Genomic DNA, 114,191 nt, shown 5'->3' with positions numbered 1-114,191 from the left:
TTTAAAAAAGTGACAAATAAATATGAGTAACAAAAAAACTAAAATAAATAAATTTTATTCATAATTGTTAACAATTTATGATAAATAATAAATAATGAAATTAACAACAATAAAAAAAATAATAACAAGAGTTATACCGTTAATAAATCAACCTTGAAAAAATTCATGCTTTACTTAGTTATTTATTATCTTTCACATCTATTACAATTTGTCTAATTAATTTTCAATAATACCTTGTAATAAAAGGACAAATTCATTTTTGTTTGATATCTATTCCCATCGAACATAATATTATAAAATTCTCAAATAGAACATATTTCGGAAGTAGGTCAATTTTAATTACCATTAGACCATACTATAATATCAGTGTCTATGCGCACAATGTTATTTTTGTTTTTAAAGGAAAATTCCACAAAGTAACACTATTATGTTTTGGACGAAATTAAATTTTTATAAGAGAGTGATGTATGTATCATTCTATCCCTTTTATAAAACTCTAGCAAAGCATGACTCTCCTTTTAAATCTATTAACCCATATGACCATATTCATACACACAAGTTGTTATATAAAGGCAGTCTTACTGTAACACGCACTCTATACATTGGGTAAATAGCGCAATTAACAATTAATAGAAGTACATAATTATGGATATAATTGACTCATCATTGTTTTGATATCGTTTCACTAAGAGTAACTACATCCATACATGTATGGTATGTATCCATACAATTGAAGGATAATTGACTTGTAAATCAAATATATTATCATTCTTGATGAAAAAATATAATTGAAGTGCAATTAGATTGTATGTCCAGTAAATTACAACTAAATTCAAATTTATAGTTTGAAAAATTAGAATATCAGTCAGATAAAAAAAATACAAGCTTAGAAATAAATGTAAATTTTATTAATGAATACTGATTATAATGATGATATAAAAAGAGAATATTTGAAGGAAAATGCTTATTATATATGTTAAGTTTCTATTTAACTGATTGAAATTTTGAAATATTTTTAAAGAGTTTGAAATCTTTGAAATTCATTGCTTACATTAGTTTTACCAAAAAATGACTATAGGATTTAATAAAATTTACTCATTCATTAATTATGATAGATTGAGACGAAATTAATTAATTATTTTCCCATAAATATCTGATGTTGCTTTAGGTGGGAAAACAACTCTTGTAGTAGAGACACATATCTAGGTTTTTAATGTTTTAGTAGAGATTGGTGTAGAATGAAACAGGTATAACAATAAATTTTAGATGATTCATTCGTAGAAACTTAATTCATTAAAAAAGACACTATATCGATCACGGTCGTCTTAAACATTATGAAGGCCCTAATCTAATCTTAAAATTGGGCCCAAACAAAAAAAATTAAAAACTTTTTTTACAAAAATCCATATTACTTTATTATAGTTTTAAAGTATGCTCTAATACAGTTCGAGTTAATACTAACTTTCCACTTTATAAAACGGATAAATAAATCATATACAATTTTTAATAAACAAAATAAAATGTAAACATTATAGAATCACATAAGAAATAATTGCAAATTCTTATAAAAAGTTATAGACAAAGACAAAATTTGACTTAGGTGAATTAGATTATGGGTACTCAAAGAAAATTGTCAACCAAATAAAGGATTTCTTTTTTTTGTTGAAGAAGATAGGTAGAAATTATAACCCATCTACTCATGTAAATGACCGCCATTTTTTAGGTAATTACAATATTTTTAATAACCTGAATTAGAATAATTAATAGATATTTGGTAATAACAATATTGGTAATAATAATATTTTTCATAATAATAAAATAGGTAATAGAAGATTATTTCCTTATCTGAATTAAAATGATTTGAAAGCATAATTTTTAATAACCTGATATGTATTCTTATTTTAAGATTTGTGCTTTCTCGTATATTATCTCGTATTAATAAATGAGACAATCATATTATCTAGCTGGTTTTTTTCTGGGATTTTACACAATTAATAGCATTAAATAAAGTAAGAGCCAATTGACAAATTAATGAGACAGTCAATTTACATAGATGTAACATAAATTATTAATAATTAGTAATTAGAAATAATTAGTATTTTCTAATTATTACTTACCACAATTAAATCTAAATGATTCAAGACGGAAATTTTTAGACAGAAAATTTGTCCGATTTAGTTTGATATAATTGACAACATTAATTAGTAATATAACCAGGTATTTACCCGTGCACGCATGGAACTATAAATACTTTTTTCATAAAGATATGATTTTGATGCAAAAACTAATTTAATAATTAAAAGGGAACATATGTTATTTTCTAGAAACAACGACAAATAAAAATGAGCAAATACAATTGCAAATAAAAAGTATGTATTAGCTTACCAACAATAAAACAAAAATTAATTGAACCCCTTTGTTAGATATATCACAAACAACAATAACCTACAAAAACAATAAAATTTAAATAAAATAAGATGTTTTAACAATTTAATTACAAAAATAAGCTTCGCGAAAATTTAATTCCCAAAATAAGCGTCCGTACATCCAAACCTAGCCTTGGAGTAAGTCGCTGTTACTAACAACGACTTAATGCGTTTTAAGTTTTCAGTTCTCAGTTACTTCCTCATTTCAACCTACGAGATTAAGGAGTTGAACAGTTAACCTTAAAGTCGCTGTTACTAACAGCGACTTAAGTCAACTCCCTAAGTCGCTGTTAGTAACAGCGACTTATGGCTTTTTTTTTTCTTTTTTTTTTTTTGTCTTTCGCTGTTAGTAACAGCGATTTACTCCAAAGCTAGGTTTGAATGTACGGACGCTTATTTTGGGAATTAAGTTTTCACGAAGCTTATTTTTGAAATTAAGTTGTTAAATAATCTTATTTTATTAAAATTTTCGTAAAGGAAGCAGTTAAAAATATGAGTTTAATAAGAGAATATAATAGAGATACATAACATGATAAGTTACCTTAAATGTAAGAAAAAACTTGCTTGAATACAATATTTTTTATGGAATTACTACAGTGTTCATGTTGTGGTCACATATTATTAGCTTTAATCCTCTTCTACTAGTCACACGTGACAAAATAATATATAAATCGTGGTTGAAAACAGTTTTTGACAAAAAATTCCTATATTTTTCTGCGAAATTTCAAAATACCATTATTCTCTCTAAATATATGTGGTATAGTCAGCTAATTGAGAACCCTTTTCATCGAAAAAGCCATTCACAATCCTTTTTTTTCTATATATTTTTCATAAAATTCAAAATACCATTCTCCCCTCTCTGGGCATTGCCATGAACATTGAGCGATCAACATACAGGCTTATTGTCCTACTCTCTAAATTTGCAAAAGTTTTCTTAATTAAGTGGTTGTCTAATATCTAAACTAAACCAAAAAATAATCAAACATGGAGAAATTAAATTAATTGTGTTAAATATTACAATAATTTTGGTATGAAGAGATTATAATATATTTCTAAACCATATCTTATCGAATAGAAATAATTATTATACAATAAGCATTTGTTTGTTAGTATTTGTTTTCCTCTTTTCTTTCAAATATAGAATTTGGACTGTAATTAAAAATTAGTTGATAATAAATCCATTTATTATCATAATTTTCTACGGGTGGAATATACTAAATATAATGATAATGATGCGTGAAACTCATTTATAATAACACTTTTGGCTCTAATAGTGAGATTATCATTCTACTTATTAAGGGTATTTAGTCTTATTTACTACTTGTTTAATTTTCACTTTCAAAATAAAAATTATACAAAATAAAATCAAGAATCGATATGGAATGTTAATACATGCACAAAATATTATTAGGTCAATACAATTATAATACAAACCTTTGTTTTTAGATGTTGACGGAAAAAATGCAATGGTGGCTCATTATTTTAATGTTTTACTATAATATATGATGATTTGATAGTAATAATAATAATAATAATAATAATAATAATAATAATAATAATAATAATAATAATAATAATGAAATTTTATCAAAAATAAATCTTAATACATTTGATTATATGAATTATAGGTGAAATTGTTCTTTGTTTTTAGAAATAATATGAAAAGATAAATAAATATAATATCATAAATATTTAAAGTTTGGGTCATATTACCAATAAACTTTTGTACAATCTATTACTGGGTTATAGATCACTCAGGTATTGCTACCATAACAAATTATTCTATTTACCCATAATTAGCAAAAATTGAACAATTTAAGTTTTAAACTCTAATAAAATTTAAATTGAAAGTAGAATGATTTGCCTATAGAGCAGCCTCATGACATCCATCCTTTTTATCTCCTTTTGAGATTAAAGACATAAAGTGGTGATTGAGTGGATTACTACATACTATAAATAAAATAAAATACAAATATAATACCATGAACACAAATTTCAAACTCAACTAAACTAAAATAAAATAAAACAAATAAAACCCCAATTTTTAATCATATAAAAGTCACCTAAAATCTTGTGTAAAAATAAAAATATCACAATTAATAAATTTTCCAAAACCTTATTAAACAATGAAATTAAGAAACAGCAGGATGGAAATATCAAGAGTAAAATGAACACACAAAAATCCTATTTTTGAAATCCTCATAAATTCATAAAATTAAAAGCTTGAAATTCAAAATTAATAACAAAAGCCTAATTTTTTTTCGGAAAAAAAAATCAAAGCAAAAAAAATCACAAACCTTTCAAAGAAAGATTATCGATTGCCTCGGTCGGTTTAGAATTAGATTTTAAGTCCACATTGGTTATCACATAATTGTATATCCATTTTGATATCATGTCAAAGTTGAATTCGGCTACAATGTCATGTAATTGTCGAATTACAAAATGTTCAAATGGGACGGTTTAACGGTAAGACCATTTATATTGGCCTAATATACACTTACCCGTAAAGTGATTACTTATAGTTCTAAAGTGGGATAATTTTTTGGGAAACTCCACGTGGCAACCCTGAAGTATTGGGTTTTCCACGTGTTAACCAAAACCTTTTAAAAATCTATGCGGTAACCCTGAGGTTTATCAAATTTTTTTCTCCGTGACCTTTTAACACATAAAATGTTTGAAAACGTTAATTACAAAGCTTAAAACTTGTTGTACGCCTATTATTTGTTTCACTAGATCAAATTGCATCAGCTTCATAATTTGATAGTAGAATAGAATAGAAAAAAATTAGGTTTGACTTGGGGGAAAAAATGTGATTTGAAAGAAAAATGGTAGAGTTAGGGTTTGTGTTGTGGGGGAAATTTATGAAACTGATGCAATTTGATCTGGTGAAACGAATAAATAGGCGTACAACAAAGTTTAAGCTTTGTAATTAACGTTTTCAAACGTAATTTGTCTAAAAAGGTCACGGAAAAAAATTTGTTAAATCTTAGGGTTACCGCGTGGATTTTTAAAAAGCTAAGTTAACCACGTGGAAAACCCAATACCTCAGGGTTACTACGTGGAATTTTCCTAATTTTTTATAGCCTTAGAGTGATTTTTTATAATATGATCACTTACAGTCTTAAAGGTAATCAATTAGAGAGATAAACTAATTATATGAACTTGTCGAAACCATGTCATACAAGTTTCCTTGTTGTGAAAAATTGAATAAAATAAACTTTAAAAAATTCAAAAAATAATTTCAGAATTTTTAATTCGCAATATAAGCGTCTTTGTATTTAAGTTTAAGGTCCGAGTCTGAGTTTGTTCGTTGTTACAAACAACGAACAAGGAAAAAACATTACTTAAAAACGAACTAACATTATTTGATTTTTTTCGTTCTTTCAAATATTATAACATTGTCTTCTTTTATTTGTCGTTGATAACAACAAACAAATCCTTACTTTAAGCTCGGATACAAAAATGATAATTTAGGAAATTAAAATTTTCGAAGCTTATTTTGAGATTTTTTTTAAAAAAATATTTTTTTTGATGGGTTAAAAAATATTTATTTTATTCAATTTAACTCTAAATTATCGGATTATTTTGAACCCCACTGAAAACGGCCCGAGCAACTTGGATCGCTGAACCCGAAATCAGCTACTATCAAATTACCAACTCCATGATACCGATAAATAATTGTTCATTCATCATTTCACGAACTGCAGTCCTCGTTGTAGCATTAGCAACTCGCCATTAGCAAGGTCATCTTCTTCATCTCGAGAAAAAATGGGAGGAGGCATGGAAGCATCCAAGAACAAATTCATTGAAGATTGGGGAACTGCTAGAGAAAATCTAGAGCACAATTTTCGTTGGACTCGCCGTAATTTTGCCCTTATTGGCCTCTTCGGTATTGCTATTCCCATCTTTATCTACAAAGGCATCGTCAAGGAATTTGTTAGTATCTTTCCTTTCCCTCTTTTAATTATCTGTTGTTGATTTGTATTTTTGATTTGAATTTGATGACATTGCTAGATTAGGGATTTGAAATCTAATGAAGGATGGATCGCTATGCAGAATCTAGGGTTTGATTAGGTTTTTTAAAAAGTTTGAAAATTTTGGATTTTATAGCTGATTTTAGTGTTTCTTGTTTGCGGAGTAAATGTTGATGGTGTTATTCCTGCTTTTACTGTAAGTTAATGCAGGTATTGACTTTTGATAATGTTGGATTTAGTTTGGACATTAAGCCTTTTTCCTTATGAGAGTGGTGGTTGATTGTAGATAATGACCTTGGAATTGTTTGTAGAGATTGTATATTAGTGATGTTTGATTACTTTGGAGATTGGATATGAGGGATTTGTGTGATCTTTGTGGGTTGCACTTCGGGTTGTGAATTGAGGGTTCTTCTTTTGACTTACAATACTGGACAATTTATGAAATCAATATGTTTTTTTTGGTGATTTAGAAAATAGGGTTAGTGCTTTTATCCAAGTCCATGTTTACTTGAAGGATTATGTCTAAGCCTTTGATTTGTTGTTGATTATTTCTAATATGGTTGTCCTTTGCTCTTGGTTTTGTATGTATATAGTTATAGCTTGGTGTAAAAGGTATTTTTCCTACTTTAACAAAGGACACCATTTTTTGGTTTCACATCTTGATCCAGATCTTAGCTCCTTGACAATCAACATTGCCCAATCCATTGATTTTGGTCCATACTTTACTTACACTCTCTCCCCTTTGTTTCCTCACTCATTGTCTACTCAACCATTATTCTTAATTAATTTTCTTTGCTTTTCAATGCCCGGAGGCTCTCTTTTGTATCCTTGAGCAATCATGACAACAATGCCAAGACTTAATCCCAAAAGATTGGGGTCGAATGCAAAACCAGTACAAGTTCAAGTAGCAGTCTGGATGAATTCTCTTTCTTTACTCATTTCGATTTTTGAACATCTCAACTTGAAAGTTCAAATCCTCTATAGGAGTATCGTTTTTTAGTCTTGCCATCTCTTTTAAGTCTTCCTTGCCAAATTCTCTTTTCAAGTTATTTTCAGTCTTCCTTGCCCTCTTTTTAGTCCCTTTGAGTACCAACTTTATATTTTTTAGTGGTTTGCTAATATCTCAACTTTGCACATACACAAACCAACTTAAACGATTCTCCTTCATGTTCTTCTTAATATTTGCAACTCCTAGACCTTTTGATATGTCTTCATTTTGAATTCAAGGTACGCCCCTTCATCCGTCGAAACATTTACATATTTGCTATTCCTACTATCATCCTTTCTAAAACCTCAATGTTATGATCCATATGGTACATATAGTAGTGGTACATATAGTAACACTCTTGCTCTTTAGCTTTAGGGGCACATATCGGCCACATATCTAGTACATGGTCTCCATTTTTGCCAACTTCTTTGGGTCATAACAAGAACAAAAGCTATCAATTTTTTTATCATAAGCTTCACTTTCTTTTACTCATATGAATTGAATATTTATAGTACCAACTACCAAGTCTCGACTTGCTTTTCTAAATAAAAGAAAATGCTAAAATAAATAATTGGGTTCAAAAATTAAAATAGACTAAGTGTAGTAGGATACTCTAGCTACGTTCTTCATGATGGCTAAATATTTAAATGCTAGTTAGGGTTTGCTTCCTCGCCTCTTCATTCATGCATCCAACTTGAGCTTTTAAGATAAGGTTAAACTTGTTCAATATCTTTTGTTGATCATGCTTATCCATAAGTCAATTCAAAAGGCATATTTTTTCTTAATCCTAATTTCACACGCCCAAGGTAGGTCCTCTCCATGTTTTTTCTCATCCTCTTAACTTATGCAACAACTTGTAATTATCTTTTTACAACTTGAAATCAGAAATTTTTGCTGTCTTGTTTAGGCTCCTCTTGCTCATCAATACATGATTTGACCATTTGACTTGAAGTGGTATCCATCTTAATTTTGTACTGTTTGAACTGTCTTGAGATTGCTGAACTGAAAAAATATCATGGGCTAGAATAAAGAATATTCAAATATTACCAAGCCATTTTTAAATCATCTGGCCCCCTTGTACTCGTCTTTGAATATGGACTTTTGGCCTTCGATCTTGATGACAATATTCTTCTAATCTTGGCATCATTTTTCACACCTCATTCTTTTCCAATCTTTAAAGCATTTTACTAAACCCCTTAGATAAAAAATTACACTCAATGCAACTAGACTAACATTAAAACTAGATTTGGAATATGTGCTTATTGAAATTAAAATGACTCAATCTAAGATTAAAGACTTTTAACTCCGAGGGACTTTGACGCATACCTTTATTCTTCAAATAAGATTTTTTTTCATGACTCATTTTAAAGAAAAGAAAACATAAGAATTGATTTAAAAGGAATAAATGACTTGATCTCCAAAAGAAAAAAAAAGACTCAATCTATATGGAAAATAAAAGACTCGATCTAGACTCTAAAGGACTTATTAATCAAGACTCTATTAACATCTAAAACATAATTTCTTATAATGGTGATGAGCTCATAGGATGGAAACATAGTTTAGTACAATTTCAATTTTTGCTTTGCTACCTGGATCTCCATCAAGTGCCGTCATCAAAGGCACATATAATTACACTCACATTCTTTTCTTTTCTTTTTTTTTTTTCTGGAATCTTTCCTTGTGAGGCTTTCTTTTTTAATCTTATTGAATTTCAAATGGTGAACTAGAAACATGTTTATATGAGGTCTTGCATTAATTAGCATGGGTGCATCGAAAAAGGGTGAAGACGAATTATTTGGTAATTGTTTAGTCTATACAATTTGTGGGTGTGGCTAAAATTGCACTTAAAATGAACTGGAAAGGCTTGCTTTCTGGCAAGAATTTGCAACAAAGATGATGGCTAGAATATGTGGGGAAGGTACAAGTTTGCTTTAAGCAGGTGAAGTTGAGTGTGCTAGTGAACATGCAGATGAAGGCATGCGCCATGCTTGCAAAGAGGATGTTGAAGCTGTCGTGCTTCTTATTTGACAGAGTCATCAACGCATTAGACCCAGGCACACCTGCTTTTGTCTTTTGATAATCAATCTTTGACAAGGGTGGCAAGTAGGGGTGTCAATGGGCCGGGGTCTATCGGAGGCCCTTATCCAACCCTTTATTTTAAGGGTTTTTAAAGGGGCAGGCTGGAAAAGGCTGCACTGAAAACAGGCCTTTTAAAAAGTTTAAAAACGGATTGGATAGAGGTTTTTGTAAGGGTTGAACACGGGTCTTTTAAAATTAAAAGAAATGGGCTACCCTTGCATGAATAAGGGCCTTCTAGTTATTCTCACTTTTTCTCATCATTTTCTCTCTCCTCCCTGTTCTTGTCATTTCCTATCTTCTCAAAAATTTGAGAAAGTCCTTCCATTTCTCCCTCATTTATTCTCTGATAAACCCAAGGATTTGAGAAATTCATAACATTTCTGCCTCATTCTTCTATGATAAACTTGATTTCATTGATTATTTGAGTTTGGGCAGTGGTATTTGCTAATTGAGGAAGGTTATAATGCTTATCTGCTGCCATATCTTTCTCTCTGTAGCCGAATATTCTGCTTGCTTTTCTTCTGCTCTAATTTCCTTTCTATTAATTAATTTTCAATTTCCTTTTTATTTTTTGTTGGTGAAATATGATTAAGAGATTTATGTCTGTTTAATTTTTCATTTTTCGACAAACAAAGTACTACTTCCTTACCGTGTCGGTAATAGCCTAGTAGCTGCCAAATTCGTTGGCCTTGTCATTTTGCTAGTGAGTATCAAATGTGGATGTTTGTTTATACTTTTGATAGCAACTGCCAGTGAAAATGTAAGGTTCCCATTTGTTTATTGGAAATCTTTAATTATTTGAAGTTGAACTTTTCTTAATTACATTAAATTTATGATTAAAGCTTATATGTTGATAATGAAGTTTATGTTGTTAAAATGTGTTTTATAAAAGATCAATCTTCATAAAATGGGCCGGGTTGCCCATTAAAGCCCTTTTTTTTTACAAGATTCAGTCTAGTTTTTATTTGAGCCAGGCCCAATACTTATCCAACCCATTGCTCAAGTTTAATGGCTAGTTAGATATTGACAACTTGATAACATTACATGATCTCTTAAGTACATCTCCTTCACTGTAGCATCAAATAAGTCTTCAGTCAACTGCTAACTTGCCACCGTCTTTGACTTTGAGCTGGGTATTGATGTTTGATTATCAGGTCGTTATACCTTTTAACTATTTAATAATTTGCTTGTGAATTTTTGTTTCTTTTTTGATCCTTAGAGTTCTTGTGCTTTATTTTCTGACTATATGTGAATAAACTACTGTGCAGCATATGCAAGATGAGGATGCTGGGAGACCATACAGGAAATTCATTTGAGTTTTGCTGGTGCATCTTGTAATAATGGTGGTTGAATCATAACCGTTGTTTGTTGGACACCAGGATGATTGCCCTTTTACATTGAACGTATGGTTCTTGTTTTGCTCTGTAGATTTCGTTTGTATCTGCTTTTAAACTGATTTCACACCCTCCCCTTCTGAATATTCAGTTATAATTATTGCTGTACTGGTAGAACTGTTCAATTCACTGATGCCTATTTTAATAACTCGAATTGTGCGAGATGCTTCGAGTTTGGGTTACAATTCAGTACTAACGCTGGCTTGGATATTTCTGGCTTCACGCTAGGATGGATTTGCATAGCTCTTAGCACTACTGCTGTCTTACTGACCTCTAGTGTAGTTGGCCTCATTCTAACTGTTATTATATCTTTGTTCCGAGGGGACAATTTTGGTTTTGAATGCTTTCTGAATATCATGAGCATTAGCATCTGTCATTGGTGTATCTTGGTATCTATAAGGATGCTACTTCTATATTTTTCGGGATGGGATTTCAACGTTATTTTTTGGGTGTTCGTTTGGAGGTAATTGGAATAAGATAGGACTTGCAGGAGAGAACGTTTTTTATTGCTAAGTTGAGGGAGAGAATGTGATGGTCTATGTTTGATGATGGGGATTGGGGAATAGCAATCGGATGTTAGTCTCATTTTACTTGAGTTCCATCAATCCCTTTGCACAGTGGAGAGGAGAGGAGCATGAACCCAATTGACTTATTATAGCATGCTCTTGTCCTAATATTTGTTTTTCTTACTACAAGATAATTGGGTATGAACCTATAGAAAAATTTATAATTGATTTTAATGCTTAATTTAATCAATCAATTGTTAATTTGAGGTTAAATAACTCTTTTACTGGCTTATGGAGATGCATATTGACTAGGGGACATATCTAACAATTCTGCGGCAGAAGGGGAGCGATAAAATTTCTGGTGGATAGGGAAGATGGTTGGTTATTGGGAGGACGGTTGAGCTAGGGGCGTGTGGTGTTAGGAAGAGGTTTTTTATTATTTTTTGTTTTAAAAAAAATAAAAATTGGTGCTATATGAGAATAGATAATCCGATAATTCTAAGGAGACGTTTCTTGGTGCATGTTGTTTGTTGATATTGAATTTTATTTTAATTGAAACACACGGTAACGGGTCGATCACATGACAACTAGTTTAATTAATATACTTATTTTAATCATCACACAATAAAGAACAAAATGTATGAAGAATTTTATGTCTAACACTGGGTATTAGAAAATTAACTTAATAGAAATGCTATTTAAAATGAACTAATGCAGAAATTGTGGTTCTAAACAATAATGTAAATAGACCAGGGCATTAGAAATCACATTATTTGCATACAAATACAACTGTTTCAGTTCTTATAGACTACGAATCCTTAGGTTGATTAAATGTCATGTTTATTAAACTCAAACTTCGATTATATTGATTAATTATCTTTTTAGGATCTTATTAATTCAATCTTTAAACTTTCGTTCTATGGGTTAAATTAATAGAAATTTAACCTAAATGTATTTCAATTCTAAATTATTGATAATTTCAAACTTCGTTTAATTGAAAAGGTTAATAAAACTGTTTAATTTGAGATTCATTATGCAAAGATTTCATCATAGATTTCTAAACATTAAACAATTTCATATCAGCTGCAATTTGTACTTAAATTGGGATTATATTTCTACCTTAGATAGTACATCTACTCACTAAATGTCATAACGGCCTGTTTGATTAGTAGTATTAAATGGTGGTATTGAGAATGATTTATAGTGTAAAATTTCATTAAAAGTTTCATATCATTCCCATGTTAATGGAACTTTGATCACAAAAAAGTTTCTTTATAAATTTTCACTTCCACCCAATACCACCTCTCTCAATGGTAATGCATTAGAATAAATTTTATGAAGAAAATAAGATGATTGACGTTGGACAAGTATAGCCATCAAGGTAGCCAAAAGATTTTTCAACCAAAATTACACTAATTTTTCATTCACATTGCCACCTACTAAACGGGCCATAAAAGATATAAAATTAACTATTGAAATCTAAACATGTTTCTAGACATGAATTAAAATAAAAAGAATAAATAATATAAACTATAGGAATGGAAAGTCAATTACAAATATTCTAAGAACATGAAACTCTAGATACATTGATAAGCATAAATATTGTAATAAAAAACTACTAAACAATCAGACTAAGGATAACAATAAAAAATTTATTTGAATTATGGCAAAATAATTTTACTAAGCTGAAAAAAGTAATCCTCTACAAACAATGTTGAAGTAAAGATAAAAGAGAGACGTTGAAGATAGTTTAAGCATGTGCAATAACATGATATTGATGAACCACTACGGAAGATGCAAAGTTGAAACATCGGGTTTTAAATAGAGTGCAAAGAAGACTAAAGATGACCTAGAAGTAGAACAAGATATGAAGATTTTAAATTTAAAATCAAATAAAAGAAAAAAAGGAAATTCATGAGAACGATCACTTAAACATGTCAATTTATTTATGTAGCCAACACCACTCTTGCGATTAAGGCAAAGGTGGAATTTTTGTTATTCAATTAAGATTTTTGATTTTATTTTTTAAATGTTTTGATTAGTAAATCAATTCAAAAAGAAAAAGTCATATAAACAATCAAATAAGTCAAACACTTATTCATAGATGACTTGTTGACTAAGTTGAAGGTCACAATGTCCTTTAAAATCAAACATATACTCCCTCCTATTCAGCTGAACTGTCCCATTTGACTTTTCACACTTGCCGAGGCAACATTTTAACTCTTAATATCTCAAATTATGCTTAATTAAAAATTATAAAAAGTTGATATTAATAATCCTTGTATTGAGACAAATCAAACAAGATCCCATATGACTATGTTTTAACTTATAGATTAAGAGTAAAATTCAAATTAAGAATGATAAGTGAATAGTGCCAAAAAAAAAATGGGACAATTCAGCTGAATAGGAGGTAGTACTTCATAAAAGATAAAGAGTTTTAAAAAATAACACAAAGGTGGGAGTATACCGCTGAAAGGTGGTAGTTTTCTTTTCAATATTTCCAATAATAATACACTAAAATATTTTTTAAAAAAAGGCAAGCACACACAAATTACTTTTTTTTTTTTTTTTTTTTAATTTTTTTGTAATAACACAAGTTCTTGCCGGCTTCTTACTGAGCCTGCCCAATGCCCATGATCATTCATAATTTTGAATTAGATGGTATCACATCACAATTGGTCATATGAAAATTATGTTACTTGTGGCTTAAATACCAATATATATCAACCCTCAATTTATTTGATACAAATCTCAAACCCAGCTTAGTCTGCTTTTCTGTTCTTTGGAGCTTTCTTCTGCTTTTTAGGCTGTGGGTAGACGATGCGGAACACCCAGGCAGCCGAAATTGCACCAATGAAAGGACATATCCAATAAACATATAACTGATCCCATGTGTTGTGCTGTTTTCTCATATATGCCCATCCAAAGGCCTGCAAAAAAGACATTCAACAAATTATTAGCTCATACAAAATGATCCATTGTAAAATTTCTTTCAATTAAGGTTTGAACAATGTAGCACGAGCGAACCAACATATTCTTCGAGATTCTACCGTACTGCATTGTTTGGAGGTGTACATCATCATCAATCCAATATTCCGCTCGAAAAACAGGATCTGGGTAATGGAAGGTGACGGACAATTCATACCCGTACTCCCTTGATAGGGAGTGTTTGGAGGCGTAGGTCACAATAATCAGTTTCTCTCAATAGCTTGCACATCAAATATTCGGTCGGATTTTACCCAAATACACAGCCAGTCAGAATCCGACTACAGAAACTTCAAAGTGGAAGAAATTTTGCCGAAACATATCCATCAATCATCAATGCCTTAATGAGTCAGTGGGTAGACAGGTGAATAAGGACATCAAAACAGTGCACAATGTGATTTACTTATTAGCAGCATGAAACACATGTAGATACTATGTATAGATTGATGGCCAACAGCATATAGTGGAATCACAAGAAATCAGTAGTGCTATTTACTGTACTTAGAGCCAAATCAGATATCATCCTTTTTAGGAAGGGTCATATGCCCTTTAGGCCTTTACTTTAAAGCTGAACCAAATTAGGTATTGCTCCTTTATTCCATATGGGCCCATAGGTTCAACATGAATTATAGCCTCAGAGATCTATTTTCTGCTCTTTGTTCACTTTCATTTGCTCTCTTTTAGATGGGTTTTACTTTCTAATCATCAAAATATATGCATATCTCCACTTTTAGAAAAAGGTATCTCGATTCTATGAATGAAAAGGAGAAATGAAGCTTGTTTTGCTGAAAAATTGTAAGGCATAATTTTCAGTTTATCAAGCAATTCAAATGGTTCTGCAAGAGGGCATATACATATGACCTATGCTATTTTCCTCTTAGCACAACTAGAATATAGCTTCATAGGAAACATAATTATAGAATATCCCTTGAGGATTAAGCAATATGACTAGTCTCCCATGGCAAATTGGCAATAAGCATAAGGAAGAATGGACATGCAGCAGGAAACTAACAAAGAAGCTGCATACGGATGGACAGGTCACTTTTGCGGTAAATTTGGATGGTTTGGCGGTTATCCCAGCCTATATCGCGGTTGCAGCTACCTCAAAAACCTTGACCATGCAGTCATAATTTATTGATTCAACCAATATTTTGCACTGTGCAAGAGAACAATAACAAAAACATTTTATTATTCTAACGCCATTAAGTGGTTCCCACCTAGGGTGCGGTTTGAGAGGGTTGGATGTACACAATCTTATCCTTGTTAATGATAAAACTAACACTATGCAAGAGAAAATTCAAAAATTGGAATTTAAAAAGATTAGTTACAATTTCAGCAAAAGTATACTCACATTGGCAGGATTCATTGCCGGTCCAGTGTAACTGGATCCAGCAACAACCAAAGTTACAGTAGCAATAGAAAGCAGCCATGTCTTGACCAACATACCGCCTGGAATTTTCAGGATAATGATCAGGACAGCAAAGGTTATAAGAAAAGTCAACACCCCTTCTGCCATGGCTGCTGTATGCAAGTCAACCTTAATTGAAGGGCCTCCCAACATGTGTTTGTATTGACTTGGCATTACTTCTGAAATCGCTATTGCACCTGCTACCGCACCAGCAGCCTACAAAAACACAAATTTAATCCTTTACATACCAGTTATGAGAATATGATGGATCGTGGCTATATCTACAACTTCGGTCTTGTTTTAACTTTGAAATCGCCAAAATCATGAAGTGTAACATAATTCTCCATTCCACGAGGAGACTAGCGAATCATTGACACTGTGACAGAACTTGCAAAGCAAAGTCAACCGCATTTCCTGAAATGTTTCATAATATTGCAAATGTTGCCACATTTTGGTAATGTGTGTAAACCTTTCAACTAACTTTCTACTGATCAACTTTTTTCATCAATCCAACGACTAAGAAAAAGCCAAAACTTGCTGATTGTAACTACACTTATAATAATGTCAAAGCATTATTCTTAACTATATAGAGTCGGCTAACACTAATTGTAAATATAGAGCACAAAAGCAAGACAAACCAAAAACAGAAATTTAGTCACTTACTTTACATTGAAGAAATATGACTCATCTCTCTTACTAAAAAATCACCAGAAAGCTTGTTATTTTTAGCATGGTTGAAAAAGCATGTGCTTCAATGAAGTGAAGAACAAGGTATGAACTATAGAGATAACTATGGTAAGCACTAACAAACCAAAATATATAGCAAGTAGAGAGGATATGTTACTGCTCCATTACAAAGAGTTTGCCCCAATTAACCCATTAATACTCATAAAAATGAAGGGGCATTAAACTTCTCTACAAAAGAAATTCAATTGCTACCCCCTTACATTGGTCTAAATCTCAGCTCCTTGAGGATTGAATCGAATCCCTAGCACTTCACCGAATTGATATGAAAACATCTCGACACACCATCAAAACTGGTTAGAAGTTTTCCAATCCCATGCTACTCTGACTCAAACGCACATGTCCGACCAGGGGTGAATACAAGATACTAGTACAATGTGGGTTGACAGAATCAACTCTCCTTATAAGTTTTCCAATCTAGTTTCTCTCCGTTCCAACACAGATACATGTCTAAGTGACCGATTCGACAAGTGCTTACTTGGCTAATTATGAAATAACCTCAAGATTTTGAACTAAATTGAGTTGTTCAAGTGTCCTAACCATGCCCACGAGTCTAATTATGTCCAAGTGTCAAGGTTCCAACACAGATATTTGAGCCAAAGTGAAGATCTCCAGTAACAGCTCCAATCTAAAAACCTCTTACCCTGTTAAACATGATAGCCTAATTATAAATTGTCTGTCAATAAGTCAATTGATCATTATCCAACCTACGATGGAAATCAGCCAGAAATATAATTTCCATCACATCTAAAAATGAAAAAGTTCATTTAATACCAGTATCAATTTCTGCCTAAAACTCAATTTAATGCCGTAATTGGATATTAAAGTCTCCGAAAGAAATAAATTACCACAATCCAATATGATAATAATACTCCAGATTTCTTAATTTAATCAAAACATAATAATACAATGCAATCTCAAAACAAATAGAAAAGAATCGAATAAAACCTGAGCAGGAAATCGAAGGGCCAATGAGAGGAGAGAATCATTGCCAAGCCCAACAGCATAAAAGGCAGCAGTACCCGTAGGATTAAAGCTAGCACCCCCAAGAAGTTGGCCAACGAGAGTGTAGAAGAAGACGAGAAAAGCGACAATTGAAGTGGTAACAATTAGGGTTAGAGGACCTTGAATTCCAAGAGTAGTAGAGATAAGGTAGGTGAAAAGGCCGATAGTTGAAGCAGAGAATACCCATAATGAAGTTAATATAGCGTCTCCAATTGCTGCTTTAATCGCTGCCATTGTTGACGCCATTGATGCAAGCTTTACAAATTCTTCCCCTCAAATGAATTTATTTGATTTTAGGCTAATTTGTAAGTGTCCACGGAAAGTGTGATATATGTGAGTCACCTAACGCAGCATTGTTAAGTTCATACGGAATAATTTTTGTAAATAACAACTTTAACTAAATATAATTTATAATTAATAAAATTACGATTATCGACAATTCTAAATATTCTCTTTCACTTTATTATTTGATTCAGCCTTTAATAAGGAGTCTTTCGATCTGTTGTAATCTTGAAATAAAATTGAATTTGATATAGTTAATGGTAATTACAATTTTAGTGTCTGTTGCATTATTGCATTAAATTCTACAAACAAATCAATTCATTACACTTAATTTGACTTATTTTCTATTTTGTATTGTTTCTATCATTTTACATTATTTCATTACTACATCTAACAATAAGATAAATGGAGTAATATTTTTGATAATTACTCCCTAAGTCCCATTCAATTTGACATTTTAGTTCGTCCCACTTAATTTGCTATTTTTATTGTTGAACAATGGTTTGCCCATTTCTTTTAGTTTCATCCTTACATTTTAATTTGATTTCATCCATACAATTTATTATATCTCTTCATTTATTATCATTATCAATTTTTTTCTTAAAAAACTCCAACATTCTCTTTTATTCAATTCTAATGAGACAAGGAGAGTTATCGTCCCATTTATATTTTGTTCAATTTGCCTCGTTTTCTACTTTAAGTTGTCCCATCTGTTTTGTTAAATTTATTCTTCTCCAAGGAATTGTAACTATTGTATACAACACAAAGATTAACAAAATGTTGTGACCATTTAAATTGAATTGAATGTATGATATTAAAGAATTTATAAAAGGTTAAAAATTGATTGAATGAGTGATCTCAAAATTTGATAAGTCTACTATTAAGCAAAAGGTGTTTATAATAGACCTGATGACCACTTTATCAATCCAACTTTAAAATGAATTTAAAATAATGTTAAAATAATATGAGCATAAGACTTAATTTTAAACCGATTTAAAATCGACTTGATAAGTTGAATGAACACCTATATGAGCATATGGTGTAGTAATTTTATTTAAATATTCAATTTATTATGAGGGAAAAAGCACGTGCCTATTTTTCTTTGATTAGATAAAAAAAAATAAACAGCTCGTCTTGTATGAAAATGTCTCACCATGAGATGGGCCCATATAATTAGTCTATTTTCTTAATTGATTACTTTAAGATCGTAACTGATCGTTTAAAGGTTATAAGTAATCACTCTAAGACTATAAAAAAATATTATTTTATAATTATAAGTGATCACTTTAACGTTATAAGTAATCACTTTAAGACATATATATTGGGTAAGTCTAATAAAAACGATCTGATCGTGAAACCATCTCATTTAAGAATTTGTGAAAAATAAAATGATAATGATGCTCTCCAATAAGAAAAGCGAATAAAGTATGTTAGATGACTCACACTTATATCACTCCAAGTACATAGAGTAAAGGGTTGTGAAGGTCATGGATTCTTAATAATGAATCCAATAAAGGGCGATTCGTAATTATTTTTTTTATTTTTTTGATGATTAGATATTATATTAACAGCCAGCAGTACGTAAGCTAATTTTTAGTGGTTTATTGTTAGTAAGAGTGAGCGATTCTTTACCATATATTCAAATGCGAAAATATTTAATTTGAGAAATAAAATTTATCCAAGTTTATTTTGAGAATTTTTTTAGAAAAAAACTTATCTTATTCAAATTTTCAATAAAATCAACCATTTAAGAGTCCAAGGCCAAACCATTTTCTGAAAAACTCTTCTCAGCCCAATAGACATTTAAGTGAAAATTCAAAACAAGTAAGCAAAAAAATATAAAAAATTCATACAATAGCAAACTTTGCAAAATAATTCTCAAGATAAGCAATTTTTTCCCAAAGCTATGGTTTGGGATTGTTCGTTGTTAGTAACAGCGAACAAAGATCAGAGGTCAAAAAAAGTTAAATAGTTTGTTCGCTGTTAGCCTGTTACTAATAGAGAACAAAGACTTTGACTATTTTTAACCTCAAGTTTTTGTTCGATGTTAGTAACAGAGAATAGATGTGAGCTAAAAATAGCAGATTCCCCTGTTTGACCAGGTTTTAGCTTTGTTCACTGTTAGTAACAGCGAACACACCCTTTGTTTTTTTTAACCCTCTGTCTTTGTTCGTTGTTACTAAGTGCGAACAGCCCCAAACTTCAGATCTGGAAAAAAGTTAATTATCTTGGAAAATAGTTTCAAAAGTTGGATATAATGGAATTTTTTTTATATATATTTGCTTATTTGTTTTAATTTTTCCATTTAAGTGACCTAATTAGCCTCTTGGCTAAAGAATCACCACTTTGTTACGAATTTGAACAATAATTAAAATAACTCTTGTATGAAATTGTCTTACAGTTAGAGAATTTCATATACATAATACAAATAAAAAAAGTGTTTTAATATTTAGTGTATCAAATTATATTATTCCAAAGGACGTGTTAAAAATCAAAAAATTAAAAAAATTAGTATTTTAAATACAAAAATAGATGTTGTCGTTGTTATTATTATTTTAATTACGTATTTATATGGTTGCTCGAAGGAAGGAGTTGACTAGATAAAAGTTGAACCCTCAACCTTATCCAGAAAAAAAAAGTTACTTGCTCCAACCGAGACAAGACCCAAATTTCAATATTTTGATTAATTTAATTGGTCTATTTAGTCCAATTTTAAATTGTATGAGCTCGTCTTTAATTGAGGATTTGTGCAATTATTTTGGCTCTTAGATTATAATAGAGGTTTCACAAATTCTCACTCAATCCGATCTTACTATGAATTTTTTTAAGTAAACTAAATAATTTAATTAAATTAATAAAAATATAGAAAAATTTATATTAATAAACCAACTACATAGTCGTTAACTGTGAATAATCCAACATTTCAATTATTTTCTAATAATTTAATATACTCTTATGTCTTTAGTTTGCCGTGAATAATCCAATCATTGTATTTGTTTGCTGGTTACATATCCTATTATTACCTATTAGTAGTAATACGATATGTTGAGGACAAACGTACAACAAATAAATAAATGTTCAAATATTAGAAAATAATCCAAATAAGCTAAAATAATTCATAGCTGTTGAATGAAATGTTGGACTATTATTTATAAACGTTAATTTTTTTCTAAAATCATCCATTTTAGTACAAAAACATTATTTTTTTAAAAATTTGACATTCATATACTAATGGAAAAATTGTCCAGAATAATTCCATCTATTGTTCATCTGCTGTGAATGATCTCTACTATTAATTATTTCTAAATAAACAAACCTTTGTATATTATTTGTTGACACCCCTTTCACATTTTAACCGGCTATTATAAGTATATACTAGCTGTTATATTCACTTCTTTTTCCCTTGTACTTTTTCGTTGGTCTTAGCTTACTCCTTTTTGGTGGTATAGACTTATATTAATCGATTAAAATATAAAAAGGGTGTTGATAACAAATAATATATAAAAGTTGAATTATTTATAAATAATGGATAGTAGTTTAAGTTGTGCACTTGCTAATCCCATCATCTTATCAACTCTGGTGGTTGTTTATGAAATTACTTCGCGTTTTTGAAGGATTTAATCAGTTGGAATATAGTTAAGCTGTTTATATTGCGGTGGTCATCCATTTCCTTTTCTTTTCTTCTGATTTTAGTAGTGTGAATGATTTGGATTTGTGATCAGTGGTGGATAGGGATGGTCATGGGTCCAGGACTCTGTTGGATCCGCTTCGGATCCGTCTCTTTTTTAAGGGTTTGGGTCTTAATTTTTGAGACCCATCGGATGCGGGTCGGATCTAAATCCAAAAAAATTTGACGGGTTTGAGTCCGGGTCCTAAAGTGAAGACCTGGACCCGAACCCTAAACTTTTAAATTTTATATTATGAATTTCTGATTTCTAAATTCTAATATTAATTTTTTTATTATTAATATATAATGCCTTGAATGTTGATTGCCTAATTTGCCTTTTCATTAATCTCAATCCAGTAACTAGTAAGACACTACCGCAGTACCACTGTCCAGTAACCCTAACTTTTTCTTTCTCCTCTAATATAAACTATGTATCTCATTTAGTCTTTTATATTTGATTTTTAATTATGTATTTAGACAAGTGTTTTTACGTTTTAGTAATTATTTTGTATTTGAATTTTATGGACTCGAACAAGTGTTTGTAATACGATAATAAGTTGCTTATAAAAATACAAAAATACTCGCAAAAGGTTCAATTTTGACAAATCAAAGAGACTTTGTATAATACCCATTAAGAACCCTAGACCCGTCAGATCCGTAGGATCTGAGTCTAAAAATTTTGAATTCTTAGGGTCCAGATCCAGATCTGGATCCTAAAAAATAAAAGGGTCCGGGTCCGGGTCTGGCCAGACTCGCTCCAGACCACCCCATGACCTAGTGGTGGAAACTTGAGTTTTTGATGGTGGGTTATTGCGGAAAATTATGGTTTTCAAGGGGACTGAGTTGCTGTTAGCCTGTAATAGTGGTACTATTACAATTTTGATATTATAATTCACAAACCCTACAATTTTAAAATTTTATAGGGTTTTGATATGATGAAGGGTTTTGATATAATTTAGGGTTTTAATATGATTGAGGGTTTTAATCTGAATTAGGGTTTATGAGGATAGAAGATGCAATTTCAAGATATGATCGATAATGTTGTTTTTTCAATTTTTTAAGCGAAGAAGGGCTTTATATGCTCAATTCTCTTCGCTTACAAATTCATTTGCAATCCCAATTAAATCTCCATCCACCCACAATTCCTCTTTACAACCATCTCTTAAAAATTCAGTGCCGCATTCCAAGATTAATTTATATGCCTCCCTTTTCTGCTCCCTCATTCAATTATATCTATCATGTGGACATCCTTCTCGAGCTTCACAAGCATTTACCATCATGCGATCAACTGGCATTGCTCCGCCCGACTTGCCGGCATGGAACCACCTTCTACTCAGCTTTTATAAGTCTGGTATGGTGTATCAGGTATTGGTTGTCCACTTATATTTATAAAATGGTTGCTTTCTTCTTATATTTTGTTGGGTTGTTAGTGCTTCTTAGTGTTGGGTATGTGATAATATGGAGTGTTTGATTTGGCGGAAAAGTATTTTCGATGTAAATTACTTTTCAATGGAAGACTCAATTGATAATTAACTTTGTTTGCTTTGATGGAAAACTCTTAAGGGAAGTGAAGGTGTTGGGGATGAAAAGAGTGGAGGAAAATGTTTGTAAAGTTATAATTAAAGGAAATCTGTCTTTCAACAAGTTTTCCATTTTAATTTGATTGTCAAACCAGACAATGGAAAATGAGGAAAATAGTTTTCCAGGAAAAAATTCCCCCCCAACCGAACACCCTCCTAATGAATTTATTGACGGATCTCAGATTGGTTGCTCTATCTGACTGTATGCATTGTTTGTGACTTTGTATATGTAAGTTGTGATATTTGTATGTAGGGTATTTTACTAGTGGGAGGGGGACAAAGAGTCCTGGGTTAGCGAGGGCTTTCCCTTTTACATGGATCTCACCTGGTTGTATCAATTTCCGCTCTCCCTTGCCCGGATTCTCTAGCCTACCCACGAATCAAAAAAGAGGGTGGGGGACGGAGACTATGCAAAAACTATACTAGTATTTGATTATTAATTTGTGATAGCAGTTTGCTTTGGGCATAGTTTTTCTGCCTTTCACCACGGGTAAACTTAACTTGTTCATCAAGTGCTTTCATTCATTTTCTAATGAGAAAGAAGTGATCACATTATTGTTTTTTTAGTTATTTTTATCCAATTTTTGTGTATGGGGAAGTAAGATTAGAAAGAACTAAAGCAAACTAGATCAGGCTTTTATTTTTAGGTATAGATTGTGTGTTCGGAGTCAACTTAGGAGATGCTAACTTATGGATTTTACCTTCCCTATCAACAGATACTGAGATACATTTTAGTCAAGCTTTGTGATAGTTTCTTACACTGAATTATTCGTAACACTTGGCTATGATTTGGATCATCAGGTTTGGCTTGTTTATTCGGAGATGCTGGCTTGTGGAGTTGTGCCTAATATCTCCACTTCTAACATATTAATCCGCTCTTTATGTAATTTGGGCATGCTGGATTCTGCTCTTCGGTTTTTTAGTGCTCTTGATGAAGTTAACACAATCACCTATAGCACTCTCATCTGGGGCTTCTGTCAGCAAAAATTGCCAAAACATGCTTTGGGATGCTTATCTCTGATGATTAAGAAAGGAATTTTTGTTGATTGTTGTACTGGTAATATTTTGATCAAGGGTTTTTGTGATGTTGGATTGCTGGGGTATGCAGAACATGTACTAAATACTTTGATCTATTTCAACAGCGGTGGTGTTGATTCTTATCCTGATCTTATTAGCTTTAATACCTTGATTCATGGCTATTGCAAGGCTGGTATGATGGCTAATGCTATTCAAGTAATGGAGAATATGAAGAAGACTGAATTACAGCCTGACGTAATTACTTATAACATTCTAGTTGATGGGTATTGCAAGATTGGGGATTTTTCTGAGGCCAAGAATTTATTGAATACGATGTGGGATACACAGTTTGGTAAACGGTTTCTGTCAGACGTGGAAAATATCAAGGATGATGCCAAGAATGTAAGTGTGGGTGCAGTGCAACCCAATGTTGTTACGTACACATCATTGATCACTGCATACTGCAAGCAAGGAGCTATGCAAGAAGCACTTGATTTATACCAGGACATGGTTAATGGTGGAATCTTTCCAGATGTCGTCACATACACTTCCATTATAAGTGGCCTTTGTAAAACTGGAAGGTTAGTGGAGGCACAGACTCTTTTCAATGAGATGAAGCAAATGGGAATTGAACCTAATTACCTGTCATCATCAACTATAATTGATTCATTTTTCAAAGATGGTAATGCGTTTGGCGCATTTGCCTACCTAAGTCAGATGGTGGTACGTGGATTTTGTCTTGATCTTGTCTTATATACAAGTATGATGGATGGGCTTTTTAAGGTTGGTCAGCCAAAAGAGGCTAAAGACATGTTCAAGATGCTTAGAATGTGTAATATGCAACCCAATCAGATTACCTTTACCGCACTAATTGATGGTCTTTGCAAGTTAGGAGACTTGAAGAATGCTGAATCAGTGCTTCAAGAGATGGAGGTTGCAAGTGTTCTTCCAAATGTCGTTACTTACTCATCTCTGATTAATGGTTATGTTAAAGGAAAAAAGCTTCAGAAAGCTTTTGGACTATTAAGGAAGATGGTCCAGCAAAATGTGCTCCCTAATTCGATAACATATGGTACTTTAATTCATGGTTATGTTGCAGCAGGAAAGAAAGAACTTGGCTTGGAGCTGTATAAGGAAATGAAATTGCAAGGTTTGGAAGAAAACAATTTTATAGTTGATACATTTGTGAATATTTATAAAAGAAGCCAGAAGATGGATGACGCAATGGAAATGATTAAGGATGTCATGTCTAGAGGCATATTGCTTGACCGTATTAACTATACAAGTTTAATGGATGGCTATTTTAAGCTGGGAAATGTGTCTGTGGCTCTTAAACTGGCCCAAGAATTTATTGAAAAAGGTTTAGGATTTGACATTGTTGCATTTAATGTTTTGTTGAGTGGGCTTTTGAAGCACGGAAAGTATGAACCAGAATCAGTTTATGGTGGATTGAAACAATTCAATTTAGTTGCTGATTCAGCTACATACAACACAATGATCCATGCTTATTGCAACGATGGTAAAGTAGCACAGGCATTTAAGTTGTGGTCTGAAATGAAGGAGCATGGGCTTGTTCCCAATCAAATTACCTGTAATATTCTTGTTAAGGGGTTGTGTAAACTTGATAGGTTGGATGAAGCTATGGACTTGCTCAATCAAATGTCAGCCATTGGTTTCCGCCCAATGGCCAGCGTGCACCGACTTATTCTTGGTGCTGCTTCAAATATGAGAAGGGCAGGTGTGATTATGGAGATTCATGAGCAACTCTTAGCCATGGGCCTTGAAGAAAATTGTGTAAGCTGTAACACTCTCATCGATGCCTTATGCAGGCTGGGGATGACAAGGAAAGCTTCCATCATGTTGAGCAAGATGAAGAATAGAGGTATACCAGCTGATATTGTCACTTATAACAGCCTCATACTTGGATATTGCAAAAGTAGCCATATTAAAAAGGCCTTTTCAACATATTCCCATATGCTAAATGAGGGAGTGTCCCCAAATATAGTCACTTACAACACTCTTCTTGATGGTGTTTTTTCAATGGGATTATTGAAGGAGGCTGCAAGATTAATTGATGAAATGAAAGATAGACGGTTTATGCCTGATGCTGTGACTTACAATATTTTGGTTTCTGGTTATGCAAAGATGAAGAATATCAGGGAGTCTATCAGACTTTATTGTGAAATGGTGTGCAAAGGCTTTATACCCACAACGGGTACCTACAATACACTTATACACCAATTTTCCCTTTTGGGAAGGATGAGCCAGGGTAAAGAACTTATGAATGAGATGAAAGTTAGAGGCGTTGCACCTAATGCATCTACATATGACATAGTCATTAATGGCTGGTGCAATTTGTCCAATCGGGCAGAGCTTGAAAAAACTTTAAAGGGCTCATATCGTACTGAGGCCATGAAACTGTTCAAAGAAATGACTGATAAAGGGTTTGTTCCAGATAAAAGTACCATCTTTTCTATCTGTTCCACTTTAGCAAGATCAGGAAAGAAAGTTACAGCTCTGAGATTGAAGGAATATTATGACCGAAGTAGCCAAGGCCAAGTGATCACTGATGAGGATTAGGAGAAATTTACTATTTTTTTGGATCCATATTGATATTGAGACCTTTATCTGGCCATTTTGAGGATAAAATAGCAGCAACTTTATTCTAATACTCCATTTAGCTGGTCTAGAAATTTTCTTGTAGGCCCCACCCTATACATGTTGGTTTAAACATCTTGATTAAATGCTGATTCGGTTCCCTTTTCTCATGACATCCAAGTCTTCCAGCCTAGTGTAGTGTTGACTTCAACGGGCTGCATTTTGAAATGCAAGCAATTACATGTCTGTCCGTCCCTGTAAGTTCATCTTTTACGATTTATTTTGTTTTCTGCAAGTTGTTTTTCATTTTGCAGTAGCGTGTCGTAGTACTTTTATGTACTCAGTAACGAAAAGAAAATTTACAAATTTGAAAACATCAAAGCTTACTCCTATATAATACAGGTTTTAAAATTTCGAGGTTCTCTCCAATTGCAATTACATCTGCATATCATAAATGATAATAATTTTGAGACTGATAGGGTTTAGTTAGTTTCTTTTTTAAGGCTTTGTAATCCATAACAGTATATACAGGTGGACATATATATGCGAGTTGAGCAGCTGAGGCTATCGCTGGAGGAAATTCTATTTGGATGCGTTACGCATAACTGAAAGATGCTACTATTCTGTCATTACTCATTTCTGGTTTGGTTTTGTGAAGTGCCCAAGTGCATATATCTCAAATCTCAGTGGTAAGCATGTTATATGTGTTACACAGGTTGAATAAAAAGTGGGGAGTTGAAAAAAATACAAACATGAAATTCGTAGGGATTTTTACCTAACATGAAAAAGATGCTGCTAACATTTTATGTCCCAAAGAACTAAATAAATCCACTGAATTTATTCAACCTTAGACCACATGACAATTCGTTCGTTAAACTACAATCCAATGTTTCATGTTATTGTTTTTTATGTGAATGTTCGACTTGATCATTTGCTTTTCTTCAACTTGTCGTCCTTGTGATTCTTCATCTTATGTGAATATTTGATTATTGTTTTTTATCTGAATTTATTCAACCTTTTGTGGTTCTTCATCATTGGCGAGGTAAAAATGCACAATATTTTTTGGCCCTTTATTCTAAATCTTGTAAAAATTTTGGGGACTACAAAATAAGTAATTGAACTAAAGTAAAATTAAAGTAAACTAATGTAAAGTAATATTTGAGACCACTTATTTTTTTGGCTCCCTTTGTGGTAGCTAGTAGGCATCTTGCACATGCCCAAACACACCTCTCCTCTATTCTTCATTTTCATGACAAAATTTCCGAAACAACTTTGAAAATGTCTAGATTGATAAGATTTTTTATGAAATGGATTTAATATTTCAATTGCTCTGTTATCCTATGCGAATAAGCTGCAGCTATCATCTAAACAACTTTGCCATCCTAAGCATCCAATGATCTATTCATCCTTAAAACCTTGTAACTTCCTCAGAAAACCAGAAGATTTTTTTTCTGTCACATTTTAATATGTTCCATAACTAGTCTAAACATTTTCAACATGATGGAGAAATGTGCTATTGATAAAACTACAACTTGTACTTTTGACTTGTTTTCAATTCATAATGTGTTGGTAGGAGATATTGTTTGATTTTTAACCCATCCTTCCTCATATCTACCACCTACCCACCCCTGGTGGGTAAAATTTTCATATCCACGTCTTCCTGCCATTCCAACCCACTATGGCCAACTAGGTATACTCATCATGGGTATACCCACTTTTTACCTGCCTCTCATTCACTTCATGTCCGTGTTATATGCACTCCATACAATTACAATTTATTACAAATTCAATTGCATATCTAATTTTCTTTAAACTATACTATGTAATAAAATAAAACTAATATCCTTCATTTTTTGTCAACAGTTTTGAATAAAAATATACAAAATTGATATAAAGTAATGTGAGTGGAGCGGGTAAGACTTTCCATACCCATATCCACTTAATACCCACCTAATTTATACCTATACCCGCTCTAGTTGGGACGGATGTAGTGTGAAATCCATATAATTTTACCCAACTTGCCATCCATGGGCCTTGCCTAGAGTTCTCTTCACTCGTAATATTGTACCTTTTTCATTAACTTTCAGAACTTTGGATTTACCTAGAATACCTCACTATCTTCTACTCACATTCGTTCTTCCCATGAAAAATAATGCAACAATTCCTTGAAAGATAATCACACTCAAAAACAAAGAACATAACACTTAAAAAAGTATATCAAACATGAGGACGTAGAAAGACTCACAAAAACTAAAAATAGCAACACCAAGTGTATGAGAGACTATAGAAGAGCTTGAGAATGCTTTTTAATCTTTACGTATGACAATTGTTGTACTCTTCTTTTTGTTGTTGAAAACTATATAGTGCAGAAAGCCCCTAAACATCTGTTGAAATGCATAGGATTTTCAACAAAAACCCGAGCAGAAATTGAGTATTGAAGTCTCAGTCACCACATCTTTAGCAAAAGGTAGTTGTTTGTCTTATTTGTAAACAACAAGCAGCCTTGTAGGAAATTCGGTTGCATAGAATACATGAAGTTTTGACTTTGGAGGAAATTCATGTTTCCACTTTTTGCTAATTTTTTCCCAGTTAGAACTTAGTATCAACATGCATTCATTCTTGAGGTTTTACTGTTCTGTTGTAAATTTTCTCTTTGTTTATTCTTGCAAGTTGTGATTAATTGACCTCTTCCGTTGAGCTGTATTTTACATTTCATTTTTTTACTTTTATTTTTTAATCATTATGTAAGCATATTGTCAGGACCTAGGCACATCATTTAGCCCTATCCTTCAATCTAATCCCCTTTTACCAAAAACTGTCGTTACTTAGTGGGTTTGACATGTAAAACCTCTGAAGTGCCTCTTGTTAACAAACAGGGTCTACATGATGTATTGAATCCATTCCTCGTGAAGCCCTATATAGTTGACTAATGCTCGGTTTACTAGTAGAGTAACATGTGAACGCATAAAACATTTGGATGCACACAACAGGTCGTCAGCCACGAGTATCTCAGTGATCTGGTGGTGTATCGGACGGCAGTTGGGGATGGACAGAATACGCTATTTCGCACTTCATCTCCTTTGATACCAATCGAGGTAACACTCAGCTAAAGTTGTTCATGTGAAGACAGTATGGGTTCACTATTTGCTACTAAAAGCCCTGAAGATACCAGGGAGGGTTTTATATACATATGCTTGATTGCAGTATACAGACTGCCTTTAAATTTAGACCTAAAGTGATGCTTCTGCATCTGATAGCCTGGCCTGTAACAGCTATGTTGTTTGGAATTATCAGCAGGGAAATTCGTTAATGTCATCCATCTCAGTTTTTTTATTTTTTATAATTTTATTTTGTTTTTATTTTTAAATCAAATTGATATTGTAACAGGCTAACAGCATGGTATCTTGGACTCAATTTCTTGGAGAATGCCGAGTATGTAACATGATTCACTAGCTAATTCGCTTTTTGAATTCGCGATTCGCTCAAATTTGTCCAAGAATAGCCCAAAAACACACCATAATTCGCTTTTTCCGATTCTTGATTTGCGAGGAGATTAGCAAATCATGTGACACATTGCTGACAATTTAATCCGAGGAGAAAAATGAATTTTTGTGCATCAAAAACTGATCTAATTATTTATATTACAGAGAAATGTAGTAATTACTGCATCACTTCCTTTTCGTTGGTATTTTTCGGGAAATGTTTTGTGATTATTGCATTCGGTTAAAAGGTGAATTACAATCGTAGGAGCATATCAATTTTACAAATGGGTGTTGTAGATCTGTTTTTTACTATCAACAGTTGTGAGTAGTTTGGCTTTGCTGCTCAATTTTCTCTAACCCTCTTTTATCTCAAACGTAGGAAGATTGTGACTGTAGAAGAGGCACAGAAACTTTAAAGCCAGCCAACGTGGGACTGCACGAAGCACAACGACTCTCAAAGAACAGCAATGAGCGGCAAGGTATTAGCCAACTGTTTTTGTTTTCATATCAAGTGAGAAAACATTCCGACTTGAGTTTGCAATCGTTTGACCGAGGAAACATATTGATATCAGAAGCTTGAATAACCTTCTGAGCTTACGATGATGTTGTTTCTTTTCAGAACATGCTGAGCATGAGACTTAACAAGAAGGCAAGGAAAACTGAAGAAGACCTGAAGGGCAGGCGTGAAATAATCTGTACTTATGATTTTTTGTGCGTACACGATAAAATTGATTGTGGCAATCTCCGTGGGATAATTCTGGGTGATTTGGGGTGTGCGGGGGAGTCCAACCGCACAATGCCCGTGAAACTAAAAGGGTTCATATTCGAAAAATTATATAAGAATTACATAGTTATAAGGTAGAGTAGGTGATTGGAGATTTACTTAACAAATCAATGGTCATACGATTAGATGCTGTTGATTTTTTTTGTTCTTTGCGCTATAATTTTGTGTAATATGGAATAATCTACTAAAGGGCTGTTTGGTTGGGTGTAATTATCAAAGGGAAAGGGAATGAACAGACCCAATTCTCTTTGTTGTTGTTTGTTTGCCACTTTTTATCATTCCCTTTCCTTTTTTATTTTTGGGTTTACCTAATTTTGGGCCACACTCATTCCCCACCCTCCCCAAGACTTGAAAATTTGAAATACTTGAGCGAAAAAAAATAATTTAATTAAATAAATCAAGTTTTAAAAAAATCCCAAAAGTAAGCGTGAAAACTCCAAATCTGTGCTTTGGAACTGCGAACAACATATAAGACAAACTAGCTGTTCGCAGTTAGTAACTGCGAACAACTATTTTGTCTTATATGCTGTTCGCAGTTAGTAACTGCGAACAAACTTGTTCTACAAAAACGCAGGTCAATTTCTTTTGTTCGCATTTTACCCATTTCGCAAAAACCCTAACTTCATCTGACATTCTCCCTCTAAAACCATTGATTCATTTCATCAAATCTTGCATTTCTCTTTCAATTTGGCACTTTAAAATTAGTGTGGGATACTTTAGCTTGCTCAAAGGTAAATTTTTTTGTGTTTTTTTGGTGTATATTTTGGTTTTTAGGGTTTTTACCAAATTTGTTTATTTTTTCAAATGTAGGTTTGTAGTTGTTAAATCAAGAGTAATCTTAATCATCCATAAGTATTGAAGGTAATTTTTAATTGTTTTTATAGCTTTATGTTGGATTTTGAAGTAATGTTGTTGTATTAGTTGAATGTTATTAGAAATGTTGATGTTGATGTTGGTTTTAGAAATATTATTTGTGAACTTATGTATTGATTTATTATTTGGATTTTATGTGTATTATATATGTATGAACTTAGCTACGTTATGGATTTGAATAATTTTTAGACCAAAAAAGATTATAATCAAGTGAATATAAAAGATTGTGTATTTTATATTATTACATAATAGTGATATTAATTAAAACAAACACGAACACAGCAGTAGAGGAGATGGATCCAGCAGCTCCAGGACCCCTAGATCCTAGTGTCTTGACCATGCAGCATCAGCATAGGAGTACTCCTCTTTGGGATGCCCAGGTTAAGTGTACGATAGTTATGATTTACATTTTACTAATGCTAACATACAAGTAACTTAATTATATTTCAATATTCATAGGTGTCTGATGCGGAAACGCTGGGCACCAGGCATCCAGATTCCGTTCCATGGGTGATCGATGATAGGATCATCCCATACTTAGAGCTAACGAGTTTATACGACTTTCACCTCGTTGCATACAGCAGAGTTGACTGTGCCATTATCACGGCACTGGTCGAGAGATGGCGCCAGGAGACGCATACATTTCATCTCCCTCTCGGTGAGGCTACCATCACATTGCTTGATGTAGCTTTACTAACGCGGCTTCCCATAGAGGGACGTGCCGTGTGTACAGGCGGACGCCAGCTATCAGGCTGGCATGACATGGTGCATCGCATATTGGGAGAGCGCCCTCCACCGGAAGTGATCAAGGGGAGCGGTTTGCGATGCACTTGGTTGGTTCAAACCTTCTCGCATCTCCCCGGAGATGCTGATGAGGCCACCATTTCAAGGTACGCCAAGGCGTACTTCTTATACTTGATAGGAGCTGTGTTGTTTGCCGATAAAACAAGCAACCAAATACAGCTCCTATACTTAACTTTACTTGACGACCCGTGGGAACGCATCGCCGAGTATAGCTGGGGCTCCGCAGCCCTAGGATACTTGTACAGGAGGCTTTGTGGTGCTGCCCATAAGAACGTCAAAGAGATTGCAGGACCACTAGTCATATTACAGTTAATAACAATAACATTTAATTTTAAGTCACATTTGGTTAGTTACATACTAATTACATTTGCGATCGTTAGCTGTGGGCGTGGGAGCATATTCTTATCGATCAACCTTACAGAACCGTTGGTCGTGGTGATACTGCTCCTCCACCACAACCACCACCAGATGTTGCATACGGTTCGAGGTAGAATTTTGCACGCCGGACGCGCAAGCACACCGGTAGCGGTCTAGGATTCTACCGAGATCAGTTAGACCTGCTACGACCCAACCAGGTAAAAATTTCAGTACTCATTAACATTAGTACAATTTAATCAACATATCACTTACCTTTTCATAACATGTATTTTAGTTTTTGTGGGGCTCATACCCAGCGAAAGCCTACACAGCTGTACCCGAACACTCGGGGATTCATTTAGGGGCGTGGAGGGCTTCTGTGCCACTCATATGCTTCGACATTGTCGAAGTACATCTACCAGAGCGCGTAATGCGCCAATATGGGTTGGTACAGGGCATTCCACCACCTTGTGACACTGAACCCCAACTGCACCTAATTTCGCGCAAAAATCAGGCTGGGGTAAACTGGATGGAGATCAACTGGCATCACATCGCTCGTTGGGATGCTAGACTGGAGCTGCTGGCACAAGGTGCGCCAATCGATGTTCATGGCACACCTACTACACCAGACTACATGCCGTGGTTCCTCTCCATCACGCGCCGATGGATGACACCACGTGCCATCTTCGAAGCATCACATTACGCACCAGCTGCTCCTACGATGACCCAATTTGTAAGTCTTCATTTGCATTTATATGATTAAGTTGCCAATTAAATAATATAATGTTACATTAACTAAATATTAATTGTAGGCACAAGGTTCGGCAGACGTGATGCGGTACAGCCAGGAGGAGCCGGTGAGGGAGATTGCCCATGGCATGCTCGTCGGCTCGCAGTTCCAGCACTTCATACCGGAATTCACTGCAGAATCCTCAACGACTACCGCCCGTACACACGTCTCATCTCCTGCTTATGACTACCATTTGGAGGAGATGGATCATTTATACCCCGTTGACGCTGCGGGGAGCTCGCAGGCTGGGCCATCACAGTACCAATCCCCTCCACTGCCAGAGCGACACCCGAACGCCTCTTACTATCGTAGGAGGTGAAGGAGACCAACTCAGTTGGATAGGGTAGATGAGGGTTCATGAGCGTTAACGTTTAATTTTTGTGCATTTGGATCGACTATGTACATATATATATATTTTAATTGATTTGTATATTTCAAACATTTGTATATATATTTTATTGTATATATATGTTTAATTACTTTATCATAGCCTTCAAGCTTTGACTTATGAATGATCGGAGTTTCGGCGATGAATCATGCTGCCTTAAAGATACATCGACTTGTAATTACTTATTATAATGTCTCTAGTGCAAATACAACAAACAACAACTTAAAAATAAAAGGAAAAAAAAATTAACTATCTGTTCGCAGTTACTAACTGCGAACAACCATAACAGACAAAATAGCTGTTCGCAGTTAGTAACTGCGAACAGCTAGTTTGTCTTTTATGGCTGTTCGCAGTTACTAACTGCGAACAGCTCCAAACCATAGGTTTGGGATTCTCACGTTTACTTTTAGAAATAGTTTGATTCTTAGTTTATTTATTTAATTTTTTTTTTAGCTTACGTTTTTCAAATTTTTCCAAGACTTTTCCATTTCCATTCCCCACTTCATTACCCATCACTTTCTCTCTCTCTCTCCTCTCAAACCCTAAATAATAATAATAATAATAATAATAATAATAAATAATATAGTAATAATAATTCTAAAAAAAAAAATTCAGAAATTTAAAAATAAAAAAAATAAAAATAACTCCTCACTACATTACCCATCACTTTCTTTCTCTCCTCTCAAACCCTAAATAATAATAATAATAATAATAATAATAATAATAATAATAATAATAAATAATATATTAATAATAATTCTATAAAAAAAAATTCAGAAATTTAAAAATAAAAAAAAATAAAAATAACTCCCGATTAACAATTAACTTCCCACTTCTCCCTCTAAATCTTATAACTAACCTCACTTACCTACTATAAATTTAACCAATTACTCTTAATTCATACACATTAGTATTCACACTTTCTTTTTCTCCTACAAATTACTTCATCCATCTTCTAATTGCTTAAAATTTAATCAAGAAAAGACAAGATTTTGATATTAAAGGTATGATTTTGAATTAAGTGTTGTTCATAAATTACTACTTTTGGCATGAACTTTATCTAGAAAGGACTATTGGCAAAGATTTTGGTCTTACTAGAACACTTTTGTTATGAATTTTAATCTAGAAACAAGTGATTATTTGGATTTGTAACCAATGGAGCTAGAAAGATATTATTTAGAGTTATGTTTTTTTTTTCTTCATATTACAGGAAAAGATGATACATGTTAATGATATTTTTTTTTAAAAAATAAGTTTTTCAAGTTTATCATATAATAACTAGTTATTTTTGGAAAAAATATAAAAGAATTTAAAAACTCATAATTTGATTCCTTAACATGAACCAAACAGTCACAAAGGGAATCAATGAGCAGTTCATTCTGTTTCCTGAACACAGCCAAACGACTAGGCTAAATTAGGGGAATCCATTCCTTTCTCCTTCATTCCCTTTCCTTATTCCATTCCGATTCCCTTGTGCGAACCAAATGGCCCCTAAATCCAGTCCCCTTGAATTGTTCTCGGTTAAACAATGCTTCAACTACTTTCTAGAAAAATTTGGGGGTTTTGTTTATTTTGCGCATTATTTGTATATTATTAGTAAACTTAATATATTTTCTTTTTTAATAATTTTTTCATACATAGGAGAAAGAAAGGTCTTATACGATCGATTACCTTGCACGTTTTTAAAGACCCTTCTTATTATTGACACTTTCTAGAAAGTCTCACAACAATATCTCTCTAATAGTCTCCAACTTCTTCAATAGATTGATGAACACATTTGGGGTTTAATTATTCCATTTTTAGTTATCATTCGATTTGGGTACAAATTCAGCTCGGCAAACGTCGAAAAAGGCATATTTTTGGATTCAAGTAACTTTTGTTTGTCATACAAATGTTTGGATCGATTTACTTTTGAATAGCTTTTGAAGGATGTGAAACCATTTCTAAAATAGAAAAATGTCAAATTTTTATAATTTAATACTTAATAGGGTAAGCTAAGGGTTAGGAAATGTGAGAGTTAGAGAAAAATCAAATTTAAAATCTTACCTAAGAAAATAATATTAGCTTTTAAACAGAGATAAATTCAATTATTAATAACTTAATAATCTTTGTCTCTCTAAAATTTATCTTTTTTTTATTTGCATCCAAGTCAAGTTTTGCATTGTTATCATCCTATGATATTTTACATATTGTGGCTATTATACGGAAAAAAGAAGTAACGTAAAAATCTTGTATTATTCGTCTTGTCGCATATTTTCATAATATTAATTTTTATAATTTTAAGTTATATATAACTATAAATATAAACAATGCGACAAATAATTTAAACTACCTAAAAAATGTTTGAGTGAAGTAAAAATAATAAAGGAAGTATACTTCGCTTAAAAATCTTTAATACTATATTTGAATTTGCTATTTGTCGAGACTCGAGACGATTTAAAATTAAGTTGCAATCACCGTGTAGCTGCCGCCGTTCTATACAGTTTTGAGCTTTGACACTCAACAATGGAGTATCTCTCTATACTCCATAGTTTCTTCTTCTGAAGTTCTGATGATTCCAAGTTTCCCATCAAAAGATCATAATGGCTTTGAAAATCTTCAACTATCCCTCTCTATTCAGGTATGTTCCCTACACCTGTCTTACCCTTCACTTTCTACATTCCCAACTCCATTATTCCTCTAAAATTGAACCCTCTTCTTTAAACCAAGATGTAACCAAAGTTTTTCACATAATCATCAATTCATCATCATCATCTCATCACCTAGAAGAATCCCTAAAATCAACTGGGATTTCAATTTCAAACGAACTTGTTGAAAAAGTTCTTAAAAGGATTCGTTTCAGCCATTCAAACCCACTTCAAGCACTTGAATTTTTCAACTTAATTGGAAAAAGAAAAGATTATTATCACTCCCCATTTTCACTTGATACCATGCTTTACATCCTTGGTAGAAATAGAAAATTTGATAAGATTTGGGAGGTTTTAATTGAGATTAAAAGGAAAGATCGTGGGTTAATTACTTACAGAACTTTGCAAGTTGTTTTGGGTAGAATTGCTAAAGTTTGTTCTGTTAGACAAACTGTAGAAGGGTTTAAGAGATTTAAGAGACTTGTATTAGAATTTGATACTGAATGTTATAATGCATTATTAAGAGTTTTGTGTCAAGAGAAAACTATGATTGATGCTAGGAATGTTTATCATAGTTTGAAGAATGAATTTCAACCTAATTTGTATACTTTTAATATTTTGTTATCTGGGTGGAAATCTTCTGAGGAAGCAGAAAGCTTTTTTGAGGAGATGAAGGAGATGGGTGTAAAGCCTGATATTGTTTCTTATAATTGTTTGATTGATGTTTATTGTAAAAGTAGAGAAATCAAGAAGGCATACAAAGTGTTTGATGAAATGCATGAACGAGATATTTCCCCTGATGTGATCAGTTATACTAGTTTGATTGGGGGTTTGGGTTTGATAGGTCAGCCGGATAAAGCGAGGGATGTGTTGATAGAAATGAAGGAGTATGGATGTTACCCAGATGTTCCTGCATATAATGCAGCTATTAGGAACTTTTGTATTGCAAAGAGGCTGGGTAATGCTTATCAGTTGATGGATGAGATGGTAGCTAAAGGGTTGAATCCAAACCCAACTACGTATAACTTGTTTTTAAGGGTATTTTTTTGGTCTAATGACTTGAAAAGTGCTTGGAGTTTGTATCGAAGGATGAAGGTGGCGGGTTGCTTGCCGAATACACAGTCTTGTATGTTTTTAGTTAGGCTGTGTAAGAGGCAAGAAAAGGTGGAGATGGCACTTGAGCTATGGAATGATATGGTGGAGATGGGTTTTGGTTCGTATACTTTGGTGTCGGATGTGTTGTTTGATTTGCTTTGTGACTTGGGAAAGTTGGTTGAGGCTGAGACCTGTTTCGTGCAGATGGTAGAGAAGGGCCAAAAGCCTAGTAATGTTTCATTTAGGCGAATTAAGGTGCTAATGGAATTGGCAAACAAGCATGAAGAGTTGACAAAATTGTCGGAGAAGATGGCTTTATTTGGAACATCACACCACATTCGTAGGCCAAATGAGAACTTTGATGATGCCACATATTTGCGATCAATTGCACGTTGAGTTTGAGGTGTGCCTCAAGATTACCTTGAATGATTCATGCCGTATTGGCTTGTCGTTATGAAGCTTGTGATCCTCATGGCATATAAGTAAATTTGTGACCTTCGATGCTTGGCTGTGTTTGATCATCTTGTCACGCTGGGACGAATGATTTTGCTGGTTCATAGTCAATTGTCAGTATCCCCCAGACTCGAATGTTGACTCTATTGTCAGTTGTCGGTATGATAGTATGAAAGAATGGAGAGATGAAGCAATTCACTACCATCTGCTGGGCTTCTGGCATAACATGCTGAGCAGCCAACTGGCTCACTTGGATAGACGACACTACAGTTGATACATGCAATTCAATATACTATCTGCCGAGCACAAATTAAGAATAAAATACAAATGAAACTGATTCATAACAGTGTCTAAAAAACACCTGTTCTAAAATGTTAGGGATAGACAGTATATCTCTTACTTTTGGAGATGAGTACAATCCGATGTTACCCGACTAGCTGACTCTTCAGTTTACCTCAAATTTTTATTGCCAAGTGATACGTATCCGAGTCGGATGTGAGTATAAGAGTCCAGATAACATAAGAACAATCAAGTTTTTGTATGAATTGGTTGATCTTCCAGAAGCTTTTCTTGTATTTTTGAACTGCTTATTGTTTGGTTGTGACTTGTGAGTGTTGGGATTTAACAATTACATTTATTAATCTACTTGTAACTCGTAATATACTTTTAAAATATACTTTCTCCCGACTTATAGTTATAAAATACAAGGATTTTTCGAGTATTTATCGATTAAATTTGTCTTAAGTTTGTTCGTCAATTTGTAAAAAAATTTATAGTTTAATAAGATCTCATTAAATTCACTTAAAATATAATTTTTAAATATAACTCTTTTAACTTTTACATTGACATTAACATAATAAACGCTATTGATATTTCAAAATTTTATTGGATTGCATGAAAACTTTGATGTTTTATTTAAGTGAGACAAGAAAAAAAAAATACATATTTGCAACTTGGTAAAGATGAAAATTATGTCTCAAAGCATTTATGATCGCTAACAAGGTTAAAACTTAAGAAATGTTTGACAATTGATTGTTGGCTTGTTTAACCAACTAAATATTAGCAGTTTTTGTTGACTTTTAAACTAGCTAAAAATATTAGCTATTTATAAAGATGTTTGGTAAATTTAAGTATTAATTGTTGACTGTTTATTAGAGAAAAGATGGATCAATAAGCCAAAAGACAACCAAAATAATTAACAATGACTTTTATTTTGGCTTAAAAATTAACTTTTCAAATTACTTTAAAGTTATTTATCATACACTTTTTTTAACTGATTGACCAACCAACAAGCCAAAAAGCTAACCAAAAAGCCATAAACCAAACACCCTAAGTCTCTCATCAAAAACTATATTTTTGTTTTAATAGTATATTACCAATTACAAGTTTAGAGCCATTGCAGAACCAATATAATGAAAGAATATTTTATAAACGACTACTTCAGTCGTCATAAGTCTAAGTAATACCTTAAGTGAAAACTCTATTTCTTACAAACATCGAGTGAGATTGAATCTCATGCAATAAACTCTAAATGCAAATTTGTTTCTTAAAAGACCATAATATAAACCCTTATCTCGAGAAACATCCAACCACACGTAGAAGAGTTGTTGTAATTATTGGTGAAAACTAAAATAAGTGGTTAAAACAGAAAAAAACACCAAGAGAAGCAACTAAAACTATAGTCAAAAACATTAGTAGACTACAACTACAAGAATCATGGATTGACATCAAATTTGAAATGGAAGTTACAAGTTACAAACTTACAACAATCAATGTATTATGTTGCCTTAGATTTGGACCTTGTTGCTCTACTAAACATGTCTTTTATGTTATGTGAATCTTTCTCTATCTTCACCTTTTTTGCTTGTCTGGTTGTTTTGGTTGCTTGCTTGTTGGTTGATTCTATTTTACCATTTTCCTGTCAAGACAAACAAACTTGTCTTTGGAGAACAAGCTTTTATGAATGGATAAAGCTCAAAGCATAAATGTACTACTACTTGCATATCGATTCCTAATGCTATGTTTGTATAACATTTTAGAAAGGACGTGTTTTCCTAGCAAATTTTTCCAGTGTTGAAAAGCTTTGTTTTGCATAAGATTTGAAGTTCTACCCTCAAATTCTCTTCCCTACATTTTCGTCCCTTTTGGTATCCAAATACAAAAAACGTCATCTCTATATTTTTCTTCCTTCATTTCCCTCCATTTTCTCCCATCCAAAGATAACATAAGATTGTATTTGGATAAGGAAAGAGAAAGAAAGGAAAGGGAGCATAAAGAAAGAAAGGGAAGGGACGAAACAAAGAGGGAAAGAACAGGGAGGGAAATCAAAGAATTGCATTTCTCTCATCTGGACAAAAATAGGGAAAGTGAGGAAAATGAAGTGAAAGGAATTAGAAAGATGAACTCCTTCACATTTTGAACAAATCAAATTCTTCGAACATAGGAAAAATTCGGAAGAAAAACACTCCAATCTTCACTCCCCTCCCATTCCTTTCTATAATTATTATCCAAACATAGTTTTAATGTCACCATTGTAGAAACATTTGTTTGTCACATTTCTCTCCTCTCCTCATTTGCTACCCAAATGAAGGAAAATTCATCTCTATTACCCTCCCCTTCCATCCTTCAATCCAAACAAAGGAAATTCTGATTAGTTTCACAATGTCATGAGATTAATACCTGAACTGAGGATTGACGCAAATTATCAGGCACCGATGAACAATGATCTACTTTCCTAGTCAAATCTTGTAAATTCAACCTACAGAAAAAACATACAGCTCAAGCATAGAAATAAGACCAGCCAACAGTAAGCATAAAGTCTTACTCTTTCAGATCACACCACTGCTACTAGATTCAATGGGTCAATGACTCAATGCTGTGAAACATATCAGTGTCGTGATGGGCATCATTTCTGATCATTCACAACAGCAACAACGTCAGAGCCTTAACCCCAAAAGATTAGGGTTGGCTACGTGAGCCAATATATCAGTTTTAATGGTCATCCACTTAGTATTTTCTGATCATTTACAGACTCAAAATTACTCAATAGCCTTTTCTCTCTTTAGCTTTCTGTCACTCATTCCCCAAGTGAAGCCCATATTTCTGTAATAATAAGCAACAGGTAAGTACCTTAGATGATTACACAAAAGCTCCATCCATGGCTCATCTTTCAAATACTCTCCCAGTATAGATACCGCTTCAGCCACTGCAAAATAGTTGAAGTATTACCAATAGATTAATACCATTAAAAAATCAGCTAGCAGAACATAGAAAGCAACATTGAACATTGTTATTTTTCCACCAGGCAGCTCAGGACTCAGGGTGAACGGTTAATCAGAACCATATTTCATAGCATGTTATCAATGTACAAAAAGAATGCTATCCAATTTGGAATTGACAATAGACAGCGTTGCAGAAGTTTTTCTTTAAATGACAGAACACATTTAGTGATACACCATAAAGACAAATTGAGAGATTGATACTGCATAAGTTGCGGTCCTATTCTACCATATCACTTATAGGGAAACATAATTGCACGGGGATCATTCTTTAAGCAAGTCGGTAATTGGATGTGTGAAGCTTACGAATCTGACCCTCTTTGGCGCATGGTGATTGCAAATAAGTCAAGTATTTCTGGCTCAGCTAGCTTTAAAAAACCTATCACTGCCTACAAAAGTTTTTCTTCAATGAAAATTCTACGTGCTTTCAACCTTCCCTTCATCAACTTCTAGGAGAATAATAGAGCAAGAGGTGTACATGATGCAAACAGACATTATGGCCTCAATTGCACATGGCCTTGAGCATCCCGTACAAAAGCAGAGAAATATTTTGTTTCTACCCTTTTCCCCCAACTTCAATTTTTTAACAAGAAAATCCTTTAAATCACGCTTTAGAAAGGGTACATGTACTAGGAGGCATAAAATCTCAAACCTCCATTAAGAAGGAATCTTCAGATAAAAAATTAGGTTTAGTGGCTTCTTTGCAGAGATTCCTTTGTTTTTTATAACAGTCCTAATATTAAAGTCTCACTCACCGATTCTTCAGGGATTTTCTTCTTTCGTAAATCCTTCTACACGCTCATACAAGAGACTTCATATCCCACATTTCCTCTGTTTTCGATTTATTTGAAAAGCGAAGGTTCTTCTGAAGATTAAACTTTCGTGTGGCCAGTAACTAGGAAGAGTAAATAGTAGATAATTTGCAAGTTCCACAGCCAAGAATAGTTTACTGTCCCATAATGTTTATGTTATGTGATTATGTCTTACAAAGGAGCAGGTCACGATCATGTGCAAGTTGGTGGGTAGTTTAGCGTAAGCCTTTAAATCTAAAACAAGGAGTTTTATTTTTTTATGTTAATAATCAAGAAGTCAAACTTTTGCGAGTTAGGCGTTAAACAAATTTAACGAAATGGGATTAAGACCTCATCCTCTTAAAAGTTTACTCCATAAGGAGAGCACTTAGCTGTACAATTAATAATTTTTGTACCATAAGTCCTTCCACACCAGATTTCTCAACAGACTTCAGAAGCAATCACCACCTACTTTTTCCTTCCACCAAAAAAAATCCCCCCCCTGAAAAAAAAATTATCCCCACATACAATTGGCTCATTATTTTCAAACCGTTTCTTCACTATGTGAATGACTCAAGAGCCACAGCTGATCAAATTGTTGAGAAAATTAGTGAGCTATTTCCAAAGTGTTTAATATGTTTAGTGGTAAATATGCAGATAGCAACCTTAAGGTCAGTAGATGATTATTGAAAGTACCTTCTAGTTTGCTTATTTAGGAGTATGGATCCATGTTTCTAATATTGCCACTAGTCTGCTCCAGTTACAAATCTATCAACAGATTAAGAAATTAAGCCATCAACCAAGTTTACAGTGAGGTTTGTCATCTTACATGTATGCTTGTCATCCTGAGCAGCATAATTCTTGTCGAGTGCAAGTAAAGTCTTTTTTAGTCTGTCAACCTGCTAAGATAAGATATAACTTAAAATCTTTTGCTAGAGTAAAAGAGTAAGAACTGGATCTGCTAAAAAAACAAGTGCAAGCAAAACCAGGAAGATAATTACATGATAGTGACTGATTGAACATAGCTGGCCCTCAAGTTACCAGAATTAAGGTTTAGAATACCATTAGATTACTTCAATCTTAACTAATGCCACACCAAAACAATGTTATCATTCTGTAAAGATGACAAGGTGAACATACCTTTGCACACAACCAAGCTAAAACCTTAGAATCATTAAGCCTAAAGAATTTAGTTGATCCAATTTCTGTAAAGTGGGAAATTATATCAGTAATAACCGTAAAAGTAAAAGAAGTTGAACTTTGACAATGAAGCAAAAAATTAATGCATGAGAAGGAAAAGGCATGTATTCAAAGCTTCAATTTGGCAAAAATTGACATACAAAAAGTAGTGAAAAACTAGCTCCAACACTCAAAATTAACTGATGAACAGAAGATTATTAATTTTACAAATTTATACTATATCTTTGGCTAGCTGCAGAATTCCACAGCCTAAAAGAGCTACTGTCTCTAATTTAGTAATTTATTTCTACAACCGCCTCGACAAGTTTTTCGAAGGAGCTTAGACAACTTGAGCATCAATATTTGATTCAACAAAGATTTTTCAAAGCATTGTTTCAAATTTTATCAACTCACAGAGGAAGAGAAAATTGAAGCCGCCGTGGTTGAATGGAAGGTGATGCCTTTTTGTGGTATCAATGGGAGAACAAAAGAAGGCCGTTCACTAAAATGAGGCTGACTACATAAAACAATAATCTAAATCTAGTAATCTTGTTAAATAAAGAATGTTGGTGTTTTACAATCTAGATTTTTACTATGCATCAGGAACTTGATCTTCATACAACAATGCCAAAATCATACTCCAATAAAATGAGGTTGACTACATAAACCAATAATCTAAACCTGGTAATCTTCCACGTAAATTACCATTCCTATTTCTTGTCATATTAGCTTGTAGATCTAAATCTATTATAAACTCCTCACTTTTATACATTATTATCTAACATCCAAAAACAACATATTGTGAATATAAATCTATCATTACCAATTTATACATGATTATCTAACACCCCACCACGTAAAGTCATTGCATCCACACAAATGTGACTCATCCACTATCTTTCCTCAAGAAAACTAATGGAATCTTCTCCATACCCTTTTAGTGATCATCTAAAACCCCTAATTTCTAAGCTATTTACATTACTTCTAGAGCCATCACCCAAGCAAATTATCTCCTAAAAGAATTATCTAATAGTCCCTAACAAGAAGAGAAAAAATACACAAGATTTAGGTAGAATGAGGAAAGTGAATTGAAATATGCACTTATCTACTCATACTGTGGTCTGTGAGCAACTGCATTATTTATTACATCTAAAACAAATAATAAGATATCACATGAAGATGAATGAATAGGGTGCGGTAGCTTTAATTTACAACCTTTCACTTCACAAATAATGTTTATTGATTTCTCAAGGACGGGCAACAAATGTTGATATCCAGGATAGCCGTCAATGAATAAGATCTCGTCTAATTGTCTGAATTTCCCTGCATCATCTCCCTTCTGCATCCATTACATTAACGATAATAAGGAAGAGAATGATGATAAAAATCCATATATACATACGCATACACACATACATATATGCAAGACCGTTCCTAATCATAGGCAAGGTATGTATTTGCCTAGGGCCCAGAATTAGCAAGGGCCTTAATATCCGAAAATTTTGGTTAATGAAGTTTGTACTTAAAAATTTCCAATTTATGATTAGTTTTTTTATCAATTAAGAAGTATATGACATGTTACATTTATAATGATTATTATAGTATATATTGTTCGTCTCTATTTATTTTTTCAAACACCCGTTAAAGTTCAAAATCGACCCTTCAGAGGGCCTTTTTTTCAGTTTGCCTAAGGCCCATAAAATGTCAAGAACGACACTGCATATATGAACCGTAAGAACCATAATCTCAACAAATAACACTTATTGTCAAAAGATAACACCTTTTATATAAAAAGCAACACTTTTTTTGTCAATTTGTCATTTTTCTAGTTTTTTTAGAAAAAAAATTGTCTGAAAAGCAACACTTTCTAGCAAAAATGTAACATGTTTTTGCGTAAAAAGTAACGCTTGTGATGTTTTTTTTAGAAATTTTTTTAAATGTAGCAGTTTTTTGTCAAAAAGTAACATATGATGTGTGTGTATTGATTCACAAGCGCTTCCAACAAGAAGCTATATGGAGATATTTGGATATCACATGTTTATCACACAAAATTAAAAGAGATCAAATCATATAAATTGATGCACAAGAAATATACAATGTTTTTGTATCAACTAAAATATACTAAACTAAGATAGTAGACAACATTTCACATAAGGTAATATTTCTTTAGCTACAAACTACAAGACTAAATAGGTGGTTGCAACACAATCATGTTTTTAAACACATTTATTCAAAATTTGATCAAAGCTCTCCATACGCAAATACCCAGATATGATTAAACTACTAGAAAATATTAAATGGAGATGGAGAGAGTTCTACTCATTGTGTTCATGAATAAATCAAACACATATATTAATACTCTTTGGAGAGGGCAATTATAATTAAGCTTATAAATAATAGGAGCAGATAGCACATTGTTGGTCCATACAACAAACTCGATATAATGGGATTAACAAGTTAGCCTTTTATTAACATGATTATTATAATTCTTTAGATTTGATTTTGAAAATGAACTTGGTAGGTAATTTTTCAATTACTCAAAATACCGCAAGAGCCAACAAATCTTGTACAATCATAGGTCGACCCCAAGGAAGCTTAATTAGGTTAACTCAATTTAACTCTATTAATTACGCCAATTTGAAATAATAGATGAGTAGTAACTAAACTGCACTAAAAATCAATAGGAAATCAACGAACATAAGGAATCCCCTTTATTTCACCCGATTTCCATAACAAGCATCGCATTAAAAGAAACAGTCAATTAATTCTTATAACCAAATTAATCCTAGTCTCAATTCTTGCTTCTTGATTAAAGAATAACAAGAATTTAACTACAAAAATTACGGGCTAAGTTAATCTCAATCTCAACTCTCGCTTCTTGATTAAAGATTAACAAAGAATTTAATTAATGGATCGATCAATAAATAATTCAATACATTTCTCAAAATAAAGGCCAATGCTTTGCCCATCAATTCAACATGTATAATAAGGCTCAACCCTTTGCACTAGTATAAAACTACTCACTAGTCCTATAAACAATAACTTAAACACATGATATAACAATCAAGCATAATAATCAACCAAAGTAATACACAATAAATAGAAAAAAAATTTAAAAATTATAGAGAATGCTCACCAAACTAGATTATGATTAACTTTACCGATTCTCACGGCCTCAACCGGTAAAATTGTCAATCTTTTGCCAACACCGCCCTTTTGGGTTTATAAAGTATTCAAGTCACTAGATTATGATTAACTTTACCGATTTCCGTACTTTTGTTTTTTTTATTCGAATAAGTTAAATCAAAAACACTTCAAATGAAATAAACAAATAAACAAAGTATATATGATAGCATTTGTCCTCCCATATGCTTAATCGAATTAATGTCCTCAATGCTTCAAAGTGAAAAGGGACATCTTTTTTGGTAAATGTGGCGCCACTTTCGTACTAGCAACCTAGCAATTTTGGCATTTTTAACATTACACATGGGTTTAAAGATGTTGCAATAAGTTCTTAGTCTTTACTCATTTGACATCACATTAGGCAATTTGGTGCGAAAAACCTAATCCTAGCATATTTATCACTAGACCGGAGTCCAAGAAGTGCACCACATCATTGAATAGAGGATGCTCCAAATCAATTTGATTTTAACTCCTGACATAATATGTGACAATTATACGTTGATTGTCCCTAACCAATCACAACTCCTTACAAATTAACCTAAAATTGTAAAGGAGAACTAATTGTTCACTTGCATAGAAAAAACCTAAGAGTGGAAGTGACATCTCCGCTTGCACTTATGAAAAAAACTATATGTAATCGCATAAGAATGACAACAAAAAAACATTCGTTGATGGAAAGGGACAAGAACAAAACAACAAATTTGGTGATATACTCTTTCCAGCTAAAGTGTTCAACAAGATAGTTTGTAAATGAAATCCTATGGTAACCCTAGGCCCACCTAGTATAGAAGACACGTTTTTAATAATAACTATATAGGAGTAGAGGTTGGGAGTAAAATAAATTTAAAGTTGAGAGGATATAGACTAAGGCATTATCAAATAAGGGCTTCTGAAAAAGTAAAGAGAAAAAATGCAACAAGAACAAACTTCCTAGTCATACAAATATCTTCAGAAAAATAGTCTTGAGGTCAGTACAAAAAAAATCATGGGCCAGAGGAAAACTTTTATGAAAATACTAACAATGTTCAAGTAACAAGCTCGTAATGGGATATACCATACAACATTAAATTGTACCTTCATTCGACCATCCTCAAATATAGGTAGCATGACAAAAACAAGATCGACTGGTGTTGATATATATAAGCTTCCATCTGTATTAATATTGAAAAGGAAAAAATAAGGTTAATTAGTGGAAAAATATTCCATTGTACAAGATGAAGATATTGCATTGACCAAGTGACAGATATGAGGTTAAGAATGTGCAATTTAATATTTGTAACAATATAAAGATCTAGAAGAATTAAAATTTAAAATGGTTGTTTAACTAGCCATTTTTGGTAACTTTTGCTATTCAATACTTTTATCCAAGGAATCGGTATAGAAAGTCCAGGATTAAATAACAAGATCTCAATGTTTTCACTCAAGAATAAGTTGTAACACACAAATGAGATTTATAAAAAGTAAACACATCAATTTCCTAAGTGCTCACCAAAAAAAGCTTAATCAAACGTAACCATAATTTAAAAGCAACCTACACCTTAAACTTCAGTTACCTTAAGACTTCTCATGCAAGACCTAACGACTTAAAAGAGACTTCATCAACAACATACATCACATAAACTGATAGCCTGATACCACTAGGTTCCAACCTATGTAAGAGAAAGGAAGTTGTACACAACCTCAAATTTGTAATAATAAAGAGGTTGTATGAGGTTGATCCTTGATTGCAAAAATCATGTCTTGCTTCATATATTAGCCAAAGTGCACATGTGACAAAGAACACAAAATGTTTTCGGATTTTTGAGAAAGATGTAGGTCATTTTGGTGCTCAATCTGGTTTGTGAAGCCAATGAAAGCAAGACACATAGAAAACCTCGGGATATAACATAACCACCAATTAGGGCTTACTTACAACAAGAAGATAAACAAAATATCACAAAATCTTTTCGGAATTATCTTTCTTTTTTCTTTTCTTTTATTTTTCATTTCTTTTTTCATGTTTTTATAAAAAAATATTATTTTCTTTTTTAAAAACATTTTAGATTTGTCTTTCTTTTTTAATATAATATGTGGCTAATAGATAAAATAAAATAAATGGGAATCACAGATGATGAAAATAAAATGAATTTGCAAAGATGAAAACTAAAATATGTACTAGACTAATGGAAGCCCTTGTCATCAAAAAATGTACAAATGGTGACTTAAAGAAGTAACAAGAAATATGAAAATGAAATAACTTAAAGTTCTAAATAACCCATTTTTTCAATTTTTCCTTTTTGTTATACAAATGAAGAGAGGAAACCACAAACCAAATGAACCAAAGCTAATTAATTGATATAATTCAATCTATACCCTAATCAACCCACAAAATTGACCTCGACACAAGTTTCACTAAACTAGAGGGAAAAAGGTTAGAAGGCTTGTAATGTAGGGTTTAATCAAAAAAAGTGATAATAAGGCTGAAGGGACTAAGAAAAGGAGAAAAGACAATGATACACACAATGGGCCATGAGAAAGAAACCACAACAAAAAAATGCTTCATTGTAGTCTCAACAAGTCCACAATAGAGACATATAAGTGCCAAGTCAAGAGTAAGTAAAGAGAAACCAAAGAGGAGCCTAACACACAAGAAAGAAAATAAAGATTGAAAAGATCTTAACCTCTACAATAAAGGCTCAAGCTCTCACTGATCTTCAATAACGCAACATAAGACCCCAAAAACATTTGATAAAGCTAATCATACATTAAAGCTTGCTATAAAAAGAAAATTCTCGATAAAAAAACTAAATGCTACATTTTTGTTGCTTACCTATGTGCAACAAAAATGCTACCATTTCCCATTGGATTTCATAGAATGTTTTTTACATACACGGAAGTTTTCTAAATACAACAAACAATTGATTTGAAAAACTAGGAGTGGCTAAAGAACAATTCTTAATTCTATGTATTGTAATGATGAAAAAAGCTAAAAGCATTCACAGCTTCACATTCTAGAGTAAATATATAAATGAAACATTAAGTATGGAAGTTCAAGGTAAACTTCTTCATAACCAAAATTTTAGAGATAACAGGCAATAGAAAAGGAAATAAGTAGATTATCCTATCGAGAAAACTAAGCATTAATAAAGCGTAACACTCCCATTAAAGATGAAAATAGCACCAATATTACCCCATAATAAGACATGAAAGGGAATGAAGGAAGATGAATAATGGCTAAAGTTGAGGAAGTATCGGCGCAACTAGATTAACCAATCAATAGCCAAAGGAGTGTTCCTCTACTTAGATCATGACATGTCAACATAATAAAATCATAGCACCATGTGATAACTTTTTAGCATCGGAACAAATTATTATAGTGTTGTCCAAAGAAGCCTTGCCAAAACAATAACCAGATACAATTAATGGCACTAGCATACGCCACACAAATAATATAAGAAAATAAAGCTATTCAGGAAAATCATAGAAAAAATTACCTTCGCATACATATTCCCCTAAAAACCAGGAGCCATGGGATTCCTTAAAGCACTGAAGTTCATGAAGAGCCTCATTCAAAAAGAGATAATTAGTGGCATTTCCTGTAATTCAATGAATAAGTATTACAATTAAAGCTTATTGGAAGTCATAGTTTGAGCCAACCTTATGATGTAGAAACGTGCTAACAATTGAAAAATGGATCTTTTCTTTACTATTTATCTTGTACGTCTGACATGACCCCAATATTTTTGATAAGGTGAAAAAAAACAAATTCAAGAATGGTTGAATGGGAAACAAGTCCTATTAGTCACTAGATGTGACGTAAAAAACATGTGGATTTACCTTCAACTTTCCTCCTCCTTTCTAGTCGTCATCCCAATAGTTAGCAAAATAAAAGCTAATGAAGGGAATTGTGAACAAGAATTATCCAAAAACTAGCTTAAGCAAACATTTTATTTGTGTTGCACCAAGACCACAATTGATTAACCAATAATATTTTATTGTATGTTGCAAGTATTTATCATACATCAAGAGACATAGATGATAAAAGTTCCTCCAAAGATAAAAACAATATGACTAAGATAAGGTTAGTATGAACCAATTAATGATACAAAATAAGTTAACTTACACGTATGCACATAGAGTGCTCTAAAAGAAACAAACATAGAAAAAATGTTGAAGTGTAGAGAAGATTACCAGATTTAGGATGGCGCAGAGAGAGCAATTGTCCTGTGCCAATCTGTGTTGTACCTTTGTCTGTACGTAGATACCAAAAGAGTTAGAACACAAAAGCCCTCAATAACTAGCATTAAGGTAATGACATTTGCTGACATTTAAAAGAAATGTAACATAAAACATCCTTTTAGCATTGAGCACAATCGTGCACTGCGACCATGGTGACTAAAATTGATGAATGGTTAAAATCTTGTCATTTGAGTAGCAATCTTAAGCATGCAGTCACAGAGCAAACCCACAGAGACAAAACCACATATAGAAGGTCTTGTTTCAATCTAAATACCATAACTATTAGTCTATTATAACCAGTGACATGGTGACTAAAACTACCAATTGTAGGCTTTATGATAATGTATTGCTAGCTATAATAGCCAGCGTCATTCTCATCATTCGTAACTCATACGCAAACAAGTAACCATGGAAAAGCATACCAGTGTCAAACCCTTTGCTCATTCAAAAGGAAAGAACTATTTGCCAAAACACTACAAGAGTATCACATATAAAGCCATTACAAGTACATGCAACTCTTAAAACATATTAGGTAAAACATATTATGGCCCCTCTAATTTGTATTCTTTTTGGTCTAATTATTATGATTATGCATCTCCCGCCATTTCTAGCCCCCCAACCCCACCTCCACACTTGCTCAATGGGTTCAGCATTATGGAAGATATGTAGTACGTATTACAAAAGACAACGACATACATTCCAGAATGTAATGCCCTTGAATAATTAAGTATATATGACTCCTATCACATAGAGTACAATTCAATTTTTCTAAATTGAACCTTGTTGTCCTTTTAATAAGTTGCACCTTTTTCATACGACTACCCCATGAAAACGCCAGAAATCTCTTAAAAATTAAAAGAGGGAAGATTCAAGTCAAAACCCTAATTTTTTTCCACTATGTATAAACAACCCAAGTATAAAGCACATACTAACACATTTTAAAAAAAAAAAAGGAAATAGAAAGGAGGATGAATACTAAATAGGGGGTACCTGGGGCGATCAGAACACGAATTTCTCCATCAGCACTTTCCCACCAACTCATTTGCAATTAAATTGGATCCTTTTTAGTTTATATACCAAACAAGGGTTTTGCTTTTACTTGTAGGCAGAAACAGAAGGGGAAGTTTCAAAATCTAAACAATAGAAATGGCGGAATAATAGTAGTAGAAATACCTAAACTAAATCCCCATTAAGAATGGGGAGGAGACTGGTCAAAACTCATACTCTGATACTCAGTACTTGATGTCAAGTTCAGATTGGAGCGCCAATTCATTGCTTCTTTACTTTTTCCCGCTTCTTTTGGAAAATTATTTTTGCCCTAAAAAAAAGATTTAACAGCATTTGTGCCACCGTATTTCTAAAATGATGAGTACTTTTTTTGTTGCGACTCAAATGGAATTTATGAAGTTTAGTGTTAAATTTTTTATGAAAATTTTTATTTATTTGTGTTAAAAAATATATTTATGTGAGATATTTGTTTCAATATATATTTTCTAAATATCAATTTTTGAAAATTCACAATTAAAATTATTTGATTTTTAAGTTAACATTGAGATCTGCACAATAAGCGAATGTGAGGAAGAAATGAAAATAGATAGAGTAAAATTTAGAATAGACTTTTTAGATTTTTAAATATACATTTTAAGTCTTAAAATTAATAATTTTAAATCTTTGGAGTAGATATTTAAGTTATAAAGTAGTCATTTTAGCCTTGGAATTGGAATTTTAAGTCATAGAATAGACATTTTTAACGATTAGACTATTTAGTTACAAAATAAAGTAAAGTAAAGAATGAGACTTGGATCAAGGCTTTTAAGCCTTCAAATTGGCGCTTTAAGTTTTAAAATGATTGTTTTAAGTCTTGAAGTTGGTATGTAAAACAATGATTGGGTCATTCGATCACACACATGCGACGGTCTCATTTGAGAATTTGTATATAGTTAAAAACTTTTCTAAAATTACAAGGTAGACTTAAGAAATGGAAAGCTGTGTGAGAACCGAACCCATAACAAATTGGAGAAGGTAATATGAGAATTAAACTCATAAACTTTAATGAAATTGATACTTTCTCTCCAATTGAAACAAGATCCAAACGCACGATAAAATTAAGACTTAATAGTAGAGTTGTGCATCCTCTTTTTATTTTTTTTGGCTGATTGTAATTCGGTCTGGTTGAGATTCGAGGGTCAATTGAAATTTTAGTTCAAATTGAACGCGAATTGGGTCGAAGTCGATTATAGTTAGAGTTTTATAGGTTATAGTCGATTAACAAATTTGTAGGGTATGATTCATATTTGTCTAGGTTGAAGATTGAGTCAAATAAAATATGATTTTGCGTTTGCGTTTCTTGTTTAAATTGATTTGAATATTGGTTTGAAGCAAGTTATCCTATTATAACTATAATTTTCCAAAATATTTTCCAAAATTGAGGAATAAAAGATGATTTAAATATTGCATTTGGTTAGTTTGAGTAATATAGTAGCCGAAGAAAAGAGGAGTTTATCTTACTCTCTTCGAATTGTCCATCACAACACTCCAAATGATCAAAATATTTTTTTCTCGTTTGCTTATTACCCTTTATTCCCTTACAAAAGATGATGATGAATAAGCATATAATTAAGCACTTCCAACTCTAATTCATCTTTTTAAAATACAATTTTTTATAAATTTAAAACTCCATAGGAATACACAATTACAATTTCTTACAAATTTAATTGTATAATTTTATATACCGTACAATGTAATTAAAAAAAAAATTTAAGTAGATATGAAGCGTGTGAATATAAGAGGGACAAATGGATAAGAGGCAAGTAAGACCTCATACCCAGTACCCATGGCGGGCAAGACTTTTCAAACTTAAATCCATTCATTACTCATCAAATCCATACCTATACGGGTACAGCTAAAAGAAGCAGATACGGTGCACAATCCATATAATTTTATCCGTGCGTCGTCCCTATTAAGATTTTATACTAAAATTTTTTTAAAAATTTAAAAACAAAATAAGAATTGAAAAGAAAACAATAACAAAAAACAATGATAATAATTGTTAGAATTTTTCTTTTTTCAGATAAAATCAAATCCAACGCCTGTTACTTCTTGAACTGCCGCCTCCCCGAAACCACCTTTCCCAGTTTACATCCACTGGGCCTCTTGTCCTGTATCAATCATCCAACACTTTCTATTATTATTCCCATCAAAATTCTAAAAATACAAACAAAAATTTAATTTAACCCTACTCAGCGCACCAAACTCATCAAAAAAAGCATTTTCGTAAATAATAATTTATAATCAATCACCGCCATTTGTAAATAACCACAAAAAAAAAAAAATCATACTAAAATAAACAAAACTAAAAAAGATAAATTAAAATTACAAAACTATCATCCTATCAAATCTTAACACATAAGAGTAACTTGTTAACTTTACAAATCATCGTTATTGATTAAGTCTTCCTTGTTTGGTAAATGGGCTAATTTTATTGTCTATTGATTTTTGACTTTCTGGTTGACCAGGGAGCTAAAAAGTACTTCATTTATTCATCTTAATAGTCTTATTTTGATTTGTCACATTTATCAATGCAATATCTCTATCATTAAGATCTTTAATGGTGCATAATTAAAATTATAAAAAATTGATATAAATAATCTTTACATTACAACGAATCAAACAAGAAAAACGAATCAAACAAAATCTTACTTGATTGTATTATTACTAGTATATATCAAAAATAAAATATAAATTATAAGTAATTAGTCAACATTATAAAACTATAAAAATAAATACAAAAACTAGCTTTTTACCGAAATAAAAAAAAATACATATGAGATTATGAGTCACGGCTTTTTAATAGGTTGCGGCTTACTTATCGATTAATATTTTTACCTGAAGAAACTAACCAATAACTCTAAACAATACACATTTGTCAAACTAAATCTATAAATTAATATTTAACGCCCTCAATTTGTTGGCGCAACAAGCCTATGTTCAAAATCACCTCCAATAATAATAATAATAATAATAATAATAATTGAAAAATAAGATTGAATTGGAATTCTCACATTGGAAGAAGAGGGTCTGCAATAGTTTCAACTCCTGTAATTATCCTGTATTTATTTTATAATTATTGTTTTGATCCTAAAACTTAATACTAATAAAGATACAAAATTAATGATAAGTTACTTACTCATCACAAACAGTAGAAGGTCCACCAATGGATTCAAGTTCATCCAATTCCTTCTAGTAAATCCAACAACAACCATATGAAAACAAGAAATTAAATCAAATAATTACGAAAATTATTAAGAAAAAAACCTCGATGAATTCGATTTGGTGTTGTAGATGAGTGATTTCAGCTTGTAAACGATGTCTACCAATGAAATTAGAGGGGTGTTTGGATCTTCCATTTCCGATTCTAATTGAAGATGAACTTTCACCCGTTGTTATCGCTGTTGATTGTTCTTCCATTTTAGAGAGAGAGAGTGGAAATAAAGAATTATGATGAGAAGTAGTAGTAAGAAACTTTTTTGAAGCATATTAACAAAAAAAGTAAAGATATGGAGTATATAATAAAATTATCATTTGTTTTTAATTTTGAAAGTGATTTTGGAAAATAAGTCACATCTATATCTACATCCAAGAAGTGAGACAATAATTGACAAATTAGTCTATTCACTATTACAAGCGTCAAAAACTTAAAATATACAATTATTTTAGCATCCATATATACTCTTTCTAAATCACTATTAATGTTTTATTTGTTTTATGCACTGAATTTAATATATTTATTTAATTTTTAATATCTCTAAATGTGCAAAATTAAAATTATAAAAATTTAATATAAATAATTCTTGCAATGAGACGAATCAAACAAGATCCCACTTGACTATGTTTTAACTAATAGATTAATAATAAAATATAAATTAAGAGTAAGAGATGAATAGTGTTTAAAAGCAAACGGAACATTACTGGTGAATTGGAGAGAGGATAAACATATGATACTAAAAAAATAAAATTAGAGATATTATGCAGTAAAAATACTCAATTTTAACAATTATATGTATAAATTAACTCTATAATTTTGTAAATTGTTAATAATATTTTATGCAGTATATTTTATTCTCTCTAATTTACTCAATTTAACTATATTAAATGCTAGTTCGTCAAAATCAAATACCATATTATTTTTCTTTAGCTAATAAAGGAGTTTCATTTGACAAACTCTTTTTAGTTGTGACCTTTGGAATTTTTTAAACTTTTTAATATAATGGAGGGATGATTGTCCCATTTGATTTTTTGATACTCTCTCCGTTTCTTAATTAACTTCCTACAATAAATATTCACAGGATTTAAAATAAAAGCATTATTTTATTGAATAATAAATTTAATATAAGAAAAGTGAAGACCATAAACATTAAGAAAAAAAATATATATATGTTGAAAAAATATGGAGACCACAACTCATAAAAAAATATTTTTATAAAGTTAGGGAAAATATATAGTGACCATAAGGAATATATAAATGTTAAAATAAAGTTAGTGGAACATATAAGGGGATTATAAACATTATTAAAATATTGAAATGAGAATGAATAAGGATATTTTTGTCCAAAAGTTATAATATAAATAGAAAGATTCTTTATGAGAACAACAAATAAAACCCCTCAAAATGAAAAATGAGAACTTCTTTCAGGAACATAGTGATTTTTCTTAATTTGTATTTTATTCTTAATCTATAAGTTGAAACATGGTCAAGTTGAATCTTGTTTGATTTGTTTGGATGTAAATTTTATTAAAATCAACATTTTATAATTTTTAATTAAATACACTTTGAGATATTTACGATTAAATATGTGTATTAACAAATGTGTCAAAATCAAATAGGATAATAATAGTAAATATAAGAGAATATTTTTCTTATAAAAAATTTTGAGTTTGATTGCTAAAAGTTTAATAATTTGGAAATCATGCAGAGTGCACGAATAAAAGTAGAGAGACATTATGGGACATCAATGGTGTCGGAAAAGACCTTATTTGCTTTTGCCATTATTCAATTATTAGTATTTGGATCACATTCTTGTGTCTTGAATTTATTTATTTAGTAATAAACTAGTTAAAAACAAAAAGAAATGTGCATATAAAATGAGAAAATAGTGAATTTGTAGACAATAAAAGGAGGAAAATGTAATCCTATAATTAATTTTTAAAAGTATAGCATAATAAATAAATTATTAACATGTAACAAAATAAGTAAAAAAAAATTATACATCATCAATCTTCATCTATGTATCAAAGACAAACAAAATTATATCACGTATCACGATTCAGATTGTTAGTCGATTTTAAAGAATATTAGCATATAATGAATAAAATATAGCATGAAATAAATAAATTGAGTATAAATATAAGATAAAAGTTTTTATTCATCTTAAACCACATTAAAACGATATGCACCTTTTCATTTAAGTTATAAAGAAATGAGTGTTGATTTGAGAGTAGAAAGTGAGGAAATATTAAATTAGTGCACACTATTTTAGCGTAAATTATGTCTATAAAAAGCTATTTTAAGAAATTTATTTTTATTAGCTTTTAATTATTGAATTATTTTTTTTTTTGTCATGTTCCTTATATTATTTTTATATCCACTATTATAATCAATCATCTCATTAAAGACCAAGGATTAGGGACTAGGGAGTTTTTAAAAGTCGATTTTTCCCGCAAGGCATCATCTAAAATTTTCTCTTGGTCAAACAATCACGCCAACTTAAAAACAAAATACCTTTAAAAGCCTACAAAGCATTACATTCGTGATCCATTTATTTATTACAATGAAATAGTGAGAATAATGATTAAAAATTAATGCAATTTTAATTGCAAAATCTATTGACAAGTCTATTTCAATTATCTCAATTTTTTTATATAATTCATTTCAACGCATTAACATTTGGAAATATAGTATTAGACGATAATGATATTATAATAAAAAGCTTTTTAATGATTAAAGTTTCAACAAAAATATGAAAATGACCTGGTGCCTTTTACGAAAATTTACATAATATATAACTCTTAAATCTCATTACCATTATTTAGTATCAATAACAAAGCGAAGCATAACTATCATCTAATGGATTTATCATGTGGATATTAGATATGAGTATATGACCTTTCAATGGTTAAGCAAGACTGTTATGGCTGCTGCCTTCTTGCTGTGTTATTCATTCATTTCTTTTTTATTCTAAGGAGGCCAACCATTTTAGTCATAGTATACTCGGAATTATATGAGTATTACTTTTTTTATCCTTTTGAGTTTATTATTGAAAGGGATATTTTCCTTTAATTGATTCTCTTACTAATAGTAATATTTTCCTTTACAATATGTCACTTTTAATAGCAAATTTTAAGAGATAGAGGAATACAATTCATACAACCGGGCAAATTCAGAATTACAAGGGTCAATCGTCTTTTTATACTCAAAATTGAGAATCATAGGTTGATGTGACTGACGGTTAATAACTTTCTTTATCACCTTTGTGATGGAGGTTTGATTCTCACCACCTAAAAAAAAAATTCCATCCCATCTGCTTGTAGAGGATTCACCAACCTTACCACCGAAAAAAAATAGATTCAGCCACAATACTTAGACCAATATAGCAGTAAAAAAAAACCAGTGACCACAAGAAGTGAATGCTAGTAAAATTCAATTGTCATCAAGAGTAATTCCTTGCATGATACAAAAATAACAACTTTCCCTTACACTTGCAATAATTAATCTCAGAAGCAGATATGGAGTCCTCTAAATAATTGTTGTCTTTGTTTTTGAGACGTCACTGCATAATGGGAAAAAAAAAATATCATCTTACGCAATAAACACCAGTAAAATTTGCAAAAATTGAATATCTATTTATCTTAGTCCAAGATCCTAACGCTTTTGAAGAACTCTGAGCTTAGCACTCCTACATCTCGAGTTTAATTTCTCTTCCTCGGTAGATGCGGTTATAGGTCTCTTAGTGAGGATTATCCCAGCAGGGCCCTGTACTACTTGTTTAATCCAAGTATCGTTTTTAGCAGGGTAGAAGTTAAACTCTTTTGGCTCGGCACCGTTTCCTCCCTCTTTTTCAGCTTTGCCTCCTTTCTTATGAATGTTATTATTATTGATTATGTTGAGGAAGGTTTGTTTTACGATCCTGTCTTCCAAACTATGGAAGGAAATGACTGCGAGCCTGCCACCGGGGCTCAGGCAGTCGAAGCATGAGTAAAGAGACTCCTCCAAGATTTTGAGTTCATCATTAACGGCAATCCTTAGGGCTTGGAAAACTCGTGCAGCAGTCTTAATCCAACCCTGCCTACCTCCTGTTGAAACCACTTCAAAATATCATCTTTACAAGAATAAGTTTCTAATTTCTGGCCACTCTTTCTGTTTGCAAATCAAGCTTTAAACTTATATTAAATAAAGTCAAGAGAAAAATCAAAGTGGTGGCCATGAGGAAGGGAGCAGGCGATGGTCTCGGGCAAGAAGAAAACAATGTCAGTTCCTAAAAAACACCCGTTGATCATGTTGCCAAATAAATTCCCTCGAAGAATATTTTAAAAAATATGCATTCCTTTCTAAATATACAAAATTATGGTTGTGATGGACATTCTGATCTTAGTAGTCATACCTTTTATTCTAGATGTTGTACCGCGAATAAGATCAACCAAATCACCAGTTGAATGCAACCCACCACTTAGACGAGCCTTGACAATTTTGTTCTGGAGTGAATACCAGTTACTTTCTTCTCCATACTCTTGAAGGATTCTCCCAATCTCATTTGGTGGCCAAGAATTGACTATATCCTCTGCTGTTAAACTACCCTGTCAAAGACCTGTTCATTCAGTTAATCACATAATTAATACAAAATCCTTGCAGAAATTAAGGTAAATGAGAGCAATTCAGTCAAGATACCATTGAGATTTTAGATTTGCAACACTCATTCAAAATCAGTTGCTGAATGTTACTGGTGAAGACAATGGCACAGAATGATAGATAAATGGAACATGAGATATCTAGTACCTTTGCTCCCCCCTCTACTAAGAACTAACCAACAAAAAGGAAAAAGAAGAGGAAAACTTGAAAAACATGAAAAAAGGCAAGAAAAAACTGCTGGTTCACTGTCTGAACAAAAGCTCTTCCAGATGCCATTTCAAGGTAATGACAACTGATTACTTTTTTTGCATCACTCAATCACTATCTAAGTGTTTTACATCTTAGTCGAATGTTTAGAGGGTGTGCATGAAGTCTACATTTAATTGTATTAATAAAAATAAAAACAGTATTCATGAGTCTTCAATGTAACCTCACTGCTAGACTTCACTACAAAATGGCAAGCATCTTTTCAACCAACCAGCCATTCCAGATCATGCAGAGTGGTGGGGCTATAATAGATCAGAAACAAGAGAGCTGAAAGTACTACAGTTGTATAAACCTACCAGTCATGGTATATATTAAAACATAGAAATCTTCCAAGTAGTTATTACTGATACCAGCCAAAAGAGTGAAAGAGCTCATGGTCATACCTTAGGATCCATTCGCATATCCAATGGCCCACTGTTAAGCATGCTGAACCCTCTTTCAGCATCATTGACCTACAATTGCAACACAGCCAGTGAGCCACACCTGCTCATGGAAGTTTTCCAAAGGGAATAAAACAAGGACAAACAGTTGTACAAACAAGCATATACAGCACTAAAGAAAACGTTTCTGATGTCTGAGTGGCAATTACACCACATGTCAAATTAAAAAAAAAAGTTATAATTTTATCATTGTGAAGTGTTCAACAATTAACCTGCATTGAAGACATTCCCAAATCCATCAAAATTCCATCAACTCCAGATAACAAAAGCTGCTCCTCAACATGGCCAATTACTTGTTTAGTTTCTCTAAAGTTCCTCAAATGCAAATGAGCTTTCGGATTTATATTTGTATTGGAAGGCATGCTGTTAAGCATATTATTGATTCGATATTGAGCCTTTTCATGGGCTACGGGATCGACATCCAGTCCAATATAAGCTTGCAGTTCTGGATGAGCTTGAATTATCTGTAGGTTGAAGTTTAAAATCAGCAGCAGGAAAGGAATAACAACTGCTAAGTAACTTCAAGCCAGTTGAGCCTAAGATTAAAGAGTAAATCCACAATATGAAGGGAATAAACACTTACTATTTTACAGTTGGATAATTAAGAGCATTAAAAAAATATCTAATGTCCCAAGATATCATAAATATAATGGTAATATGTATGTGCAAGTGCTTGATCAAAACGAGCAAAGGTATCAAAGTTTTGATTTGGAAAACCGGCCTCGCACTCGGTCGAGTTACTTCCAGTGTGCCAGGATTTTGTTAAAGTTTTTGCTACGTGCTAGAGTCGAGTGGGCTTACGAATGCATATTTCCACATCGAAATGCATTTGTTTGATGGAATAATGCGTGGGTTTAGTAAGAAACACTTGACATTAACTATGGAGTAATCTGACCATGTTGGGACATGTTAAGAGGCTTCATAGTGGGTGATGGACACATTTGTGTAAGGAGGAGAAATCAGAATTTTACTCAAACAAAAATCAGAATTTTACTTTTTTTCTTTGTCCTTTCCTTAAGCGAGCATCTAGAACTAGAAGTTTAGTCAGGTGGCTACACACTCTTCTGAAATATCCTTACAGTTTGAGCAACTACCTCTATCAGATCTTCTTGTCAAGAAATAGTCAATTAAAGTTGCAGTTACTCTAGATCCAAAAGTCACCAAATGATTATATGATTTATATCTCTTCTTAAATCACGTGTTAGCCAAAGTTGTTAAAATAGAGATTCTACTTGAAATCGTTCAAACTTATAGAATCGAATCGTAGAATCGTAAGATTCTAAAATAAACTCAAATTTGCTACTTAGTCATGATTATTCACCTCAAAAGTTTAAGTTTATTAATTAAAGTTTCATTCACTTCATTTAAGAATGAAATAGAAAAATAATGTAATAATTAGTTTAAATGTTCATACCGATGAAGAATTTTATTCTATAAAAATTATGATGACGGATCGTTAACTTGTAAGAAAAATTGGTACATAAGAAAAATTTCAAAAAAATTAAGAATAAATTTGTATAATTGAATCGTTAAATCATAGTATCGTAGAATCGTGTTATGATTCTAGCTCTACAAATTTTATTTTAATTAGAATCGTAAGATTCTAACAACTTACGATTCTACCTACGATTCGAATCGCTCGCTTATTTTTGGATCGTAAAATCGTAGAATCGTAAATCAAAATCGTGATTTTAATAACCATCGTGTTAGCAACAAACAAATCGTATGAAAGTGAAAAATCTAAAATAAACTTTCCACATCTCAAGTTCCATAACCAAAACCTCCATGGACGCTTTCGTAGTTGTTTACCCTACGTGCCCACTCAAATCTCCTCCGATATACAACTTCTCGATCATTGGTATGTTTTGCACCATATCACCAGGATCCTCTCAAAATTTCCTTTTAATTGATCCTTGAATCCGAAGCACTTTGCCATGTAAAATCTTTGCTCTTATGATCCTATCCTTTTCATTTGTCCATAATAACCCTAACTCCATTCAAACTTCTAAATTGTCCCTAACACCACAATAATATATTCAACAACCAAACGAGTTGTAAATGTTTTGATCATTGGGAATGAAATGTTGCTCATAATATATTCAGTCATTTGGTTTTGTGATGAGTTACAAGTAGAGATCCTTGGAGAGAATCTTCTTGTAACTTCACATTGAACTTTATGATTTCATCTTCATAATTTATGTTAAAGATCTGTTGGTGAATGCATTTATGATTTATGTTTGTTGATCATCACTAGTTACTACTTTTTTTGACACTCTTTTCATTTCATTTTCTTAAAAAAAAAAAAACCATAATTTAAGTAGGTGTGGTGTTATCTCCACGCCTCTACTAGTGAATGCACGTTATGTTGTAGGAGTGGATGTGTAAACCTTTGGACTTTGGAGCAAAAGTCCGGATACTATTGCAGCATCATTGATACACCAAATATTCTTTAAAGGTCTCCTGGCACACTCTTACATTACTCATCAAAATTTCTTTTCAATATCAATCATCAAAATTTCTTTTCACTATCAATCCTCAGTCATAGAAGTTTTAGATATTCAATTTATATTATCAAATTTTGAACAATAAAAAAAAACAATAATAATACAATTCCACCATTGTAAATCAATAAAATTCCAGAAAGAGAAAGAAAACTAACAGCGCAAGAATGTCCAGCAGCTCCAAGAGTACAATCGACGAAAGAATGAAGGCGAAAGGAAGAAGAAAAAACATCTAACACTTCACCAAGCAAAACAGGAATATGACTTTCTTCATCTCCATAACTTTTAATATAATTAGCATCAAATTCCTTCTCCGACCTAGTTCTCCTCTTCACCATCTCAAAAGATGATTTCAATTTAGATTTCGAAGATGAGGAAGCTGAATTTGATGCCAAAGCAACAGTAGAAGTAGTTATCAATGGTTTCTTCGCTTTCTCCCTCCTCTTTACCGACTGCTTCTTCGTCTTGGAGGTAGGATTATGGAAGGTGCTGAAGGAAACAGTTCGAGAAATGGCGAAGAGAGATTGAGAAGACAATTTGAGGGAGATAAGCTTCAGTGAGGCTGATATTGTTCGTGCCATTTTTTTCCCCTTCACTCTCCTATTTTCTCCAAAGGGTCTTACAAGAAGTCTATCGTTAGTAATAGCAAATCCTCACTCCCGGACAAGTTGATACAAAGGAGTCTACATTAAAAAAAGAAAATTCCACGTAATCTCGAGTTTTCGACTTTTTAATCGTGGTAGAACTTGTTTTTCATATGAAAGGTGATCTCGAACTTTCAACTTTTTCATGTATTAGACCAGTGGTTAAATTTTTTGTTGAATTATGTACTCATTTAGAAAAAAATTTCGAAAAATATGTTCATAAGGATGATTGTGAAGTCCGTTTTTATGAAAAAAGTCATCATGATGGTTACTAATAACGTAAATTTAACAAAAACCTTAACCTTTTTGCCTATCAAATAGAAAAGATAAAAGTTTAAGGTTAACATGTGAATATTTGTCTACTATGTAGAAAAGCCAAAAACTTAAGATCTCCATATGAAGATCCCTGTTAAAAACTGAGTATTTTAGTTTGTACGATGATAAAAGCTAGAGATTTTAGGCCAATTGAGAAGTGTGTGTTATGTTAGTAATAGTGTAATACCATTTTAAATGTGAAATTGTGAACTTATGAAGTATGTTACACAATTTTTTAGTGTAACAATATGTGGTTAACACCTATTAAGTAAATGCCATGTTTTCGTTTGTGTGCAATCAATTCTTTTCATGTATAAATGTAGTTTACAAACCTCGTAACAAATTTATCAATTCACCGATTTCTTTTTGTTTCTGGTTTTGTCCCCGTGACTGTATCTACCTATTCTTTGATGTTGTGTCTTACTAAGTTTTGTTATTCATTAATGGGATGGGAACTTTTAAATTACTTTCACAAGATTACATCACAAATATAATCACAATCCATGATAACCCAGATTGACTTGAACATGGTGAAATTTTAGTGAACAAATTCAGCTTGCAAAACCCCAGTAAAAGAATAAACTTTTTAAGCAACTTCTCAGTGGATATGGTTATATTCTTGCTTCCACTATCACTCAGCTCTTATATGCAGCAAAATTAGATGAATGAATCCTTATACTCGCCCCATGGACGCAAAAACGTACCAACTTCTGTTATTCATAACCCCCAAAATACAACAAATTCAACGAAATCGTAGCTTTCCCTGCAAAACTGCTACATGGTAAATAAAAGTCAAACTGAAAACACTAGTCTAATGAACTTGTTCAAGATGCTTAATAGATCGCTTCATGAAATGTTACAGACGATATAAAATTTCAAGAAATGTGGTTGAGTTGAGTATAACAAAGTACACCCTTATTTGTTGGTGTCCTTTTTTTTAAGGGTACTAGTAAGAGCTTTTTTAGCCGCCTGCCACTCTTTCATAGAATCTGCACTTCTAATGAATGTGGAAGTATCAATAAAACCGGTTTCAGAAAGCGAATTGGATACTTTTTGGTGTGTATCAGACTTCTTAGTGATTGTTGAGTCAACATGATCGTAACCCTTTGGAGCTTTACTCGATTGTATACGTCTAGCGGAACTTGTTTCGGTATCCTGTTTCTTGTCGGTACCAGAAAACCCAAAGCTTGAGCCTTGAGTGCCACCAAAAGACATTTCGCTTTTAACATGCTCGTTTGTCTTGTTTAACTGCTGCTTTTCGACTTGATCTCCAGACAAGATTTGTGAAATGCTGAAGGAACTACTGTTTCCACCACCTACGAGCTGAGTCCACGAGGATTTCTGCAGCCATGAACTACCTCTAGCTGCTATATCTAAACCTGCATCAGATTCAACCAGCTGAGGTACTTCAGGCCCCTCGCTATCCTCGGACTTCAATGATTGGTCATCCAAGTTTTCATGCTCTAAGTTACTGACCCTTTCAAGTTCTTTCCGGTCGGATGATGTTCTATTACTATGTTTATGCTCATCACGCACATCATGATCGACTGTTGCATGATTCTCGTCATCACTTGATGTTTCTCCATCAAACATAGGCCCCTCGTCAGTGTTAGTCTCTCCATGTTTATGCTCAGAATGCACATCATTACTAACCCTTGCACGTTTCTCGTCATCACTTGATGTTTCTTCATCAGATATATGCCCTTCATCACTGTTAGTCTCACCATGTTTATGCTCATCATGCACATCATTACTGACCCTTGCATGTTTCTCGTCATCACTTGATGTTTCTCCATCAAACATAGGCTCCTCGTCAATGTTAGTCTCATCACGAGATATATGCGATAACTGGAATGAACTCGTACCACCTTCATCAATCAGTCGTTTCCATGAAGACTTCTGAGACCACATGCTACTTGTAAAGGGTTTCTTGGTTTCGAGTTCTGCTACCCTATTCAATTCCAAATTCAGCTCAGACTCCTCAGACCGAGTTTTTGAGACAACTTTCTTTCTAAGGATAGGAGAAACTACGTCTTTTTCATTATTTTCACTCGAAAATAATTTTCTTTTCTTACTAGATAGTTTTACCTTTTCATTCTGGGTACCAAGATTGCTTTTGGCAGCAACAGAAGTCAATTGTTTATTTGACCCAGCCATCTGCATTTACAAGTAACGGAAAACTCTGAAGTTAGACCAAGTTAATTTCTAATGTAAAAAGAAATTATCCTAAATTTATAGTATCTTTAACAAATCACACCTCATTAATTAGGCATGTTTGCAGCTCCCAGTTTTCATGCTCAACATTTTGTACCCCAACATTGATTTTGATATCATCATCATCATCCTCGTCGTCTGTTTCTTCATCTATTTCAATTTTGTTCTCTTGAGACTCAAATGTTGGGATATCATCCTTTGGTAAATCATGAACGTCCTTTCGTTCAGGTTTTGCAGTCTTCCTATCCAAAAGCTTTTTCATTACAGAATTCATAATATTTATCTCATCATCGTTCATGCCACCATCTTGTATTTCAGAGTCATGTACTTGAGATTCTCCAGAAGATTGAATCCCCTCAAATTTTGAAGGGAAAAATCTATTCTTCGAGTTAATCCCTTCATTATTGATCTTTTCATGAACTCTTGTTACTTTAAGGGTTTCAGTCGGGTTGTTATGCTCCGGACAGTCACAGAAATGAACTGGAAGAGAAGGCACTTCAACACGCCGGAAGCTGTATTTGTGTTTGCCAGTTCCACGAAAGGGCAACGATTTCACCTGCATCGAGCCAGTTTCAGCAGATATGATGAAGTGTAACGCTAAGTTCCCTACAGACTGATAATTCAGGAGCTCGAAATAAATTTTTTGGTTAAATTTAGTGAGGCAAACTCATAAAACGAATTAGGCAGTGAATTAATGATACTCCAAAAGAAGGAGCTTTGCTACCACCTGCACTAAAAGATGATAATTACTAACACAGTTACACAGGACAACCGACAACCACACCAGCTCTAACATGTCTGATCCTCTAATTTAACTGAGAAAACCCAACATGCATTCACAACTTCTAACTTGAACAACAGGCTGCCAAAAACTGAAATCGTATGAAAAGCCAGTGCTAATAAAATTTCGTCTCTTCCAGCTACACATCATTCTAATCTTGGAAACAGGAGGGCATTTTTTATGGTCGTAAGGGAGACCTATAGTGACTTCGTGATGTAATCTTCTAAGTGGAAGATATCTAAGTCATTTGCAAATGTCAATGTGTTACCTTTCTTAGTTTGGGAAAGAACATCCGAAGCTGCATCTTTTCAAGATCAAGGGTACTCTTGGGCTCTGAAGAAGCAGCCATGTTTTCATCCTTATTGCAAATGGTAGCTTCCATGTTTAAGAGTTCAGCATCTTCTGCCCATTCTTGTTTCAATCGATCAATATAATGTTGTTTTGCTTTTTCTAGCTTTAGCCTCCCTCCTTTCCACATACACCCATTATACTGGTACAAACATAAAACCATACAAGTGACAAAAAAGGCCTTAGAAAGCATCAAATAAAACTCAAAATACTATATGTAAAGGATGTAAAGAATATGGGAATCAAGATATCATCCATAGTGGGAAAGAAAAGAAAGCCATACACAGAATCAAACAATAGAGGAATACTCAAACCAATGTGATTTCTGATAAGGATGCGCAGACAACGTTGCCTTAGTTATTTTATTGTTGATAAAACTAAGATTATTATTTTATTTTCATTGTTTTATTCAAAATTAAGTCTACTTTAAGTTAAGCCCATAGGTTTCTGTCAAAAAAAAAATTAGCCACATAAGTATAAGTTCATATTAGGTGTATGGATTAGTTATTTTAGGATTTTGAGGCTAAGGCCAAGTCCTTTTTGTTTCTTGTGCCCCAAACTTTCTTATTGCCTTCTCTAAGTTTAGTTCTTCTCATCACGCTTTTGCGGTAAAGAGAAAATTTATATTCAGATTTCGTGACTTTTTAGTACGAGTTTTGCTTCTTCACATAGGAGCAATTGAGGATTAAAGTGCGATTTCAACAAGACTAGAAGTGATTAAATTGTTATCGTGAATCAAAGAGTTCAGGAGTGTTCTCTATCTTTGATATATCCCATTATCTTAGTTTCTCTAACCATTAAATATCATCAGAATTCTTCACGCATAATCTAGAGTTGGGTACTATTTTCTCTTCAAAATTGTGATTACAATCGGTGCAAACAGCAGTAACCGAAAATTCCTCATGTACGACAAGATTATTGTTTATTTTATCAAGTGATTGTTGCTGAAAATCTGTTCAGGTAGCAGCATCGATGTAAATTCTCCAAGCATAATCTGAATCTTGGGCATACTTCAATATCAATTTTGATCACTTATACAACAGTATCAAACTATCAACAATGTTTGAGAACACAAAATCCATACCATCCAACATATAACATAGAGAGCAAAAAAATATTTCAACACCCTCCGTTTTAAAAGGCGCGAGGCTCATTGAGGAGCAGAAGGGTCTTGGAGTCGAAGCACAAGTGCACGGTGCTAGCGCGGGCTTTTCATAGAATCATAAATGAGGCACACGTTTTTTGCTCAAAAGCTTATAAAACAATTTCAAAGCACAATTGATACTTAAAACAATAAGATATTCAAATTATTGTTGCATAAAAGATTTACAAGTATACAACGTTTGTTATTATTGCACCTAGCCACTATTATAGTGCAAAATGACACAAGGGGTACCTTAACACACAATTTAAAGCATTATGTCTAGTTGTTATCACATTGTTATTAAAAAAGAAAAGAGAAAAAAGAAAGACATAAGCATTGAAGAAGAGCAAAAATATAAAAAAATAAAGAGAAAATTAAAAGGAAAAACTAGTAGATTGGACTAGAAAGAAGATCAAAGAAAAAGATAAGTTAAATTCGTATAAACGGGCAGAAAGAAGACAAAAAATAGTAAAAGCCAAAGCAAGATGATAAAAAAAGGATTAAGAAAAAAATATCCTCAAGATAGAAGAGAAAAATGGAACCTTTATTAGATGAGTTTTGTGGGTAAAATTCTACATATTCAATCTTTGATGTAAGCCACGTGTGTCTAACCAAGCTAACATTAGTGACTCAGATTCATCTCAACCATCTAAATCGATTTTGGAGAAAAGAAATTTCACATCTTCTCATAACTTAAGTAATGGCTTATAAGAGAATAAAACCTTTCTTCTTGAAGTAAAATTTAGCCTTTCACTTAAAACATAGTGGAATTTGTAACTAGGCGTCTCCAAACATCAAATTTGGAACTGAAAATTGTCATTCAAAGTGACTAAATTCCGTCACTTGAAAATTGAAATGTGATACAAGTTCCAAATGCTACCTTACAGAAGTAATTCATGATTTTATGTCAAGCCATTTATGTTGTATAATCATTGCTCATATTTTGAAGTTCAACCACATAAAATAAATTGGACCTTCTTCAACTGTTCATCAGAATTCCAACAACCATAACAGTTTACCATATATAACTTTATCAGAAATATTCTATTAATCTTTAATGATTTACTAAACCAATGAACTATTTCAACTCTTCATGGGTCCTCTCTACCTTCCCTTATGCAATCTTCAGTCTAAAAAAATCATAAAAAGTCAGAAAAACAACACACCACAGTCCATGTATATCTTGTCCATACCCCCAATATGTCATAGTTTCAGTAAAGGCAAACATCCATACATCAAACAATAAAGCACACCAACATTTTCATTATAAGGTAACCTCAACATAGCCATCAAGTGAACACTTCCAGCATAGAGAAAAACATGGTTTCGATCACGGTTCCAAAATGGATTTCCCGGTCAATGCACGCGATGAATGAACTCAAAAACCTTTTGTAACCAATAAGAACTTCAAGCCAACCTAAAGACATCCCAAGTCTTCATTGTAATGCACTGATATCTCATTCCTATAAGCCCAAACCATCCCACCAAAGTCCAAAACATAACTCGTCAATTCAGTGCAAACAAAACCAGGGAGAGTGAAATTAATGAGCAACTCTACCAAAGCAAAGGGGACTGAAAAAAGGAAGAAAAAAACCCCAAATGCACATTACCAAAAAACATCAACTTGATCAATATGTATTGAATATTACGGTAGGATTTAAAGTTTGTTAGATAGGAGTCCTCTCTCTTGGTAGCTAGAACAAGAGAGGAGGATGTGACAGCTTGGAATGCGTGCTTCTCTGGCTGGAGTGTGCTCCCCCTAGTCATAGGCCTCTTTGGTTTCTAGCCATTTGCTTCTATTGCTTATTTTTATTTTTATTCTTTAACTTTTCTTAATGGCTATATTGTTGGTCTTAATCAGCATTAGATCTTTGTCATTATTCTTGGTGATTAAATGGTTGATCAATTTCATATTCAATCCCCATTATTGAGATGTTCATTTCAGAAATTAATATTCATTATTTTGGTGTTTCAAGAGTTATAACTTTTGATATTCTGGTTATTAGATCTTGTCCATATATTGAGCATATACATTATTCATCAGGCTATGCTTAATCTTCTCATTGTCTTGCTTCCTCGTTCTTTTCCTCTTCTACCCAAATGGGCTAATGTGTTATGACCTTCATCCTCTTTTATGTAAGACATAAGTGCATATATGAGAGGGGATAGCGTGTTCACCATGGGCAGCGGGGTATCGTGTTTTGCACCGAAGACATTCACCAAATATTGTTGTTAAGCTAGAGATCTCATATACCACACACTAACTTCTAAATCATTTTGATAATTCAACATCTTTTTTTATCCCCTCTCATTTTTACTTGTGTTTTTCTCAATTTCATTCAATTGTACAACAATTTCCACAATGAAAAAATTGGTTGAGAATACCATTCTAGCTAAGAAGTAAATCATGATAGAACCAGAGAAGAAAAAACTTGTAAATCAATTAGGAGGCGAGCAACAATACAATGTTTTCTAAGGCCATGTTTATTTTTTATTTTATCGGTACTTTGAGGCCTATAAACAAATAATTACACTAAAACACGTAATATAAACCAATACTATAAACTAATATTTGAAACTCCTTAATTTAGGGTGCAATCGGACACCTTGAACATGACCAGAACCACCCTTGATCAGAAACAAAAAACAAGGAACAGACTATGAAGTAAATGAGCATTAGGGAAAAATACTAACAGCAAGAAGTAAGAAGGGAACTAAGCAAAACTGCAATTCCTTGAAATACCCATTTGACCAAAAGCGTTCAATTTAGATTTCATAGCAAGAGAAAAGCAAATTGTGTTACAATATCAAGGCAATAAATCAAGGCATATCTGTAATCTACCAATTATACACCAAGTTGAGCAGAAATTGAACAAAATTAGAACAGCTTTAAAAAGGAAAGGATTAAAAATTTACCGTGCTAAACAGTTTGGGAAGAGAATTGTCAGAAGAAGGAAGAAAGTTGAGGTAAGCAAAGGTTCGGCCTTTGGTACGAATGATATCAACTGAACGAACAGAACCCAAATGAGAGAATGTCGTACGAAGATCCTCCTCTGTTACTCTTTCTCCTAAACCCCCTACGTATAATCTCGTCTCCATTTTCGCCGATTTAGTGTGAGGCTTTTTTCTGGGTTTTGTTTTGTGGGGTGGGTTTTTGCATAGATTGCACTAGAAATGCTATACAAAGGCACACTCCACCCTAAAGCTAACAGATTTAGGACAATTTAAAGTCGAGTGCCTTGGGTTCATATTACATTTTTATATGATTATAAATTTATTTTTGAAATTGGGTAAAATTGAATTTAGTTATAAGGTCGGGAAAATATTAATTGTTAAGTCTATTTTAAACACCTCTAATTCATCCATGACATCGTTTTAGTTCTAAATTAGACTAAATAGTTTAGCTAAATAATCAAAATATTTACTTTTATACTTAATATATTGATTTTTAGTTATTTTTGAGCAATTAATCAATTAATCTTAAATCCTAAATAAATAAATTTATAATAATTGGAATAAAAATTTAACTTTATGCTCGGGTTAGATAGAAAATGAGAAGATGGTTTGGATCAACTAAGTTAGGTTGAGGGTCAAAGGTAAATTAATTTGGTTAATGGTCATCTTAGAGGTTAGCAGATCATATTATTTTAATAAATCATGATTCAAAGATTAATGGATTTTGCTTCTTGCCATATTGTCTACTAATATACAATGTCTAGTTTTCATGATCAATCATGAGAAGGATTGAATGGGTTAATACACTTAATTTTGAGGTATAACTTAAATCCTTACCATGGACGATCCTTCTTAGCATTAGTTAAAAATAAAGCTGTTAATGGGCGAGCTTGGACGGGTAGCGGAGATTTCTTTGCCGGCATATTTTTTTTGTCGCTATCCGTCCGTTTTTTTGCTGGCCGGACCCATGGGTAAACAAATATTTTTTATGTAAAAACTAAATATACAATACAAATAATAAAGCTAAGTCTTAGTAACAATTAAAATAATATAATACATTTTCCAAAAGTTGTAGGGGACTGGTAATGAGAATTGAAAAATGTAAATTATTGTTCTTGGTTTGTACTCCCTACTTATATTGTTCTTAAGATTTTGCCTAATATAATACATTGTATTTAACATTTTGGTTCCCATAAAATATAACAGTATAAACTCTAAATGTATTTATGTACTTAAGATTTTGGTTTCCATAAAAGTTGTAGACAATATATGAGAATTAGGAAAGAAGAATTATTGGGTAATTGAAATATTAAAGTAAGTTGGGTAATGTAGAACTAACATAAAAATAAAGAATTATTATGTAATAATTAATATATTAAATTAAGTGGGCGGACGGATATACCCGTAGATATCTTTTTGGTGTCGCTACTTGCTCATTTATCTTGGTGGGCGGGTATTACCCGTCCAAATTTTAACTTTTTTCTAAAAACGTTGTCCATATCCGCCCCTTTTTCAAGACGGATGAGTTGAGCCTAGCGGGTAGCCCGCCCATGGACAACACTAGTTAAAAGGAGTCCTAAGACAATGCCCATTAGACTACACTAGCATAGTGACACTAAATCGATACTAACACCACACTAGTCTCTAACCACCTCCATGCGATCGAACAAACATGATTTTATTTTTTTCCAGCCCATTTAAATGTTATGATATTTTTCATTTTTATTCAATTTTATTTTTTTCTGTCCCTTTAAATGTTACTCCCTCCGTTCTTTTTTGTTTTTCCACCTTACTAAAACGAGTAGTTCCATAAGTTTTTCCACTTTAGAATACTTTCCATTTTTGGAAAGTTTTTTTCCCATTTGTACCCCTCAAATACCCTCTTTGACCCTAAATAAATCTGTTTTAACCCTTTGGATTCTTTTACTCCCCTTGGGAGCAGCGTGTGTCATTTAATTTACTGAATATTCTACTTCCTCTCCCAAAAGAAGTCGTTGCTTTCTCTCTCTTCTTTGAGTTTCTTCCATGGCTTTCTTAGCTTTTATCCCCTGTTCATTCCTCATTTTTACTGCATTAAAATGTAGATCGGAATTTGGTCTTCAGTTTGATGTTCGTTTTGTGAATTTTGGTTGAGTTTGATTTTTTCAAGCCCTCTGTTTTGCTTTCTTCTTCGACTTCCATTGTTACTGTTTGAAGCTTTTGTTTGTCCATGAAAACCGTCGAATCTAAGAGTGATTCGACCATACCATCATACTTTTATGACGGTTTGTGTGACCGTGGAGAATTTTGTTCTTGTTCCATTAATGGGAGGTCACACTCTTATTCAAATGAAATTGTTAAATGGATTAAAAAAGATCTTGAGGCATATCAAAAGTCCATGGAGGATGATGCTATATCTAGGTTTCGTGATTCTACCCCTTCTTCTAATGTTGAAGAAGAATTACCACAAAGTGTTCTTGAGTATTATTTGGAGTCTCCATCTCATGTTAATCCTTCAACTCCATCTAAGATTCATGAAGACCAAGTTAATTTGGTTGTCCCTGACACTCCTGAGGAAGTTATTGCTTCAAGGGGTAAAAAAAACCCTAAAAAACGCACGTGAATTATGTAAGGTTTTCTTGAATTTCCTTTTAATTGTACACTCATGATAAGTGCTGGTGATGTTTGCTGTTGGATTTGTTTGATTTTGTGAGGTTTGATGTTGGATTTGTTCTGAACCTTTTTGATTTCGTCTTATTTTTTTTGGAAGTCTGTTCTTGAAATTTTTTTTTAAACCCCTGTGATGTGTTTATGCAATTACTTGACTTAAAATCTGAAAAATTATCTATAATTACTTGGTTGAGTAGCAATTGTGTACAATCGACACATCATATGATATTTTTTTTCATGTACAGTAATTTGCGTCATTTCTTGTTCAAATTTCAAAAAGCTGAGAGGTTCAAAGACCTCAATGATGAATCAGGGGGCAAAAAAACTGAAATGATCATTATATAATGACGTAAATACATATGCATGACCTTAAATTTCCATTTTGATGTTGATTTCATAATTAGTTGCTCCTAAGTTTTATAGAAACACTTTTGATGATGATAAAAAATAAACTGAGGGGCTGTAATTTATAATCATCTTTGAGATTCTTCCACTGCTTCATCATATGCTTCAAGTATTTGTTGATTATGTTGTGCAGCATCTTCATTTTCTGTTTGTGTGCCTTGCTGATTTGTGCTTGGGTTAAAGAAACGTACACATTCCCTAACCAATTGTAATGGTACTCGCACTTGTATTCGTAACCTTCCATTGTCTTCTTGAACTTTCTTCCCTAGGTGTGGCTGAACATAGTCATTAGACCCTTTAACCTTTAGGATTTCATTTAAGTGGTGTTGTAATGAAATCCAAACATTGGTTAAAGTCTTTGGATGTAACTCTTCGAATGCATCTTCCACTGCTTTTATTAACTCATTCATGTTCTTTGGCATTTTCTTATGCATAAGTGATTGTATGCTCCTAAAAAAACCCAAATCTAGAATATTACAATCGGGACTATTTGGTGGTTGTTGAGTTAGAATGAATCTAAAGCCCCCTTGCCTGTTGTTTTGTTGCCAAATTGGATCATCATTTGTTATGCGAACCCTTGAATGATGATGATGAATTGTATCTTCTTGAATGAGACTTAAAATCCACTCAACCCTTCTTGCCTTGTTTGCATCCGTTAAAGAAGGGTGTAATGGATTTGAATGTGCCTTAATCTCCCCCCTTCGTATCAATCGCCAAACCGTTGTTGGTGCCAAGTCTAAACATGTTGCAACATCTCTTATGCATGTACGTTCACCCATTGGTTTTGATTCAAGTACGTTTGGTGGCACTTGAACTCTTTTTCTTCCACAATTCTTGTACTTTGAATCGACAACATAAGGCTTGTTTTCTTCTTTGGTTTCAATTGCACGTTTCCATAAGTTTCGAATTGATCTTGGTGTGTAACCGTATTTGTTTGCTATTCGTACGAATGTACCATGTGGGAGTGAGTCACTTACTTTAAGTGACAACATTTCATGTAAAATGAGATGCCTCAACTCGTTTGTAAGCCTTGGTTTACGTTGATCTTGCTGTTCTATTTGTTGTGCATCAATTTCTTGTGGTTCCTCGTCAGAATTGGAGCTAGACTGTGAATCGTATGCATTTGATCCAAAATACCAAGCCACCTGTAGCTCATCGTCATTATTTGAAGCCATTACAATTTACAAGGCTAATGATGCAAATGAGGTTGCTGGACAGTTGTTTTTGGTACTGTGAGGCTGCTGTTTGGGTTAATATTGTGGCTGGACAGTGTTATTTTGGTTCTTTGAAGCTGCTGTTCTGTTACTGTTTTGATTTTGATGCTTGAAGCCTTAAATCAGCAGCTTAAATAAGATGATTAGGAATTTGTAAGGTCATTTTTTTGGAGATTGTACTTGTAATTATTCATTTTAGTAATCCATGTATTTCTAATTTGGCCAATGCAAGGCCAAATTTTGCTGTTTTGGATGGCTGTTATTATGTACTTGGTCCATGTAATTGTAATTATTCCCTCCTTTTTTTTTAGAACCAAAAATGTAAACTTTCCCAATTTGAAAAGTGGTTACTTTCCCTCCATGTAATTTCTCTCTCTATAATAAAATCAGATTTTTTTTTTGATTATTTAATTATATCTACAATTATTTGCTCTCTCATTATTTCAATACAATCATTACTTCCCACTATTATATAATTAAAATAATACCCACTACCACCAAAGATTCTCTTTTTCTTAATCTTTGTGAAATACCCAAATAGGAAAATCAAATAGGAACGGAGGGAGTATGATATTATCCCTTTTTATTTACTGTTAGTAACAACAAACAAATAATTTTGACTTTTATTTTACTTTAGACTCAGACATAAAAATACTTATTTTTGAAATTAAGTTCCCCTAGCTCATTTATTGATTTTTTTTATTAAAATTGCTTATTTTTTCTAATTTTCCCTAAATCCTAGTATTAAACTACTTACATACAGTTTAAAAAACATGAAAACAAACATTCTAAAACTAAACATGATTAATTTTTTTAGAAAATGAACAGGATTTCTTTTTGGTATCGGTAAAATAGTCTTTGCCCGATCTTCTTGATTGAAGTTTGGATCATCAAACTTATCTGCAATTTCACATACAAGAGAGCAAAGTATATAAAATTAATACTAAATCGCCATGGGAATCTAAATGAGCATCACATATCACAATACATTGGTACATCAAACTTTTGTAGGCTTCATTCATTGTTTATGTTGAGATATTGCCATTTGCACTTGACAAGTGATATTTGCAAAACAGCGGCTACAGAAACACCTTATAACGTTGATTCAGATCAAAGTTTCTGAACAACTCACTCCATAATAAGGAAAGCCAAAATTTTGGTTACACGTAAGTAAATGAACACTAACATTCTAGATAAAATGCATATTTGTAGGAAAAACCGGACCAGTCAATGTCTCAGTACAAACAACCCGAGCTCACAATAAGCATTACAAAAGCACTAAAGCAGGTAACATTTACATATAGCCTGAAAGGCTGGAGTTACAACCACGAAAAGAAGCCAAATTTGTCGGAGAAGAAGTACAATCAGTGTCAAGGCATCAGTTGAACATCGACATTTGACCTACCTAGCTTGTCCAACTGCCCCCTGCAATCACAAGGGCAAAATCAATAAGTGATCCATTTTACACAACACCCTAAACTAATTGAACCTTAAAACAATCTTGGATTCTTAGTAACTTAGATACACAAGAAAGGCACCCTACAATATTCAATCAAATAAACAATACTTCATCAATATTAGCACAAGTGTCCCTTTTACTTTTGCACAAATTTTAAGAACATAAATAGTACTCTATTCCAATGAATTTGCCCATTTACCCCATCTCAATGAATTTGCCCCATTTTTATTTTTGAACATGACTCCACCCTCTTACTCTCTATACCCTCTTATTTCTAAATACTCACCACTTTAACACATATACTAAACTTCCTAATCTCTGTGCCATTTATGATTTAACAATTGGGCAGATTCATTGGGATGGAGGAGTACAAGTTAGTGGATGAAATTAAAGTTAGGGAAATTTGTGAGACTCTAACAATTGTGAATCACTAATAGCTTTCTAAATAGGAAAATGGCAAAACCAACACTATAAAGAAATGGGATACTTGTACTGAGATGGAGGGAGTAACAACTTCACAAGTCATATTCCTCAAATAGGTCCTACCTTACTTTGGCTTGATCAACACACACATTGCTATACCTAAGATCCTGGTCCCGCAAAAACGATACCAAGCAGTAATCAGTAAAGGAATCACGATTCTGATTAACAATCAGATAACGAAATAGCAAACAATCAGAAATGAGCACACTAATAAATTTGCGTAACTTTCACCAGGAAAGTTCTCTCTACATTTCCTTGAAACTTATTTCCTCGTTCCTAAAAACTTCTATATATTAGTTTTAAACAATATATAGCATCACATGATATGCAGAACTACCTCAGCAAAGAAACATACTCCTATTTCACATCCTAGTACAAAAAGACCTTAGAGCAAAAACAATTGTGAAATCCATTCTTTTGCCTGTCAAGTTTCTCTACAACTTGATAGACTCGGGTGACCATATGCTTTTCTGATATGAATTTGCATGAGAAGCTATTAAAAGCGTCTCAACACGATATAAGGGATCATTGAATGATGTGAATTTTTCATTAGTTGCTAAAAGAATAAAAATAATGCTTTGGATATCCAGTGAGAAGCTTGAACAAGCTAAAATTGTGGCCGATAGAATTTTATCTTCAAGGCCTATAAGTTCTCAATGAAAAGCCAATAATGATTTTCCAACTATTTGTTACACACCGGTGTCACACTTCTTTTAGATAATTATAACTTACAAAAAATATAAAATCTGCAAAGTGATTGAAAAAACTTACACGGCCTCACAACTCCCATATCATTAACGTCGCCAACGAACATCATCAGATCGGCTTTTCTCATGCCTCCTGGGTGAATCTTCTTTGTCATGCCTTCTCCTTTTACTATCTTCTTCCTCAAACCTCTCCCTAACTTTACGTTCATGCTTCTCTGGATCCTTTCTGTCAGTTGTACTTTTTCCCTCTCGCTCTGTTCTATCCCTATATTTACCTTCCCTACCCTCTTCTTCCCGCCTTTCCGACTTGCTTACTTCCAGCTCTTCCCCGCCTCTCCCTCGTTTTCGGCTAAAATACTCGTCTTCATCTCTCTTCTCCCAATTCCTTCCTTGCTTCCCATCATCTTCCCTACTTTCTCTCTTTCTTACTCCCTGCTCACTCTCCTCCCTTCTTTCACGCCTTTTACTTCTATAATCCTCCTCCTCCCTATCTTCTAGCCTTTTCCTTTGCTCATCACCATCTGATCTCCTTTCCATCTTTCTCTTTCTTAACTCATCCTCATCCTTTCTTTCCCGTCCTCTTCTTTCATGCATTTCTTTTTCCTTCTTCTCCATCTTTCTCTCATCATAGTCCTCTAGGTCCTTTCCCGCTTTCCTCCTTTCTTGATCAATATTTTCCTTCCTTTCCTGCTTTCTGCTTCCTTGCAAGCTGTCCTCCCTATTTTCATGCCTCCTCACATTTACATCTTCTCTCCTTTCATGTCTCCTAGTTCCATCAACTTCCTCTGGTTTCTCACGCTTTGTATGACTTTGTCCAGCTTCATTCCTAGTATGTATTTTCCAGTCATCACCATATTTGTTATAACTGTCATACTCCTTATCGTTTCCTCTCATATTTAAGTCTGCTTTGCTCTTCAGATACCGCGATTGCTTCTCTCTATCTTTCACAAGTTCATTTTGTTTCGCTTCAACATCAGAATCATCATCACCAGAATCATGCCTAGTCCTTTTACGATTCTTCTCCCTTTTTCTTTCATGATCAGAATCCTCATCCTCATCCTCATCAGTATCATACCTCCTACTTCCTCTCATCCTCACATCTGCTGTGCTCCTAGGATACCTTGATTGCTTTTCTTTTTCTTTCACAAGATCATTTTTTTCCGCCTTAACATCAGAATCATCATCTTCAGACTCATGCCTAGCCCTCCTACGACCTTTCTCTCCTTTTCTTTCATAGTCAGAATCAGCATCTTCATCAGTATCATACCTTCTACGTCTACTCATCTTTAGGTCTGCTTCGCTCCTCAGATACCTTGATTGCTTTTTTTCTTTCACAAGTTTAATTTGTTTTGCTTCAACATCAGAATCATCATCTTCAGAATCATGCCTAGCCCTTTTCTCCCTTTTTCTTTCATGATCAGAATCAGCATCCTCATCAGTATTATACCTCCTACTTCCTCTCGTCTTCACATCTGCTGCACTCTTAGGATACCTTGATTGCTTCTCTTTTTGTTTCACAAGTTCGTTTCGTTTAGCTTCAACATCAGAATTATCATCTTCAGAATCATGCCTAGCCCTTCTACGACTCTTCTCCCTTTTTCCTTCATGATCAGAATCTTCATCCTCAACAGTATCATATCTCCTACGTTCTCTCATCTTCAAGTCTGTTTTGCTCTTCAGATAATTTGATTGTTTCTCTTTATTTTTCACAAGTTCATTTTGTTTCACATCAACATCAGAATCATCATCTTCAGACCCATGCCTAGTTCTTCTACGACTGTTCTCCTTTCTTCCTTCATGGTCAGAATCAGCATCCTCATCAGTATCATACCTCCTACTTCTTTGACTTCTCTCTGGTTCTAACACCACAGACTTTGTACCTCGACCAGACTTATCAGAGCTTTTTCCGTAGGTATCATGCTCACTGTTAAAGCCATGCCTACTTCTAGTAGAAAGCTGCTTTGATTTTATGGTTCTATTTTCAGGTGATCCTTTGCTATGATCACGGCCCGAATCATGCCTTTTCGACACTTTAGAGCGTCTGCCTATATTCTTTTGACCGCTGCTATAAGACTTGCTGCTATCAGTGTCAGATTCGTAATCAGAGACATTTTTCTTCAACAACCTGCTAGTTTTTTGCTCTTTCTTCGTTTCTCGATCAGAATCAGTTCCTGAATCACTCCCATCACTATTCTCCGAAGACTCACTTCCATGTCTTCTTCGTTTCTCTTCCTTTTTTGATTTTACTTCACGACCCTTGGTTCTCTCTTCAACTTGGTACATCTTCTCTGTTTTAACATTCCCATCACCATGCAAAATTTCACCTTCTTCTCTGTCACTGCTGTCATCACCGTTGTCAATATCTAGGTCATTCACTTTGCCCATTGCATCGCCATTGTGTTCAACAATCCCAAGAGCAAGTCTCAATTGCTCCATTTTCTTCTCCTTCCTAGCTGCGATTTGGTGAGTTTCTGTATCTGATGCCCTAGGCAAAGCAATTAAAAAAAAATCAATCATACGTGCAGACATTATCAAGCAAATAAAAAAATGCAGATACTGAGTTTATTTTATTTTCACAATTTTGTTATGATTTCAAATACTTGAAAGTTTTCAAAATGACAACATTCCAACAAAAAAAGAGTCCACTTTCTTCTCAAAATAGATAAGTTATGTTTACACTCAACACATGTCATCAAATAAGTATCGCAACATATTGCTTCCTCAGTTTTAAGACGCACGAGGCATACTGAGGCGCAAAAGGCCTTTTTTCCGAGGCGCAAGGCACAACGCAAAGGCGCGGGCTTTTTGTAAGTGAGGCGTACAATTTTGCTAAAAGGATCCAAAGTCAATTTTAATACATATTTAATATTTAAAACAACATAAAATCCATATTCTTACAACATCAAGTCAGACAAACACTACTTTAGCATATAAAGTCATAAGATAATATAGATTTGAGTTAACCATATTCTCTGGAAGGATCCAAAGGGTATGAAGATACAGTAGGGGTTGATGAAATCATTTTTTCAAATGAAGGGGCTTTTTTCTCTTTTAAGTTCAAATAAATAGCTATTTCTTACAGGGTAACCCATTAAATCAAGCAAAGGTAAGTATATGTAGTTCCTAAAACTATAAAAAAAGAGCAAAAACAAAAGGTAACATACATGCTGTACTGCGCAGGCATTTTTCTGGTTGCCTTAATGCGCTTCACGCCTAGGCGCGCCTCAAGCACACTTTATAAAAACAAGATTGCTGACTGAATGACATTATACTTAATGCCATCAACATCACTATCTCGTCATACACAATATATCATGCTCATTGAAGTCAAAATTATGGTTTAGGGAGGGACGGAAGACAATAGACCTTACCCTCACCAAAGACGATAAAAAGGTTGCAGCTAGAGAGACCATCGGCTCGAAGATACTTCCCACCATAGATACACGATAAATATATACCAAAAGCAAAGTAAAACATTCGTCTGGGAAAGATAGGAAAACTGGCATTAATGCTACTAAGCACGAACCAACTTCTTTTCACTATTTTAATTGCATATGCTCACAGTTTGTGCAACAGGTTGAATGGGAAAGTAGAAACTCTCACAAACTATCCACATTGGTAAGTTTGTTTAATGTATGGTTATGGCTCATAATGTAAGTTCGGATGAGGGCTTCTATGTTTGGTCGGTAAGTCATCAGTTGCAACAAGGTCAGTAGGGTGAGGTGGCTTAACAAGCTAGCAGGTGCGATGGGGGTGAACAGAATGAAGAGTGGGTTGTTTGAAATGATCAGAATGTGCAATCAGTAAAGCAAGGACTGTGTGTAGGTAGGAACTGAGAAGACAAGTTCAACCAGCAGGATCATTGTACACTTGAGGTTTTGACATCCGCATTAGATCATGTGCAGACCTACTGGGGCAGAAGCAAATCTAGTTGAAGCAGGGTAAGAAATAGTCTTGCAACTAAAGAGGATGATCAGTGGTTGAAATCCTCATTTGACAAGCATTAAAAGCAGCTTAATACAAGGGGCGATAGTAGGAGAATAATAACAGATTAAATTAGTTGTACTTTTATTTGTTAAATATACTCCAAAATGTTAGGAGTTAGTTAGGAGGTTAATAAGAGTCACATGGGCTAGTTCTTATTGAAAGTCATGTGCTTAGCTTGTTTTGTTCTCCTATATAAGGAGGCATCTAGGTTCATTTGCAGATAGTTTTCAATGATTAATAAGTCTTCTAAGAGATTAGAATTTTAAAGAGATGTGTTCTCTTTCAAGGGGAATTGCAGCTGCATATTCCTAACATATGATTCTACCTTTGTAAGTGAAGCAATCATAGCAAAATCCCGTGAAGATTAAGTTGAGTGAAGCCTTGATTGAGAGCGTGGGGATAAGGGCTTCATGGTGAGTGAAATCAAGTGAGTTTTTATCCAAGATCAGTATAATCTGATCATAAACATATTTTTTTCATGCATTATTCATTAAGGGTCCACTAAATTATTGTATTCAATCATCATAATTGGATTCTTGAATTCATTGGCCTAATCTCTGGGTCCAACTTGGTGAAGTTTGCGCCATCAATTACCATGGAGCAATGAAATCAAGTATAAAGTATGGTAATTCCCAAAGACCATATGAGGATCACTTGCTCCATTAATTAATTTTAAATTCAAGTCTAGTTTTAGACCATTCTAGCATTTAAAAGATTATCACCATACCAATCTCCGGTTAAAGTTTTCATTTCAAAACCAAAAAACACCAGTCTCAATAAGATCCCTAGACAAGATTAATTCTTCATAGGTACAACACAAAACTGAGTATGAAATAACACTCATACTCGCTTCTACTTAGACCCAGATAATTTGAAAACAAAAACAAAACCTTACTATTAACAAGTAAAAAGTTCACCGCATCAAAAATTGAAACCCTAACTTACCTAAAAAATTCAAAATGGTCTCGAAAAGAGGAAAAAAAAACACCTACTTCGTATTCGTAACAGCACGAACACTATCATGATCCGTAGCAGCAGCCGCCTCGCTCTCAAGTTTTTGCCTCAACTCGTCACACTTTTCAGCAATCTCAGCATCAGTATACCCTTGTTCGCTTAGCTTATCCTCCAAAATCACAAGCTTTAGCTCAATTTGACGCTTGCGATCGTGTTCCAAAATCTCCTTATTGGCCTTTTTGCTGATACCACCCATACCTTGATCAGGCCCATACCCTTTGTTTCCATCAACAGCGACTCTTGATGTTTTCGTTCTAACCAAAAATTTATTGGTTTGAACATATCCATTTGTTCCAGAACCTCTTGCAGTTTGTAACCCTATTCCGTTGTACATCTTGATTCTAGATTCAATTCACCGCTCGGAAAAAAACCTAGATCAGTGAAAAGGGGAACAAAGTATTAAAATCTAAATGGATTAATCAAAAAGGAGAAATACGTTGAATTTGATTGTTTTGGATACAGTCGAACAAGATTCTGGCTGAACGAAGCAATCGATAAGGAAGAAATTGTTTGGAAGTAAAAAGTTTTGAATAGGATTGGAGTCGTCCCATATACGCTCGTATATTTAAGGTGTGGCCGTGTGGGTATAAGTTTTTGAGACGTTGTGGATTCGGGTCTCCGGATCCAAAAATAATTAATTGGTTTGGATCTAGGGTTTTAAGACCCAGACTTAATTCAAACCTTCTCTCTGAACTCTTTTAAGATCCAAATCTATTAGACTCATCTCAGACCCATTGGATTCACACAAATCTGACCTATTATAGAATTCAAATTAATTTTTAATTTTGTTGTAAATATATTTTTTTATTTATTTGGACTCTATTTTAGACTTATATAAAACACATAGACTAATTTTAGTATTAATAAAACCTTTAAAATGTTAAAAAAAATAAGTATGAATAGTTAATTCAAGACTCATGTTAGATTCGTTTAGGAACCTAGACCAGGCAGACGGCAGACCCAACAGGTCTGAGTTTAGATCAAAATTTTTAGACCGGATTTGTGTCCAAATATGGGTCTACCAAAATTAATGGGTTTGGGTTCGAGTCTGATTGGACCTACCCTACGACCATCCCTAGTTTTGAACAGGAAAGAACTAGTATAATAAATTATTTTTTTTATTTTTATATTTTATTATAGGGTAGGTAGAGTTATATGAGAATCGAATCAATAATTTTTCTGGAAAATGACACTTGCTCTTTAATCAAGACAAAATTTGATTCTCTAAATATAATAAATAAACAAGAGTAACTAGATATTTTACAGTAGCAGAAAAATAGGCAAAATTCACTAGCAGACACCAGAGAAGTCACATAAGATCACGTTGAGCTACTTGTAATTAGGGTTGTAATTAGGAGGTAAGACTGCATACGGTCTAGTTTGGTTGACTAGAAATTTTATACTATGACCATATCAAACATTAGACCGGACCAGAATGTCCTAGAGTGATTTGGTCTAATTCGATTTATGATCTTATAATTGTTTGACTAAAATGTATATATTTGTCTATGTATATGTTTCACACATCTTCAATTGAATTTATAAAAGATATTACACAAATTCTTGTATGTGACGGTTTCACTGTAAGATATGTCTCATATTTAGGTTAAATAGCTCAATAATAGAATTTTTAACTCATGGGCTTCTTATTTTGAGATTGTTTCACCGTGAGACTGCATACAAGACGGATTTTATACCATTACATCATAATATCGCATGATTAGTTTATTAAATTAACATAAACGGAGCACATTACCATTGAAAGTTTGAAACAGTACATCACCAAATACATTACTCCTTAGGCAAATAAAACACCAGTACACCACCAAAGACCGATGTCTAAAACACAATAATAAACAAATTATTTTAAAAATATTATATTACTTTATAAAATAAATATAACATCAATCATGAAAAGAAAAAGCACAAATAATTCTCTAGTGTTATATACGAGAGAAAGAGAGGTTCTATGCGCTCGATCACTTCGCACACCCTCAAATGGCTATATATATAGTAGTAGTTAAAACTCGAATGTACCTTCGATGCAACAATAGATCGAAAATGGCTAGCACATTCGAGTTACAAGAGAGAATGAAATCCTTTGAACTAATGTTTTCCACCAAATCAAAATATCAAAGTCATCTCCATCTTATTTGTAAATTCATCTAAATACTATCTATTTTTGTTTCAATCAATTTTTTGTCGTCTCGAGACTATTTTAGTTTTTCAAAACCTGAATTTCCATCTTTCAAAGACTATATTTTACATTTTTACTCGAACTTGAACCACCATCACTTTGTTTCATTGAAGGTGTAGAATGGAAGCTAAGCTTTTAAATTTAACCTATAAATCAAAAATCCTTATTGTTTGTGTACATTTATTCTTATAAACTTAGAGTGGTATTTTCACGGACAATGGAGATGAGAATGTTCTTACAAATTTACACAAGCATTTAATATGTAAAATGGAAAAGAACAAAAAAAAAAAAAAAAAAAAAAAAAGAATAAGCTTCAATAGAAGACTTTGTTTAATATACTTACACTATGGAGAATTATTGTCTTTCCGAAAGGAAGAAATATAAATTTTAAAGAAAAATTGGTGGGAAGTCTGAGACATATTGTTTTTTATAAGTTATAAATAAAAATTCAATGCATATTGCCATATGAAAAATACATTCAATAATCAAATAGAAAATAATGAAATATTAAGAACTCGATTATTAAGTTCTAATTACATGAGCGTGTGTCCATGCACTTTAAAGTGATAAGATTTAATAAAGGATAATTAGTAATTATGTGCTTTGGTCTGAATATTATAGATAAAAATATTTTAGTAGTTAAAATTGTAAAAAAATATTAAGACTGTAATTCGTAAATTGTCTAAACTTTAAGATTGCAAATCGAAAATTATTCATTTATATATATAAATCGACTTATGATTTACAAAATAGAAAATTAAATAAGGGCCAAAGCAAGAAAGAAACATAGATTTAGTATTGAAAGCTTAGAACTAAGAATGCAAGGTATGTACCACCTTGATTTGATAGCAAATATCAATAGTGTAAGTTCACATAGCCCAATTATAAGGGAAGGGAACACGGCCTGCCTCAATATTCTGGACGTCGTGTAGAAGGTCTTGATAACGGTTCTTAACTTCTTCAATAGTTTTTCCACCAACTTCTTTAGCAATATTGTGCCATCGATCAGGTGTATCCTTGTTATATTTGTTAAGAGCACTTTCAAAAGCCTTATCTTGCTTTAGTGTCCAAGACGATGATCTTGTTGAATTGTTTGAACTACGATCCATTGTGTATTCGTGTTCGCCTTAGCTAAGTTGTTTGGCGACTAAAGGAGACTCGAATAGAATAAAAATGCGGATTTTTTTTTTAAATTACAGAGTAAGTTAAGAAAAAAAATAAATTATCAGTTTTGAGGTGTGAGTTGAGAGTCTTAGCAATGCATGCTATTTATAGGATGATGAATTGGTTTGAGTAAGGCCATGTTTTTGCTAAAGACAAATGCTCAAAAGATTGTGGAATTTTTTGAGATCTTTGATTCCTTAGAATAGAACCACAAAATAGATTTCTCTAATTATATATTCATTGTTAATTTTTACTCCTTGAATATGTCACTTGTCACACTCTCAAGTTGGCTTGATAATTCATTGCTAGAATATTCTACTTAAAATAACGGGTGGATGAGATTTTTATGTACAAACTTCAGTTAAGTTGACTTCTCATACCATGTTAAGAAACAAGTTCAATCAAAAGTGAAAAGCTTATTTTTATGCTTGAAGTTATGGGATGTGTTACATACTCTATCATCAAAATTCATTATATGGCAAATTGATTGGGACATAGAGTAGGCGGACTGAAAATCAAATTTAAGATCTTATTCAAAAACAGAGGCGGATCTAGGCCTATTCAAGGTGCTCCCTTCAGAGACTCCATACTACAGACGTCTCATATATTAACAAACTCTTTACAGATCATTAGTCAAGCATAGCTTAGTTGGTAACATATCTTATTGTGATATTGTTGGTTAGGGGTTTAAAACCTACCAAAAAATAAATAGAATCCTTATACTCTTTGCTCCCCTGTTCAAAAAAGTGATATTTACTTCAACTAAAATAAGACTCAATTTCCAACAAAGAACTGTTACATTATATACATTAATTAAACTTTCTAATATGTCAACTAAGGAAGAGCATCTTTTAAAAGAAGTATAACTTGAAGAATGCATGGTTGTGAAATCTGATAAGAGTTCGATTCGTTCTGCAAGTTGCTTAAATGAGCCCCAACCTGGTAGGCTTTAATTTTCTTAAATAATATACAAGTGGACTCTATAACAAATATAGATAATCGGGTTTTATTTCAGTTAACGTAAGTATTGTTTTTCTCATACAAGGTCTTGAGATCAAATCTCATCTAGCCTTACTATTTCCTCGGCCAAAGGTGAATATATAACAAAATCAAATGATGTCGATAATATTTACAAAAATATAATAAGTAAGGAAGTAATTTGAATCCAAGTCGATGTACTCATATAGCAAATCTTCTACCAACTTAACTAACACATATATAAATATTTTAGGTATATAATTTTATATTTAAATAGAATGTTCTCAGTTGACATCATTACCTACCTTATATTCCAAAAAAATATATCTACTAGAATTTACAACTTGTGATTGGATTATTCCTATGGTCTGTACTTGTAGAATCTTCTTTTCCACAAATATGTGAGATGAACAAGATACTGCATATTAAATCTATCATGGGTAACTGTTGATTAGAAGTGGGTTTAGTCTTGTATAGACTTAGTATAAATTAAAATTATACGTATAATTTTAAATTTAGCGAGTATGGTTGGAAAGTACAGATAATCGAAGTGGAAATGAATGGTGTACATAAAATTGTTAAAAGAAGATTAACAAGTGGTGCAAAGTAAAAATATTATACATTAAATTTACATCAGACTTATATTTCAATTTGGAAAAGAAATTATAGCTTTTTTTTTGATAGATTTTTTATGATCTTATTCCATATGGAGTATTAGTTTATTGTGATCCATCATTTTTCATGCTTTAATTTGATTGGTGAAAATTATAGTGTATTATGAGATTCTACCCATTTAGAGAAAGTATAATTCTCAAGAATGTTAATATTAAAAGGGCAAGTTTAGTGTAAAGATACTCCTTTTCCGATAATTACTAGTAAAGGTATGAAATGAATTTTTGTCAAAATTATCACTGAATATTATTACACTTTTATTTGTAGTCTGTTTTTTTTTTTACTTTGCTACAACAATTGTTCATGAAAATGTTTTCACCTCTTTCATTTAGTATTATCAACGCATTTTAACTTATTATTAATATTATCCATATCATTCAAATAGTTTCACGGTTTAGAGAGTAGTAGTTATCAAATACTCCCTCGTATTCAGTTTATGTGTCCCATTTTCTTTTATGGTCAAGTCACCTTAATTGTCCCATTTCTATTTTTGATATGGGTTTTTGACTTTTATGCCCGTAGTAGCTTTATCTTATTTTCAATTATACCCTCCATTACCCATACTAATTTTCCTCCCTTACATTAAAAACTCATAATAACACTCTCTTTTCTACCCTTAGGGTCCCACTTTTAACTCTTCTTAAAATCCGTAAAAAGTCAAATGGGACTCCTAAGGTGAATAAGAGAGAGTATATAATAGCATATATAGTTGATTCTCCACCTTTTCCATTCTCCGAACTATATGGTTGTTGGTTAATGGTTTGAACTTTAAACTAGTGATGATATACCTTACAACAATGCTTGGAATCCTTCACCAAATAATGCATAATATTAAGGTCTCCTAAATTAAGGGTCTTAAATATTATTTTACATAAAGGATACATTACTTTTGTTTTATGTTAATTACTTGTCTTTGGGTTTCAAAATTAAGTTAAAAATAATTGTTTATTTTTTCTTCTGTCATGTTTAACTTTATAACTCATTATTTTCAAATTTCATTTATAGAAGCTATAATCAGGGTTTGAGAGGGGTTTGAATATTACAAATCATATCAAGATAAGGTGGTTGTGGCCACTGGGCGCACTGACTAGTGAGAATATCGGCTCAAGAAAAAACTGCAAACAAAATCACAAAACCCATAACCTCCATAAATTCGAGGAATGCCTAAGCTTGTTATGTATCGGTCCGTATTAATGAATTTGTCATATTTTTCATTTTAGTGAGATATTTTGATAAATCAAGCAATAATACGACGGTTCACGTTATTTATATTTGTATTTAGGTGGGTAAGTTGCTACATTTTTACATTGCTTCATTTTTAACGTCCAAAGTGTTTGAGAATAAAAATGCGTGTATTCCGACTTCGAGTATCGTACTTGTTTCTTGGTATCTTGTTAGACTCTTTTCTTATCGATTTAATAATTTATAAATCATTTTATGCGACAAAATTTCAAAAAAAAAATTTATTACTTATTTAGATGACATAAAAAAATTGGAATTCTAGGAAATCTAACTTGAAGGCTCAAGGGAAAAACTGTTATATTGGATTAGATTGTCAATACTCAATATCATTATATAATCAGAAATACGAGGTGCATATATTTCATAAGCTAAGTAAATATCATTTCGAAATTATATAGTAATAGAAGAAAGGGCTTAAATGAATTATAAAATATACACATGACAAACCATTCCAACAAAAGTAAGAGGTTAGTTATTGTCACAATAGAGATAAAGTGATGAAAGGGTTATTGCAATCTGTTGGAAATTAAATATTTCACGTGTGAGTAAGATCTTACATTACTAGTGGGTTATAGACTTGCATATAATGTTTGATTAGTCCTACAATCATATGATTTTGGAAAATAGTGAACCTCATTTAGTATGTATGTAAGTCAACGCTTTTTACCTAGAGTTTCGTGAGCCTGAGCCCACGAGTGCTTTTGGGTCCACACGAGTGGGCCCATAGGATGATTATGTAACGAATTGGGTGTGTCAATCGTTTTGGGAATTATTTGAGTGCGCATATTTCTCTTTGCCTTTTCTTAGAGGGGTATGTGTATGGTTTATTGCTATCTTTTTTCTCACATCCCAACCTATGACAAATATTAGATTGATAATTATGAATATTACTACAGTCCATGGCCACTGGCGTGCAGAATGTAAGAAATTAATTTGAAAAAAAGGCATGAAAAGGAAAGATCAACTAATCTAGAGAATCTCTTTGCACCGAATGAATGATTAAAATGTAATTGTGAGTTTCGCTCCATTTGCCTTATTTTTTTTAAGTATATTATAATAAAGTTATTTTATTTTGTTTTTAATATAACTCCGCTAATTTTACAAATTTGTTAAGTATAGAATTTTAATATATATTTTTTATAATTTTTTATAAAATACATTCATAAATATTAAGTCTCGATCACATGCTTTGAAAATTAAGCAGTACGCAAATGAGAATATTAAATAGCAAAGGGTGTTGGGTAATTTACAATTCGTAATGATTAAGGGGTCCATCTTGTTTATGTCAAATGGATTAGAGAATTAATCATTTTGTTGTTCCAATAAGTTGAAATGCAAACACACGCCGGTCAGTCTTCTGAGAGATTGTCTCTTTAAGAGGCGTCTTCCAGGCCCAGTTCATTAAAGCTTAATGCCTACTCTTACTCTATATTTTTCATTATGTACCTACCCAATTAGAAATGGTCTCTCAAGAAAACCGTCTCTTACAAGAATTTGTAAACAAACTAATATCTCGAGTGGAGTATTTTCAAGTCAATTTATTATACTAAAAATTATTTAAAAATATTAAATGATGATGTACTATAATAATTTTAAAATAATTTTTCAGAAACAATAATATTTTAAATCGAATCCAATCTTACTGTTTTAAAACAATTTTATTTGGTCCGATTTGTAGTATTTTGAGTTGTAATTTACGATTTGTTATGGTTTTGATGCCAAATTGAACCTTGTGGATTCTCTATTTTCAATGGTGAAACTTGGGTAAAAAGTTAAAGGGGAAAAGATTTAAATTTGGACTTTGTTATGAAAATTTGAAATCTATAAGACAATTTATCAAAAAAAATGAATAAAATAGTATAAGTTTCAACTTTATTTCAAAAGTAAGCGTGAAATTTTCAAATCTGAGGTTTGGGACTGTTCGCAGTTAGTTACCGCGAACAGGTCAACAAAGACAAAATAGCTATTCGTAGTTACTAACTGCGAATAGCTATTTGACCTAATTTTGTGGAGCATGTTGTTCGCAGTTACTAACCGCGAACAGGTCAAATAACTGTTCGCAGTTAGTAATTGCGAATAGCTATTTTGTCTTTTTTGACCTGTTCGTAGTTACTAACTGCGAATAGCCCCAAACCTCAGGTTTGAAAATTTCACGCTTACTTTTGGAATAAAGTTCAAACTTATACTATTTTGTTCATTTTTTTTTGATAAATTGTCTTATACATTTCAAATTTTCCTTTATTATTAGGTTAAAAAAATAAAGGAGGCAAAGGCATGAGTTTTTATTTTTTTAACCTCTTAGTTAAATAATTATAGGTCACTTACTCACAAATATTAATCCCCAAATAATTGTCGCTTTTTGTAGGTTAATTATCAGAAAAAAAATAAAGAAAAATTAAACTTTTTTGTTTTTAGACTTTTTTTCTAATTTTAATAGTTTTTCAAATCACAAGTCATTGTTTACTTTGCACTTTCAACAAATATCATACAAAGTTGTAATTATGCATAATAAATTAAAAATTGAGCTTTATATATATATATATATATATATATATATATATATATATATATATATATATATATATATATATATATATATATATATATATATATATATATATATATATATATATAGGCTGGATCAGGTGAAAACCACTAAAGTGGTGAAAACTGAAAACCAAATTGAAATGTACATATTATGGCAAAAGATATACATACTATCTTATAGGGTTTATATATTTTTGCGAAGGAAAAAAATCATATTATTTACTGAATTGCCATCTGAATATGCACACTTTTTAAAAAATGTCCAATTATTTACAATAATAACACTGAAATATGTACACCATTTAAACTTTATATATACCTGTTTTCTGTTTTCACCATTTTAATTAAATTTCACATGATCCAAAACTTTTATATATATATATATATATATATATATATATATATATATATATATATAACGTATGATTATTTAATATTATATATATATATATATATATATATATATATATATATATCCACAAATGTATGATTATTTAATATTATTTTTTCTATCCTTCTGAAATAGAACTACCTGACTAAAAAAAGCTTTCACATATATTTAAGTTAAATGGTGTTATTTCTGAGATACAAAATTGAGTAGAATTTAACACAACTATAAAGCACTAAGGCACGTTATCCATGATTAGTTAGGACATGATGACCCAAAATATAATTACTCACACAGGAAAACTCCAAAATATTTCAAGTACACATAATAATCCAGTCCACAAAGTAGGACTTTGCAACAATAAAAACACCCTTTTCTTATCTATAAATACAATCACAAATGAAATCCAAACCCCAAAAACCAACAACAAATAAGAGTATATAAACCCCAAAAGAGACTTAAACATGAGGCCATCTTTGATGAACATGGCAATATGGGCATTGCTTGTGCTGGTATTGGCTAACAATGTTGAGGTTGCAAAAGCAGTGAGTTGCAGCCCCGCGCAGCTCAGCCCTTGCGCGAGCGCAATCACGTCGTCACGACCACCAACACAAGTTTGCTGCACCAAAATTAAGGAGCAAAAACCATGTCTTTGTCAATACATGAAGAATCCTTACCTTAAGAAGTTTGTTAATACTCCTAATGCTTGGAAAGTTGCTACAACTTGTGGTACTCCCTTCCCCAAGTGTTGAAATATATATATATATATATATATATATATATATATATATATATATTAATTACTTTAGTATTGTGGATCATGATGATCTTATGATTAAGTATCTAGGTATGAAGATCTTAGAAGATATAAGGATGCCTAAATATTACTATTTCTAGTATTGCTAATTTGATTTAATTACTATGCTAGTACTCCTTTTTAAGTTGTTTGTATCTTTTCTCTATGTTGGGTAATGAAAGAGACTTCTATATACTTCTAAGTTAAACTCGTCTTATCCATCCAATGATGTAATTAGAATTGATAAAGATTATTGTCCTACGCTTCATTGCCATGTTTTTTTGATAGTTGATATGAATACATAAGGGTTAAGGTTTTGCTTCGTCCATAGCTTCTCAAGCATCCCTAGAGCAATTCGGTTATCATCTTCCTCCTCCCCATCATATATCCATTCAACATTGTCACTCTCACTACTCACATCACTTCATTTGTGTCGGTTATTGTCTCTCCCTTCCTAGAGGAAAGGACAAAATACCTATAAATAAAATCAAATCCGCAGAGAATTCTCCAAAGAAGAAGAAAAAACCTAACACGAGAAACGACAAGAGAAAACTCTCATAGAGCTCGACCCTAGAGAGACTTGCTAACAATGTTGAGTTGAATCAGGTTATATCGGGTTAAATGTAGCAATTAAAAAGAAACAAAGCATATCAAATGGATTTATAAAGTTTTCGTTAGCATAGAGAAATCCAAAAAATCAGAATCATGAACCAAATAGCATAATAACCACATTTAAATCAGAAAACCATTCAATTCTACTGAGTTGAATCAGGTTTATAAATTAATCAAGCAGTTGCACAACATTAAAAATCAAAGAAACACAAATGAGCTAATAGCTTGTTTTCTATGTAAAACGATAAGTTGGTACCCGTTTGTTTCCCTACAAGTTAGCAACAGTACATCACTTTCGCTTCTTTGGTTTGGGCTTGTTTGAGATCTCATCTTCGTCTCCTGAAGAGCCTTCAAGTGGTTCATCTGGAACATCGGCTGGAGCATTATTTTTGGTGATATATTCCTTGAGTATGTTCATGCTTTCTTCTTTCATTGAAATCAATTGTTCAGATAAACAGCCTGTACTTCCACCAGATGTGTGAACTTCTGACCCAAGACGAAATGAGACTTTGACTAAGGGTTGCTGTTCCATAACAACTTTGATAAACAGAATTTAAAACCTGAATAAAAAATGACAAGTGAAAGAAAACAGAATTAGAAACAATGAAATTGTAACTTGTAAAATCCAAATATATTGTTAGGGAGGAAGAGGACTGAATTAGATCAAGAAAATGGCTACAAAGATACAAAAAAATTGGGTGCACATAACATTTCTACAGCTCTGCAGTTTCGTTTGTTAGGATTAAGCTTTTAAGCTTCAACCTCAAGAATGGGAGCATATAATAGCACATTAAAAGAGTGAGAACCCCTAAAGATCACTCTACCTACTAGTTCGAAATCAATTACTCAACAAACACAAATGTTATTGAATGCAAAAATAGGCACAAGCTTATTATTACTTTAAGGGGGTATTTGTTTAGAGGGTCTTGGGGGAAGCGAATGAGAGTTTATAAAAGAAAGTCCCAAGTTCTTGTTTGTTTACAAGGAAGAGGAATATAAAAGGACTTGAATTTGATCAAAGTCTCCAAGACAAATGTCCTTAGAGGAGGAGGCATTTAAGGTTGAAACCTCAAAGTCTTAAACTAAATGTCCAATATAACAAGGGATGAGTCATCTAACCTTAAATATCATCTCAAGCCTCATGTTAAAAGTCTCACACTTCCCATTCCCTCAAAACAAACAAGCCTTCCCATTTTAGATATCATTCTGGTTTCTGCCTAATCGTTTTTGTTTCCTTTTCATTGGACAATGAAGTATCTTTATATGTTCGTCTATCTCATTGTTCTTCAGAAATTGCTTAATGAAAGGAGGTAATGATTGCAAAAAAGAATCAGGTATGTTTTATGCAATAACTTAATTCTTCCATGTCCCTTTATAACCCATCCATCACGCTCATCTTCGCTCCCCTGATAAAGTTAGTTAACATATCACAACGGAGAAAAAAAGTTGATTTAGTTGACATAGCAATTTTTCCGACATTTGGTAGTTTGACAATACACATGATCAACTACAATTTAATAGCAATAGCATGTTCCTACTCTATTCCACCACATAACATCCAAGAAAAAACCATTATTAACATTTATAAAATGCCTGTATTACTAGGAATTTATAGTCCATCCAGCGCTCAACCAACTAAAAATTTTATAGAAACCAAAAGATCAAACCAAATCCTCACCAATTAGTAATCACCATCCATCACAAAGATCCAACTTTTCGTTTATCGGGACAAGACTAAAAAATCAAACCATTGTCACAACGCTAACTACAAAAGTCTTTAACAACCAAGTCAAACCCATGACTCTCAACTATCCTACTTTATGAAAATACCACAAATTGTCCAATTCGACTCGCCCTGGTCTATTTTATGAAGATGCAATATGAATTCCAAAAGTGGCAAACTACATTCAGTATTTCTATATAGTACATACTCCATATTCATTTTAGCAATTCCCTTGTCATGAAATTAATTAGTAGAGCATAAAAGTGAGTACAGAAGAGCAAATACAGTACTTTAGTAACTGCTTCACTAGTTATTTCAGAAACATTAACCCCTACTTTCCAATCATCTTTAGCTCATACTAAGTAGTTACAAATGGAGTAATTAGTCAAATAGCAAATTATTTGCCAGTAATTAAGAGAGTGAAAAACCATACCAGAAAATTGAAGTAACAGTTTAATCAAATATTTGAGTCATGTAAATAAAACCCATAATTCAAGGCATCATGAAGAAATGGAAAAAGCATATGAAAAATATGGGCAAAAATGGATAAATTGACCCAGATTTCTTCACTAGAATCAACATAACAATGCTTAAAGCATAAGGAAAAGGAAAAGGAAATGAAAATGAAAATGAAAATTAAACAGACAAAATGGAAATCTAACCTTAAGAAGTAATACTGTCTTCCCCAATTTGCCAAAATGAGAGTGTACTCGATCAAATAATAGATGAAATTGAGTTAATCCGAGAAATAATGAAGAAGAATTGGAATGACTTCCCCAATATAAATCTTTATTATTAGGGTTTATCAGAGAGAGAATGAGAAGGAAATAAGGAGGGAAAAATGAGGGAGCGAGAGAAACCGATAGTCTGTACTTAAAAAACCTCGGTCTTAATACACTAATAAAAGTAAATATATGGCAAAAATCATTCCAATTATAAGGCAAAAATTATGAAAAGTGACCATAAGTGTTAAAAATGTATATTTTATAGAAAAGTTATGAGACATGTGTTGATATAAAATAAAATAAGTTAAATATGTAGATGTAAAAGGAAAAAAAAAGAATAAAAAATAAAAATAAGACAAATTTAGTGAGACTCAGAAAAAAAAATTAAACTAATTCTTGAACCAAAGAGAGTAATAGAAGTACTAATATATAGTCTTTTTTTCACTCTATTAGTTTTTTTTTTGGCTTAGTCATTTTAAATGTTTTATTTTGACATTATGTTATATATTTTTTTCTTATTTACCTTTAAATATATTCGATATTAGGTTATATATTTTTACTTACTTGCCTTTAAATATATTATTTCTATTTCAATATTAGATTATATATTTTTAATTATTTACCCTTAAATATATTATTTCTTTTGTGTTGGATAAAGGTTTTTGATCAACCTTTTTTATATTTGTGCAAATTGAAATGAGACTTTCAAATAGAAAGTAATACGATTAAAATAAAATAGGGGAAAAATTTACATGTAAGACATTAAATAAATAGAGCACCTTTGAAAAAAATAAAAATAAAATAGAGTATATCATATGGATATTGAAATTGGAGGGGATTTTAGGTGGGTGGATGAGTGATTATGTCGTCCTACAAGTGAAGGATAACAAAGACTCAAAGAGGTCCAAAAAATTTACTCACATTCACTTTATCACTTCCTTGATTCCTTCATTTCTTTAGAGGCGATTATGCAAACCACCATACTTATTTTTTTTTTCTTCGTCCCTTGCTAAAATTTAAAATGAAAATTAAAACCACTGACATTGTCAAAGATTCTATTAAGTCAAAAAATTTGTAAAAAAACCTCGTGCACTTTGTACTACAGAAAAGTGCTTCAATAACTAAATAACGATAACCACAAAAGGTTTAAAATTTCAATAAATTCAATAATGAAACCGAGTATCCGACATGGATCAAAACAAAAAAATGTGAAGGTGATAGATGTAAGCATACAAAAGTTGCTGACTTGCGATGAAATGACCTAGAAAAATATATGTCAACAATAATTTAGAAAAATGACCAAAAATGTTTGTTTAGAGTATGAAATTTGATGCATACAAGTCACTAAAAAAAATTTGTATAACCCATATGATTAGACATAACGCCCATGAAACTTGAATTACATTGGAGTAGTTCTGGCCTTGTACATGCAAATGTATGCCATATGCCAATCACCTGAAGAAAAATAAACAAAACAAAGAAAGCTGGTAAGTGGACAATGTTCATCACTTTCATTAGGCAATCAACATTACATATAAAATAATATCATTTCCTTGGGTTCGAGCCGAAGGTCTTACTGGCAGCGACCTCCTTATCTCTTTTGATAAGGATATGGCTGTCTCAGATTCTGATTACTATGAGCGAGATTTACTGGATATGATGATGATCGTCATCATCTTCATTTCCTTTGGTCTAAAAAGAACTTGTAAAGTCTCTGAAATTATCAGGCAATAGGGGAGTTTGTTTTACGTTCTATATTGAAGAAAACAGGGTTGAGAGTCGAGAGATGCAGGAGAGGGTGGTGAGAGTTTACCTCCTCCAGAGAGTTTTACGATGTCTTCTTCTCGTTGGGGAATTGGGTTTTCGTCATCAAACTCTATCCATTTTCCTGCACGCGGTAAATTTTCTAAGCACAGGATAAATCTAGAAATTTGGATTCGATAGCCCAAATATTATGTCATTGAGCCACTAACCATTATCTTGCTTCACCCAGGCAACATAGTGCCCTGAATCGGCACTTCTACCCTTGTGGGTTAATACAGCAACTAAATCATAAACTCCAGTCAACTGCATCTCTTTTTCAGATTGAGTGGCTGCAATGAAAGACATGATACGTTAAGCATGTCTAACTTGTTTCTCATTCGCATCTAGATGGATAACTTGTTTTTCTTTCATTTTTTTACTGATATGGGTTATACTAAAATCTACTTTTGTAATATATAAGACTTAATTTATGATTAATGTTATGGTTATATTTTGGACAACATCATAGCCCTATCTTAGCTCTATTGGATAAAATTACGTTGCCTGAGTTTACGGAACACTAAATGAACATTTCTCGTTTCGTCTCTCATATCGAATCGAATTTAGTTTCGTGCAACATTGACCTAGACATCCTTAATTTTCTTACAAGAGACCTTAGCTTTAAAAGGCGCAAGGTGCCTTAAGGTGCAAAAGGGTTATGGAGTCTAAGGCTTAAGCGCAAAAGTGCAAGCTTTTCGTAGGCAAAGAGTAACTTTTGGCACAAAAACTTATAAAATAATTTTAAAATATAATGCATACTTAAAATAATATGATATTCAAAATGTAATTGCATCAAAGATGTAAAACATTTGTTATCAATGCGTTAAGTTACCAATATAGTGCAAAATAGCACAAGACATGTTACCTAAAACTACATTTTATAGCAATAAATCTAATTCTAAAACTACATTTTATAGCAGTAAATCTAATTCTTCTCTGTCAAAATTGTTACAAAATGACGAAGAGAATTTTAAAAAAAAAAAAAAACTAAGAAGAAAATCTAGAAAAAAAAAATGGAAAATGGAAAATCTAGAAAAAATAAGACAATAAATTGAAGAGGGAAATTGAAACAAGAAAAAAAAAAACCAATAAAAAGATGGACGTGTCATCGAAGAAAAGGAAACTTGAAAGAAGAAAAAACCACAAGATAAAAGATCAAAGAAGCCTTTGGAAGACAAGACATTTCATTGTGTACAGCTCATACCTTCTAGAGAGGTTCCAGAAGATGATTCTCCACTCCCATTTAGAGAACCCTATTAAAAGATTGGACGTCAAAGGAAACACATCAATTCAAAAACCTTCAAAATTGCAAAAATATTCACTTGCAATCACCGGAAAACCACTCAACACTAAATAGAAAAATACCTCTGCATCAACCATCTTGACATCATTGTCCTTAGAACCAGAACTTTTTTCTCTAGGTTTGAGACCCAACTTTTTACCTTCTTCATCCCTCAGAATCTGATAGCAAAAAACATAGGTGAAATTCCAAAAGGTTTATGCAAGTGGTGAAACCTAAAAATAAAAAATATTATAGTAAAATTAGGCACAGATACCTGACGAGGAACCTCTAGCTGCCTCTTCAGTTCATCCGAACACAAATCATAAACATCCAACTCTAAAGGATAATCAACTTTCTGGTATCATAAAGCCGGAATCAGTACAAAAGTTCTGTTCTAATTAGGAAAAAAATCTCAAGCTTCAAACTCAAATGTAGAATATACAATCGCTAAGTATTTAAATTAAATATACGATGTACCCGCAATATTTTTGCCTTCTGATTTGACTCCCTCTTCCAGAAAAAACGGACAAATTGAATGGTTAAGTACCTTCACACAAAAACACAGCAAAACAAGATCACTGTTAGAAAAGTAACTCCATGAGAATAACAATATATTCAATATATTTTAAAGAGTAAACAATGAAACAAAGTAAATGATAAAAATAATATTTGACATGTGATTTGTTGATAAATACCAAATTTAACGTTATGTTAAGTAATATAAGTAAATTATATAGATAAAAATTCAAAAGATTTTCTAATTTACTATTGAAAATTGATTTTCTGTTAAAGTGAAGACACAGGCTATTTTTCTCATTGCACTTCAATTATTTACTACAGCTAAGAAAACCGTTTACCTTGGTAAACCACTGATAGATGACTCTTTTAAGTAGACTGCACTGCGCCCCAAGGCAGGTGAGTTCTTCTCAAGTTCAGATTTCAAACCCTGCAAGAATGATAATTTACAATTGAGATTTAAGCTAAATAAAGGAACTAAGATTCAAGTGGTTTATTTCTCAGCTTTAACTTTAAGTTAAGAGAAGCAACCCAGCTTGATTTTCATTAAAGAAATTTTGTTGGGAACTTGGCCCTCGGCTTAAGAGCGAAGATCTGTCAATTCAAGTTGTAAATGGATGAAAAGTCATAGCACTTAGGAGACCAGCAATGATTAAAGATATTCTTCGTTAACAGTGAACTACTTATGGCAAGATGAAGCAGCCGACTTTAGTCTTACAAAGACAGAGAGAGGGTACTTGGATACCCGTACAATTTATTTTTCTAAAAGTTACCCTCTTTTGGATGCATCAGGAATTGTCATGTAAAATAACAACTTACAACATATGATCCAAAACAATTTTCTTGTTTCGTGCAACAACATCAAAGCGTCAATCCAACATATGATCCACAACAAATCAACTTAAGGGATTGTTGGCATTTGGCAACTAAATTTATATTTATTTTGTCTTATCTAATACTAATCTATACCTAAGAACATTAATTTCAATAATCTACTACATATATTCTTCTATTTGATAAAATATATTTTTTTGATATAGAAAATTTTAGGAAAATTAACCAGAATAATCTAACCTTTTACTGATTTCCCTATAATAATCCCAACTTTTGAATAAACATGAACAATCTCAACTATAAGAGGTGCTTGCTAAGAATGCACCAAGATAACATCTTTATACAACAAATCATTTTGCATAAAAAATAAAAAAGTAAGCACAAAATTAAATTATAAAAAGCTAAAAAATTAAAAAGAAAAATCAAGTTTATTTTTGAATTTTAACTAATTTTTAATATTTTTGACTTTATTTCTTTTTTTTTTTTAGCAATCAACCTGCAAAAATCGATCACCATTTGGCCAACAATGTTCTTGCGCAAGTGACCCTAAAATTGGGATTATTCATTGATTAATCAAAAGTTCATATTATTGTAGGAAAATCAACAAAAGATTGTATTATTCTATTTCAAATTAACTTTTCCAAAATTTTATTAATGGGAACTGTCAAAAGTACGAGGGATAAGAAATACCAAAAGAGATCAATTGATAATATAGATTTCAATCCTCCAATTACTCCTACAAAGATTATTTAGAGTAGCATGCTCAAAAAGATCATTTGCTTTTCCCCATAGAGACACTAAGAACATAGCTCTCTCCCAAATGATATCCAACAGTAATGCCGATCATTAAAAATTCGGCTATTCCTCTCCAACCAAACAAACCAAAGAATTATATAGCAGCAACATCTCCACAAAATTTTGGTTTGCCTCTTATTTCTAAAACCCCACAAATTAAAAAAATAGAAAATCTTCAATCCTCCTAGGAACAACCCAAAGATATCCACTTATCCGAAAAAGTTTGCCTTATAGTTCTCTTATGAAGCTAAAATAGAAAAAGAGATTATCATTATCCTCATCATCTACGAAGCACATAACACATCGATGTGGGCTCAAATCTTTATCATGCCTTCTAATTTGGAGACACTCCAAAGTAATGGTTTTCCCTAAAACCATCAACCACACAAAAGCTCTTATCTTACAAGGAAATTTAGATTTCCAATTTAACTTACCTGATTAATAGTCGATGGAAATGATACTAGGCATGACTAAAAAAGAAGCATAAGCCTTTAAAATGTCAGGACTAGGAGTCTGAATCTCAAAAGGTGCAAAATTTTGAAGAATGGATAACATTTCAATAACCGATTATGGGTCTCTTTGTAAAGGATGGTGCTTAAAGAAAAAAGACCACGCAATTTTGTTATCACCCTCCATATAAGAATAGAAATCATAAATAGAATCATCATATTTAGGGGAGAATTGATATAATAGATTTTGGGGCCCTAAAAAGGGAACGAAAGTACATGGAAATATTCCTTAAGCAAGATTTAACAATAGTGATTCTACCTCCCAGGGAAAACGATGATTTCTTCTATCCACCAAGCCTCTTCGAAATCTTTTAATGACTGAAACCCAAAAATCCTTATTTCTACAATTAGCTCTTAGGGGCAATCCCAAATATTCAATGGGAAAATTCACCACTTCACAATCGGCCGAGAAGGCCAAAAGCCCTGATTCCCCGTCTTCATATTAATTTCAGCTTGGCTAGATTTCAAAAAAGTTAATTTTCAAGGCTGAAATCTTCTCACAAACAATAATGATGAGAGAGTGTTCATGAATTTTCTCCTATCTCTTGGTAAAAAAAGATAGCATTATCGGCATATTGGAGGTGACTAATCCTAACGTTTTCTTTACCCACTCTTAACCCTTCTATCACTCCTCTCTCAACTCCTCTTGTAAGTAGTCTTCCCAAATCATCAGCTACTAAGCCAAAAAGAATTAAAGATAATGCATCACTTGGCCACTCTAGGGATTCAAATCGTTCTCTAGAAGAACCATTGAATTTAGGCAACCTTTGATCCATTTTCTCCATCGTCTCCCAAAATCTTCTTTTCTATAACTTGATCCGAGAAAATCATGATGGCCTTCTCAAAATCAAGCTTGAAAACCACCCCTTACTCTCCTATTGTTTGATGTTTTGTACTGTCTGTGCAACAATTAAGACAGTGTCAAGAATATTACAATCCTCAATAAAAGCACATTGCTCCGTGGAAATCGTGTTTGAAATCACATGACTTAATCTACTAATATTAGAAGCTAAAAGACTTCGTCCTAGCTTACATTGGTTAATAAACATTGTATTCCTTCTCTTAATGCCTCTACCTAACTATTGGACAATATAATCCCCTATTACCTTTGAGTCTTTGACTACTCCTATCTGTCCTATCCTAGTACATAAAAAGAACTAATTATATCACCTTAGTTTATGATTTGTCCATGCAAGGAGGATATTATATTACTTGACTCAACACCTAACAATTCTACAAACTAATAAGCACAACTTGCTCTTTTATTACATAACTTTATATCTCATAAAATTAGTATAAAATTCTGATTTCCTACGCTAGATAATGGCTAGTAATAGTCTTCCTCAATGGTATAATTCCAAATCACTAAAATAATGTGCATTTATTTTTCTTTACATTGTACAACTCTACTAGCGGTCACATGATTATACGGAACATTATTAATAATGAATTCAAATTATTTCATATTCACATTTTCACACGCAACACCTAACCATTATTTAGCCAATCACATCCAAACAAAATAGATATATGATACAAATAATACTCAACCACCATGAACTACTAGAAAGATTGATACCATCACTAAAGACAATAGGTAGAAGACAAAATGTAATCGATCAACAAGGTATAAAAGGGGCTATAGAGAATTTGAATATGAATGATGTCGCAAGACATGTTTAAGCTTACATGCTTTAGCCCCTCGTGCAAATGGTTCACTTCATGGGATATGTGACATTTTAGAGCAAAGGTAGATTCCATCTCAATACTTTCTTCGCCACTTTCTTGACAGTACACCCTACAAAGTCATCAAGAAATAAATATTGAGTTAGGGCCTGCCTCTAAGCTTACAAACAAGTGAACTAAACTAGATTGAATTGGGCTGCATGAAATAGTTAAATGTGAGAGTAAAAGTAGTGTGCTATATTGAACTGAAAAAAAAATTACTAAATATAAACTTTTAGTAGTTGGAAATACTGACCAAGCACCATAAAAAAATATTCACATACAATATATAAATGTCATTAAACATCCAAAATTTCAAATAGAGCCATAAACTACCTAAGTCAAATTTTCCATAGAAGAAACCAAATCATCATATTATCAAAATAGAAGCTCTCCCATCACAACCCATCCAAGTTTGACTATCATAACTTTCAGGTCTTGTAACACACAAATGAGGCCCAACTGACGAAGGCAATAGCAGAAATTGTTCTACCCAATGAAGCGCATAACTCACATACAGAATATGTATAGTTGCATATTTTAGTCATCACCTTCACACAAGCCATCCTCAGAATACTGGGTGTTTGGCAAGTGGTTGTTGGTTGTTAGCTTTTTAGTTGGTTTGTTTAACCAACTGAAAATGTTGGTTGTTTTTGTTCGCTAAGCTAGCTGAAAAAGCTAGTTGTTTATGGATATGTTTGGTAAATTTAGGTATTGGTTGTTGGCTGTTAATTAGAGAAAAAGTAGGTTAATAAGCCAAAAGCTAACAAAAAGCTAATTGGAGTAGATTTTTTATTTTGGCTTAAAAGCCATTTACCAAACACTTTTTTTTGGCTATTTGACCAACCAACAAACCAAAAGCCAAAAGCCAACCAAAAAGTTAAGCAAAAAGCAATAAATCAAACACCCCCACTAGCTCAATTGGAGGTTATCCATTCAATTTTCAAGATAATGTCATGAATTCCACTAAATATAATAATAGCTAAATCATGAAGAGGATAACAAAAAGGAAAACACAAAGTGCAAGTATTAGCATTATTTCTCACAATCTCATGTAATTGGTGACCTTTTGTAGGGCATGGAAGTTCTACATCACACAATATCATAATTAATAAGAAGAGCATATAGACAAAAAATATCAAAGATTTTACCTGCTAGCTAGCTGAATACCAAACAGGCGCTTCACAGTACTGATGCTCTCACTACAGATGAAATTAAGAGCATAAGCATGACAAACACAATGCTCATAAGAAGATTAAAGTAAGAAATCATAAGAAAGGTAATTGTAGAGAAAAGTCAGATGAATTATAAGGAAATTCATAAAGGTAATGAATGTATGAATCATATAATAAAAAACGGGCACATTGTACATGAATTAGACAGGTAAAAATCAGGTATATTATTTATTTCAGTATTACACCAAGCACTGCTAATGACTAACACTAGATGCCCTGATTTAACAGAAAACACTAGAGTGAATACATAGGCATTATTACACAAGCAATAAAGTACTACACACAAAAGTCCAACAAAAACAGAAAACAGTACACATATATCAAGACATTGCCCAAAAAAGACAAATATAACACAATGTATACGACAACTGCTTTTCAAGTAGAAAAACAACCTACCTTGTACTAGGAGATCTAAGAGATTGGGAGAGGGTGTACAAGAGTTGAGTCCAGCATTCCTCCGCATCCTAAAATTTTTATTGATTAAGGCACGTTACTTGACGCATTTTAAAGCAGTAGTGGGATTGGAAAAGATGGACAAAAAATAAACCTGTTGCATAAAAGCACCATTATGCAGCTGGCCAAACTGAGGAAACTTTTTACGCAATACCTGCAAGCATTAGATATAAATCAGTACAGCTATTTCACAATCGCATGAATACGACACAACAACGTTAGTTCATATTGGTGTAGTGCTGACGGTGGCTCGATAGAGAATCATGATACTCCAAACCATACTTTTTTCAGCCATTGTAAAATATATAACAAACAATAAGCAATTGGCTGCCAGTCGGGCACAAAAAACAAATAAAACACATCATAGTTTTCAATTAGATAAAGATCAAAATAGAACTTTGATTAAAAAACGCTTGATATGACAGCAGCATATTGACATGCATAGCTAGTAAAGAGAAGACCAAAGTAATTGATGACTCTCGGTATTAAGTTATGATCCAGATTAGCCTATTCTATAGTATGTGAGACCAGAAAGTAATAGAAAAACATCATGAGTTGATTGTTCTAATACTATTAAATGTGCACACACCATCCAGAATTGCGTAGGAGCCACCGGTTTGACATCTTTATCCAGCTCACTGAATAAATCTCTCGTTGCGACAGTCAAGAGATGAGATGTCTGATCTAACTCATTGTTCCGGCCAGACTGCGAATACCTGTAAAATAAATAAAGGCAAAGGTATAAGTGATGGAAAAAAATAATTGGATACAATGATGCTTCAGATTAAAAGGTTCTGATAAAAGCCATTGCCAAATGTCATAAGAGAAGGAAAAACCCACTCCAATAGCGCTGAGTTCAGCTCAGGAACTGAGTGCAAGCACTGAACTGTAGAGTTCATGTAGCATGTATTTCCTAAATTAAAAAGACCGGCAGAATGGCCCTGCAAACATCACAAAACATCACCATCATAGTGAAAAGAAGCGATTTTGATTGCAATTGTTGGTTTCACATAACGGCCAAAACTAGAGATGGAAGGTGGGTAAAGTGTGTAGGTTTCAAACCGTATCGTATCTAACCCAATTGATGTGGGTGTTGAGAATGTGTGTTGGGTATGGATTCAAATTTGGTGGATTTCGGTGAATTTGAGTATAAAAAGTCTTTTTTAAATTACCAACAGAAAATAGTAAACAAAATATCACATTAGCATACTTCAAGTAAGCAAACTGATACATGCATGAAGAAATATCTTAGTAGTATAGAATGTCAATTCACAAAGAGTAGGTAGTAGCTAAAACAGGCAAAGTGAATGAGAATTTAAAATCCGCGTAGCGGTTATCCCATTAAAAAAAAAAGCACATTACGCTTCAAAATATTCTATAAAATTCAAAGGGAGTTAACTCCAGAAACCATACCAAAGCGACCACTTGTTCCTCCTCGGGTAGATCCTCTACGAAAACCGGTTCTTTCTCAGGAGCCTTAACCATCTCATCAGCAGTTCCCATCATCATTAATCGTTGCCCCTGAAAATTAACAACATAATTGTGAACAACTCGAAATTCAGAAACAATTAAGCAAAGTTTCATCAACAAAAAAGCAATTATCTCCATCACCAACCTCTTTTACTCCAACAGATGCCCATTCAGCATCATCCTAAGATATCAGGTAAAAACAAGTCAGCTCAGCATTCATAGGATTTTAAACTTGGTAACTTCGCATATTAACAAAACATCAATACATCTTTTTGCTAAATTTGGCATGCCATCAATAATGAAAACTAAGTAATTTAATTATGTAATGACTTTCCATTATATAGTACGAAAAGAATTAAGAGTCTATTCATTGTAATTACCTTCAACAAACCACCTTTGACGATAATTTTCTGCCTTTCAGGTGGAACTCCGGTTAAATCATACAGCTGACACTTAAAAACATAAGGAGGTTGACTAGTATCAACTTCCATATCAGGAAATACCTTTTTTTGCCATTTCACACTCACTGCAAATCAAATTTATAAGAATAATGTATGAGTTTTTATCATACATACAATAACAATAAGACTATAAGATAAACAAAGGTCTAGTCAGTAGTCTCATAAATCAATCCTAATTTTACAGTTAAGTATTTCAAGTAAAGTATGGTTTAAAATCATGAAACAAACATGAAACAATTTTTAAAACCTAAATGTGGGATTTCCAAAACATTTCATATACGTCTCTTAAACTTGAAACAATTCTGAATTAAATCACAAATTTAGAATGATTGATGATTCAGCACCCGATCTGAGCCCAAAATTTAACAAATGTAAAAGTCAAATTGAACTCATTATTGGCGCAACCCCTAGCGATAAGCTTCAGATACGGGTACAATGGGTGAAGCCTTGACATAACTTAATCAAAGAAGTAAGAGGACAAAGAGACAGAAAATCGCAGACCTCGTAGTGTTTGGACGCCATCGATACCGGATTGAGAATCCGCCATTGAAGAAGCTTGTAGAAAAGGAGAGAATTGATAGAAGTGGCGGTGGGTTTTTGGCGCTCTGCAAGAAAGAGTAGTCGGAGAAAAAGGGGAGGAAAGCTAGAGAGTACAAAAAGTGGGAAGCCAAGCCCAACCTAACAACAAAATGTGTTATTTAACTTGAGAAATGGTCAAATGGATACGAAACTTGCCAAAGGGGTTTGACCCTTTTTTTAAGCCAAAAAAAAATAAATAACTAAATAGATAAATAAAAATAAAAACAAAAATACTTGTAAGACCCTCTTATTACGAGGCGGTCTTAAAAAAACCCGTAATTTATTTTTAAAAAATTGTTAACTAATTATATTAATTTTCTAAAACTATTTTAAAATTTTTTTCTTAGTTATTACTTTTGTTTAAACAATTACTATAATTTAAGTCATTTCAATATAGGTTGTATCACCGTAAAACGGTCTTAATAAAGAGTTAGTGAAAAATTACACAAATTTTTATTTAAGGCGGTCTCTCAAAGAAACTGTTATTAATGAGTCGGCCCATTTAACAAAGATTAAAATTTAAAATATTGGAAGAAAAAAAAAAGAAATGAAAAACAAACAATTGTGCAATTAACTCTCACCTTCTCTAGTAGCTTTTTTCATTCATCTTCATTGCAAAATATCTTTAATTCTCTCATTTTCCAAGATTTTCGCACACATAATCTCAATTTTCTCATTGATTTATGTAATATTACTCCTTCATAATCACATGTAATATATATATATATATATATATATATATATATATATATATATATATATATATATATATATATCTATATATATATATATATATATATATATATATATATATATATATATATATATATATATAACTCTTTAAATTCATGTTTTCTTGCTTTTCTCTTTAAAAATTTTATTGCTTATTTTTTGTCATTTTTTTGTTGAATTTTTCATATTAGGATTTATTTTTTATTTAATTCTTGATTTGTATTGTGTATTGTACTTAGTTATGGATTCTTTAAACTAAAATGAGAGTTTAATATGTGATGATGAACTGAGAAAACTATGATACGGGAATAATTTGTGTTGTCCTTTCATTAACTCCAACCAATATTTATATAATACAAGATGGTAACCGTAGAATTAGTAAAAAACCGTCACCAAACCGTCACCAAAGATAATGAAACTGCTGAAAGTGTGATAATGTAACCGTCACCAAATATACCAAACCGTCACCAAAGATAATGAAACTGCTGAAAGTGTGATAATGTAACCGTCACCAAATATCTGATGTATACCGCGGAGTGCACATATCCTCAATACCCCCCCTCAAGTTGGAGCATGGGGTTCAAAAATGCCCAACTTGGACATAAGTAACTCAAATTGGAACTTTTCGAGAGCCTTAGTGAAAATGTCCGCCAATTGAGAAGAAGTAGAAACATGAGATGTTGTAATCAAACCCTCGGAAATAGCGTCCCGCACAAAATGACAATCAACCTCAATGTGCTTCGTACGCTCATGGAAAACCGGGTTTTTGGCAATATGCAAAGCAGACTCACTGTCACAAAAAAGGGGAATAGCTCTGGGATGATGAACTCCCAAGCTCAACAACAAACCTTTCAACCATTTCAACTCACAAGTAATGGCGGTCATAGCCCTGTACTCTGCTTCAGCAGATGATCTAGAAACCGTATGTTGTTTCTTGGTCTTCCAAGAAATTGGAGAATGCCCAAGAAACACAAACCAACCTGTCAAAGACCGACGAGTGAGAGGGCAAGCCGCCCAGTCAGAGTCACACCACCCCTGTAAAGAAAGCTCACTGTCTGCACTCAACAAAATACCTTGTCCAGGAGTACCTTTCAAATACCGAACTACACGCATGACAGCCTCCCAATGATCAATGTGAGGCTCCTGCATAAACTGAGACAAAATATGCACCGAGTATGCTAAATCTGGGCGAGTTACTGTAAGATAAATCAGACGACCCACAAGCCGTCTGTAAGGCGCAGGATCGGAAAGGCGATCTCCTATAGCTAGACCAAGTCTGTGGTTTTGTTCCATAGGAAAGCCACAAGGTTTCGCCCCAAGTAAACCGGCCTCAGAAATAATATCCAACGTATACTTACGTTGACAAAGAAACAAACCCTGTGAACTTCAAGCAACTTCAATACCCAGAAAATATTTCAAACAACCCAGATCTTTCATTTTAAAACAGTCACTAAGATATGCTTTGAAAACACCAGTGGCAGCGGAATTATTACCAGAAATAATGAGATCATCAACATATACTAAGACATTTATTTGAACTGTGCCTTTAGTATAAGTGAAAAGAGAGTAATCAGAGTAAGATTGTAAGAAACCATACCCTTTCAAAGCAGAGACCAACTTAGCAAACCAACAACGAGGGGCTTGTTTCAAACCATACAAAGACTTGCGAAGACGACACACCAAGGACGGATCAGAACTCTCAAAACCAGGAGGGAGTTTCATGTAAATCTCCTCGTCAAGATCACCATGAAGAAAAGCATTGTGAACATCCATTTGATGAAGTTCCCAATTCTTAGAAGCCGCAATAGCAAGGAAAGCGCGAACTGTAGTCATCTTAGCAACGGGAGCAAAAGTCTCGTGATAGTCAACTCCGACCTGCTGATGATTGCCCAAAACAACCAAACGAGACTTCAAACGTTCAACTTCGCCATTAGACTTGAACTTGGTTTTGTAGACCCACTGGCTACCAAGCGCACGCTTACCCGCGGGTAGATGTTCCAAAGTCCAAGTTCCATTGTCCTCTAAAGCCTGTATTTCATTCTGCATAGATTTTTGCCAATCCAAGGATTTCATAGCCTCTTTAAAAGATTTTGGTTCCTTGTCAATCACAAGGGCTGCAATAAACTTCCTATAATTTACAGAATACTTATGACAATGTATGTAATGTGCCAGAGGATAAGGATTACCTGAAGAAGCATGATTAGACCGAGAGTTTGAAAGAGACGGATTATGAGCAATGACGGAATGAGTAACAAATGGTTTCCCAGAAGGATCAACAAAATCACGGAGCAAAACCGAGGGATACTTATCCCGAAAACCACAACCCAAAGGCTCCGGAGAAGAAAAGTCAGTGGTAGGCTCAGGGGACAATGAAGCAGTGTTGTCTGGCTGCTGTGGCTGCTGATCAGCAGCTGAAGGAGAGGAAGACGCGCGCTCTTGCAGTAGTCCATTACCTACGCTCGAGGAATCTGTAGCGTATGGAGCTGGCTGCTGCGAATGTGGCTGCTGCAAAGGAGAAATAGCTGGCTGCAGATTGTCCGCATCTAAATTTTCTAAAGTCTCAAACTCCAAAAAATCATCATGAACAGGAATAAGTCCATCAAAAGTATTAGAAGGAATATGGACATCTTCCGGGGATCCAAAAGGGAACACATCCTCAACAAACTTCACATCTCGGGAAACAAAAAACACCTTTGAATCAAGATCATACACTCTCCAACCTTTCATACCGTAAGGATAACCCACAAATACACACTTTCTACTACGGCTAGCAAATTTATCGCCATGAGTTTGCTGATTATGCGCAAAACACAAACACCCAAAAGTACGAATGGCATCAAAGGAGGGGGGTTTGTTAAAGAGGATTTCAAATGGCGTTTTGTTGTGTAAAAGTGGAGTTGGTGTGCGATTAATCAAATGAGCAGCGGCAAGGACACACTTTCCCCAAAAGTAAATAGGTAATTTGGCCTGAAATCTCAAAGCTCGGGCAACAGATAAAATATGTTTGTGTTTACGTTCCACTCTCCCATTTTGTTGAGGTGTACCCACACAAGAATGTTGAAAAATTATTCCAGTTGCATTGAAAAACTCAAACAAACAATTAAATTCATTACCATTATCACTTTGCACGATTTTAATTTTTTGATTAAACTGACGATCAGCCATTGCAGCAAACATCATAAACATTTTAAAGACCTCCATTTTATCAAGAAGTAAATAAATCCAAACTGCTCTAGAATAATCATCAACAATTGTCAGAAAATAACGAGCCTTACAAGAGGAAACATGTCTATACGGCCCCCACAAATCACAACGCACTTTTTCAAAAATTCTAGAAGCTCTATTAGTACTCAAAGGAAAACGAACTCTAGAGTGTTTAGCACGCATACATACTTCACACCCCTTATCTAAAACATCTCTATTATTACGAAGTTGAGGAAGCAACTTTACTACTTTCTCGGAAGGATGACCCAAACGACGATGCCATAAATCCAGGGACGAAGCTTCAATCGCACCCACTTGAGGAACCAATTCCGTATTGCTAAAATAGTATAATCCGTCTCTCCTAGTACCCGTCCCAATCAGCTCCTTCGTTGGGTCCTGTATGACACAAATGTGTTGAGTAAATTGAACAGTACAATTAAGATTGTCATTAAGCTGTGAAATAGAAAGCAAATTGCAACGCAAATTAGGAACAAATAAAACGCCTGTGAGAGTGAGTTTATCCGACAAGCGAACAGAGCCAATTAAAGAAGCATTAACAGTGTCACCATTGGGCAATCCAACAGGACAATTAAAACTCTCAGTGTCGAACAACCAAGAAATATCTCCTGTAACATGATGTGTAGCGCCGGTGTCAATGATCCAAGAGGTGGAATCAAACTTACCACTCAAACGATATTCTGAAATTTTTGAATTACCCATCATGTTTGTCAAAAAAAAAATGAGGGTTTAGCGTGGCTCCGATACCATGAGAAAACTACGATACGGGGATAATTTGTGTTGTCCTTTCATTAACTCCAACCAATATTTATATAATACAAGATGGTAACCGTAGAATTAGTAAAAAACTGTCACCAAATCGTCACCAAAGATAATGAAACTGCTGAAAGTGTGATAATGTAACCGTCACCAAATATACCAAACCGTCACCAAAGATAATGAAACTGCTGAAAGTGTGATAATGTAACCGTCACCAAATATCGGATGTATACCGCGGAGTGCACATATCCTCAATATGAACCCTTTTGTTGGTATTTCAAAAAAAAAAAATAGTTTATATTATTAAAAAAAACATGATTAATTACTTCACAACAGCCATTGAAGAGGAAGGAGACTTCCTTTGTTGCTCTTATTATTAAACAAGCAGACCTTAAGGCAAAGATCAAGAATTCTAAGCTATGCTTTGTTAGATTAGCAATTGAAGAGGAACACAAGTATAATTTTTTTTGTATATTTGTTGTATGCTTGTGTTGTACGTTTGCAATGTTGGTATTTTGGATTTCTCAAGTAGGCTTTTAGGATATATCTAGTATGTGTTTATATACCTCAAGTAGGAGTTAGGATATTTCAAGTAGTGGTTCTTAGTATGTCAAGTAGCGATTAAGAATATATTATAAATAGGATTTTAGAGTATGTCAAGTATGTATAAGAGTATTTCAAGTAGTGATCCCAAAACGTCAACATTATTTAGGTCACTTATAGTTACTTGTCATTTAAAGTTATTTAATGTATCATCATCAATATCATTGTTCTCGATATCTTCAAGATTGTCTCCTATATAAAGATAGTAAACAAACATTTTGAATAATAAACACATAATTGTAAACCCCTACTTAATATATCCTAAATGTCTATTTGTCATATGCTTAATTCTTATTTGGGTTATCCTGAACTCTTGAGATATTCTTATTGACTACTTGAGGTATCCTAAACCCCTACTTAAGATATCTAAATACGTACTGGAGTTATCATAAACCTGTACTTGAGTTATCCTTAATAACTACTATAGGTATCCTAAATGTCTACTTGAGGTATTCTAAATGCCTGCTTGAGATATCTTATATGCCTACTTGAAATATCCTAAACTCCAACTTAAGGCATTCTTATTGCCTACTTGAGGCATCTTAAACCTCTAATTGAGGTATCCTAAATGTCTACTTTAAATATCTTAAATCCCTACCTAAGGTCTCCTTAATGTCTACTTGAGGTATCCTAAATCCCTACATGAGGTATTCTATAAGCGGATACACGACGCAAAGGCATCAAACCAAGAAAGAGGAAGTTAATGCAATAGAAGGTACTTTATTACATTATGTGAAAAAAAAATTTGCTTGGGCCGCTGAAGTATACACGGGTTGTGTTGTCGG

The 114,191-nt window shown here is 32.8% G+C and overlaps 14 protein-coding genes across 25 annotated transcripts; 5 read left to right on the top strand and 9 right to left on the bottom strand.

Annotated features, from left to right (window-relative positions):
* Positions 1-6,026: 6,026 nt before the first annotated feature.
* Positions 6,027-11,046, top strand: LOC130804362 (uncharacterized). The gene is made up of 2 exons (XM_057668776.1): positions 6,027-6,362; positions 10,736-11,046. The coding sequence occupies exons 1-2, from the start codon at positions 6,195-6,197 to the stop codon at positions 10,781-10,783; spliced, it is 216 nt and encodes a 71-aa protein (XP_057524759.1). The 5' UTR covers positions 6,027-6,194; the 3' UTR covers positions 10,784-11,046.
* Positions 11,047-13,767: 2,721 nt separating this feature from the next.
* Positions 13,768-17,865, bottom strand: LOC130804361 (aquaporin SIP1-2-like). The gene is made up of 3 exons (XM_057668775.1): positions 17,453-17,865; positions 15,704-15,976; positions 13,768-14,297 (listed from the first exon to the last, which is right to left on the bottom strand). Exons 1-3 carry the CDS (start codon positions 17,753-17,755, stop codon positions 14,130-14,132), a joined length of 744 nt encoding a protein of 247 aa, XP_057524758.1. The 5' UTR covers positions 17,756-17,865; the 3' UTR covers positions 13,768-14,129.
* Positions 17,866-22,251: 4,386 nt separating this feature from the next.
* Positions 22,252-31,767, top strand: LOC130804691 (pentatricopeptide repeat-containing protein At5g14770, mitochondrial). 7 transcript variants are annotated; one of them, XM_057669230.1, is made up of 8 exons: positions 22,252-22,823; positions 23,840-26,910; positions 27,185-27,342; positions 29,054-29,120; positions 29,530-29,748; positions 30,041-30,085; positions 30,515-30,614; positions 30,755-31,761. In XM_057669230.1, exons 1-2 carry the CDS (start codon positions 22,497-22,499, stop codon positions 26,633-26,635), a joined length of 3,123 nt encoding a protein of 1,040 aa, XP_057525213.1. In that variant the 5' UTR covers positions 22,252-22,496; the 3' UTR covers positions 26,636-26,910; positions 27,185-27,342; positions 29,054-29,120; positions 29,530-29,748; positions 30,041-30,085; positions 30,515-30,614; positions 30,755-31,761. The 7 variants fall into 7 exon arrangements, with proteins under 7 accessions (XP_057525213.1, XP_057525212.1, XP_057525214.1 ...); XM_057669229.1 differs by lacking the exon at positions 29,054-29,120 and having other exon boundaries at positions 30,755-31,767; XM_057669231.1 differs by lacking the exon at positions 29,054-29,120 and having other exon boundaries at positions 27,176-27,342.
* A 201-nt stretch (positions 31,768-31,968) lies between these two features.
* On the top strand, positions 31,969-34,133 carry LOC130804693 (serine/threonine-protein phosphatase 7 long form homolog). The gene is made up of 4 exons (XM_057669233.1): positions 31,969-32,172; positions 32,252-33,171; positions 33,249-33,686; positions 33,766-34,133. The coding sequence occupies exons 1-2, from the start codon at positions 32,086-32,088 to the stop codon at positions 33,128-33,130; spliced, it is 966 nt and encodes a 321-aa protein (XP_057525216.1). The 5' UTR covers positions 31,969-32,085; the 3' UTR covers positions 33,131-33,171; positions 33,249-33,686; positions 33,766-34,133.
* Positions 34,134-36,524: 2,391 nt separating this feature from the next.
* Positions 36,525-39,024, top strand: LOC130804690 (putative pentatricopeptide repeat-containing protein At1g02420). Its single transcript, XM_057669225.1, has one exon. The coding sequence runs from the start codon at positions 36,714-36,716 to the stop codon at positions 38,247-38,249; it is 1,536 nt and encodes a 511-aa protein (XP_057525208.1). The 5' UTR covers positions 36,525-36,713; the 3' UTR covers positions 38,250-39,024.
* Positions 39,025-39,894: 870 nt separating this feature from the next.
* On the bottom strand, positions 39,895-52,301 carry LOC130804689 (uncharacterized). Its single transcript, XM_057669224.1, has 10 exons — positions 51,946-52,301; positions 50,908-50,967; positions 50,211-50,312; positions 47,812-47,888; positions 44,770-44,893; positions 43,516-43,580; positions 43,205-43,274; positions 41,436-41,511; positions 40,986-41,064; positions 39,895-40,224 (listed from the first exon to the last, which is right to left on the bottom strand). The coding sequence occupies exons 1-10, from the start codon at positions 51,995-51,997 to the stop codon at positions 40,084-40,086; spliced, it is 846 nt and encodes a 281-aa protein (XP_057525207.1). The 5' UTR covers positions 51,998-52,301; the 3' UTR covers positions 39,895-40,083.
* A 1,196-nt stretch (positions 52,302-53,497) lies between these two features.
* Positions 53,498-55,590, bottom strand: LOC130804688 (guanine nucleotide-binding protein subunit gamma 1-like). Of its 4 annotated transcripts, none has more exons than XM_057669220.1 (4): positions 55,270-55,570; positions 55,142-55,191; positions 55,017-55,061; positions 53,513-54,113 (listed from the first exon to the last, which is right to left on the bottom strand). In XM_057669220.1, the coding sequence occupies exons 1-4, from the start codon at positions 55,420-55,422 to the stop codon at positions 54,032-54,034; spliced, it is 330 nt and encodes a 109-aa protein (XP_057525203.1). In that variant the 5' UTR covers positions 55,423-55,570; the 3' UTR covers positions 53,513-54,031. The 4 variants fall into 4 exon arrangements, with proteins under 4 accessions (XP_057525205.1, XP_057525204.1, XP_057525203.1 ...); XM_057669219.1 differs by having other exon boundaries at positions 53,522-54,113; positions 55,142-55,194; positions 55,270-55,566; XM_057669222.1 differs by lacking the exon at positions 55,017-55,061 and having other exon boundaries at positions 53,498-54,113; positions 55,270-55,590.
* A 2,511-nt stretch (positions 55,591-58,101) lies between these two features.
* Positions 58,102-63,717, bottom strand: LOC130804314 (uncharacterized). Of its 2 annotated transcripts, XM_057668706.1 has the most exons (7): positions 63,224-63,717; positions 60,777-61,028; positions 60,508-60,576; positions 59,613-59,805; positions 58,879-59,304; positions 58,709-58,781; positions 58,102-58,555 (listed from the first exon to the last, which is right to left on the bottom strand). In XM_057668706.1, exons 1-6 carry the CDS (start codon positions 63,644-63,646, stop codon positions 58,726-58,728), a joined length of 1,419 nt encoding a protein of 472 aa, XP_057524689.1. In that variant the 5' UTR covers positions 63,647-63,717; the 3' UTR covers positions 58,102-58,555; positions 58,709-58,725. The 2 variants fall into 2 exon arrangements, with proteins under 2 accessions (XP_057524689.1, XP_057524690.1); XM_057668707.1 differs by lacking the exon at positions 58,102-58,555 and having other exon boundaries at positions 58,623-58,781.
* A 964-nt stretch (positions 63,718-64,681) lies between these two features.
* Positions 64,682-71,736, bottom strand: LOC130804236 (protein REPRESSOR OF SILENCING 3). The gene is made up of 4 exons (XM_057668614.1): positions 71,428-71,736; positions 67,288-67,509; positions 66,282-66,794; positions 64,682-66,181 (listed from the first exon to the last, which is right to left on the bottom strand). The coding sequence occupies exons 1-4, from the start codon at positions 71,608-71,610 to the stop codon at positions 64,940-64,942; spliced, it is 2,160 nt and encodes a 719-aa protein (XP_057524597.1). The 5' UTR covers positions 71,611-71,736; the 3' UTR covers positions 64,682-64,939.
* A 4,952-nt stretch (positions 71,737-76,688) lies between these two features.
* LOC130803983 (uncharacterized) lies at positions 76,689-83,938 on the bottom strand. Of its 2 annotated transcripts, XR_009039966.1 has the most exons (4): positions 83,363-83,938; positions 78,448-80,868; positions 77,740-77,783; positions 76,689-77,159 (listed from the first exon to the last, which is right to left on the bottom strand). XR_009039966.1 is itself a non-coding variant. In XM_057668241.1 (3 exons), the coding sequence occupies exons 1-2, from the start codon at positions 83,716-83,718 to the stop codon at positions 78,471-78,473; spliced, it is 2,754 nt and encodes a 917-aa protein (XP_057524224.1). In that variant the 5' UTR covers positions 83,719-83,937; the 3' UTR covers positions 76,689-77,159; positions 78,448-78,470. The 2 variants fall into 2 exon arrangements, 1 of the variants encoding a protein (XP_057524224.1); XM_057668241.1 differs by lacking the exon at positions 77,740-77,783 and having other exon boundaries at positions 83,363-83,937.
* Positions 83,939-86,195: 2,257 nt separating this feature from the next.
* LOC130803984 (protein RADIALIS-like 6) lies at positions 86,196-86,809 on the bottom strand. The gene has a single exon (XM_057668242.1). The coding sequence runs from the start codon at positions 86,688-86,690 to the stop codon at positions 86,451-86,453; it is 240 nt and encodes a 79-aa protein (XP_057524225.1). The 5' UTR covers positions 86,691-86,809; the 3' UTR covers positions 86,196-86,450.
* Positions 86,810-92,824: 6,015 nt separating this feature from the next.
* On the bottom strand, positions 92,825-96,585 carry LOC130804403 (uncharacterized). The gene is made up of 3 exons (XM_057668825.1): positions 96,366-96,585; positions 94,237-94,540; positions 92,825-93,191 (listed from the first exon to the last, which is right to left on the bottom strand). Exon 2 carries the CDS (start codon positions 94,510-94,512, stop codon positions 94,270-94,272), a length of 243 nt encoding a protein of 80 aa, XP_057524808.1. The 5' UTR covers positions 94,513-94,540; positions 96,366-96,585; the 3' UTR covers positions 92,825-93,191; positions 94,237-94,269.
* Positions 93,037-93,667, top strand: LOC130804402 (non-specific lipid-transfer protein 2-like). Its single transcript, XM_057668824.1, has one exon. The coding sequence runs from the start codon at positions 93,037-93,039 to the stop codon at positions 93,322-93,324; it is 288 nt and encodes a 95-aa protein (XP_057524807.1). The 3' UTR covers positions 93,325-93,667.
* A 975-nt stretch (positions 96,586-97,560) lies between the features above and the next one.
* LOC130804158 (ubiquitin carboxyl-terminal hydrolase 6-like) lies at positions 97,561-108,214 on the bottom strand. The gene is made up of 18 exons (XM_057668500.1): positions 108,013-108,214; positions 107,431-107,576; positions 107,196-107,231; positions 106,994-107,101; positions 106,421-106,521; positions 106,170-106,296; positions 105,675-105,734; positions 105,524-105,591; positions 105,044-105,094; positions 103,857-103,965; positions 100,371-100,459; positions 99,991-100,060; positions 99,788-99,868; positions 99,597-99,692; positions 99,436-99,484; positions 98,402-98,521; positions 98,242-98,316; positions 97,561-97,883 (listed from the first exon to the last, which is right to left on the bottom strand). The coding sequence occupies exons 1-18, from the start codon at positions 108,056-108,058 to the stop codon at positions 97,828-97,830; spliced, it is 1,488 nt and encodes a 495-aa protein (XP_057524483.1). The 5' UTR covers positions 108,059-108,214; the 3' UTR covers positions 97,561-97,827.
* Between the last annotated feature and the right edge of the window lie 5,977 nt (positions 108,215-114,191).

The sequence above is a fragment of the Amaranthus tricolor genome, chromosome 17, assembly GCF_026212465.1.
Source record: "Amaranthus tricolor cultivar Red isolate AtriRed21 chromosome 17, ASM2621246v1, whole genome shotgun sequence".
Classification (NCBI taxonomy): domain Eukaryota; kingdom Viridiplantae; phylum Streptophyta; class Magnoliopsida; order Caryophyllales; family Amaranthaceae; genus Amaranthus; species Amaranthus tricolor.
The sequence above is the reverse complement of the archived record's forward strand: the minus strand, read 5'-3'. Positions and strand labels throughout refer to the sequence as shown.

Excerpts from the sequence above, each read along its gene's own strand:
- LOC130804362 (XM_057668776.1), top strand. The coding sequence starts at position 6,195 with ATGGGAGGAGGCATGGAAGCATCCAAGAACAAATTCATTGAAGATTGG. Across the intron at positions 6,363-10,735 it reads AAGGCATCGTCAAGGAATTT|CATATGCAAGATGAGGATGC; the intron begins GTTAGTATCTTT and ends ACTACTGTGCAG.
- LOC130804361 (XM_057668775.1), bottom strand. The coding sequence starts at position 17,755 with ATGGCGTCAACAATGGCAGCGATTAAAGCAGCAATTGGAGACGCTATA. Across the intron at positions 15,977-17,452 it reads CCCTTCGATTTCCTGCTCAG|GCTGCTGGTGCGGTAGCAGG; the intron begins GTTTTATTCGAT and ends GTGTTTTTGTAG. Across the intron at positions 14,298-15,703 it reads CGGCAATGAATCCTGCCAAT|GCCTTTGGATGGGCATATAT; the intron begins GTGAGTATACTT and ends TCTTTTTTGCAG.
- LOC130804691 (XM_057669229.1), top strand. The coding sequence starts at position 22,497 with ATGTTGTTTTTTCAATTTTTTAAGCGAAGAAGGGCTTTATATGCTCAA. Across the intron at positions 22,824-23,839 it reads AGTCTGGTATGGTGTATCAG|GTTTGGCTTGTTTATTCGGA; the intron begins GTATTGGTTGTC and ends TTGGATCATCAG.
- LOC130804693 (XM_057669233.1), top strand. The coding sequence starts at position 32,086 with ATGGATCCAGCAGCTCCAGGACCCCTAGATCCTAGTGTCTTGACCATG. Across the intron at positions 32,173-32,251 it reads CTCCTCTTTGGGATGCCCAG|GTGTCTGATGCGGAAACGCT; the intron begins GTTAAGTGTACG and ends CAATATTCATAG.
- LOC130804690 (XM_057669225.1), top strand. The coding sequence starts at position 36,714 with ATGGCTTTGAAAATCTTCAACTATCCCTCTCTATTCAGGTATGTTCCC.
- LOC130804689 (XM_057669224.1), bottom strand. The coding sequence starts at position 51,997 with ATGAGTTGGTGGGAAAGTGCTGATGGAGAAATTCGTGTTCTGATCGCC. Across the intron at positions 47,889-50,210 it reads AGGGGAATATGTATGCGAAG|ATGGAAGCTTATATATATCA; the intron begins GTAATTTTTTCT and ends ATATTAATACAG. Across the intron at positions 44,894-47,811 it reads TTGAGGATGGTCGAATGAAG|AAGGGAGATGATGCAGGGAA; the intron begins GTACAATTTAAT and ends TAATGGATGCAG.
- LOC130804688 (XM_057669219.1), bottom strand. The coding sequence starts at position 55,422 with ATGGAAGAACAATCAACAGCGATAACAACGGGTGAAAGTTCATCTTCA. Across the intron at positions 55,195-55,269 it reads ACCAAATCGAATTCATCGAG|AAGGAATTGGATGAACTTGA; the intron begins GTTTTTTTCTTA and ends TGGATTTACTAG. Across the intron at positions 55,062-55,141 it reads CCTTCTACTGTTTGTGATGA|GATAATTACAGGAGTTGAAA; the intron begins GTAAGTAACTTA and ends AAATAAATACAG.
- LOC130804314 (XM_057668706.1), bottom strand. The coding sequence starts at position 63,646 with ATGGCACGAACAATATCAGCCTCACTGAAGCTTATCTCCCTCAAATTG. Across the intron at positions 61,029-63,223 it reads CTGCTGGACATTCTTGCGCT|ATAATTCAAGCTCATCCAGA; the intron begins GTTAGTTTTCTT and ends TTCAACCTACAG. Across the intron at positions 59,305-59,612 it reads TACAACATCTAGAATAAAAG|GAGGTAGGCAGGGTTGGATT; the intron begins GTATGACTACTA and ends TGGTTTCAACAG.
- LOC130804236 (XM_057668614.1), bottom strand. The coding sequence starts at position 71,610 with ATGGAGACGAGATTATACGTAGGGGGTTTAGGAGAAAGAGTAACAGAG. Across the intron at positions 67,510-71,427 it reads TTCCCAAACTGTTTAGCACG|TATAATGGGTGTATGTGGAA; the intron begins GTAAATTTTTAA and ends TGTTTGTACCAG. Across the intron at positions 66,795-67,287 it reads TCTTTCCCAAACTAAGAAAG|GTGAAATCGTTGCCCTTTCG; the intron begins GTAACACATTGA and ends GGCTCGATGCAG.
- LOC130803983 (XM_057668241.1), bottom strand. The coding sequence starts at position 83,718 with ATGTACAACGGAATAGGGTTACAAACTGCAAGAGGTTCTGGAACAAAT. Across the intron at positions 80,869-83,362 it reads CGTGCTGTTACGAATACGAA|GGCATCAGATACAGAAACTC; the intron begins GTAGGTGTTTTT and ends TGCTTTGCCTAG.
- LOC130803984 (XM_057668242.1), bottom strand. The coding sequence starts at position 86,690 with ATGGATCGTAGTTCAAACAATTCAACAAGATCATCGTCTTGGACACTA.
- LOC130804402 (XM_057668824.1), top strand. The coding sequence starts at position 93,037 with ATGAGGCCATCTTTGATGAACATGGCAATATGGGCATTGCTTGTGCTG.
- LOC130804403 (XM_057668825.1), bottom strand. The coding sequence starts at position 94,512 with ATGGAACAGCAACCCTTAGTCAAAGTCTCATTTCGTCTTGGGTCAGAA.
- LOC130804158 (XM_057668500.1), bottom strand. The coding sequence starts at position 108,058 with ATGGCGGATTCTCAATCCGGTATCGATGGCGTCCAAACACTACGAG. Across the intron at positions 106,522-106,993 it reads AGGAACAAGTGGTCGCTTTG|GGCCATTCTGCCGGTCTTTT; the intron begins GTATGGTTTCTG and ends TGATGTTTGCAG. Across the intron at positions 99,693-99,787 it reads AGCTAGAGGTTCCTCGTCAG|ATTCTGAGGGATGAAGAAGG; the intron begins GTATCTGTGCCT and ends TTTTGCTATCAG.